Source organism: Cupressus sempervirens, chromosome 6 (assembly GCF_028749045.1).
Source record: "Cupressus sempervirens isolate cs-2001-9-10 chromosome 6, ASM2874904v1, whole genome shotgun sequence".
NCBI classification, from domain to species: domain Eukaryota; kingdom Viridiplantae; phylum Streptophyta; class Pinopsida; order Cupressales; family Cupressaceae; genus Cupressus; species Cupressus sempervirens.
In genome coordinates, this window is record NC_143123.1 from 13618478 (window position 1) to 13762656 (window position 144179).

At 34.3% G+C, this 144179-nt stretch overlaps 1 protein-coding gene across 2 annotated transcripts; it reads left to right on the forward strand.

The window, feature by feature from the left end:
- Window positions 1–11389: 11389 nt before the first annotated feature.
- ELP2 (elongator protein 2) lies at window positions 11390–78021 on the forward strand. 2 transcript variants are annotated; one of them, XM_089786364.1, is made up of 11 exons: window positions 11390–11523; window positions 11920–12126; window positions 12440–12530; window positions 21201–21289; window positions 44152–44305; window positions 54085–54245; window positions 54352–55035; window positions 64809–65130; window positions 70798–71018; window positions 77034–77211; window positions 77333–78021. In XM_089786364.1, the coding sequence occupies exons 2-11, from the start codon at window positions 11929–11931 to the stop codon at window positions 77872–77874; spliced, it is 2640 nt and encodes an 879-aa protein (XP_089642490.1). In that variant the 5' UTR covers window positions 11390–11523; window positions 11920–11928; the 3' UTR covers window positions 77875–78021. The 2 variants fall into 2 exon arrangements, with proteins under 2 accessions (XP_089642490.1, XP_089642491.1); XM_089786365.1 differs by having other exon boundaries at window positions 11392–11523; window positions 11917–12126.
- The last annotated feature ends 66158 nt before the right edge of the window (window positions 78022–144179 follow it).

Consider the following 144179-nt stretch of genomic DNA (forward strand, 5'->3'; position numbering starts at 1 on the left):
GTTCCTCCATAGGAGATCTTCCATGCATTAGACCAACAACACATTTTGCCAAGCACTAGTACTACTAACACCAATCCACAATGAGTTTTTCCAATTCATACTTCATATACTTACAACAAAACTTATTAATATAAACACTAATCATAATATCTCAAAAAACTATTCATATCTACATTAGGTCCTCTAGACACAACTTTGTCAGTAACAAACCTTGTAGGAAAATCAAATCCCTCACTATGTACCCATTTACTAAGGGTTTTAGGCTAGTTTTGACAAAAACTTGCACAATTTTTTTATTCATCATTGAAATTGACTCAAACAAAAACAAGAAGAAATTTGATTCACTATTCTATCCATCCATTGTACTAGTAGACTATTTCTAGTCCATATAAGTTTGTACAAGGCCTGGAAACAAGAGAAAAGCAGTTAAAGCCAATCAGAATAACAAGTTTTTGATGCATAAGTCTATCAAATTGATCTCTCTCCTCTTTTCCATTGCTTGGATTGACCATTCAAATACATTTCACAAAAAATTTGGTAGTTTCCAACTATTAGAACTAACCAACTGATCCTTAGACATCTTTTTGGTGCAAATGTTGCAATTTTGCAACATTGCACTTTTGTATCTTTATAGCAATATTTTTTACTTGGAAAAATTGAACTTCAAGTTTATGAGAACCTTACAAACATGTCATAGTGGAATTTTTATGACTTTTAAAAATATTATTACCCCTTCATGCATCATTTTGCAACATTTGACCTCATAGACCAACTTTAAGGATCTTAAGAGAACTTTTACAACTTTTTACAAAAAGGCTGATAGCCTTTACTTTTTGACTCAGTGCACTCAAATACACCATTAATGAACCAAATACATCACATAATGTCTCTTGGCCTCTTGGTATACTTGTACCTTAGGTACCCCTACACATACTCCCCACCTTCAAAAGCTTCTAGGTCCCTTAGAAACATGGAACCAAGAACTTGCATGTAAAAAATTAAACCCAAAATATTTATCCTTACCTTCTTTATCTTTGACTCTTAATGCCTCCATCACCATAATCAAGTCTTCCTCTAAGGACATAGAAGTGCCTTTATGTTCATCCTCTTAGTTACTGCTATCAGTGGACCATTAAAATGGTTATAACTCCATGGTGCTTAATCAGTTAGAGATCTACCATTACATTTTGCTACTTCAACTCACCCAAACAACATATTCACATGCCTCACTTGAGAGTTCTTCCTTTCCTCTTACCTTGGTCTTTTAGAACCCATTGGACCATTTTTTATTTGTGGACCATCCATCTCATGCAATAATAGGTCCTAGAAGATGCTTCCTCTTCTCATCTTGCATCTTCTACCCAACTTAATATCCATTGGAGAATGGCCATGACAGATCTTCTCTTGTCTGCCTACAAACACAAATTAACATATCAATCTTTGTAGTTGGTGGATATGCACCTACATCCAAAACCATCAGTAAGATAACCAAATACCAATCACCTTTCTCAATCCATATCTTTTACTAAGCTTTGATACCAATTTTACAATAACCATCATATAACTGGGATCTTATTGATCCAAACATCCTTTCATCATACAACCAACCAATTAAAGGCATTTCAATTAGTTTCTTCATCTATTCAATCAATAACAAATGGAGCCATGGTAGGTTCCTCAATCCTCTCAAAGAAAACACACAACTTCAAACAATACCATAACGATGACCTTCATGATTCATTTACCTTCAAGGTCTAATCAATCATCACATTTCTTGATCTCAAAACATTAATCTCACAACCATACTAGGTTCCATTTACTAAATCCAAGAATCATTTGCAAACATTCAACATAATCAAGTACTATTCATACTCACACCAACCCATAATGATTTTTTTCCAATTTGTTCTTCATATACCTACAACAAAAATTATTAATCCAAACAATGATAATAATCTCTCAAAAACCTACTCGTATTTCCATTAGGTCCAATAGACACCATTTTTTCAGTAACAAACCTTGTTCTTTTATTCCCTGTCCACTTAACAAATATCCTTATCACATATGCATTCTAATCCTTTGATAAACTTCAATTGTACATTTCAAGTTTAAGGTTTTTGCCAATTTGAAAGAATGCATTTAGTTACCTTGCAAAATAGAAAAACCATGTTTTACTGCTTGTTCCAAGGTCCAATACACACACACCATGTTCTATCTGTTTAATGTACAGATTAGACAACAATTGTTTTCCCCAAAACTGCCATCACAACCATAAATACGTGCAATCAACATTTTGAAATTGTGCAAATTCATCACTTTTTGTGTGTTATGGGGTTCATTCATGTGATTTGATCATTTAATGACAATAGAACCTTTTACAAATCATTAGATCCATGGAATAATGTGTAAAAATCTGCAAAACATGCATTTTCCTTGAGTTCTTCTTGTTAGGACATCAATTTTGTTCCATATACATAACCAATAAAAACAAGACTATACTCAAATGGAATCCCTTTGAATCCAGTCTTATAATATATGATTTATTTATTTCTCCATCAGTGATTTAAAAAATAAAATCAAAGCCTTTACTATGTATCTAGTTGCTAAGGGTTTTAGGACATAATTGACAAAAAGTTGTTCAACTTCTTTATTTATCGTTGAAATGGACTCAAACAAAAACAAGAATAAAGGTGATTCATTTTTCTATCTATCCATTATACTATACACTATTACTAGGCCATACAAGTTCATACAAGGCCTATAAACAATAGAAAACCAATCAAAATAACAAGTTTTTGATGTGTAATTGTACCAAATTGATCTCTCTCCTCTTGTTTGATGCTTGGATCGACCATTAAAATGCATTTTATAGAAACTTTGATAGTTTCCAAATATTAGAACCAACCAATGATCCTTAGACATCTTTTTGGCACAAATGTTGCAACATTGTACTTTTTGTAACTATAGAGCATCTTTTTATATCTTGGACAAATTGAACTTCAAATTTATGCCAAGCTTCCAAACATGTCATAATGGAATTTTTATGACTTCTAGGAACCTTCTTACCCTTTCATGGGCCATTTTGCAACATTTGACATCACATAACAACTTTTAGGAACTTATGACAACTTTCTACAAAAAGGGCTCATAGCCTTTACATTTTTACTCAATAGACTCAAATACATCATTAATGGCCCAAATACATCACATCATGTCTCTTAACCTCTTGGTATGATTTTACCTTAGGTTCCCCTACATCATACTCCCTGCCTTCAAAAACTTCCAAGTCCCTTAAAAATATGGAACCAAGAACTTGATTGTAAAAAATTAGACCAAAAATATTTATTTTTATCACCTTCTTTATCTTTGAATCTTAATGCCTCCATCACCATCATCAATTCCTCTAGGGAAATAGGAGTGTCCTTATATTCACCCTCTTAGTTACTCCTATTAGTGGAAGATTCAAATGGTTGCAACTCTGTAGTGCTTTATCAGTTAGAGATCTACTATTACATTTTACCACTACAACTCACCCAACAACACATTCACATGCCTCACCTAGGACTTCTCTCCTCTCCTCTTACCCTAGTTTCATGGTACCCATTGGACCACTCCTTGGCCTTGGACCATCCATCTCACCTAATAATAGATCTTGGAAGATTCTTCCTCTTCTCATCTTGCACCTTCTACCCAACTTAATATCCATTGGAGAATGGTTATGATAGACCTTCTCTTGTTTGCCCACAAACACAAATTAACATCTTCATATTTGCAATTGGAAGATATGCACCTACAACCAAAATAATTAGTAAGATAACTAAATACCAATCACCTTGCTCAATCCATATCTTTTGTTGAGCTGTGGTACCAATATGATATATAACATCTTAAATAACCATTGTATAACTAGGATCATATTGATCCATATCTTGTTTCATCATACTACCAATCAATTAAGGCATATCAATTTGTCTCTTAATCTATTCAATCAATAGCCAATGGAACCATGATAGGTTCCTCAATCCTCTTAAAGAAAACACACAACTTCAAACAGTACCATAACCATGACCTTCATGATTCATTTACTTTCAATGTCTAATCAATCAACACATTGCTTGATCTTAAAACAATCATTTCACCACGATACTAGGTTCCATTCACTTACTCCAAGAATCATCCTTAAACACTCAACATAATCAAACACTATTCATACTCACACTGTCCACAACGAGTCTTTTCCAATATGTTCTCCATGTACCTACAACAATACTTATTAATCCAAACAATGATCATATTCTCTCAAAAGGCTATTCATATCTCCATTAGGTCCAATAGATACATTTTTGTCAATAATAAACCTTGTTCTTTTATTCAATGACCACTTAACAAATATCCTCATCACATATGCATTTCAATCTTTTAATAAACTTCAACTATAGATTGCAAGTTTAAGGTTGTCACCATTTCACAAGAGTGCATTTAGTTACCTTGCAAAATTAGCAAAACCAAGTTTCACTGCATGTTCCAAGGTCCAATACTCACACCATGCTTCATGTGTTTAATGTACAGATTAGACAATAATAATTTTTCCTAAAACTACCAACATAGTCATAAATCTATGTAATCAACATTTTGAAATTGTGTAAATTTGTCAATTTTTGTTTGTTACGGGGTATACATGTTTTCATTCATGTGATCTCATCATTTCATGACACTAGAGCCTTTTCTAAATCATTAAATCCATCAAATAATGTGTAAAAAATTGTCAAACATGCATTTCCACCTAGTTCAGCCCGCTAGGGCATCAATTTTCCTCCACTCTACATTACCAATCAAAACAAAACCATACTCAAGTAGAAGCCCTTTGAATCTAGTCTTAGCATATATAATTTATTTATTTTTTATATTAGTGATTTCAAAAGGAAAATCAAAGCCCTCACTATGTACCCATTTATCAAGGGTTTTAGGAAAGATTTGACAAAAATTGGCACAACTTCTATATTCCTTGTTGAAATTGACTCAAAAAAAAATAAGAAGAAAGATGATTCATTATTCTATCTATCCATTAGACCATGTAGTGCCTGCCCCTAGATCGCATTTTTGTTATCATTGTCAAATTCTTTTAGGTTGATTTTATGCATTGATTAGTTTTAGAGATATTGGATTTACAATATTATGATATTATTTCATGTCTTGAATTACAAATGTATCGGTTATTATTGCTTAGTTGATTTCATTAATGTGTTGTTAATGGTATTTTGATGATTCCTAGTTAGTAAATGTGGTTTCTTTCATAAAAATGTTAACATGATGTCTTTAATGATGATTATGTTGTATTGATAGAGATGCATTATTATATGTACGCATTTGATGTTAGACTTGTGATTTTTACAATACTTACCCCATACTTGCATGTGTATGGTGCGCGTGTTTATTTTATCTTTCTGTCTGACATGTTTGATGTGGCAAAGGGAGGGAGTCGTAGTCACCTGCTAGTCGGGATCTACATGATGAACCACTCCCCGCCATTGTCTATTTAGTTTAGATATATTATATACATGTACATGCTCGTCTTTTATGCAGGATGCAGGTACCGGGCATCGACTTCCTTGAATTGCCAGGATGAGCGTGCCCTATTACAAATACTCAAATGGTGAGAATGAGAAGATAATGATCAGGTCCAATCCTAGCCATAAGCCTATAATACTTGTCCTGCAAGGAGGACTCGTAACAGATTGTCTACCCTTTTTAAACCCGTGAGTATTTTGTGCATATGTTGTTTTGTGAGTGTTTGATGTATTTTCTATCAAATTGAGCCTAATTAAAAGATTAAATTAATAACTTAATTTAATGGAAAATAATTATGATATTTTGAATATTTAATTATATTTAATTAATTGAGAAATTAATTAAATATAAAATATTGAATTGAAGATAAAAGTTTTAGGATTAAATTTAGAACGTGATAATATTTATTAATTTAATAATAATATATTTAGAGTTCATTTTTAAATAAATGCTAAATATTATTGTTATTTAAGTTAATAAATATTTATCAAATTAAAACGTTCAAAAATAAATTAAGAAGTTAAAAGATATTTAATTATCATAAAGATTATAGTTCGCATGAATTATGCATGAGTTGAAAATAAAATTAATTAAAAGATAAAAATGTGAACTTGAATAAAGATATTTTAATAATGTGCACATGAGATTTAAAAAGTTATAAATTTATTGAAGTAAAGTGGAAAGTTAACTAAAGTAATTTAACATTCACTTAATGTGCATGAAAGGAATAATAAAATAATAATTTTAATTAAAAGGGAAATTAATTGTGCATGAATGAATTAATTAAATAAAATTATTCTATTTTAGAGTTGTGGAGACAGAAACCCTAAAGGGTAATTAGATTCTTTATTAGAGGGTTTTCGGGTCATTATTGGGGGGAAGTTTTTTCACACACAAGTTTCAAGGGCACACACAGGTTTGGAGAGCAATTCAAAGGGTTTGGAAAAGAAGGAATTTTTCGTAGCTTGAAGGATGTTGCTTGCAGTAGAAATTTTCATCCAGCTGTTAGAGTTTTAGCATCAGTACGAGGTAGGGTTTTGAAATCTCGTGAATGCAATTTTAATTGGAAATATCTGTTTGCTTCGTGATTGTTGGGTGATTGAAGTTATGTTTATCATCTCGATGGTTTCAAGATCTGATTGGTTAAAATTAGTTTCTCATTGTTTATACAGAAGAATCATAGAGGAAATTAATTAAATCACGTAGGGTTTGAAGGAAAAGAAAGATTTTGAATTAGAAATTCGAATAATTAAACTTAGTTTTCCTATTAGATTATAATGTGATTTATATATATAAAATTGTGGAGTTTGTTTTAAAATGAGTATCATATATTTTAATAAAATAAAAATTGTAATTTATAAATTTATAAAACTCCTCTTAAACCTCATATATAATAATTTTATAAAAAAAAAAAAAATATATATATATATAGCAATTGTATTAAAATTTAAATGAAATTAAATTAAGAAAAAGAAAAAAAAATTATATAATAATATTAATTTGAGGTGGGTACCCCACCGTACCCCACCCATTTCCTTGGATCGGCGGCCTTAAGCACGCCGTACTGTGCTGCGATATGCAGCAGCGGCAGTTTGTGCAGGCCGCACGGTTTTTAAACTGGCGGCTTAAATGATGCCGCTACAGTATGCTATGGGGGTGCGTGCTTAATCAGGCGCATGACCCTTGAGAAAAAAAAATGCAAAGGCAGCGATTAAATCGCTTTGGAATTTTAAATTTGTTTTATATTGCCAAAGTTTTTTTGTTAATAATAAGTTTTTAATATATATATATTATTTAATAAATATTTTATATTATTTGATATGTATTAAATATTCAGTTATAATCTATAAAATATTAATGAGTTATTAATAATAGTAATTAAAATTATGCTTTAATAAATTGTTTATTATTAACTAATTGATTTAAATTATGATAATGTTTAATTTAAATCTTAATTAAATTATTATCAAAGTGATTTATAATCATGAGATTAAAATTTGATATGAATATTTTATATATTAATTAACTTAATTAAATATAATTTAATTAGAATTAGTTAATAATGAAAGTTGTTTAACTAAGTTTATAAGTTTTACTTAATTATTGTAATATTAATTTTTTAATAAGATTGTAGTATTATTAGCAATTTAATTATTACCCTTGGGTTGTTTTGGGGACTTAACTTGAAATCAATTACGGGTAATTGTGTGTTTCATTTGGATATAGGAACAAGATATTTTTGTAAGGGTAAACTATGTGATTTATCTGATTAAAACATACGTTCAACCAGAAATGGAAACCTCAGATTAACTCAAAAGCATATTATCAATCAATTGAACTATGAGACTAGTTACGTAAACACAAACATTGAAAAACTAAAACTTTACTTGTAACCCGATTATGTATTTTTAAATCAAACCCAAACTATGAAACTGTGATGTTGCTTGTACTTCCCATGCTTTGATGTTGCTTGTACTTCCCATGCTTTGAGATGTTGGTGTTGATTAGTTGTCGACCAGTCTAGGGAGTACACCAGGGGTTGTGAGATTTATGTTATACCATTTATGTGACTGGATGTCATGATATATCTTGTGATTTAAATTGAAATTATGTTTATGAGATTTGCTTGGTGGTACAATTATGTCTACTTGGGTGGGAGAACCATCTTGTTATCAGGTTGCCTGTTAAGGAACCGAGTTTGATCTTTATGGGTGTTGTGGTATGGGACACAACTGTGGATTTATGTGCTTAGGAGAGGTTGTCTAGGTATGTGACTTGGGAGTGGCTTGCATAGGGGTCCGGGACCCAAAGTGGTTAGTACCAGGGTAACCTAATGCAAGTTATGTAATAAGTGATAATCTAGTAATTAAAACTTTTGGGGGGGAAACACACTAAATAGATAAGTTAGAGATTTTTGATCTACCCATGCCTTTAGTGCTTGTATAGACTAAGGATGGGAATGAGATGAGTGCCTCATCTTCTTGAGAGGGCTTTCTAGTTTCCATATGTGTGATGTTGAGGGTCCGGGGTTCAGAGTAACCAGTCCAGGGTAACTCAACGCTTGAGGGTCCGGGGTCTATTAAGAGATCAGTCCAGGGTAACTCAAGCAGCCATGTGATGACACTCCCTAGTGTGTAGCCTGAGTCTCCTCTGTAGATCTTTGTGGACTTTGTGTATCTCTGGTGGTGTACTTATTGTTGGTGGTGTATCTATTGTCGGATGTGTTTATTGTGGTTATTACTTTCATTGAGGATGATTGATGATTCATGGATGATGTACTTTTGACATGTGGCTTTTGACTTGAGGTGATTGTCTTTTGTTGACTTTATCTTGTGATTTTGGTATTTGGTTTATACTTGGTTTATGTATGATGTTTGATTATGTGGTGTCGGTATTGGAGTGAGTGTTCTTACTTTTGGATTATTTTATCTTCTTGAGTAGCATGTGTTACCTTTGAGGTAGTTTTGGCTATTAGGGGTACCTTGCCTAGGAATGTTTTATGTTTGATTAGCCGTATGTGGATCGTTCATTATCTTCCCTGCACGGTGGGAGTGGAAGCCTGACTAGGTAACCACACGGTCGGGAGGTAGTGCCTTCTTACCATTTGGGTCCCCCTTCACATTGCTAGCTATTGGATGTTCGTTGCAGAAGATGTACCTTTATCATTCTTATTTCTTATCTCAGAGACTTCTTTTCAGATGATGTATATATGTTATCATGTATTCTAATGTATTGTATCTATTTTCACATACCCTGCAACATGTGCAGTGGATGTTATTTAGTGGACGTACATTCATTGTATTAGTATACTTATGTATTTGCTTATGCGATTATGTATTTTTTATTTCTTTATGTTCATGAGACATTGTACTTGGAACTTAAACTAATTAATTTAAAATTATTAAATGTGACTCAACGTAAAGGAACTCTTGAGGAATTGAAACTGTACCTATATTTGCATATGTGTATTTGATGTGTACGTTCATATTGCTTCCGCATTAATGTTATCTTGATGTTGTTTAAACTTCAAAAAAAAAAAAGAGTTCAGTAAACATTGTAACATGTTAGGTTTAATTCTCTTGGGTTCTCGAGCGGGGTGTTACAGACCATTACAATTTTTCCAAGCCATACAAGGCCTGCAAACAATAAAAAACTAGTTAAAGCAAATTAGAATAACAAGTTTTTTATGAACAAGTATACCAAATTGATCTCTTTCCTCTTGTTCATTGCTTGGATCGAGCATTCAAATATATTCTATTGACTCTTTGATAGTTTACAACTATTAGAACTGGCCAACTAATCCTTTGACATCTTTTTGGCACAAATTTTACAAAATTTCAATTTCATAACATTACACTTTTTGCAACTTTAGAGTAACTTTTTATATGTTGGGCAAATTGAACTCCAACTTTCCAAACATACCATAATAATATTTTATGACTTTAAACAACCTTCTTACCCTTTCACAAGTTATTTTGCAACATTTGACCTCATAGACCAACTTTCAAAACCTTATGACAACTTTTGTAACTTTTTATAAAAATGGCTCATAACCTTTACATTCTGACTCTATGGACTCAAATGCATTACACCATGTCTCTTGACCTTCTAGTATGCATGTGCCTTAGGTGCCCCTACACTGCTCTCACCCTCCTTGTATGCTTGCATCTTAGGTGCTCTTGCACTAAAATCCTTTGACAACGTACCAATCTTGTTAAGGCTCCTAAATCTCCCTTTACAATATTGGATCAAATCCTACTTTGGCACTATAGGTAGCTTACTAGGTCACTTTCTAAGTGTGGGTGAGAGCTCTTTGGATTTTCTTCACACTACTTATGCTTGTTTTTGCGTGGAAATGGATGTTACTAAAACTTTCATAGAAGAGGCTTTGCTTAAAACTAGTAAGGGGCTATGGACACAACCTCTGGATTATGAGGGCATTCCATTTAGATGTTGAAGGTGCTACGAAATTGGTCATATTGCAACACATTGTGCCAAGCACAAATCTATCAACATGGCTACATGGTGAAAGTATACCTCTCTTATTACTATATGGTGGAAAATAATGAATGCACCCTAGAAGCATGAGTTAAGGAGGAAGACAAAGATGATGCAACTCAACAAACCTTAGAGTAAGAAAGCTGGCATGGGTACAACTGCATGTTGCATTAATTCAATGAAAAATGATAGGTCAGATACCTTCATTTGTTTGGAGGCAATAAACAATCTTTTTGTGTAGGATTGCCCAGTGGAATCCTAAATGGCTAACAAAGGCTCAATAGATCTCCAAAGGCCGATTCATTGGAAGATGGATGGTAGGTGGTCACAAGGAAGAAAGACAAGAGGAAAACAAACGATGAGTCCTTCACTAAATGCAACTTCGCTCTCAGTCCAAAGGCAATGCCAAAGTGCATCATTGTTTAAATTTTGTTTGCCCTCTTATGCAAGAGTTTTCTATTTTGGAGATTTGGATAACTTGTTAGGGGTAGGTGAATTGCTATCTGGAACAATTATATGAACACTAAGGCGGTCCCACGCGAGAATGTAATTTATTTATAATAACCCCCTTTTTGAATATAGTTTTGGTAGTGCTTGCTTTAGGGATGACATCTCGCTTTGTGACCTCACTTGATATGAGTTGAGACAAATTTCTGTATATCATTAATTCGTGAGAGCTTCTCAATATGAACTTTTAGTCTATAAAAAATAGAGAGAATAAGGTCTCACATTCACAAGTCAAATAAAAAAGTCCACTTTTAAAAAATCAAAATATTATATAAATATAAAATATAATAATTTTTAGGTTAATATTTTGATTTGTAAGAATATTAAGACTCGATAGCACTTTTTCAAACACTCTTTGATGCCAGACCTCCTGCTGTGAATGAATGAACAAGATAGTGTAAATATTACGCAGGTGTGCGCGACCCGAGATTGAAGGCTCTGCTGTTGAAGGTGAATATTGTAATTCTTTTCAGTTGCTGTCTTCTCCGTTTTCGTTTTCTCTGTTTTTCGTGTAAATCGTAACGAGCATTCGGAACTTGCAAACATTTATAACAATACAATTTGTAGAGCGGAACTGCTATTTGAAATAGCGAGTTGTTATTTTGCTTGGGTCCTGATTTTAAATTTTAATTCCACTTTTTTTCCAAAATTATTTTCTTGCATCTGGTTTCGTCATGGGTACACCCAGGACAAGACGCTGAGCTGTGCATTTGGCACGAGTATGCTTGATTCAAGTACAGGGTTCTGCACACTTTTTTTAACATAGCTAAATGTGAAAAAGTATCAATGCTTTAACTTGTTCAAATGATAACTAACAGTAGTGTCTGTTGATTTCCGTGACAGCAGAAAGGGGTCATGGACGAGCAACAGAAAGAAAACATGGATGAGCAACAGAAAGAAAACATGGATGAAGAGAGATCTTTTGATAACATTGATGTGTACGGGATATTTATTGGAGCTGGATGCAACAGAGTTGTTAATACGGTTGGCTGGGGTCCGTCCGGCTTGGTTGCTTTTGGTGCTCACAATGCAGTAGCGATATTTCAGCCGCAGGTGCTTTGAATCTCCACTTGCTTGACCCTTCTAAATAGAGTTATTTTGGAAATTGTAAGTAATAGGGAAAAGGAGAACACAAGAGTTTCAACAAATCGAAATTTCTTTCTTTGCAATTATATAGAATCTCGAGAACGTGAATTATAAGTAGAAACTTCCAGTTGGTTCATGTGTTATCAATTTAAGACACTTTGAGATTGCTTTTACCATATATTCCCCGTAAATCTTGATTATCAAATTTCTGTAATTGGCATGTTTTTGTGTAGTATTTACTCAGGGTCTGCTAATAGAGATCGGATGTCGTATATTGTAGGCAGCCAGAATATTGACTACACTTCCGGGTCATAAAGATATTGTTAACTGTGTGGAATGGCTTCCGCGGAATAAGGATATTTACAAATGTGGTAATTATTTCAACCATGGAATTTCTAAGATTACAAATGCGGTGTATGTAAGTTGGTAGGGTTTTAAATCTCAAGTAGATTTCTGAACTTTACGGATTAGTTACAGAGTGCTTAATACAAGTTTGATGATAGTGTGAAGCTGATTATGTTAGGGTTGATTATGCATACTAGTATTATTTCTTATTTATGTTCCATTTGAAATTTAGAAGCATAGCCATTGGAAGGCGGTACACGCCTATTTCAGTATTCATCATTCTATTTCAATGTTTGTGCTCTTATTCCCAGTGCATGCTTTGCTTAGAGAGGGTATATCCATCCATGCATGAGGTGATGAGACACCGGTGTTGGAACTTACAATGGAATGTCCGGAAATGGAGGTGTAGAATATTAAGGTAGGAAAGAGAAAGTCACCCCATAGGTTTATAGAGGACATTCTAGTGGAACATTAAGTGAGGGCATGTGGGATATCCAGTTAAAACATTGATACATTTGGGAGGATATTTACTTGGGATGTCCATATGTGTTGGTGGAGAACATCTTAACAGGTAGAATAAGGGCATCATGAATTATTTCAGTATTATATATTTGCACGGAAAATATGTTACTAGAGATGAAATCATGAATGTAACACTATCAATACTTGTTTTCTCTGAGATAGTTGAGAAAAAGTTCACTAGAAGCAGGCATGACAAAACAGTTCTGCAGAAAATTGTTCAAAAGTTAGAACTAGAGTCGAGTGTTCATAAAAGGTAGATGTTCGCTGGATTTTATGATAAAGTCTCAACTGTTATCCTATGTACATGCAAATAAAGAAACATCACACGTGATTGAATGATGTTGAATCTTGATTTAATGTGCATGGTAATTACAAATAACCAGGGATGCCTTGGTCTTGATTAGTGTGATGTTGATCGTAGAAAAGTCAAGTCTTTGAGGAATTTTCTATCCAAATTTGAAGTCATGATTACACCACAGTTCATCATAGTGACCTCAGTCTATATCATTTTTGGGACTACTCTATGGGACAACTCTATGCTCTATTTATCCCCTCACTTAGATTAAGTATTATTACAATGATGCAATTCTTTGTTTGTGGTCATTTCAAATACTTTTTTCTGTCTGTAATGTCCCACTAACCTTGGCTTTGGGTAATTATACAATGTAGATTTGTCAATGCACAAGGTCACAATTGAGTTATTAGCTGACATCATATCTTCAACATCTGTCCAACACGACATGCATGTTCTCTTGGTTCAATCAAACATACTTAATCTGTTCCCTTATCATCATAATAACTGGAGGAAAATTGTTTACATTACGGCTATACAAATTTTACATACTTCAACATGCACCTGCTCTGACATGGAAGATGGTTCCTCCTACTGCATGTTTTCTCCCAATATAATGGAAACCTTGCATGGTATTGACTGAGAATAAAACAAATTATAAAGTGTGATTATTTTACTATTCAAAAATTGTTTGTTTGTACATCTTTATATTGCTGTATCTCATGTACAAAGTATTGGTACTTTATAATAAAGCTAGATGATGAAACAAGGATTAATATTTTTCTGATACCTCTCTTAATCTGAACGTGTTACATGAATAATTAAATTTAAAAATGATATCAAATTTGACACATCAATTTAGAAACTTTAATCATCGGCATGTGATTCAGAGATTGCCTTGATCGTGAAATTTGGAAACAACACTATGGTCAATAGTGGAGAGTCTGGAGACTGCCTTAACATGAGAATATTGTTGAAACTTCTTCTAGTGGTAGTAGATATGTAAATTACCACATTCTCAATTTGTAATCTATTGGCGTATCTTCAAAGTTCAAATGCACCCTTTTGGTGTCTATATATCTGTTAGTATATTACGTTGTGAACATAATGTGTAGTTTTACAGTCTGCATATTTACCGATATAAACATATTTTGGAGGTTAATGTGAACATAATACTTACCAATACAAACACTTGCAAGTTGAAGTTTGAGGTGAGCAACAAAGTAGCTCAATATTTCATATCTCTTTCATTAAAAAATATGAGAAAGTGATGTGTCTTCTCTGAGAATTTCCTTTGAATGCATAGTCCTTAATAATCTTGAAGGAGGTAGTGAGTACTCTTATTTTTTATGTGGAATTCTGTGAGAACATTTGCTATTAAATGGACGAGTGATGAGATGAATGAGGTAGATTTGGAATTTTTCCTCAACAGTCTCCATCCCTCTACCTTCCCCTCCAGTTTTATTTAGTTTATTGAAGAAGTTTGTTCCTGAAGAGTAGGACTGTTGTGGTTGGAGATATGCACAAAAATCTAGGCAATGGTTCCTGTTCAACAAAAAAATTCACTGATGTGGATAACTTTAACATCTATCCGGGGTTGCAATTTGGGAAGGCTGCACAGGAGTAATGTTGTGGGGTTTTCACACCATCGCCCCATTGCAAATGGGGGCCCCCCTTTTGTCTCTTGGTCTTGTCCTTTTGGCTTTAGTTCTTGGTAGTATTGGGCTCGATCTTCTAAAGTCCCCTCTTTCAAATGAGAATTGGTAAAATCGGCCAAATTTGGAAAGTGTTGTGCATGTGGCTCTAAGAATGGAAATTGTTTGCTTGTTTGAGAATTGATTGTCTTGACTTACTATTTTTAGAAAGTCTATTTTTAGTAAGTCTATTTTTAGTAAATTTCACTACTTCTCAGATTGACCTTATTTTGCCTTTGGGACAACTTGCTATTTTTAGAATGTCTATTTTTAGTAAGTCTATTTTTAGTAAATTTCACTACCTCTCAAATTGACCTTATTTTGACTTTGGGATAACTTACTATTTTTAGAATGTCTATTTTTGGCAGGTCTATTTTGGCAACAAGTGAGCTATGGTTGATAAAGAGGCAAAAGGGTACATGTTTCTATATCCAAAAGAATGAGCAAGCACGACAATCAATAAAAAAAAATAAAAATGGTTAAGTCTAGAATCACCCATGAAATATCCAAAAGTAGAAAGGCATGAAAATAACAGGAAAAATGGTTGTTGCGGAATTCTTCCATCATGGACAAAATCCACGATCACTTAAAAAATCCAGCCTTGGAGAAAAATGGTTGTTGCGGAATTCTTCCATCATGGACAAAATCCATGATCACTCAAAAAATCCAGCCTTGGAAAAAAATGGTTGTTGCGGAATTCTTCCATCATGGACAAAATCCATGATCACTCAAAAAATCCAGCCTTGGAGAAAAATGGTTGTTGCGGAATTCTTCCATCATGGACAAAATCCATGATCACTCAAAAAATCCAGCCTTGGAGAAAAATGGTTCTTGCGGAATTCTTCCATCATGAACAAAATCCACGATCACTCAAAAAATCCAGCCTCGGAGAAAAATGGTTCTTGCGGAATTCTTCCATCATGGACAAAATCCGCGATCACTCAAAAAATCCAACCTTGGAGAAAAATGGTTGTTGCAGAATTCTTCCATCATGGACAAAATCCACGATCACTCAAAAAATCCAGCTTTGGAGAAAAATGGTTCTTGCGGAATCCTTCTATCATGGACAAAATTCACGATCACTCAAAAAATCCAGCCTTGGAGAAAAATGGTTCTTGTGGAATTCTTCCATCATGGACAAAATCCACGATCACTCAAAAAACCCAGCCTTGGAAAAAAATGGTTGTTGCAGAATTCTTCCATCATGGACAAAATCCACGATCACTCAAAAAATCTAGCCTTGGAGAGAAATGGTTGTTGCAGAATTCTTCCATCATGGACAAAATCCATGATCTCTCAAAAAATCCCACCTTGGAGAAAAATGGTTGCGGAATTCTTCCATCATGGACAAAATCCATAGTCACTCAAAAAATCCAGCCTTGGAGAGAAATGGTTGTTGCGGAATTCCTCCATCATGGACAAAATCCACGATCTCTGAAAAAAATCCCACCTTGGAGAAAAATAGTTGTTGCGGAATTCTTCCATCATGGACAAAATCCACGATCACTCAAAAAATCCAGCCTTGGAGAAAAATAGTTGTTGCGGAATTCTTCCGTCATGGGCAAAATCCATGATCGCTTAAAAAATCCCGCCTTAGAGAAAAATGGTTGTTGCAGAATTCTTCCATCATGGACAAAATCCATGACCACTCAAAATTTCCACGAGCAAGAGAATTAGAAATCATGGAAGCAAAAATGGCTAAGTGTTGGAAATTTCTCCTTCATGAAGCAAAAATGGCTAAGTGTTGGAGATTTGTCCTTCATAGAAGCAAAAAATGGCGAAGTGTTAGAAATTCCTCCTTCATGGAAGAACAAATGCTAGTGCTGGAAGTTTCTCCTTCATGGAAGAAAAACTGGCTAAGTGTTGGCAATTTCTCCTTCATGGAAGAATAAATGGCTGTGTGTTGAAAAATTTCTCTTTCATCGAAAAATGAAAAAGGATTAAGTGCTGGAAATTTCTCCTCCAGATCTTGAATTTCACCCTCTTCAAGTGTGTACCCAAGATTGGAAAAATGATTGATGATGATTAAAAAAGGGGGAATTCTTCAAAATGTAAGAAAAGGCATAATAGTGAATTGAAAGCATTTGGAGAAAAAGGAGGAGAAAGCTCTAGTTTTAGAAATTCAAGAAAGACGCTCAAATCCAAAATTCTAGTACCAAGATCAAAGTACTAAGTGATCTGGTCCCAGACATTCAAGGTTCAAAGATCGAAGTTCAAATCCAAAAATCCAAGAACATGGCGAAGGAAGTTCAATATAAAGAAATTCTAGAGTAACATAATCATCAGCAAGGGATTCCAATCCATTTTAGGGAGATAAATTTCCAAGCAAGTACATAGAAGACGAGAATGTTCGAAGAGAGATTTTCAGAAAAAGTCAGTCAAAGCTGGATCTTAGTTAAAATGACACAGTTGGAAAAGACTCGAGCTTACATGGCCTCCATCATCATTTCATGGCATTCAATTATCTTTGATGAAGAACTGAGGTCTCCAAGTCAAACTTCTATGCATTCAGAGAATGGAATCAAGAATAATTTATTCAAGGAAGACTGAGCATTTATCGAGTAATGGACATGCATGGTGGATATTTATTACACCCCACTCCTTCCTAAACAAGCATGCATAGTGGGCATTTATTACCCACTACAGTAGTGGATTCCTTGTTGCATTAATGTAGATTCCTTTTCTTTGCCCTAACCCTAATTAGGGCTGATGTGGCACGATCTTGGCCATCAATTATTGTGATCATCCGGGCCACCTGTTGTAATTGAGGACCTATATAAAGGCCTCATTTCTCATTTGTAAAGGGAGATTTTTGTGAGATTGTTGCTATGAGCTGCTGAGATAATAAAGTTTTCATTAGAGTTTGGTGAATACTTGACGTGTCTTAGGGCTTGCTTGTTCTCCTAAATTTCTTCAATTAGATTAAGTTTAGAATAGTCAATGTGTGGTGATTACAATGAAGAATATGATGGTGTATTGATGAATTCCTTTGGTTCATACTTTTGACGTTTTAGTGATTCTAATTCATTGTGTAAAGTTAGCCTGAACTCCTTTCATGCATATGCTCAACTTCTATCATTCGTATACATTGTTCTTTATAATGGTGTATGCAATGATATGAAAATCTTTGGCATAACCCTTGAAGATTGCATCGATTCACGCGTAGTTGTAGTATAACTTGGCGAAGCGGAATTTCATAAATCGAGGAATTTGTCCACTATAGTACTATTTATTGTTATCACTACCCTTAGGATTAGAATAGAATTCCTGAACCCTATCTTATTGAATTTTTGCATATTTTGTGAAAACTCCAAAAAAAAAAAGCACTTCATTGCAAAACCTTAGGATAGCTCCCACATCCAGTATGGCTTGAAATGAATCTAAATAAACACGTAAGGCCCTTTGTGATCATCAACAAATCACATCAACCACCGATCTTATCCACAGTCAAGACCTGGCATTAAAAGAACCTTGAAGTCATTGTATGATCTTCTAGCAATCTTAGCATACAGAAGACTTTATTCAAGAGAGGATAAGATATTTTGGTATTTTGTTCTACTGTTTGGTGAGTCATAAAACACACATCAACAAGTAACTCCTAGTGGCAGCCCCATAGGTTATACTCTTGCGTGACCTATTTTTAGTGAAGACTAGGGGATTCTCTTTGCAAGATTCGAAAGTAACATAATATTTAGAAAACCATGGGTATGTGAGGGTTTCTTTGGTGAAAGGTGGCCATTGTGGATGATTTCTCATCTCTTAAAACACAAGGCAAGCAACTCTGGATTCTGCTTTACAAGATTGAAGGGAGTTGTTTGCCCTTTCATCCTTAAGGATGATGCTTCATTGGGAGTATCATTGCTAGTGGGTTCATGAGCTATTTACGATAAACCACAATACATCCCATCTCAGGTGGGTACAACTTATTTTGAAGGAAGATTATTTATATTGGATGACTCCTATTCAAAAGAGGTAGGTGCACTTAAAGTTATATTAATAATCAAGTGTAAATATATTAAGGGAGGAAAAGCTAGATTGAAGTTAGATGCTCTTGTTTAGGTGACTGGCCATTTGGTTCTATAAGGTCCTTAGTTAAAAATTTTCTTTGCCCTAGCCTATGCCAAGTGCTACATCTTCATTATGGTAACTTCATCTATATTTGGCTTAAGACAGTTTGTGTTCATCTTCATTGGGATAGTTCTTCTTAAAGAACACCTGCAAATCATGATGATAGACCAAAGCTGAGGAGATCTGTCCTTGTGGTGTTAGGTAGAGTGGTTGTGATTTCAACATTACTACTTGCCTTAGGAAACAACCCTCGTTAAAAGCTCCTTGTGGCTTGTATGGCATATGATAAACTCTCTGTCTAAACTATTGGTTTACCTATTCTTGCCCAGATCTATAAATTTGATTTTGTATCCAATCATATCCTCACATAAACTTTGAGCATTTTGAAAGCATCTAAAGCCTTCATACTTGCCTTTTGTACATTCTTTTGTGGACAAATTCATCCTATTGATGAAAGTGACAAATTCATCCTATTGATGAAAGTAGATCAAAATGATACTATTTTTGTTCCTACCCAAGTTGGTTGTTTATTCGAGGAATGGGAAAGAGAGTTAATGATCCATAACTTAGGATTGGATGGGCACGGGCATGGTTTCTATCTCTTTATGTTAGTGTACATTGAAAAATAAAAGCTGCTGATGTCATGCCCGTGAATGTATGCAGTGTTGAAGAAACTACAAGGACTCTCAAGAGCAACAATTTCTTTTGCAACATCAAATAATCTTCCATGCACAAGAGAGCAGTAGAGAATATGATATATTGCCAAATAATAATACACGCGTACAAGAGGTTCCAAGATCCCAGATGTGTATTGTACAAATGAACCCTTTCTTATCAAGCCAAGGTGAGATATACACAAACAAAGTGAAAGGATTATTACAAGTGTCATAACCACATGATATGAAACACAAAAAGTGAACTATCCTAAGTAATGTGTCCTAAGTAAACTCAACAACCTAGGTGTGAATAGGTTTTAGAAGTGGGATTCTGATTTCTAATCTCATTAAAAGACCATTGTTATGCTGACTTACATCATCATGGGGCTGTCATGGTTATAGCCATACTGAGTATTTTATTTGTGTTTTTCCTTGTATATTTGTTAGTCTCTATATACTTGTATTCCTGCATCAATTTCTTGAGTAATTTAAAAACACTGACCAGAAGAACTTCATCATAGGGAAAATAACCTTAAACCTTATCAAGTTCTCTTTCTAATTTGGAATGTGTTCTTTAGCTTTTCTTTCTTTCCTTTTTCTAATATCAGCAAAGAATGTTTCCTTTTCTATTTAGAGGGAGACAAAAGCCATGGATATTCATTTCATTTACAATCTTTTTCCCTTCTCTTGCTGGCTTAATTCTTTTATCCATAGTAATGAGAATTGCCGCAATTTGAGCAATTTTGGCGATTTAATGATGTGAGGAAGCCTAGGCAATTTTTGATGACTCGTTAGACTGGATCGCCAATTTTTGAGGCAAAAATTGCTTGAATCGCCTAACTTGGCATCAGAAAAATCAGCCCCAAAAATCGCCAAGTTGGTTAAAAATCACCAGTTTTTTTTAACATATGTTATGGATTTATTGTTTACATTCCTTGTTTATGTATGTTAGGCTTTAGCTTCTATTTGATGATGTTATAGTGTGTTTAAGTTATATTCAATAAAGGGTGCATCAATATTTTAAATCATCAAAATCTTTAAATTTCAAGGGTTTTTTCACTTTGCCGATTTGTAGCCGATTCATAGGTGATTCATGACTCGAGTAGGCCTTGCCGATTCCAATCTGAATACGAGTTTTGGTTCTTTGCTTTTATCCCACAAGCTGGGTGTGATGGGAAACTGTGGGGTTTCAGCTGGGAATCCCACCATTATTTGGTCAGCGTGTTACTGACGCAGCATAAGTCTGAACCATGTTTTATATAGCATTTTATTACATCAAAAAATTCATTTCAATACCTTTAGCGTTTAATTTAATAGAAAAAGTTCATTCATATGATCTTTAGTGAATACTTGTCTTCTTAAGCATGTATTAGATCATTTCAGTTTTTTATTATTCATTTATTCAATTAGCAGTTTGTCCATTTCATAAAACATCAGGGTTTACCATATTGCATTAAATCACAGACTATGGTCCACTGGAAGAACAGTTCCTGCTCTCTGGAAGTGCTGATGGAGTCATCATGATTTGGGCTTATCTTCCTTCACATAATAAGGTACTGTAACCCTACACTCTCGTAGTTTCTCATTCCATTACATTTCTATAACAGTCTAGGTTTATATTTAGTTTAATTTTTATCTAGAACTGTATAAAATATGGAAAAGTATTAAAGAATTATCTGGGTTTGATGATTCTGTAACAGTGTGTATTTTTTGGTATTATTAGAACAATCTGATAAAAATTTATGGGCTTTTCTAGCCCATATTTCTTCAAAACAAGATGCCTTTCAGATTGCACTAATGGACATGATCTATTATTAAGAAATCATGAGATTGAATTGGAACTTTGAATTCCGTGTCTGGATAGCTTGTTTAGCACACAAAGTTGGGAGAACCTTAACACTAAACATAACAATTAATTTAAGCTAGCTCATCATTTTTAAGCTAATCTCTTACAATCTTCTAAGTTCATGAATTATTGTTTGCCAAGAGAGGCTCCAGTCTAAATTTAAAGCATCACCTTCATTCATATTGTCAGGATGCTTCATAATTTACCGACCTATCCATGTCCCTTTTAGCATGAAAGGATCATCTTTGGTTCTGACTTTGTGTTTTTAATGCAAATGTGATCAGTGGTTGAGTTTCAATGTTCGCTAGAGGGTGAAGCCATTTTTCATACTTGATAATGATGGAGGTCTGTACATGTCTTATTTTTTCTGAATGGTTCTTCCCCTTTCCTCTATATTAGGACAACAATCTTAGCCTAGAATTTGGTTATACCTCGTAGTATTTCTGGGTCCAACATGATCCTTTGTGGGAATTAGTGTTTATCGTATCTCAGCATGGCACCTGGAAACTGTCTCACATTCCTGAAAGCCTTAGTTATCTGCTTTCTTTAATAGCCATTTGTCCTGAACGCTTTATTCATTCCCTCTAAACACTTCAGAAGGTTTTGATTATTGTGTTCAATATGCTTTTGATTGTGTTTCTAAGGGCCCTGCCAGTAAGAGTTCTAATATCACCATTGTATTGTGTGTGGTGGTAATGGAAATGGTCTGCAGATGTACATACATGTATATAACTTATCCATTTTGTTTCAGGAGCACATCTAGAATGTTGTTAGCCCCAATTGATAATGTTCTTAATGAATGTGAAAGAGTCATATCAGTTGTCATGTTGTCATTGATGTCAAGCCTTAATTGGTTAAACATTATGCTAATTCAATAGATTGTCATATCATTTGATTGATGAAGAGGATTTGAAGAAAGTATAATGATGATGTAAGTGTTGATAAGTGATGGTATTCAATGGGCACTTGAATGAGTTAGACTTTGACAGTATAATGTTGGTTTGATTGTTTTACATCATTTGATTAAGTGTTGAGATCATGTATAAGCAAGACAGTTTGGTTGGTGAATGAAGAATCACAGTATTAACCCAACTACTATAGTTGTCACTGAGCACTTGAAGAAGAAGTGAAGAATGTGTAGCTTTATCCGAGTCTAGTATTGACTGAGCAAGATGTAATGTAAACCGAGCATGAACAAGAAGAACAAGTTTAGAAAAGATTTAATCAAAGGCCGACATTTGATGAAAATAAAAATTGTTTGAGAATTTTCAAAGATAAGGATGAAGTTATGAGATCAACGGTTGGAGAAATTCAAAGAAGATTGATAAAGGAGATTTAACAATTTGAATTGGAACACAAAGTTCAAGGTGGAAGTATATTTTCCAAGCACTTAGAATCAATGAATTTAAAGATTTGGCGATTGTGATTAAGTGACAAAACCTAGAAGATTCTAGAGGAGTGGCAAATGTTTTTTATTTAAGGGATAAACACTATGTTCATTGTTGCCGATCAAGTTGAAGAAGAAAGTGATAGCCAGAATGAGAACCAAGTAGAACAACATTGTGAAGATCAAGCAAGGGAAGTGCTAAGTTGATGTGTGAAGTGTGTGAATCAACCAGATAGGCATTAGAGGATTGAAAGAGGAAAGTGATCGAGTGACATAGAGACCTGAACAAGCAAGGTAGTGCTAAAACTGAATAGACTATTTCATTGTTACTTTCTAATCATTGTAGGAGAAAATCTCTTAAGCGAGTGGACCTAACAGTCTTATTAAAATCCTATATTTTGAATGTTTTGTAAGTTCTTTAGAGCAAGCCACTCTTTAGAAAGTTTTAAGGAGTGATAAGGTCTAGATGATCTTTGGTGAAAATTCTCTTTTACAAGGTCACATTAACAATGTGTATATAACTTTTAACAAGGTGGTTCCTAGCAGAGCTCACTTTAGAAGAGTGAAATCTTTGGGTTGCTGGTTCCCAGGTGGTTTTCCCCTTAACATGGTTTCCATGTTAAATACTTGTGTCAAAATTGTGTGGATGCTTATTGTGTTGCATGTTTATTTCATGTTTACTGCTAATTGCTGGAATTTGGTATAAGTTGGAAGTTTGCTCTGATACTCGGTATATTAAGTTGACAATTTGATGCAAAGTTTATATCAATTTATATTATGATGTTAGTTTTGGTTACCAAGTTAATGATCAGAAAAATTTAAGTGTTTGAGTTGGTGAAAGTGTTTTTTAAGGCCTGTAGGATAACTGGTTATAACTGATTTATCCCCCCCTCAGTTATCTAATAAGAGTATCAAGAGCGAGATAGCCATTAATGCCCAATTTGGTTAAGAATTTTATCCTATTGCTGATGCCTATAAGTGCATGTGTGAAAATCCTAATTTTTTTGGTTACCTTGCTGCCAATTGAAATTTGTACCATAACATACTTATTCCACCATTCAGTTTTCCAAGGTAAGGAGTTACGTGTCTTGTTCCCGTAACATGTGTGCAGATTCTAAAATTCCTTGTACTTAAGTTTTTTCTTTTTTAAGGGTTACTCATTAGTGTTTTCATAACATTTGCCTGACATGAAGCGAAAGTGAATTTGGCATTCTCCTTGAAACTTTTGCCTCATATAGTTTAATGTATGAACATGTTCTAACGAGAGCATTGCAATGAAATTAATTTTGTTTTGGCATACATGGATGCCATTTCCACATTTTCCTCACCTCAATTATAGATGAGAAATCTATGTTAATGTCCAATACTCTGATTATTTCTACCTTCTAATTGCATCAAGCTAGTCCTTTTATGTAAAAGAAAAAAGAATGGCAATTACTAAAAACCGGTTTAGATGTTTGGTGAAAAATGTTTTATTATAGTTATCGATGCATTGCTGCTCATATTTGTCGCACAGGTTTAATGTCATGTCCCCTCCCCCACACTAGTTCTATGGCGCTGAGTTAATCTATCTCCACATCCGGATAGATTAACAACATCACCAGTTAGGATGCCTGCCAGTCACAAGGGAGATTTATCTTAAGTTGTCACTTAATGTATTGAAAATGCTTTAATAAAGTTACTTTATGTTTTAAAAGTCATTTACTTTAGAAGGTGACTTAAGTGACTATAGGATAGAATTGGAGTTTAATCCCACATCTCTTATCCCAACACTTTTCCCTCACTTCAAGGTTATAAATAAGAGACTCTGTCTTGGGATTGGAACGCACAAGATTTTATGAACTCAAATACCCAGAAAACTTTGGTTGCTTGAATGTGACTGAGCAATCTTAGGGACGAAAACCCTTGAGAAATCTGAAGCTGGATGTAGCCCTAGTCTTCTTGTGATATTTACTATCGGTTGGAACTCGAGTAGGTGTTGGAGATTAAGTAAGTTGGCATTTCGACTAATGGTGGAGAGGAAACTGGTCAGTATCTGGTGCTAACACTTTTAGAACACCATGTAATAGCGAGGCAACAGTCTAGGAAATAACTCCTCAAGACGAATATAGGTGGAATTCTATGTAAGTTAATCTTTACTTTCTAGACTTTGGCGTTTGGCAACTAGTGGTCTTTCTAAACAGTAGAGACACATTATAAGTGATAGGTGCAAGTGGGCATGAGAACCTTCCCATACGGGTAGACTCCATATGAATATTACCGCTTCAGGTCGGGTTGAGGTGTGTAACTCTAAGAACAACAACAACATTGGGTAACCACAGAATAGTTCACAGGTTCACAGTCGACAATCGGATATGATACAACACTTCAATAGATGGTGATTTTAGAAGATAAACAGGTACTCACGGCATCTGTATTGGGTCACCACATTGATAGAATCCTTCCTCCAATACGGGTCAATGTCCTCAAGCAGTATGAAAGAGTAGAGCAAATTGTAGTGGCAGTCAGCCGATTGGTTAAGACGCCTAGGAATGGTGAAAAAATTAATTCTCCTGCATATGCAACTTCTTAATGGCGCTCACTAGTGTTACGGGTTTGTTCATATTTACTCGCTTACCCTGTGTTGTTGTAAATACATATTTACTATTTACACTTTACTTAAGTTTACTTAGGTTAATACATTATTTTATTATTTTGCATTATTTTATTATTTATTTTGTGAGACACTTAGGAGTTTGTATACTTTTATGAGTTGTCATGTTGACAATACAGATGTACGCAACTCTAATTCAGCACATGGTGTCTACAACACTGGAGTTTGCATCATTCACTGAGTTGTCATGTAGACAACACAGTTATTCGCACTCTTTTTTTAGCACATGTTGTCTACAACATAAATTTGCGTGTTACACTCTTGTAGGCTTATCCTCTCATCATCGCACTTACTTCTGTGCTTAATGGAGGATAACCCATATCTGGTGGACATGTGCCTGGTTGCATGACTTATCATGTAGCTGATTCTTAGGCATTCTAGATGCATCTCAGAGGCTTTTATATACAGGCACTCCTAGTATACTTTCATGCATATTGAATCGAATACATATCGATATTTTGATCATACTCTTTCTGGTCTACAGTTGTGCTTGTGTTTGAGTTCTTAGTTCTTGGTTGAATTTTGCGCTAAGGCAAATTCTTACATTGCATCAGAGCTTGGAGAATCTTTTTTCACATAGCTGTTCGAGACCATTGTTGCTTTAGCACCTCGACCCAGATCTGGCGTACCGTAGAAATTGGGAACGTCTAGAGCCAGAACCAACCTCGCCATTGCGTTTGGAAGGTCGATTCGGTGCAAATCGGCTATAAATTCGGCTAACCTAGGCCAAAGTCACTCGTGAGGCAATTTGTTTTTGCAAATTGGCATCCGGAGGCCCCAATTTGCAACTCGGGTATGGTCATTTTACAGATCTAATTAATTGTTTTTTTGGATCTATAATTTTATTTCTCTGGATTTTTTGGATAACTTTTTTCAAAAAAAAATTTGGCCAAGCGGCCCAACATAATTTTTTTTGGTACAGGTATTGGGCAGTTAGATCCTAACCTTGCACCCTGCGCAGAGAATTGGTGGATCTTTTGCAAATTCCATACTGTGCAGCATATTCTATTTTATTGACGGACTTGATTAAATTTCCGGTGGGCACACAAATTTTCGGCCAAGTTAACATTTTCAGCAACAGGCCTCTACACAACCTTGGCCACCGCATTTGATATTGGCATTGCGTAGGATTTGTTTTAAACTTCCGCAGATTACATCTTCCCACGCATGTGGGACTAACCATGGCACCCCCGCTCGTCATGTTTTTTACCGGCCCTGTGAACGCAACCCTGGCGTGAATTTCCGTCCTCGCGAAGTCATGTTACCGGCATTGGCAAGCTTCGGCCACCCGCTTGTTTTTTGACTAGTCTGGCAACGATGTGGAATTTCGGCGGCCCTGTAATTCTGAACCCCAGTACCGCATAAATTTATCGGCACCCACAGATTTATACCCTTGACGTCCTTTTGCATTCTGCTACACAGGACATGTGGCCTATCCTCCTGCACAACGCTGCGGTCCACGTCAACAAATTCTTGCCAACACGTGGGCTTTGCCATGTCCACCTCCTGACGTCACCGGCCAACAAGGACAGTCCACTCAACATCCACATGGACCCACGTCAGCTATACTTGCCACGTGTACCTTCTTAACACGTGTCAAAATTCTGTATCGTCTGTACACCTAGTCATTTGCCACGTCACCCGATAGCTGTTTTTTGCTGACGTCAACCGGACACGAGGTTAAAATTGATGGCCGTTTGATCGTCATTTGCCGAGATTTTATAACTACAGCAATGACTGTTTGACTGTCAAATTTAGGCACGCAATTTTTCTTATAGACCCATCTTCAGAGGCATTTTTGATTTGGCAGCTTGACTTTGAGAGGCCATAACTCGATCATCCGGACTCCAAATCAGGTGCAATTTTTTTTGAAATTGGGTAGAATTTCTTGAACTTTTCAGTGGTGCAAGGTTTTTTTCAAAAATTGCTTTTTTTGGCGACTATACCTATTCAATCTTGCATTTTGCAACTTCAAACGCTCCATATGGGCTCATCTGGACACGAAAACAAGTTCCCTTTTTTTTGAAAGTGCATTATTTTTCGTCTACTTTCCAGATCTGCAGTTAGGTTATAGGGTTGTGTGGACAAAAATCTCACTTTCAGAATTAGGACTTTTTCTACATTGTAATGCTTTGATTACTTTTCATAATTGTTGTACATTTGAGCTACAGTGCTTAGTGACAGATTTGGGCCTCAAACGATAGTTGTAAAAAGAAAAATCAGAAGTCCACTTTGTACTTTTTGACAAGTGGCCTAATGTACATGCACTACATATAAAGTGCCAAAAGCATCTTTTTTTGGGGGGGGGGGGGTCTTTTGATTGAGTGAAAATAGGGGGTGTGTACTGTGTTTTGTGTCTGTCTTTTATACTCTTTTCATTTTCTACATCATGGGTTCACCTAAATGTCCAGTTCTAACTTCAGGCAATTATTCTACATGAAAAGATATTGTATGGAGTAGATTAATGGCAAAAGGTCTAAACCTTTATGTTGATAGTGCAATACATGGTACAATACCCAAACCCACTGATGCTAAGGAACTCATTGATTGGAAAATTATAAACAATTAGGAATTATCAGGAGTTGTGTACGTAGAGATCTCTTCTTCCACATTCCTAGTTTCACGGAATCCAAACCTGCATGGGACAAACTTGAATCATTGTATGGTATGGTGGATGAGGAAAAGGGATTTTAGATTGAGGATGATCTACTTCTCTTGGATCCAAAGAACTTTGACACAATTCAGGATTATATCGACAAAGCCAATGAGTATAGGGCACTACTTAAAGATTGTGGAAATCCCATGAAGGATGACAAGTTGATTCATCACATCCTGAAGAGGCTACTTTTAGAGTATGCTTCCTTTGTTTCGAGTTATAATACTCACAGGTTGACCATGGGAAGTGCTTACCAGAAGCCTACATTTGATGCATTTGCAGAGATGTTGATTGTTGAACAATCTCACTTGATAGGTTTGGGACTTCTCACATCATCAAAGACCAAAGCATTGGTGGCTAGTGGTGAGCACCAATCAAGTCAAGGAGGGAAAGGTTTTAACAACAACAAGAAGAAGCAGTGGAAGCATAAATCACAATCTGAGACACAAGAATCCTCCTCACAGCAAGGCAATTCTTCTTCCAACAAGAAGGGAAGTAATGAAAAGAAGGATAAAGTTTTTTGTGCATATTACAAAAAGCCAAATCATGATGAGCATCATTGCAAGGTTAAAAGAATCAATGAGTTGGAAAATCAACTCAAGAAGAACAAAATTCAAGTGCCAGGTACTTCCAAGGATTCAACTCCAACCTCTTCAAAGGGAAAAGGGCAAGCACTTATGGCAAACACAAGTTCTTCAACAGAATGGATTCTTGACCCAAGTGCCTTCTATCATATGAGTTCTTCAAAGGGAGACTTTTCTTCATTGAAGTAGTTATAGGTACCGCACATCTTTGTGGGAGATGATACTAAAATGGAAGTTGAAGGGAAAGGACATGTAGAAATGGAAAATGGGGAATTCAAATATGTTCTCTACGTTCCAAACCTTAGCTCCAATCTCCTCTCAATTTACCAAATCACTCACCTTGGAGATCGCAACAAAGTTGAGTTCCTTCCAGATTTAATGATGGTGCGAAGTCTAAAAGATGATTCATTGGTTGCAGTGGGGAAAGTCAATCATGACAAGAGGCGTTATTCCTTCTCCCACTTTGTGCCTAAGTTTCCTTCTCAAGCCTTGTTGACTCACTCACATTCACAAATCAAATTATGTCATGAGCAGTTTGGTCATCTTGACTTCCGTTACCTTCAGCAACTTTGCTTCAAACACATGGTCAAAGGTCTACCTAACATCAACTTTTCTAAGGGTGAGTGTTTATCATGTTTAGTGGATATGCATCTCGAAGAGAAGTATGATAAAGGGAAGTCTTCGAGAGCTCCAGTTGTTCTTCAGTTGGTTCACGTGGTTTTAGCAGGTCCTTTTGCAGTGACTTCAGTCAGCCAAGGCCGCTACATCCTTACTTTTGTTGATGACTTTTCACGATTCACCTGGGTCTACTTCCTTCATTATAAGAATGAAGTGATTGATAAGCTTCAAGCCTTCAAGAGTCATGTTGAATAGAAATCAAGGAAAGCCATCAAGGTTCTACAGATGGACAATGAAAGCAGATATGTGGATAGAAGACTTAAAGACTTTTGCAAACTTGAGGGAATTGATCTTCAGAATCCACCAGCATTCAGTCTGCACAAGATAGATGTTGTAGCATTGAGGATTAGAACTCTTAAGACCATGGCAAGTTGCATGATAAAAGCCAAGTCTCTTGATCCAACACTTGAAGTCGAAGCCATTAGCAGTGCTACTCACATACTTAACATGTCTTCTCATAATGCCTTAGATGGTAAGACTCCTTTTGAGGCATCGTGTGGTAGAAAACCAGCTGTGAGTCACTTTAGCGTCTTCGGTTGTCCAACATAGGCAAACCTATCTTCTAGGGGATGCAATGCATTAGCACCCAAGCCTTGTACTTTCATAGGATATGAAGACGATATTAAGGTTTACAAGTTTATGGATCCAGAGACTCATGAGATTTTTGTGGAGAAGGATGTTCACTTTGAGGAAAGTTCACCTAGCTTATTTTCTTATCCTCTTTGCACATCATACCCTATGGAAACTGATAGTGACACCAACGATAGTGCTTCAATAGATTCAGATATGTGGGTTTCTATCGACAGTTGCAACAAGAGGTCACGACATTAGTCTAGTCCACATTCATACATTGCCACAGTGATAGGTCCAACACAACAGGGTACACATTGTCTTCTAGCTTCAGCGACAAAAGATGACTACATGGCAGACATTGCTGGTTTGTTCGTGGAGTCACAGACCGCAGATTTGGGAGATAGTCTTGATGATTTACATCTTCTCTTTGATGAAGATGATCCTTCTATAGTTGTTGCGAGGGCTCACTCTGACCCTCATGTCCATTCTCTACGTGATCAATCTTTATAGGTTGGCGTGATTGTGGATCCTTATGAACAACAATTGTCGGAGGTCTCTTTATCAGTTGAGGAGACAGATGGCTCATTGGGATAGGTTCAACAAACATCCTTGCCAGATTTGCATCCGTTTTTTTCAACACAGTTGGAAGGGGCGACTATCAACATCAACACAGGGACACTTGAGCCGGTTTCAGGGCCACCATATATCTTCAGGATTGTACCTTTGCCATTGTTTCTTCCAAAGGGGAGGAACATCATTCAACACTCATGGACCAGCTTCTTCCTAGGAGCAACAATCACTAGTTGGCATTCTTCATTAAAGGGGGGGGGGAGGGACTACCTTGTTTCTCTTCCTCTTCTTTCTTATGGGGGGGACATTTTTCTCTTGTGAGTTCTTGTTCTTCTCATTCTTCACTATTGTATATACTGGATGTATGTTGTAATGGGGGGGGAGGTCTTGATTACTCCATCCATCCATGCATCCCTATTCATCTCTCTTTTTGGGGGAGGGTTTTTCCCATGAGGTTTTCCCTCTTTCTCTGCTCTATGAGAGATTGCATTTCATTATGTACATGGGTACTTAACATGGCCTAGTAGCCGGGACCCATCATGCATTTCATTCTAGTTTTCGTAAGCTTAAAGGCATTCCCTTAAGTTGCACTTAAGGGGGTGTTAGTGTAAATACATAGTTACTATTTACACTTTACCTATGTTCCCCCAAGTTTTCGGTACGGGGACGATGGGGGACGGCGTGATGGGTTTCCGGGACGGCAAATTTTTTTGGCGATTTTGGGGACAGGGGGGGATGGGGACGGCTATATATATAGGAAAATTTTAAAATATAGTATATACATTGAAATTTGTAAATATACATGTCATTCATATGAAACTAAGCACAAAGCATGTCATTTAAACATTATAGAACCATAACATACAACATTGGAATGCCATCTATGAAATAATATCCGATTTTAGTATTTTAGTATCCAATTCTCAAAATGCATATCAATACAATATCAGAGAACACTGAACAATGAACATTAAGTTATTAACCATTGTCAATATCATAAGACTCATAATGATAAGCATGATAAATCATAAATTTGAAAATCAAAATCAAAATATGCCCAAAGCTATAGGCTGCCATAAAGTAATAAGTATCATATAATCAATGTATCATAATCATGTTCATGTTCAACATAAAAAGCAAAACATAGAAAATGAAGCAGACTGCTGCTCCTATTCTGCCTCTACTAATCCATGGCATCAAAATCAGAATCCTCCTCACTTTCATCTTCCACAGGAAGCGTAGTCTCATCTAATGGAACCCCAACCAGTCTTGGTGCTATGTCATCCTCATCTATCTGGGCCACATCCTCAGGCTCAACATCCCATCGCAAAGTTGGTGTCTGCCTATACTCTGGAGTCTGGCAATCGGCAAGTCGAAGAGCATGATGCACTGTCACTAGCTTCTCCGCTCTTTTAGAGGTAAGTCTATTCCTCTTGATAGAGTGGATATATGAATATGTGGACCAGTTCCTCTCTGCAGTTGAAGAACTAGCAACCTGTGAAAGGAGGCGACCGGCAAGTATCTTTAACTCAAGTGTATCTCTCCCATGCCAAGTCCACCATCCAATAGGATCCCTCTGTGCCAAAACAACTCTATCCAACCTTGCTTGTGGCTTACCCAAGTTTGGGCCACGAAGGTTGGTGAAGTCAAGGAACTGTGCACGAAGAGTAGAGGCATCTTGAGCTGAATACATCTTATCAATTGCTTTTGTGAAGCCATCCGAAACCTCAGGATCATCACATGGGAGGCCCCTTCCACCCAACTGTGCATACCATTTGGGATTTAGAGCAAATGCTGCCATATGAAGCGAGGTATTCATTATGTTCCACCTCCGTGTCACAATGGCCTAATATGCTCCTCATAAAAGCCCAATGTAGGATCCTTTGCCGCAACAATTCTCTTCATCTTACCCAACATGCTGTCAATAGTCTCATAGATCTCTCCTAAACTAGGAGCATCAGTATCAGCATATCTAATGACATCAACAATGGGTGCTATGACAGAGCAAATGTATCTGCAAGATCAAAATGCCAAAAAAAAAAAAATCAGAATTAGAATTTTAAGAACTTTAAGATTATTAGTAGGAAAATCAGCAAGCAAAAGACTAATAGTAAATTTAAAAACCAACAACTTACTTCATTGTGGACCACCAACTCTCATCAAGGATCCTTTGCCTCACCGCTTTTCCTTCAGTGGACTTAGAATGAGGCCATCGTCCCCACTCTGGATTCACCACCATCAATTGAAGGGCCTCATACCCCTCAATCATCCTCTCCATCAAGATGAAATATGTGCAATACCTATAGCAACAATTAAAAATTAAAAATTTAAACTTAAACATTAATGATTAAAATTTAAAACAAAAAACATCACATGTAAGTAAACTTATAAATAATTTTTTAAAATAACTTAAAGTTAAAACAAACTAAAAGTAAACTATAATTATAATTGACATACCTTGTCTCGGCTGGTTTGAGGAACTCCTTCTTAGAGAAGGACCTGAATAGAGCAAGTGAAGTGTGGTGGTTGCAAATAAATATTTGCACTTCTCTAGCTTCTAGCACTGCTTGCTTCACCCATTCAATCTTCCCTATGTCCTTCAATGCATTGTTCAAAGAATGAACACAACAAGGGGTCCAAAATATGTGCCTATAAGCACCCTCTATCATCAAACCTGCTGATTTGCACACAGGTGCAGAATTTGTGATAACCTATACAACATTAGAGGGCCCAATCTCCTCTATGGCATCTCGCAAAATGGTGAACTGAAAATTTGCATCCTTCTTCTTTCCTGAGCAATCTATGGCTCTCAAAAAATAAGAGCCAGCAGGGGATGTGACAATGATATTGATGAGTGGCCGATGTCTAACATCGGTCCACCCATCCATCACAATAGAGCAGCCTGTCCTAACCCAAGTGCGTCTCATATCCTCAAATAATAAAGCAACTTTTGAGTACTCTTCATCTAGGATAGTGGTTCGTAGCTTATGCTCACCGGGGGGCACAAATGAGGAATTCATGCTCATAATATCTTTCACCATTTGTTTATAATAAGTGGAACGGGCTGCATTATATGGGATACCATTAGCAACAAAGAATCTACCAATAGATGTCTCACACTTCTCCTTTGCCTGTGCATTAAACATACTTTCCACCGAGCCCTTCTCACTACTACTTATCTTTCTCTTCCCTCTAGACCCACTAGGGCTGCCACTAGTACCAATGGTGGATGAAATATGCCTAGATGATTGTGAGGGAATGGATGGTGATGTCACTGTCAAATTTTGCCCCTCCATTTCAGCCTCTAAGTGCAATCTTTGACATTCTAATTTTTGTTCATCAGTTAGGTTAGGACAAGCTTTGACTCCTTGGCATGTAACACCTAAAAAATGTGACTTCACTCTTGTATAGCTGCCTCTAAAATCATCAAGACAAACATGACAATCCCACACCCTGGTCCCTCCCGAATTCTTTTTATCTTTTGGCCTAGGTGTGACATATTGGAGAAGAGGTTTTTTCCTATTGAAAGGACCCTTTGCAAAATTCTTCATAATGTCGGAAGGGCATTTAAACAAATCAGCTTTAGGATTGGGTTTTTGCCTAGTGTCACTACTAACAACATCAACCTCTACATTTCTTCTTCAGTACTACTACTTGTACTCCCACTGCTGCTCATTGTGTTTAAATATGCAATTGAATAGATATATGAGTTGAAACAATGAAAAAATAAAAAAAATCAGACTTTGCAAGCTACAAATTTATTAAAAAAATGAGAGATGAAAGCACAAAGAGTTTTATACTTACTTGGTGGACAAAGTAGAAGATCAAACCCTTGGTCAACCTCTTGGAAGCAAAACTATTACCTCCTCTACTTGCAAAATGAAAACTTCAGCCGGCTGCAACATAAAATGAAAACCAAAGAATGGTTAAAACAATTTAAATTTGTTGAGTTATATACATTTTAGGGTTTTTGGAGGAGTGGGGCCCACTAGCCGACCAAAAAAGACACAATAAATATTTTTTTTATGTTTTTTTTTTAATGTTTTGAGCTTGCAAAAAAGGGGGACGGCCGGCCGTACTCGGTACGGTCGGGGGATGGCTAGATGTCCCCTTTCCGTACCGGGGACAGCTGGCTGTCCCCCTTTTGTCCCCCCCATGTCCCCAAGTTTCGGGGACGTCCCCTGCAAAAAAAGGGAATTTGGGGACGGCTGGGGGACGTCCCATACCCGTCCCCTCGTCCCCGGGACGTCCCCGTCCCCGAAACGTGGGGTTTTAGGCCGGGTATGCGTCCCCGGGGAACATAGCACTTTACTTAAGTTTACGTAGGTTAATGCATTATTTTATTATTTATTTTGTGAGACATTAGGAGTTTGTGTACCTTTATGAGTTGTCATGTTGACAACACAGAAGTATGCAACTCTAATTTAGCACATGGTGTCTACAACACTAGAGTTTGCATCATTCACTGAGTTGTCATGTAGACAACACAGTTATTCACACTCCTTTTTTAACACATGTTGTCTACAACATAAATTTGCGTGTTACATCCTTGTAGGCTTATCCTCTCATCATTGCACTTCCGTGCTTAATGGAGGATTACCCATATCTGGTAGACATATGTCTAGTTGTATGACTTATCATGTAGCTGATTCTTAGGCATTCTAGATGCATATCAGAGGCCTTTATATACAAGCACTCCTAGTGTACTTTCATGCATATTGAATCGAATACATATCGATATTTTGATCATACTCTTTGTGGTCTACAGTTGTGCTTGTGTTTGAGTTCTTAGTTCTTGGGTGAATTTGCCCTAAGGAAAAATTCTTACACCTTGCTTATTATGCATATGGCATGTTATTGTTAAAATTGTACTGCATTGTCAGAACTATAGTTAAAAGGTTATTGATTTATTGTCTCGGGCGTAAGCCATTAGTATTAAGTTCTGAGTCAACCTCTAACTCAGAGTTGTCTGTAATATTGATGTCATTGATTGACGTAACCATTTCATAGTGTTCGCCTATGAAACAGGAAAAATCTTGATACTGTAATATGTTTGCTCAAAGAAATATTGGTTTCTTTACAATTGTTTGACGAAATTTCCGTCAGTCCTAGTGTTCTATTATTGCTTCATTCCAACAGTGAACATTACATTTTATAAATTGTTGGTTGTCTATATAACCAATTTAAATACTAGGATAAGTTAATTGTGTTTTTGATTAATTGCTGGGCAAACCTTTAAGCCACCATTATGGTCAAGACAATGGGCCATTTGACTGATGAAATTATTTTCTATTATTCTAAATATAAAAAACAAAACGGGTGTTGGTAAGATTAGGACCAACACTTGTGACCTCTATAGTCAAAGTGGTTGTTGAACTTGTTGGAAGTATGAATCTGCATAGAGTTCTTGAAAATGGTATATCGATAGATTGGAAAGAAGCTACATAATGCAACATGGTAGAATTGTGTGAGTTTTACATGTTGCAACTCATGATGGAGGTCTATCTAGATGTAGTGATAGCAACCACAAGTCATTAAGAGAATTCACAGTCCCATAATTGTCTTAATTGTAGAAGCAAACATCTTTAAGATATTTAGTATCTTTTCTTGGCAAGGTTGTTGACATTGTCATGAAATGTCATAGGTTTTTCAAAATATCTTATCAATAGTATCACAACTTGTTGGTTCTCAAAATTGTTGGTTGAATTCCTATGAGCCTTGCTTGCTTGATGCTGGGCATCTCAACACAATCTTGGCCAACTTCGGAGACTAAAACTTAATGATTCTATCTCCACACTTTAGGCTTTGCGGACCTAGGCGGTTGTACCTTTATCTCAACCCTTGAAATGGATTGAGGCTTTCTTTTGTAGACTTCACAGTTGATACTCTTGAGTTGGCAAGTTTGTTCTCAAGGAAAAATTGAAAATGTGAGTGGTTTGACTATGTATGAGGGTTATCAAGTAATGGAGTGTAATAAAGTATTTGTATAATGTATGCAGATGGATAAGATGAAGAATATCACCTTCCACAAAACTGTACTTATCTTCAAAATAAACAAAAGACCAGTCCTTTTCCGTTGGGAGAATAGAGTCAATTTCAATATTAACTGCAAATATCAAACAACATGGAGACGGACGCGCTACCATCAATTGTTGGACGAAGAACTTGAAGTCATAAAACCCTAGTTAATTGTATTTAACTTCAAAAGATGAAGACCAATTACACAAAGCACACACAAGCAAATGAGTTTTGCTTATTCATTGGTTTTCCCCAATTCGAATTTATCAACAACAATATAAATCCAAGAGGTGTCGTTCATAGATAACAATACTGATGATCAATTCTTGGACTTTGGAATAGAAACAAAGTATTTTTATTGAACCTGAAAAGAAAACTAGAATTGGGTTTGTGATTGGTTGCAATGTCTATCCTATACTGCATATATATATATATATATTTTCTTTTTTTATATCTTGTTGTTTTTCACTATATGTATACAAAGGTCTTGGAACCCTTTCTTATAGAAAATGAAAGGGTGCAAAAAGCTTCAGACCTTTACAAAAAACTTTTGTGATTGGTTGCAATGTCTATCCTATACTATATATATATATATATATATATTTTTTTTTTTTCTTTTTTTTATATCTTGTTGTTTTTCACTATATGTATACAAAGGTCTTGGAACCCTTTCTTATAGAAAATGAAAGGGTGCAAAAAGCTTCAGACCTTTACAAAAAACTAACTAATAAGTAATTGCAATCATTCACCAAAATTTACAATAACAAAACTTAAAAGTTCAAGAAAATTATAATTCTCGTATCATGTCAAGAATCTCATCAAAGTGTCAGTTCTCTTGAAGATCTTGGAACTCTGCAAGAATGGCACGAACCTCGGCCATATCCTCCTCAAGCTCCAACTCATGGTTGTCATTGGCAAAGCTTCCATAACTGGTTCACAATTCCCAAGCAGCAACGTACATAATGTTGAGAACATCCAACTGTTCTTCCTAGGCCGAATTCAAATTTGGTTGCATAACAAGCCTTGGGTCATCCTTTGTGTTGTAAGCTTCAATTGGTAATCCCATGGCTGAGTGTCTTTGAAACCTTCAAACAAAAACACAAATAGTGTACTGCAAGAATGTTGTTGTTGAGTGACCTCATGGTGTCCTTTTAACAATGGTTAGAAATGCATTAACTATGACCATCCTTCTACATGCGCTAACATAAAGTTATTGTCACATCTAATTCAGTGCGAATTTAAGACCACAAATATACTTAGCTATTTTTGCACGCTTTTCATGTCATGAGGTTGAAGAAACAATATGTGTATTTGCCTTTATCATTGATTTTCGCAATTATGACCTTGAAGAAATCTCCATCTTGTGAAATCGCTAAATCAAGACAACACCACATATAACTCAAGGAATCTTGAAATTGGGCTGTAAGGAAAACATAAGTTGCGAAATTGGATAAGTAAGATTGTGCCTTGTGCAAAATTGCGATATTGAACAAAGAAGGTTCTGTTAATTCCGAAATCACGAAATCAGATACCACTTTATTATTACGAACAAATTAGAAAATATTTGCTTGATATTAACAGAGACTGAGAGGTCAATTTATACAAGAGGTTGAATGATGTTTCCTTAGGAAACAATTGTAAATAATAGAAACATTCTATTCTAGAAATAGAAAACTAAATATTAGAAACATTTTAATATTTATAGAAGATTGCAATAGATAACCATTAGAACTAAACAGAGATAATAGAAACTGTCTATTATTGTAATACCCTCCCTTAATGGTTAATCTATCTAGAGTACGAAGCTGTCAAAAAGTGTAAAAGACATATTCTGTATGCTCAAGGTGCTCCACACTGTTTGCTATGGGCTACGAACCAGATTGCTTAGATAGGGTAGCTAAGCGCTTCCGACATTCAACCTTCATGTGCCCAAACTTGTGGCAATAGTTGCATTGAATGTTTCTCGGAGCCTTCTGAAGCTAGAGTAGAGGACCTCTGTTGAGAAGATTGTTGTGAACCAGAACCACCTTATTGCTGTCGTGATATTCAAAGATGGTTAGCATCCGTTGTTTCCACATGCCATAATTGCAACCATTGAACTCATGATTTTCCTCGAGCAAAATATTAGTTAAAGATGCCATAGCATGTTTTCCAATGGAAAAGCATGAGTATCTATGAAGGCATGTTCTTCGAGGCAAAAAAAAAGATGACCTAGAAAATTTGAAAGATGACCCCGAAGATAGCTCAAAAAACCTAGAAAAAATATGTTGTTAGTTTTTGGATTGGTTGGCTCGAATACCGAGGCACAAAAATCAAGGCACCTAGAAAAAATAGACAACAACCTAGTTGAGATCTCAAAATCCACCAAGAATCTGTATTTTTTGATCTGTTACAAAAAATTAGGGTTTTGAACAAAAACAGCCCTGCTGCAAAAAAACCACAAAAATGGTAGAAATGTGCAGAAAAAATAGACGGATCTGGATAGAAATGGGTTACAGAACCGAACCAGAAGTTGGAGAATTCAGATCTATTAGAATGAAAACCCTAGTCGGATAGAGGGTTGGAAGCAAATATGCATGTAAATAATTTGGAAAATAAAAGGCAGATAATTTCAACCAAGAAATTATAATTATTTTTGAAAAAACTTAGAATATTGGCTTTGATACCATAGTACAAAGTAATTGGAAAATATTTGCTTGATATTAATAGAGACCGAGAGGTCAATTTATACAAGAGGCTGAACAATGTTTCCTTAGGAAACAATTGTAAAGAATAGAAACATTCTATTCTAAAAACATAAAACTAAACATTAGAAACATTCTAATATTTACAGAAGATTACAATAGATAACCATTAGAAACTAAATAGAGATAATGGAAACTATCTATTATCCTAATATTTATATCACTTGACCAACATTCTAAATTTTAGATTTCTGATGCCTTGCAAATGTTGTACTTTTGAAATAGCGAAAAATCGTTATTTCGCAACCCTAGTCAATCCAAGACTTCAAAAATGAGGAATGGCTCATCTTGAAGTTTTTTTTTTTTTTTTTGTACTGGGGTACAATCACAACAAATTAGATTTTTTCCTTTATAAGCATCAAACCTACAATTTTTTGATCAATCTTTTGCAAAATTCTATGAATGTGTTATAGATCAGTGTTTCAAGGTTTGGGAGCTTAAACTCATCAAGTTGATTTTTACTTGAACTTGGACTTGATGCGCAGACTCAGCCAAATCTCAACAAATTAAAAAACCAATGAAATATAGATACAAGGATTTTCAAACTTTATCACACACCTTTTAAATAAACAAACTTTAAAGACATGATAAATTGACTAAATAGAAGTTACCTTGATCACACGCACAATTATATATTGAGCGCATGAGTATAAAAGTGCATTTTAATCAAAGGAAACAACATTTTTTAATATATTGTCAAAAATGTTTTGGGACACAAGCCTTACATTGCATAAAAAGCAAACATCAGAATACAAAATTGTGAACTATAGTAGAAAGAAGCTTGTATCCCTCAACTCGACATTGCTAGCTCAATGTGGAGTCACATGTTTGTATCTCTGACAAGTTTACAAATGTTTCTATAGCCCTAGAAGCAATAAATAAGATATGATTTGATATGGCAAGCTAGAAGTCAAAATGTAATTTATTTACTAGGAATTTAAGTCAGAGAAGTAAAAATATGTTGTTGTTCCATCTAACATGGCCCAAAATGGTTTCATATTTGTCTTTTAAAACTAGAGCAGCACTTTGGGGGTAGTGTTGACAGTAGGGTCAAGAGGCAACACCCTTTATCGAGCTCTAGGGACAATGCTCGAAATGGGTTCGAGGTGTAGAGCTCCTTAATGGGCCTGGGGGCAGCACCAAACTCAAATTAATGCCTTTGAGGCCTCAACAACCTTATGGTGCACATTATTTTCATAAATTTATTGCTTTTAAGTTTTAACAATCCTCCAAAACTCCTCCAAATCCTTAAAAATGCTGGAAATTCATGCTTGTACATTAAGCATTTTCAATTTTTCATTCTTTTCTTAATTTTCATAGACCTGGCTTTATCTACCTATCAGGACTCAGGGCACTTTGGTCACGAGTCCTTAGATCTTAGTTTGGTTAATCCGCATTGGGTCTTGTTGAGTTTGGGCAAGTATTGTAATTATTAGACTCCTCGAATGGTGTAATTGTAAGTATTTTTAGCCATAGATGAAAAATTGCCGAATAATGACCGATTGTTAAAAACTCGTTGAGTTTTTTTGCTCGACGAGTTTGCAAAAATAGGCAGTCAAGGTTTTAGAAAGACTCACTAAAAATTCGACAAGTTTTTATTGTGAGTTTTAACTAGAAACTTGCAGGTTTTTGAATAAAACTCTCGCAAGCATTTCTATCAGCGTCTAAAAGCATAAAAAAGGGTCATTTTGAAGCTCATTTTTTATTTGCAAGAGGATTTAGTCATTTTTTCAGCTCAGGGTTAGAAGTATTTATACAAATATTTATATAAATATTGTCAGGATGTTTGAGATAGGTTGCTTCATAGGAGGATTTTGGGGGTTTTCAAAAAATTACAGGCTTAGCCAAATTTTAAGATTCAACATTCCTTAAGAGTGTTATCTCTAACAACTTGTCCTGGTTATTTGAGGTCAACTTGAAGCTGGAACAAGGATTTTCTAATGATTCTAACTCATTTTCGCATAAATCACTTGGTTTCAATTCTATAGTCATGAGTCCCGAGAGACTTAGCTCAATCACTTGCTCACATCCAAGACAAACATTACTTTCCAGCAAGCCAATATTGCTCAAACTCATTCTCGGACTATTTTGCTATGATGTATTTACTTCTAGTTTTGTAGAAACTGTTTACTATGATGTTATTTCTAGTTCAATAGAAACTAATTGCAATGATGTATTTACTTCTAGTTTTATAGAATTTATTTACTATTGTGCTTCCCGCCACAAACATTTTGCATGAGAATGCGATTTTATAGCTACTTTTCATTTATATAAATTTAAACTTTGCTTGTTTCTTTTGTGTTCTCATTAATTAACTCATTGGATACATCTTCTCATTGGATTTTGCAAAATAAATGTATTTTAATGAAATTTAAGCTATTTGTAAATTCTCAGGTTTTTTAAAAAACTGGCTGAATTTTTCCCGAGTTTTTTCAAGCTTGGCGAGTTTTTGCCGAGCGAGAGTTTTCCATCTATTTTTTTAGCTGCCATTATTGAATAGTAGTTAGATTTGTTGCCAAGAGACAATTGTAATGGCTGCTGTTATTATTTAAAAAAAATAGATGTAGTTATCAATAGTTGTTAAAATACTCAGTATAAATGGGTTTGAAAACCTTGTGAATAGGGAACATCACTGTTGTTATTATTATTAGTGATTCTCACCATTGTTTTGATAACGACAAATACTGCTGTCATTATTTATGATTCATGAGTGTAGTCATTACTAGATGAATTTGTCAAGTAATTATTGTAGCTTAGATCACATGAATGGGGAAGATAAAATTCCAAATATTTACAGGCGATTGGCGAGCACGCTCAAATGAGCTACTCGATAAGAATCCTATATAAATTTGTTTCAAATGCTTATGATCAATATATGACCCAAGGATGGGTTGAGCTAAGAATTTCAGCATGAAAGGTGGAGTTCCATGGAAATGTTTAGTGGAGAGACCGGACTCAGGGTCTAAGCCACAATCAGAATATGATGGATAGAACATACAAGCATCAGGGTCACATCCCCATCTCAGGAATTGTGTGTGGGCATGCAGTCCAAGTGCTAGGAGATTGGGATACAGATAGTAAACATAACCTCTATGATCTTGATTGGATGTATGATGATCTTTCATAGTATATCATGTTTTTACCCTTTGTCACATTGTTATACGTGTATAATACACATGTGATATTGATTTTATATAATGAAATATCAAGACATACTGAACTGTTGTATATTGTTTTAGAGATGAAGTATATTTCTATCATGAAATGATTATTCTAATGAAATGTTATTGTGATAAGATGGGCGTGAAGGCTGGGAATACATAAATGGAAAACATGGATCCACTAACCTTTTTTAGGTGATCTGTGAGCTTCCAAGGATGAACTACTCATTAAGTGAGTACCATATGCCAAATGGTACTCAAGATTCAGGGTGATGGCGATTCAAGATTCGTACCTATTTGCCCAGTGGTGGTGGTGCCCCTGTGCCCAATCGTCCTTGACGAATTTTGAAATTTTAACAAACACTATAAAGGAGCATTTAAAATTGGGATGTAACAGAGGCGTGTTGTAAAGTATTTACACTATTGTGCAAATGTATGCTAGGGCAAAACTCTTTCGAGGAATATGTGAAGCTCTTGAACAAGCTGTGAATTATTAGATAGAGATGCATTTTTGGGATAGAAGGGGATTTGAGGGTTTGAGCTCTACAAGATAGGGCCAAGCACCTTAAACTCGTGAAATTAAAGGTTTACTTTTTCATTAAGCTTTTATCCAGATTTGACTGTGTTGTAGGAATAGGGCACTGGTTCGATGATAGAAAACTGACCAACTTCAGTAATTCTTTCTGTTAGTTTTGAACGTATTATAGTAATAATAGTGATTGATCAATGTTTGGGAAGTGATTAATGACAGTTACAGGTGTAGATCTTCTGTAAGAATCAATATTTCACTTGTAGTGGGATACAAACCGAGTGTTTGCAGAACGATAACAGCCATAGAATTTCATTGCAGCAGTAGCAGGATTTGGGAGTTAAGTAGAACTACATTGTACTGTTGTGAGGTACAATTATAGGAGTAGTGACATTTTTATGAGCTTTCAGTTTTCCATAGTAAACTAAGGACAATTACAAAGTAATATTGGATATTTGATTGAAGATGATTTAAAAAGTAGTGGAAAAAGAGTAATACACAATATTGAACTATTATTAGTTGTATTGAAATTGTGTTAGTTTATATTCTGTTTGATGTAGCTAGGGACAGTACGTAGGATATATTCAAGCTAGTTCTGAAAGCTACAATTAAAAAGAAAGTCAGTCTGGAGGCTATGAGATAGACATTGACAAAGAATATTTTGTATCACACTATTGTATATTAGAAGAGATTGCTCTTGCAATAAGATTTCCTTATGACAGCTAATTCTGGAGGTTATGAGATACACTTTGACAAAGAAAAAAATGTATCACACTTAGTATATTAGAAGAGATTGATTTTGCAGTAGGACTTCATTATGAGTATGGTAGCTATTTTGCCTTCTTAAAGGTGCAATTTGATTTGAATTGCTTTTGGTGAATCTATTAACATTGTCCTTGCTAGCTCAGTTAGATACGAAGATGGGCATGTGAATTTATGTGTCATGGCATGTGCTTTTATTTGGATGGCTTATTTTTGAATTACTAATCATATGTGACCTGTTCAAAATACTGCAGTGGAGATGGGTATTGCAGGTGCCAAAATCTCATGAAAAAGGTGTCACCTGCATTGCGGGTGCTATGCTTAATAATCTTGATGGACTCTTTGTATCGTCTTCCTCAGACGGCACTGTTTATGTATGGGAAGTTGGGTTTCCAAGCCAGTCTGGAGGTAAACCTCATGTTTTCTAATGCACATTTAACTAACATCTTTTTTTGTCTGTTCTTGAAAGATAATTGAAGCCACTTATCGTGAACTCAAATTAAGATGTAGTTGACTATTATTAAATATATACACAATTCACATGCATCTTTTATTTTTGGACACTCATGCCTACTTAGAGGGAAACCCCAAGTGTATTTAATCTTAGGGAAAAAAGAAGCAAGCAGTGTTACTTCCGATGAGTAATTGAGAATATCAACGGGACTACAAAGTAAATAATGTGCATAGTTTCTTGCCATATCTATGTGTTAATTATAGAACTACAAGGTCCATCAAAAATTAAAATTATATTAGCAGCTGATAATAGTCATTAGTTTTCTTCTTTTCACATCCGAGAAAAATCAGAACTATTTGCTCCATTCTTTTTGAATCTGTTGATGTAAAGTAAAGTCATATCTGGAGTTATTTTAGAAAAAATATTTATCTTTATAAGTAATTAATGTTTTCCATGAATCTGATCAAAAAAGAATTTGCTGCATTCTTTTTGTTCTTCTCATTTTCAAAGCACCTTTAGGAGAGAGGGAGGGAGTGACATCTTTGTATGACTTGACAAGTTAAAGATACAAAAATACTTAGTTGCAAAGAAATTATCTTAATGATTTTTTTGTGCTTTATTTCTGAATTTCTGTCGAAGGAACAAAGAGATTTTGTTGGTTTTCCCTGTAGTAACAAACTTTTTCACGTATTATTTGACTGATGAAGGTAGAGATTGGTACTAAAACCTGCCCGATGCAAGTATTAATTGTTTGGATGAATTTCTAAGTTTTTCTGAGAATAGCATGGAGACAAAATGGATCCCAAGTTTGTTATAAATGAATATACTAGCATAAGCAAGGGGGTATAATGAATTTGTAGCAGCTTTTTAGTGCTAGGTCTAGTTGGGTCATAAGTAAGATTCCCCATAAATGAGACCTATTGAATCATTGTTTTCGGCTCAATATTGCAAATATGATGCTCAGATAGGATATGAATTGAGTGATAAAAATCCACAATCTTCGAGAGATGCATTCAAAATTGCAACACATATTGGAAGTAACAGAAAAGCATCTGGCAAATTGAATTAGAGGGAGATTATGTTAAAATACTCTGGAATCCTCACCCTAAAGGACATCAAAATAAGGCACCTTCACCAGAAGGCAAGCTGGATAAAGTGATGAATGCGTTGAAGGATTTGAGCTACAAAGTTGCAAGAAATGAGAAGGGTCTACTTCTTGACAGGCCAAACCTTTCTAAGCACGAAAGGATGCCTAAGCTGGCAGATCAGCCTCAGAACACAACTTGACATAATGGGAAAGCAATGCATACTAATCAGAAGGGTTCATCTAGTAAGGAAACTCCTGACCTCCTCAAAAAAGTCAATGCTATTATGATTGATGAGAATCCATGGTGTGTAGTTTGTCAGCTACCTTGTTTACCAGCAGAATGTATGTTTGCCATGTCATTTGAAGATTTTACCAATCCCTGTGATTAATGCAATAGTCCCATTTTACTAAGAATGATGACGTGAATATGTTGTCTACAAATCTGAGTCATACAAATGATGACTATTCTTCGTCAGAAGAGGATGGCAGTGATATGGATGTAAAAGACAGAAGACAGCAGAGTGAAGGTTACTATCAACACATTTTGTCATTTTGATAATGAAGAATAAGGTTATTCAGTTGTGCATAACTTTGAATTTTATAATTCTGATATAAGATTAAGAATATCAGATGAAGAAATCAGAGCATTAACAACAACTGCTATTTCACAGGCTAAGAGCAATTATAACCTGAGAAGTAAGATGTAGAATGATGGTCAGGGAAGACCAGATAGCACATACTTAAAGCAGACTCAGAATTCCTCCAATAATCCATTTGTTACTAAAGGTGCAAAAGGAAAGAAAGACGTCAAAAACCAAAAGTGGAGAATATCAAGCAGAAAGCAAAAGCTTCTTCAGCCATTACAGATATTTGTGCAAGTACATCTAATGCCAAAATGACTACTACATAAGAAAAGAATAAGAATGTTTTTTCGAGGTACAATTTTTGCCTTATATTTCTATTATTCAAAATTATGTCCCATTTGTTAAGGCACAAGTATTATCTCATATAAAAGATTCATTGCCACTGTTAGAAATGATGAGGATTGAAGAGCACAAAGATAAGGAATTACCCTTGATGAACAATACTGCAAAGTTGTCTGCTGAAGGAAAGAAGATTAGCAATCAAATTGAGAAAGAAAATAAACAAGTGAATGAAGATGAAGAGGAGTTAAGCATTGAAATCCCAGAGGTTTATCTAGGTACAACTTTGACAAAATATCCTTCTCAGGTTGATCTCTTCTATACCAGCTTACTTTTAAATGACAAGTTGATTAAAAATTGTACGATGACAGTTTCCATTTCGGGGATTGTATTTGTAGAAAGGTCTATTTTTGAGTCAGAAGATAATTTTGTCTGTAAGTGAAAATCTCTATATAATATGTCCACAATTCAGACCATTTTATATGAGTAGCATGAGTTTTTCATAATTGTCTCCAAATATATTCTCCTTTTAATAGATAAAAAGATTGAGGGTCTTTGAGTTTATCTGTACAAATATTGCATATTCTGTTTATCGTTTCTATTCAAGTAGTAGGTTAAATGCTCTAAGTGGAATATGGGGATTTGTAAGAAGAATCGTGAAGGATTCATTTTGTTGGACGTATTAGTGTAAGGCACTGGTACCACTTATTGACTGAATTTGAGTCCTGATGTCAGAAAGAGGTATTGTATATGACTTCATACCCTAGATAGGTACCAATCTGAAATCTACTTTTGTCCAATATCTAGAACCAAGAATCAGAAAGATAAATCATTTGAATGTTATAAATTATAATTTAAAATATGTTATTTTAAATTTATATATATTCTCAAAGCTATTTTTACTATTTCTCCAAAACTTAGATAGTTCTGAGTAAATCTTGTATCTCTTGGCAAAAATTTGTTAGAAATTTCTGCTATAGCACTATCCTGATACATTGGTAAAATTCCTTCATATAGAATCAAAAGACACCGCGATTGCTCTTGCAGGACTTCAAGTGCAGAGGAGAACAATTTTATTGTCTCCTGTTCATTGGCCACTGATCTAAGAGTCTTGAGCATTAGAAATGGCTATTCTGTAGAGATAATCAGGCAATCAGTTGGACACAACACCATGCCCTAAAAACAGTTTTACTTTGTTCTTTTATTGGGTGCAATATTTCAAACCCCTTATGCTGGAACACAGGTTATAAGAAAACAGATGTATAAACTGAGGCGTTATCACCATATAAGCAGTGACAAACCTTGTTGCTGTGTTAAAATGCTTCTTAATTATACCAATCAGGATGAGATATAACTATCTCTTCTTTATATAATTTGAATGGTATGTTGGGTTTACCATTAGATTACTATGTGATATGAAAAAGTTTAGACATCATCAGAATTATGACAGATGTCAGTTCATGACAAGATGTCTTAAATTTACATGTTGATTGTGGGTATCATATTCTATGTTTGGCTTAAATACAATTCTCTTATATTTGAGGTGATTACTTTCTTGTTCTGAAGGAAAATAGTGTTGGTTGTAGATCTTTTCTAGGGAATAAATCTGAATACCTGAAGAGCAGTTAGTAATGTCTTATTTTATGATTGCTCTTGATACCTTTTTCTTTGCTGCTAGACGTTGTCTGATCTGTTTGCTATTATCAAAGACTGATGTAGGACAGGCTGAATGTCTTTGTGGAATTGATGACTGTTGGAAGAGATACAATGCCTATGTGATTGATTGTGTTCTCCCACAGCCATTGGAGAGTATTAGTATTACTGCGGGGGGTCACAATCATGAATAGTCGTGACTCCCCTGTGGCACTGGCCATAGGGAGTCACACCCATTCATGATCGTGACTCCTCTCAAACACAAACAATATGAATGCCGATTCATATTATGCATTAATTTAGCTGATTCAGATTAGTTAAGAACATTTGTAATATATAATGTGATATATATATATATATATATATATATTCTTTAGGAGACACATAACAACAGGTCAAACTATTGTTAAGATCGTCACCTTACAATAGTGACCTCAACCACATGAAAGATCGTCACCTTTCTTGCCACAACGTATCTACAATATTGCAATATTGATTTTATTAAATATTCAATAATAACTTTACAAAATATTGAATTACATTTTGATCATACCAAGTTTGTCCCTGAAGTAATCAAATTTCAACCTAGCAAGAGGTTTAGTGAAGATGTCAGCCTTTTGTCCTTCAGTGCTGATGTATATCAGCTTAATAACATCTCTGTCCACCATATTTCTTAGATAATGATAAGGAATCTCTATGTGCTTGGACCTGTTATGAAAAACTGGGTTAACTGATAGTTAATGCAACTTTGATGGTCACAATGAATTATAGTGGAGTCTAGTGGTTTCCAAATAGTCCATATAAGAGTTTCCTTGCCATATTACTTCACGTGCTCCTGTGGAGGCTGCGATATACTCTACTTTCGTAGAGTTCTAAGCAACTGCTGACTGTTTTCTGCTGAACCAAGATATCATAGCCGAACCAAGACTAAAACAACATCCAGTTGTACTCTTGTGATCAGTAGAATCACTTGCATAGTCTGAATCAGTATACCCTTGAAGTTGTAGCTCAATATTCTCATACTTTAGGCCTAGTCCAATTGTTCCTCGAAGATACCTTAGAATATGCTTGTCTGCCATTAGATGAATCTTCTTGGGTTCGCACATGAAGTGACTTAACACATTTGTAGCATAGCAGATATCTGATCGAGTGTTTACTAAGTACATAAGAGAGCCAACAATTTGTTGATAGTGAGTAGGATCTATTGATTTTGAGTCTGCTGCACCACTCTTAAGTTTATGAAGATTAGTTTACATTGGAGTAAATAGTGGCTTACAATTCATCATCCCAAATCTGGTCAATATATTTGTAGCGTAGTTTTCTTGATTTAGGAAGATGTGATTTCCTTTTTGTTGTACTTTTAGACCCAAAAAGTAATGTAGAAGACCTAGATCCTTCATGTCAAATTCAGCTATGAGATCTTGTTTACATTTGGCTATAAGATGATCTGCACCTATTATCAATAAGTCATCAACATAACGAATGAGTATCAACATATCATTATTAGATATTTTGACCTATATATTCGGATTAGCTTCATTCTTGGAGTACCCTAATTTGAGAAGATAGTTGTCTATTCTCCCATACCAAGCCCTGGGAGCTTGCTGCAAAGAGGGCTTTCTTTAGTTTACGTTCATATAGCTTCTGATCATGTGCAATGAATCCTTCTAGTTGTTCTATATATACTTCCTCTTCAATGACGTTGTTCAAGAAGGTTGTCTTTACATCCATTGATGTATTTTCCATCCTTTGGATGCAGCAATGGCTATTATCGTTCTTACTAAAGTATAACATGCAACTGGGGCGAAAGTTTCTTCATAATCAATTCCAGCCTTTTGAGAAAAAACCCCTTGCAACAAATCTTGCTTTGTGTTTTTCAATGCTTCCGTCAGGTACATACTTGATTTTAAACAACCATTTTGATGATACAACTGATTTGTGTTTAGGTCATGGAACAATATCCCAAACATCATTTTTTAGAACAGATTGATATTCCTCTACCATTGCATCTTTCCATGCTTGACATTTTTAAGGCCTTCTCTACATTTGTTGGTTCTATTTTTGTGAGTTCTGTCAATAAAGCAACATAGCATTTTTGCTTTCTTGTTTTCTTATTTTCTCTAGAGACCTCATCTGGGTCCACATTATTCTCTTCAATCATTTTCCTTGCCCATTGTGGCCTTTTGTCGTGTCTTAAAACTTCACCATTCTCAGCATTAGATGCAGGCATGTCTCTGTCTTCAGAGAGACTCTCCCTCATAATTTCAGTTGAATTATCTTCTATGGTGTTCTCCCTCTGATTATAATTTTCTTCTGTGATATACTCCTGATTTTTAATTTCCTCATTTTCTTTGTTTAAAGATGTTTTGAAGGCGATATCTTCGTCAAACTTCACATCCCTACTTATTTCAACAGATATGTCCTAGAATATATACTTTGTATCCCTTAGTTGTTTCACTGTAGCCAATGAATATGCCTTTCTTTCCAGGTTGTTCTAATTTAGACCTTTTCTCTTTGGGAATGTGAATGTAGATTGAATAACCGAAAATTCTTATATGTCCTAGATCTGGTTTGATCCCTGTAAATGCTTCTTCAGGAGTTATATTTTCTAATGTTATATGAGGGCTTCTGTTTTGAATGTAAATTGTTGTACTTGCTTCTTCGGCCCAAATTGATATAGGGGGATTTTGATCATGAATCATTGCTTTTGTTGCTTCTATAATAGTTCTATCTTTTCTTTCTGCAACCCCATTTTGTTGTGGATTATAAGGCACTGTAGTCTCCCTCTTAATCCTAACAGAAATACATAATTCTTTGAAGATGTCAGATGTGTATTCACCTTTGTTATCTGATCTTAATGTTTTTATTTTCTTTCCAGTGTGGTTTTCCACTAGGGGCTTTAAATTCTTTGAATTTTGTTACAACTTCATTAGATTCTTTAAATTTTAGAAGATATATCCAAGTGTTCTTGGAGTAATCATCAATGAAGGTTACATAATACAATAATCCCCTAAGTGAAGGTGTTGACATGGGTCCACACAAATTAGTGTGGACAAGTTCTAGTACAATTTTTGACTTGTGTTTACTTAAAGGAAAGTATCCTTTCTTATTTTCTTCCCTGGGCACACCCTTTACAAATGCTAATGTGTTCAAATTTGAGATTAGGTATGCCAGTGGTGATTTTCCCTATGGTCGGAAGAGCACTAAAGCCAAGCTGTCCTAATCTTCTATGCCAAAGTTCATTTGAATTATGGACTTCATGATTTAGAGTTTGTGGTTTTGCTTTAATATTTAATTTGTACAAGCTTCCATCTCTTGATCCTATATTAATGGTGCTCTTAATGTTGGAGTTTTTAGTCCAGAGTAACACTTTATCCTCATTTAAGGTGATGCGGTATCCTTGAATGGCTAGGCTAGAAATGGAAATTAGGTTTCTTTTTATCCCTAGTACAAATAACACATCTTTTAGTAGAAGGGTCTCTCCAGTTTTTATTTGTAAAGAGCAGGTCCTAATTTCTATTACTGGATGAGTAGAATTATCTCCAATTGTGACTTCTTCTATGTAATACTCTTTAAATGTTTCAAACTGATTTTTGAATCCAGTTATATGTCTTGAAGCTCCACTATCTATTATCCAAATATCATTACTTGTATTTAATTCACTTGACAAGGCTACATAGAATAGAATATTTTCTACTTCATGAGATTCCGATATGGTACCTTGAATTTTATTTCTTTCGGGACAATACTTTTGGATATGACCAAATTTATCACATTGGTAGCATTGAACTTTGGATAGATCCTTTTCTTTGTGGTATTGAGAATTATTTCCTCTCTTTGATTTGAACTTCCTCTTCTTCCCTTTGTTGTTGATGTGCAAAGCTTGAATCTCCCCTTCTTGATTTGTGCAAATTCCTTTGGAAATTAATTGGGATTCCTCTTGAATACAACCATTCTTGAGTTGATCAAAATTTGGAAGTGAGGGACGACTTACACACTGAATGAAAGGTTCCCATAATATAGGTAGGCCTCTTAGAGCAATTAGTGCAAGTTCTTTGTCATCTACATTGTTTCCAATAGTGGCATGTTGATCTCTTATCTCAGAGATTCTTAAGAAGTAATTTGACATTGACTCTCCTTTGTTTATTTTTATATTCAGGAGTTGATGTTTTAATGTCAGTATTCTGCTTGCATTGTTTATCTCAAATGTATCTTTTATAGTTTTAAACACTTAATTTGCTGTTTTCAATCTTGCTATGGAAGGAAGTATGTGATCCCATAAAGCATCAATTATAATCTTTTTAGCTTTATTGTTACGTTTTTTCCAAGTTATTTTTTCGGATTCTTCTACAGGCATTTTAATGTCTTTTTCTATAAAAGACTCTAATTTGAGTTCTTCAAGTGAGGCTATAATTTGAATTTTCCATGAAGAGAAGTTTGCAGCCCCTTCAATTTGTCTTCTACTCTGATTCTGTTCACCATTTTGATTTAGATAGAGTTTGATTTCTATGAGGCAAAGAACAATCCTGAATACTGATTTTTTTTCTCTAGTTAAGCTCTGATATCATGTTAGTTTTAGATCTTTTCTAGAGAATAAATCTGAACACCTGAAGAGCAGTTAGTAATGTCTTATTTTATGATTGCTCTTGATACCCTTTTCCTTTGCTGATAATGTAGATCAGATGTTGTCTGACCTCTTTGCTATTATCGGAGACTGATGTAGGACTGACTGAATGTCTTTGTGGAATCAATGACTGCTGGAAGAGATACAGTGCCTATATGATTGATTTTGTTCTCCCACAGCCATCGGAGAGTATTAGTATTACTGCTGAGGGTCACGATCATGAATGGTTGTGACTCCCCCGTGGCACTTGCCACGGGGAGTTGCCACGGGGGAGTCTCAACCATTCATGATCGTGACCCCTCTCAAACACAAACAATAAGAATGCCGATTTATATTATGCATTAATTCAGCCGATTCAGATTAGTTAAGAATATTTGTCATATGTGTGTGTGTGTGTGTGACAAAATCATATTTATATATGGGTTCATCCATCATTATTAATTTCAAGTCCATGATACGAATGCTTCAATCCGATGAAGCTATATTCTTAACAAAGAGCACTTTTTTCTTGCACTGGAAAAAAGGTGCTAGCCCATGCTACTACATGCTAACATATTTGAAACATGGGAAAGATGGACAAGGATGCATAATAATGGGGCTTACTACACTCGAAACAATGATGTCTTAAGGCTGTTGAAATTCTTTAGTTTGTTCAGCACTGCAGAGTTGAAATGTGCTTTTCCTACACAATTCTGAACAAAATATCCTTGTCACTTGGTTACGATTGTATTTTGTAATTGTCCACTTAGTTGTGAAAAATTATGAAGAGGACACATTACAAGTATACAGATCATCTTGTGAAATGTAGTTACTGAATGCTTCACAAATTTCAATTCAATTGATATATACAATTCTCATTGTAGCAGAGTGAGGTTGTTAGAGAAGGTTTAAATTCGTAGTTTTGGAGTGTCTCACATAAAAGTAAGAGGGAAATATGGTAAGGAATTTCTCAGAATATTTTTGATGTTTACCATAAGCTATGGTTGGTTACAAAAGCTCTAGTGGATAAGAGAAACATCCTTTTGTCAGCAGCGTAGTCCCAAAGATGAGGCAGTAGGTCCCAAAAGAGTGAATGAGAGAAATCCTTGTCATGAGAGTAACCGTACTTGTTTATAATATAAAGTTTATTAAGAAAACTGCATTTATACGATGCCCAGTTATTGGGCTTGCCTTGGGAGTAAAAGTCATTGAAATCTGGAAAAAATCAAACCAAATCCTGATTCAATTTGTTGTCTGCATTGATATTTTTGTGTGTAGATAACATTTCAGAGGTGTATGTTAATTTATTAGAAATATGCACCAATTCACACCTGGACAATGTAGATAGCATTCAAGTAGCAGACTACCAGAGAATCTTTGTTTTGACATAATTCTTTTGCTTGGATCATTTGATGGTTCAGGTTGTCAATGCTAATTAAAGATGTTCTTTATATTTGTTTCTTTCAGGTGACTGTAATTTGTCCATGCTGCAAACTATACATGTGGGTACAAGAACAATGGTTTCTCTTGCCCTTGCTGAATTACCAGGAAATGCTGCAGATTGGATTTTAGCTATGGGAGGACTTGACAATAAAGTTCATCTATATGTTAGTGAAAGGAAGGGGAAGGTCAGGCTACAATTTTAGATTTGATTCAGGTGCTTTGAAATTCACAGTTGTGTCTTTGTAACTTATTTTGCTGGTTTCTAGAATTAACTTTATTTGTTCAATCCAGTTTGTACCTGCGTGTGAACTGAAAGGTCATCAAGATTGGATACGCAGTTTGGATTTTTCAATTCCTGCAATAGCTGAGGGGAGGATGGAGATTTTTGTTACAAGTTCATCCCAAGATAAAACTATTAGGATATGGAAAATATCCTTCCATAGTTCTTTGAGTGATTTTACAGAGGAGGCACAAAGCGTCCATAACATTAGTTTGAAAACATATATTGAAGGACCCATATTTAAATTGGGCACATCTGTATGGCAAGTTTCTTTAGAATCTCTTCTTGTTGGACATGAAGATTGGGTATATTCTGTAAGTTGGCAACCTCCTTTGAAGAGTTGTATTGATAACAATAATGCTTGCTGGATACAACCTCAGAGTATTTTATCAGCATCAATGGACAGGACAATGATGATATGGCGACCTGAGAGGAAGACAGGAATCTGGATCAATGATGTTACAGTTGGAGAATTAAGTCACTCTGCTTTAGGGTTTTATGGGGGTCTATGGAGTCCAAAAGGAGATGCCATTTTGGCTCATGGATATGGTGGATCTTTTCATCTTTGGAAAAATGTTGGTCTTTCAGTTGAAGATTGGCAGCCTCAGCTAGTTCCATCAGGGCATTCTGCAGCAGTATTAGATCTAGGATGGGCTAAATCTAGGCAATTTATATTGTCAGCCAGTCATGATCAGGTACACTTCAATTCCTATTCTTTTACTTAGTTTGGATGGCGATTTCATGTTTTAATGCTTAAATTCTGCTATTTTTTTGGGAGCTCACTTATTTTACATATTATAATCCTCAAATCTTGTTGGTAAATTCAGTTTCAGTTCAAGTGTGAAGTAAACTGGTGTGCAATTATAATACTTACTATTTGCAAATATATATGTAAATATGTATTTTTGAATTAATTAAGCTATTTTTAAATTCAGTATCAGTTCAGGTTTTGAGTATAGTGGTGTGGTAAATATAATAATTTGCAAATATATATCTAAAACTGTATTTTTAAATAAATAAGTAATTTATACTATATATCAATACATAATAATTTAATAAACTAATTAATAATATTTATTAAAATATATTTTAATTTATTAAATTATATAGCATGAAATATAAAATTGATCAAAAACATTGATTGACATAGCAAATGTTATACGCATAGTTAATGTTTTGTTTAATATTTTATAATTTTTATGTATTTCTGTTCAGATTCCTAGTGTAAAAATGTCGATTAGATAATTAGCTAGACTAAACCGAACTGGAAATAACCCAAAAAGAAAAGGCAAACAAAGTGCTTGAAGGCACAAATATATTTCATTTACCTCAATAATGAGTGTGGTGCATTGGGGGCCATACATTTAAATGGTAAGGTAAATGTGAAATCTGGGGTATCAGTGCAGGAATTTTGATGGATTGTGAAATACAAATCTGCATGGATATTCACTGTTTTAGAGTTTTTCTATGGCTGTCAATTCCTAGTGCAAATAATGAAATAGGATATATATGATAGCTACTCAAATATGCAAAACTAACCTTTATTTCTCTTTAAGTAAAAATTCCAAAATAGATAACATGGATTTAGTGCTGATTGTGTAGCTTCCAAGCATATTGACTGAATGTGTGATAAATTCAGGGAAAAAAAACCAGAATATTATTGTTGAATTCAACTTATTTTATTCTCCAAAGTGTTAATATTTGCCCTAGTTATCAAATGTTTTGGACATTTTATGTTGTGAACCAGACCCTGCTCCCAAACTTGGCAACACCCCAAACTTGGTAACATAGTTTTTAAAGAATGATTTTTTTCGTATGGTTAATTGTATCTGTATGTCTGGTGACATTAATGACTGCAAGATTGTGTCCTAAATTTTGTTGGTTTTAGATAGAGCATAACATGCTCGAACATGGGAGTGTTGGCTTGTGTGGTTTGATGGGGCTGCTGCCAAATTCAAGTTTATTCAGTTGGATTTAGCTTGAAGGCGCACATTTAGTTCCTATAAAATAATTATAAAGTGATATGGTAAAAAGATACCTTTGGAGTTGAAAAATGTAGCCCAACATTAAAATCATATAAATTAAAAGCTGGGTGAATCCTTACTTCTATACATATGAACCAATTAGGAATACAAATAATTATGCAAGAGAAGGATCTCTCAAGAAACAAAGAGCCGATGAAGACCAAAACTAGATTCCAAATCCGGAGATCAATACCATCGTGTTTACATTAGAGTAGAGATTGAAATTCAAAGTTAAAATGATAATGTAATACAGTATAAAAGATCTCTAAAGTTAAAAATGATAACCTAACGTTAAATTAATATAAACAAAAAGTAGGATTAAATCCCTAGACATATGAACCAACTATAAATTCAAGTATAAGGAATGATCTCTCTAGGAAACAAAGAGCTCGTAGTGACAATAACCAGATTCTAAACTCGGAGTTCATGCCTGCATCAAAGTTTGCTATAGAAGAACTAATATGGTCATCGTCGTTCATCACCCCGCCAGCATTAATGGCTTTGTTTATTAGGTTGGAGAATATAGGGATGGGGCAATGGATCTCTCTAGCACCTCTTTTAACATAAACAATTCCTGGTCATAACACGCACGGGGATTTGTCTAAAGAGAGTAACCTCCAAAATATATGGGGAGTTTACTCTTTAATACACCTTCTCTTTATATGTTTGCTACTTCAAAGTTTCTTCATTGTATCAAACAAGATTGCACCATAGCCCTAGGGCATTCCATGCCACCAAAATGTATTATTGCCAAAGATGAGTGGACTACTTTGAATAGGTTAAATTAAAGCAAAGAGATTGTCATCATAAAGGTAGAAAAAGTGAATGACGTTGTATTTATGAAGACAATTTTTTATGAGATGAAGATGATTGATCATCTTACTAAAAATGGAAGTGATTGGGTTCTTGATTCCAATCCTATTTTCAATCATGCAATCACCCTTTTCTTCGATAATATTACTAAAAAACATCTCATCCCTAACATAATTAATAAATAAGGTATCACTCCAAGGACTTTTGGAGTTCTGATAATTAATAAATGAGGTATTCTTTAGGATTAATTGTTGACACCACCAACACTCCCACATAAAAATTGGCTTCTTTGTTGACTAGGAAAATTAAATCTCTCATGGCAGAAGCTAATTCCATTATCAAATATTTGACCTGTTCTCTAGACTTTATCAGGGATAAGAAAGTTTTTGAGGATGAAATCCTTGTCAAAATTCAGTGTAGTAACTATATATGATTATTATGGTTTCAAACCATGGTGTGATTCAGATCATTAATAATCTGGTAGACAATGAGATTGCCTCTCTATTTGAGCTTTGTCTTTAATTAACCTTCTTCATTTTCAGGTTTGTTGCTACGAGAAGTCAAATGGAATGCTGATGGTTTTTCCCTATTATCTCCAATAATTGTTAATATCTTCATGAAGCACTTTGAAGCAAAAGTGCTCAACTCCTTCCCTATAAAATCAAGATGGTGGAAACAATGCATAGAATGGAAACATCAATTGGCAGCATTGTCTTGAAAAGCTCAAGGAGTTTTACACATTTAAACAAGGTTATGGATATTATTAAGTTCAACAAGGAGCTAGGGCATGAAAATCAATTCACTTCACATTCTTCTTGTTAGGGAACTTGATGGATCTAGTGCACAAAAAGTGTATAGAAAAACCATTCACACAAATCTCTTCTTTCATGCATGGTCTTAGCACTATCCTTCCCAACAAGCATGTATCATAAAAACACTTGCCACAAGAGCCTTCTCGGTGTGTGATCATCATATTGGCTAAGAAATCTCCCATTAAAAGGTCCAAATTAAATTGTTTAGAAACAAACATTTGTCTTAGAGCATCAGCCAAGCTAAGAATCGTTGTGAAATGCATGCTAAGAGCAACGACTCTATTGATATGCTTATGGGTTTCTTCCTTATGTGGAATGTATTTCCAATGAGATGTCAAATTCTTTAAAGAAGGCTTTAGGACTTCCTTTAGACCTCAGAAGAAAGCAAAGAACGCATGAAATATCATAGAAAAACACTCTTAGGTTCTAAAGTCAATAAATTGATTACTTGTGTAGCACTTCTTGCTTTGGTTAAACCAAAGTAACGAGAATTGGAATCGGATCGGAAAATTGAATTGTGAATCGGGCATGAATTGGAATCAAATCAGCAAATTGAAAAAACCCTTGAAATTTAGTGAGTTATTTCATAAACCCTTTATCGCTGATTCGATTCACCGATTCACAAAAAATCGTTTGGCTTGAATCGAATTGCGTGAATCGTTGCGATTCTCATTACTATGGGTTAAACTGATCGATCCATTTATACTGGGATCAAAGAACACATTGCTAACATTAGACATAAGTGAGCCAACAAATTTGCCTTTGTATTCTTGTAAGGCTAGATGCTATATTTGTTTAGATTTGGTCATTGTGAAAGCTAGAAGGATAATTATTGGAAGAGAAAGTTAAGTGATTGAAATCAAAAAACTCTCTCAACCTAGATAGAGATGAATGCTAGGGGTGAGCAACTCATGGCAACCTATCATAAATGCCCTTGAACATTAATTACTCCTTTCCTTTCATTAACTACTCTCTTCTCCTCGTCAGTTTAATACTTTATATTTCTTTACACTTCCTCTATTATTGCCAAATCAGTACTAAAACTTGATTTTCTTATTATTCTTGGAATATCAAATTTTGTTGCAAGTAATTGATTTTGAAATATAAGTATTTCCTTTAATATATTATCATGAGTTATATTCACACTTATAATTCTTATACGTTTTTATTATTATTATTTTTATTTATAGTAAGCAGCGTCTAATGTTTGACAATCAATTTTTTCACAAATTGTCTACTCCCCTCTTTGGTATTTGTTCCTCTGCATATCTCTTATGCACCTTATAGTGAGCAATTTCTACAATCCTTATATCATTTTTCTCATCTTAATGATGAATCATAGTATATGATCCTGCCCATAAATTGACACTAGAAGCTCTACATTTCAAACTACTTGTCCCCAACTTTAGTGGAAGATAACGACACAATGTGATGAAGCTTACTTAAGCATGTAACAATTTTTCACTGATGGAGGAAACATGGCTAGTAGTTGATCTCGGAGTATCAATTGAACCAGTCCAATTAAAGTCATGTCAAAGAGAAATCTTATTACTATGATAGGGAATTCCACAAGTTTACCTTCAACCTACAAATGAACGAGTTTCAATAGTGCCAACATTGAGAGAGATAATTAACAATAAACCAAAGCTTAGGTCTCATAGATGTAAAATATAGAAAATGGTTCACCAAGTGTCTATAGAGACTGATTTGCTAGAGATGAATCATCATTGGTTGACAACTTTAGCTCAACCATCATACTGGAATTGTGTTATGGCAATGAGATAAAAAATGTCGCTAGAACTCCACACCTAAGAAAAATGTTGTAGTAGGCTTATAGTAGTCATTTCAAAAGTGAATTATAAACTAGATTTTGGTTGTTATATGGTGGCCTATATACTTGTGATGGGAGATCATCAACATTGCCACCATTGTGTTTGACACAAAGATTAGGATTAGGATGGGTTAATCAAAGAGCGGACCTAAAGAAGCAATTTCAAAAGGCTTAATGTTCTCTCACCCTTTTAGGGGGGTGTACTTTTCTAGGTGGTCCCATAGGCTGCTTTGGCCTCATGGACATTATTAAAATCTTTCATTCATTCATTTAATCCAAAATCTGAAAGATAAGCAATCAATCTTAATGCAGCAAGCTTGTAATTGTTAATTTAATGGCAACTTCTTGTATTAACAGTGAAAGAGTATGTACAATTTATAGCAATTACAATGTCAACATTTCCTTAAGAAACAATTGATAATTGAAGATTAAATTAGAAAGAATCTAATATAACTAAAAATACACTATTGACCATTAATGAAAAAGATATAAATAATATTCTATTACCATCCCTTAATGGTCAATCTATCAACTACACCAAGTTGCCCCCAAAATTTTACAAACTCATCCTAGCTTAGAGACTAGGTGGAAAATAATAAGGTATGGGATCTTGGCATTGAGTTGGAATCTTATTTTCAGCTTGGTATAAATCTTAGACCACATTATGGAGCAGTTGGATACCGTCCTTGGAGACCACCAGATAAGAGAATTCCAAATGAATGATAAGTGGAGTCTGTGATTGGAGTGAAATGACATTAGGAGACATCATCATATGGTTTGGAAAGTTTGGTCTTAAGTTTTTGAGTTGGCTAATAGATGAAGCACTGAATACATTATCCAAGTTGGTGAAAAATAGAGAAAGGGAGATTGTGGATCCTTTCCCTTGTTTGTTGAGTATGCCTCATAATTAATTATACAAATTGGGAAGTCAATCCACTATAGAAGCCACCTCAATGGTGCAGAATGACAATGCAAGAGGAATTGGAATTGAACAATTGATAGAAGGATTCAAAAGCTTTACAAGAGAACACCTCATGTTACATCCCAATTTTTTACCGAACTTGAAATATAGCCGTTGAGGTTCGCATGAAATCAATTGGCAGTTTAATTTGTTATAATCTGATGAAATGGTAAGATGGTTAGTTGTTATGATTTCAAGTGAAGATGACATGTTAGTTGATCATTAATGACGAAGGTTAACTGTTATGATTATTAAATTTAATAACGGAAAATTCCTCGCATGAAGCATGTTGAAGGGGTGGAAGCATTGTTAGAAAAAAATTAGGCAAGGCATAACTATCATTGGGCAGATGGGTAGAGGATTTAGCGATTTGAAACATGATACATCTGCGGGACTCGCATGAGTTATTTAAATAAATAATTTAATTAAAATAATTGGGTTAAAATATAAATGTATATCAAAAGGTTTTAATTTATCTTTCATATTTAAATATGTGCATATAATATAAAAATGATTTGGCATCATTATAATTTAATAATTTAATAAAATGATGTTTATATGTACCTGTAAGATTATAATAATGTTCATAATTTAATAACGTTTGAATTATAATTATAACTCTATTCTTTCCATTTTATTATTCCTCGTTTTTAGCCAATTAGCACTTGGTTTGGAATCAATTTAATATTTGGCATTTGGAACTGTTTTATAATCTTTCCCCACTTTTAATCGTTTCCTCTCCTCTTTTCTTTGTTTTTTTTAATCAATTTATTTCTTGGGGATTTAAATTGATTCCAGTCTTCTTGTAACTGTAGGGAGCTGTATAGCCAAGCCGGCCATTAATTAAGAGTGTTGATGCATCATTTGGAGTTCGCTTTTCCCTGTCAAGTCCTCCTCTCTGCTGCTGTTTGTTTTTCATGTTCAGCTGCATCTGTGTGCTCTATTCTATCCTTCTCTTCTGCTAAGGGTTTCTCTGTCTCATATTCTCTTTCTTCCTGTTTAAGTTTATCACTTATGACTTTGTGTGTTGTCGCTTTGTGACTCCTCTATCATTTTATGATGTCCGTGTATGGAGCTGAGTGCTTGTTTGTTTTACCTACAGCCATGTGGGTGCTGACATGGTGTTGGATGGCATTATTTTATTGCTGGCAGTGAACACATCATCCTGGGTGCTGTGTGCTTCCCTTATGGTATCTGTTCATCTCTATGTGTTGTTAAGTAATGTTTTATTGAAGTCGGCAGTTACTAAGTTAGTGACAATCCTCTTAATGAAGATGCTGTTTTATGTTATGCTTAGTAGTCATTGTGTAACGCTTGTTGGATGGCATTCCATGGTCTTTATTCATGCGACTGGAGAGTAGTATCTTTTGGACAAGAAGCACCTTGGTTTTTTCTGTGCACTAACAAAAAGGTACCAATGATACGTGTAACAAAGCGTTGTGATAATGCTCTATGTAAATTATTAGATTTTTGTTTCTATTCTGTGCATTATCTTTATCGAACAAGAGACTATATCCTCTAGCCGCGGGAGCAAGGAGATGAGTTAGATAAAATCACGTAAGGCTTTCTGTGTTTTGAATCCGATTATTTTCCTAACACTTTACCAGAGGGCGTCCTGCCTTATTCATTATGTTTTTGAAAGAATAAATAACTATAAGATTGTCTCAGTAATGGATATGTAAGATGGAAATAAAATGAAATCCATGGATCAACAATCATGCCAGTGTTATTACCATTAAATACAGTACTTGTTTCGCTTCATGCATTCTGTAGAAGTTTCTTTGTTTCTCTTGATGGCTGTACAAAAGCTTAAGTATTGAATAGCAAGTTATAAAACAAAATCTAGATTCTGTATTAGAATATAGAATTTGTATCAAAACTTAGTTTAATAAGGAAATCATATCAATACAAGCTTATACAAAAGTATTTCCCATCTACCTCTGAGATAATGGATAGTACTCTCAAGAAAACACTAGTAAATAGGTTACAAAGCATTTTTAAAAAATCTTTGCTAAGCCATAGACCCAGGTCAGATACACTACAATGGCTGTGAATATATATATATATATATATATATATATCTTTCTGTACTCTTATGAAAGACAAGTATTATGAATCTTTTGTTGAAACCAAGGAAAATTTAATATAGATCCATAATGATTATGCCAAAGGATATTAGAATAAAACATTCAAAATTCTAGAATCTCTAAAGAACATAATCATGTAATCATAGAATGTGAAATGATGGATGTAAGTAATCAACTTGAATAATTGACAGAGTCGTCTGCTTTGAGAATTCTGATTGCTTGGAACTCACCCGACTGTGTGGCCAAGAAGATGGGTGATGAGGTGAGAGAAAGGAATCATCAATAATATGAATCAGTATCAAATGTGATAGAACAACGTTTATCATTTTTAATGTGAATTAATTAATAGCTCATGCATATTCCTATTATTGTGATTCTCCTGCTGCCAAGTCGTATGGTGAGTTAATTACCAGGAAGCCTAGTGAATGGCAAGATGACCCTTGCCTATTCCGGGTAGGGAGGGTCTTTCTCGTTAGAGATCATGTGGGGATAAGTTGTGGTCCGAGGTTGGGTGGTTAAGCCCTTGACAATGTTTCACCTCTCCTTATGTGCCTGATGTGCATCAGACAAAGATGAGTCATACATTCATTTGTTTATCGGAAAACAGGTATTATCACTCTTATATAGAAGGGGGTAAGATTAAATTGAGTTATTTCATTGTTACCATCATTTTACTTTCATTTATATGAATAACGAATACAAGTATATTTTCTAATCTTGAGTACTATTATAGTTATGTAATCAGAAGGGAAAGGAATCTGAAGCCCTAATTGATTAAGTGACAGCTGGAACCCTACATGATACAGTGATATCAAAAGCTCTAATTGAATCCGTGGTATTGGAAGCCCTATTTGAATCAGTGGTATCGGAAGCCCTAATTGAATTTGTGGTATTGGAAGCCCTAATTGAATCCGTGGTATTGAAAGCCCTAATTGAATCAGTGGTAAATGATGCCCTAATTGATACAGTGGTATGTGATGCCCTAATTTAAAATATAGTGGTATTTAATTGTAATTATCATTTGATTTTAAGATAGCGGTTTTTAGATGATAATCGTCATGTGAAATTGTTATAGTGTATTTGTGGACTAACCCGGGTGGTTGTAGAGGCAACCCTAGCCTGATCTCGATCTCAATTTTCTGAGGTTTGTAGTTTCAATTTTTGCAATAATTTCATTTGATGGTACTTCAAGTTTTTAAGTTAAGAAATTTTGTTTAACTGATTTTAATGGTAAATCTTATTCACATGAATATGAAATGATATAACTGTCTTTCTATGAAATGAAGTAATATCTGTATTCTTTGAGTATGGTATTTGTTAATTTAGACCCAGGAAAATGAGATGTTACACCTCAAAGCCTTGTGAGATCATTTGAGGGAAGTTTATTAGAGACACTACTACCTTTAATCAGTTGGGGAGGGCATGTGAGAAGTCAACTTTTGGTGATGTTTGATGAGCCCCAAGGAAGCATGAAGTTGGCCAGAACTCTGACTCAAGACAGCAATGTTTACTTTCCCATTCTCATGAGTCTGCAATCTTTACACATGGAATAACTAGTGAAGATGAATCTACAAGTGCTGGTACTCCAATTACAGGTGTTCATCATAAAGCTTTTAGGGAAGAGGTGCTTGTAAAGTCTGCAAGCATACATTCCTTGTATTTGAAAGCAAGTTTATATCCATTTGCAATGAATAAATATTAATCAAATTTTTTTATGCAAATCAGTAACTCTGCTCTTTAAGTAAACTGTTTGACAAAATGCTCACATACTGTACCGGTGGAAGTAGTGCAAAAAATTTGGTATAACGAGGGGTGGCTTCTTACAGTGAACCCATGGTCATTTGTAGAAGGAAATTCTCCTTGTTTTGTTTTTGAAATTTTGCACAATCTTTCTTAAACAACTACAATTAATTTAAACATCTTTTTTGAATTTGTTGCAGACAACTCGAATTTTTGCTCCTTGGGAAAGGCATAAGGATGACAAACTAGAAATATCATGGCATGAAATTGCCCGTCCACAAGTCCATGGTCATGATATAAACTGTATGGCTATTATAAAAGGAGAAGGAAACCATCGTTATGTTAGTGGAGCAGATGAAAAAGTTGGAAGGGTCTTTGAGGCTTCACTGTCATTTCTACGGACCTTGCAGCACACCGCCTGGGGACATTTGGGAAAGCAAGATGTCAACAATGAAGACATCCAAATTTTGGGTGCAAATATGTCTGCACTTGGGTTATCTCAAAAGCCTATCTATGTTCAAGGTGAATTTGCTGATCTTGTCTCTTTCATTTAATCAATTTCGAATAATCGTGTTACACTGGCCAATTTTGCATTGCTATCTGTGTGATCTGTTGATATTTATTTGTTGTATATGATAGTGTGGTTAATTTCTTGTATATTTCTTTGTTGAATGTATTTCATTGCCTTCTTTCATATTCTTATTGTTGAGTGTGGAGTTGAGCTTTTCTTGAATTGCAGAGAATTGAGCAATCTAAACCTGGACTTATATTGAAGTTAATTCTAGCTGTTCAATTAGAAGGAAAAAATAAGATGAAACTTTGTTGGAACTAATTAATGAGGGAATGTCTTTGATATCCATGGATTTAGATGGCCAGACATTATAATACTTATACTTCTTGGTGTTAAGCCCATGCTTTACGAACAGTGTTTTATTGACATAGGACCTTCAACAAATCTAGGCTTGACTTCTATATATAGATATCATATTATGGTGTTCTTTCATACCTGTTCTTGTGCATTCTAAATGGCACATGATGCATATGGACTTGATTAGACCTTGGCAGTTGGCAGGGTACATTTCACAAATAAGAACTATAAAACCCAATTTGTAATTTTTTTGTAGTTGAAGTTTCATAATAATCAGTCATTACAAAAAAGAAATAGACTTTTTTGGAATTGTTTGAACACCATACTCTATTGGATCATTAAATAGCTAAAGAGGATACATGTTTAGATTGAACTTCAGCAAACTAGCACTGTCAGTTCTATAGAGTTTATCTAATGAAGGTCCATGACTGGGAAGATGAGCACTGGATTTTGGAGAGTCTTTCTAGGTGGACCTGATAAAACTACAGGTGTGAAGTTTTGAATTTTAGGGTCTGTTTTTGGCTGAAACACTAAAAATAGAAACTGAAGCGTTTAATTTTTTATGAACTTAAGTTCTGAATGCTATATTCCTATGCTAAATCTGTGAGGTGAGATTAATAAATTCAATTTAAAAGTGTTTGGAATTTCAATTTTTATGCGTTGACACCCAGTTCTCTAAATATGTACAAGTGGGATATCCTAAGCCACTATCTGAGATATTTAACTGGCTGGCCAGCTTGCTCAATGCAATTTTTTTCTTGAATCCCATCCTTTCTTTGTCTCTTAATCCTTTTGGATCTATTTTATAACAATTCAAGATAATCTAAGTTGGTTTTCCATGAATCATAACGCCTAAGTGTTACCCTATGCCATCTCCCATGTGCTAATGTTGTGATTAGCAAATGTCTTGAGCCTCATTTTGAATATCATTTCCACACGTCCTTTTGGTATCTTATTTGTAGTGGGTTGTTCTTCAAGAGTGAAAAAAGGGGGCGGCTGTCTACCTCAACATTAGGATTCAGTGGGGGGCATAGAATATGCCATTGCTTTTGATATTCTCTTTTCTAAATGATGATTTTCTCAATGGCTTGCTATTTCATCTGCTCGCTCTTGCTCATCAATATATGCTATCGCTTTCTCCCATGGCATAGGTACACTATTCTCCTCTAGTAAAGCTTTGATGCCTAGACTAGAAATTTGACAAAAATAGGTTTTCACTTGACTTTAAGAACTTGAATAGTGACGACACCCTTGGAAAATCTAAATATAATTCCCAACTCCTAGAGCCAATTGTATCATATTGACATCCAAAATAAAGAACATGGATCTGTTGTGCATTTAGGTTGGCTTGTGGAACTTGAATTAGCTCCATTGTAATTCCTATTGTAACAAATTTTATAAACAACCCATTCAAAACAAATGAAAACAAAAAAATTGACATATAAAACCTAGCTCTTTAATCTTTGAGGCATAGTGATACATTCTTAGAAAAATGAAAGAGAAGTAAATTGAAACAGTTTGTTTAATGTAGGAGAGATTTAAAAAAAAAACTTTTAAAAACTTAATTAAAAAAAATCTTCTGTAGTCTTTTTTGGCAGTTTTTTGTCGAATAGTGCCGGCCACAAAGCAAAATTCAGCAACTTAGAAAGAAAGCTATGACTTAATGCTCTAGAGTTGGCCAAACCTGATTCACAAAGTATTTTGTTCTTGAATGTAATGCTTTTGTTTAGGGCCTTGGATCTGTTCAATTGCAAGATGACCATGTTAGAGTGGGGTTGCCATTGCACCAAAAGACCGATTTGTCAATGCCCAATACAACCACTCAACTTATAGTACACAGGAGGCGGTTAAGCCCTTGCCATGAATCTCGAGGGGAGCGATAAACAAATTTCCAACAATCTCCCCCTCAGCATTACTCGAGGGTTTGAGGATTTGAACTTGTGACCAAGCTCGGATACCACTTGTTAGTTGCCATTGCAACAAAAGACTGATCTGTCAATGCCTGATACAACCACTCAACTTATAGTACACAAGAGGTGGTTAAGTCCTTGTCACGAATCCTGAGGGGAGCGCTGAACAAATTTCCAACGAACCACCCTTTTGGTTTTGCAAGGAAGATGTTTTCTAGTCAAGATTTAGCCAAATCAGCTTATGAAAAAGAAATGTGGGACATCCTTCATGCAACTAAGAAGTGGAGGTAGAACTTGGTTAGACATCATTTAAAGGTCAAAGTAGACCATACCATTTTAAATCATTTCTTGAAGTAGCATGTTTCTTTTAAAGAACGAGAAAATGGACTGAAAAAACGCAAGGTATGATTTCAAATAGTACACAAGAGAGGCAAGGAAAAGATTGTTGTAGTTGCACTTTCATGCATAGTAACGAGAATCATGACAATTCACACGATTTGGCGATTCGATTCAAGCCAAACGATTTTTTGTGAATTGGTGAATTGAATCAGCGATAAAGGGTTTATGAAATAAGTTACTCACTAAATTTCAAGGGTTTTTTAAATTTGAGGATTCGTGGCCGATGTGATTCTGATTCATGGCCGATTCGCGATTCAATTTGGCTTTGCATTCCAATCCGATTCTAATTCTCGTTACTTTGCTTTCATGATAACATGAGCAAGTGTTCGATCTCGATTTAGCTACATCCTTTTAGTCCATCTTGATTGACTACTAGCTTCTTCTGTAAGAATACCACTCTCCTTTTCTCCATTAGCTTGTCCGGTAAGACTACTACTCTCCAACTCTTCCATCAGTAACTACTTCTCTCCTGCTTTACTCCACTAGCTCCTTGTGGGGGACTGCAGCTCAGCTCCACTACTCATCTAATTCATCCATAGTTGCCGAAAACTCCTCTGTTCCTCCTTGGGTGTGCGTATCCTTGAGTCCAATTTGGAAATGTATCCAATACTGCCTGGATACACGTTGAATATGGTACTCATGTTTGCCTAATAAACTTGATTTTTGAACTGTACCAAATACTATGGGATTTGTTTTTTTTAAAGATTTGACGTAGATCTTCCCTTTAATGTAAAAAAAACTATATTAAAGCAATTAAAAAAAAAAGTTTAAACAAAACCTCCACCGAACGAGAAAGACAAATAAAATGTTTTTCTATTTCAGCAACCCGTTTTTGGGTTATCTTCTAATGCAACTCTACTATGTTTACATGTTGTAAAGCATTAAATTAACTTATAAATATTTCTGTAGCATTTATGTAGTGTAACAAGGGGACGCGTCCCCCCCCCAAAAAAAAACTAGGTCATCTTGGAGATAGGGATGTCCTTGGGATGGGGGGATGACGTCTTGGCGTTTCGGACTATGCCACTTTGAGCGCCAACTTTGCCGGAGACGGCGAGATGTCTCTGAGATGGCGAGACGTCTCCTGTGTGTGGGTGCGGGGGGCGGGGGGGCGGGGGGGTGTGATGAAGTCTCCTTTATTGCAGGGGGACGCGATGAAGTCTCCTTTATTGCGGGGGGATGCGACAGAGTCTCCTTTATTGTGGGTGCAAGGAGACTTGTAGTTTTTGTTTGCATTATAATATTATATACTTATTTTGATATCATGATTCATGGCACATGCTACTTATTGTAATCATCTTTATGTCATGACTCATATGATCATTGATTACTTTTAGATAATAGAATCTAGATACTCATACTATTGATCTAAAGACTAATATATAGACTAATATTTGCTGATATTCAATGTTAGTGTTCATTGTTTGTTTGTCATTTGATCATGAATCATGATGTTCTAGTTCAAAACTTCAATACAATGTTCAATGTTCAATTTTTTATTGTTTAAGTTTACTGTTTTTTACATCTTTATATGATTATATCAAGTTATATTGTATAATTGTATTACATATTTTCATAACTAGCATTTTAAGTACCATATGTATAGTATATAAACCCTTGCTCCCCCCGCCACCCCCCCGTCCCCCTTGCCGCTCCCTTGCCGTCCCCAAATCAAGGCCCTTTGTCCCCCCGTCTCCCAGGGCGGTGTAACTATGCATTTGTGTCAATATTACTTTTGAAGTAATGAAAATCTCCTACAATAACTTAGAAAACTAGTTAAATATATGTATGTGTTATTTATTAATGTTGTGTCCAGCCGTATCTCTACCCAATACCGTATCTGTATTTGTATCCGGATCTGTATCCATGCAACTTTGAATTCATCCGCCACGTATGTTCCTCGTATATTCTAAGGTTTCTGCTTCCCTCCACCATCTCCCTTCTATGTTCCTCCAACTCTAGCATGCTCCACCAGTCACATGTGGGACTACTACTCTACCTTCCAACTAAAGTGGGAGTAATGCTTCAGCATGCCTTCTGGTAAGATATTACTTGGGAAGATCTGAACATTCATCTTTTAGCACAAGAATAATTTGACCGTACCACTCAACCTCGACCTCAAAAAACTGTTATCCTGCATATATTAATTAGCATATGAATTTTTCATATTTCTTTTAGATAAGAGTTGTGCCTACAAGGAAGGTTGCCACACATTTGAGTATTATATACTATTATTGTAGTAGGAGTTTGCCCCATCAAATTGTTAAATATTGATCAAAGCTTTTTTTCTGGTTTGTACTTTGCACTGGTCAAGAAAGTATCTTACACTCGACTTAGAAACCCAAACTATGTATCCTATGGGCCGAATTCAGAGATGGAATGAATTGCATTGAGAATGTGTTACAGAACAATGAGTATGCACCATTTCCTCCCATCCTGGTTGAAATCAAGGGAACACTAGGCATAGAGTCTTCAACCAGTCAAAAGCCGAAATGGTTATAAGTTCCATTTGTATCCCAATCAGTTAAAAAATTTCAAACAGTTCCTTGGCTTTAAAGATAATGTGGCATTCAGTTAATTATGAAAAGTGCTTTATTGGCACCCTAGCCTTGTCTTTTTACAGACGTCTGATAAAATGACATGCATTTCACAGTATTCCTCATAAACACGAGCTGCAAAGTATTAAGAGAACCTATTGAAAATTTTGCAAGAAGTGCAATGCGAGCTGCATGTCTTGCGAATCCAACCCAGGTGTGATCAGATATGTTTTTCTTTGTTCTTGGCATTAGTTTTCAATTAACACTTTCCTATGTTTTTGAATAATGGGTTCTCTTGTATGGTTTTTGTTAATTTTTGATAGAAGATGCTTTCTTTGATCAATATTAATCTTTACACTGAATTTGATTTCAGCAGTTCTGTAGGGATCAACATAAGAGTTCCATGCAAAATGATTCCATTGCTTAGAAAATCTTAGTGAATAAATTAAAGTTGACACTTTGGTTTTTCATACAGGAAGTACCACAAGGGCTTCAGTTGCATCTTCTCAGGATTTTTCAGATGGAATGGAAACTATTCCAGAAGCTGTTCCTGTGGTGCTAACAGAGCCTCCCCTTGAAGAGAATTTGTCCTGGAATACTTTATGGCCTGAATCTCACAAGCTCTATGGTCATGGTAATGAACTGTTTGCCATGTGCTGCAATCATGAAGGGAAGATTGTTGCAACAGCTTGCAAGGTGAATATAGCTTATTATAATTCCTTTAAAGTACTTTGTATCTTTTTTTCGTGCATTGGAATCTATCATAAATTGTAATAATCAAAGTAAAGAGTCAAATGGAATTCTTTTTTGTACATTCATTTCTCCCATTAGATCTTATATGCTATCTTCCTGAGTAGTTATCTAAAGTTGTGTGAGAATTTAAGCTGGGACCCAGTAGCTGCCAGAACAACGGACCAGTGACTGTCTCTGTGAATCAATTGTTTTTTTCTGTTGTGAATATAATTTGTGTATCCATATATGGAAGTTTACATTGTATTTTTTAAGAGGAAAAAACATCCTTTTAACTGAAAAGAAGTAAAAAATAAGCCTGTTCATTGATTCTCAGGGCCGAAACCTCACATTATATGCATACCATTTTTTATTTTATTTAACTAGCTAGAATCTGTGTATTCTAATAAACAAAAAATATAAAATAAATGACCGCTATATCTCTTTGCTGAGTCAATACAAAAGTTTGAAAGATGAATATCAAGGGTCATGGTATAGAACAAGATGGATGAGAAAATTTACCTTAGTTATCGGATTTGTGCTACACAGGCCAGATCCGGATCCAGATTCGTGCTTGGATCCTTGATTCTGTCTGTGGATCCGTGGCCCATGGATCCACAGGCAGAATCAAGGATCCTGCCCAGATCCTCAAGGATCATAATTTCATTTTTTAATTCAGTAAACCAATGTGAATGTGTTGATTTTTTTTATAATCGTGAAAATAAATCAAATATCAAGTATACTAGATTTGTAGATCCATACTAGAATCATGGATTCATACTATGAAATGATTTAGTTTTAGAATTATTGTATATTTCTCTCATTTTTTAGTATATATATATATATATATATCTATATATATATATATATATATATATTTTGTACATATATTTATATTTATATTTATATATATACAGATGAATCCTCCATGAATCATAATTGGGAAAAAAAAATCCCGAATCCATGGATCCGATTCATGTGCCCAAATCGGATTCGTTTCACAAATCGGCAACTTTAGTTATTGAGGTAAACTTGTAATTGGAAGGGGGGCCCTAAAATTTTATAGAACCCCACATTATATAGGGGAATCTGGCTAGAATCGCCTACAACAAAAGCGCCCCACCACCACCCTCAACAGACGAAGTTATCTAGTTGTCTGTTTACACACACTTCATTTACAGCCAGTCGTTTCAAGCAACAATTAAAGTGGCAAAAAGTCTAACACTAGGTGGTATATATATGCAGTAATAAGCACTGCTCAATTAGATTTTGAAAATCCCGAATCCATGGGTCCGATTCATGTGCCCAAATCGGATTCGTTTCACAAATCGGCAACTTTAGTTATTGAGGTAAACTTGTAATTGGAAGGGGGGCCCTAAAATTTTATAGAACCCCACATTATATAGGGGAATCTGGCTAGAATCGCCTACAACAAAAGCGCCCCACCACCACCCTCAACAGACGAAGTTATCTAGTTGTCTGTTTACACACACTTCATTTACAGCCAGTCGTTTCAAGCAACAATTAAAGTGGCAAAAAGTCTAACACTAGGTGGTATATATATGCAGTAATAAGCACTGCTCAATTAGATTTTGAATTGCCATTTGGCCAATTTTTCATCATACTATTTTCCTTTTTATCACTCCAAGAATTGAAATTTTTTCTTCTGTTTGACATTTTATTCCACCTGCTGGTCAAAGTTCTCATTGGAATTTTTCCCATCTTGAGTTGGACGCCATTCTTGGATTAACTTTCACCATGGAGGCCTTGAAGTTATCATTTTCTATCTGATCCGTATCTTTTAAGTTAATTGGCAATTGCCCTATATCAATTATTAAGCTGACTTTGTAGATTCCTATTCATATCATCTTTAGTTTTCCTTTTTCTTGTTCACTTCCCAGGGCACTTCAGCTCATTTCAATACCAACATCCCTGGTTTTTGACATGCACGAAGTCTTGATTCTTATGTTATAGTTGTTTTCTTTCTTCATTAAAGGATTAAGGTTTTAGGCTCCCTCTTGAACTTTTAAAACATGTTTTAAAATGAGATATGAATATTAGGCTCTTTTCATAAGTAAAAACTCATATAATACTGAGGCAGCATTGAAAAGATGTAGGTAGTTCTGCAGTGACATTTATATTGGTCTCTGAATTCATACTCATCATCTGACCATATGGGTGATTAAATCAACTGTATGGTTCTATGCAAAGATTGCATGGCTGGTATGCTAGCCATAAGTCCCAGAATTTAATTGGACCAACATATAAGCACATAAGTTACATATACTATTTCTGGGATGGTATGGTGTGATGGTTAAGTTGTGGTGTTGTTGTTCTTGCCATCAAAGTTCAAACTTGAAACCCCACTGGGTAGGCATTAATGAATGTTCAAATGGGGATGAGATCCTCCATTTGTGACCTCACTGGTTCACAGCTCCAGGTTAAAAGTGTTTAGCCCTTCTTTAGAAAAAATATATGTACTATAAATTAGTCTATTCAACAAAACTCAATGCAGAAAACATCAATCTCTTTCTCTGTGAATGAAACTTTTGAACGATAGTTCAATAAATTGAATTAACAGGGAAAAGGTTTGTGAAAGGTACAATGGTTGGGTCTTTTTACAGGCTGAAGTACTGGCATGATGATTGGACACAATATCTATTGTGAAGGTTAGAGCAAGCATCCAATGGATGCTTTGCAATTTTCATACTAGCTATGTTACTGGTCTGTACCTGTAACCATGCCATTTGGGTACAATATATTTAGGGTTTGGATATTGGCTCAGTGTGGCTACCAGTACCTGTAACCATGCCATTTGGGTACAATATATTTAGGGTTTGGATATTGGCTCAGTGTGGCTAAGGACATGGCTAGGGTTCAGGATTTTGCTTGTGGATTTGTCCCTAACAACCTTGGGAAAACCTGTGGCAAAATTTTGATGTTTTTTTCTCAACATCATGTCACAGGGTTTGCCAATATAATGAAATTCAGCAGCCTGTAGCAAAATCCTAATTGCACAAAACATTTAATTTGATGATTTTCTCGACAGTATGTACTATCCACCAGTCTGTAGAAAAAACCTAATTGCACGCAAACATTTAAATGGGATTTGAATTGATTTTTAGCACAAAACTGAGAGTTAGCTATTGGGAAGTTATTCGCCATCAAAGATTCACTAGATTTCATTAGGTTGTTGAGGCAAATTGCAAGTAGGGGACTTTGAATGGACATATATTTCTAAGAGATGTTAAGGACATAAAATTAGAAACACTTTCTGTGGTCAGTGGGATTTAGTTGGGATTCAGTGATATTACCATAAATGCTAAGTAAGGTTATATCTGTTTTTTCAAATATTTGTGAACCTTATAAGAGTAATTGCCAAAAGAAAGTATAGAAACCTAGACTAAACTGAAATGAAACTCTATTGGCTTGATATCAACATAAAGGGGTTTGTTTACTTGGAATTCTTGGGATCCCAACTATTCAAAAGAATTTCACATTTCAATTGTCAACAAAAATACAAAGCTGGTTGTCTAGATTATCAAGGTTAGATTGGGACAAATTTCCTCTTCGGGTGCTAACTTAAGTGTGATAATTTGGAGCATTAATTTTATTATTTATTGGTCATCAACTTTTAATGGCATTTTAATCAAGTGGGCTGCGCAAGTATATACATGGCATTTTATAGACATTGTGAAAGCGGAAGCAAAATATTTCCTATCAAGAAGATTAAAATCAGCTTATAGTGCTGAAAAAAATGAATCATGTAATATTTTATATCAGAATGAAGAATTGTTTTGAATAATTTAGGAGAGGCTCTAAACCAAAAGCTTCATCATTAGGACTTGCAGCCCTCTAGCATAGCTCTATTTGTAGTAGTGTCATTGGTTGCATTGGAGTTTTGGACTTAGTTACTGGATTCGTGCACTAGAGGCCGGATCCGGATTCGTGCAGATCCGTGCAGGATCCTTGTTTTACACAATGGATTCGCCCAGATTCTTGGCCCATGAATCCAGACGAATCCACTGTGTAAAACAAGGATCCTTCCCGGATCTGCACAAATCCTCAAGGATCCAGCGCAAATCCTCAATGATCGACGGGTTTAAGTGGGTCAAAGTTATTTAATGACTTAAAATTTTTTTTTTTTTTTTCTTTCTGGTCCTAAAATGACCCCTTTATGCATTATATATACTAAAAAATGAGAGAAATATACATTATATAGATAGATAGATAGCTAGGCAGACAAATAGAGAGATAGATAGATAGACTGACAAATAGAGAGACAGATAGAGAGACAAACAGACAGACAGATAGACAGAGAGATAGAGAGATAGATAGATAGACAAACAGACAAACAGACAGACAGACAAATAGATAGATAGAGAGATAGACAGATAGACAGACAGACAGACTCCAAGAATCCAGACGAATTCACTGTCTAAAACAAGGATCCTGCCCAGATCCTCAAGGATCCAGCTCAAATCCTCAAGGATCGATGGGTTTAAGTGGGTCTAAGTTATTTAATATGACTTTAAAATTTAATTTTTTTTGCCTTCTAATCCTAAAATGACCCTTTTATGCATTATATATACTAAAAACTGAGAGAAATATACATTATATATATAGATAGATAGATAGACAGACAGACAGACAACAAGAATCTGGACGAATCCACTGTGTAAAACAAGGATCTTGCCCGGATCTGCACAAATCCTCAAGGATCCAGTGCGAATCCTCAAGGATCGACGGGTTTAAGTGGGTCTAAGTTATTTAATGACTTTAAATTTTTTTTTTTTTTGCTTTCTAGTCCTAAAATGACCCTTTTATGCATAACGTATACTGAAAACTGAGAGAAATATACATTAGACAGACTGACTGATAGACTAGACAGACAGATAGACAGATAGATAGACAGACAAACAGACAGACTGACAGTCTGATAGTTAGACAGACAGATAGATAGATAGATAGACAGATAGATTCACAAATCCTAATTGGGAAAAAAAGAATAGTGAATCCACGGATCTGATTCATGTGCCTGAATCGGATTTGTATCCCAAATCGGTAACTAAGGTTTTGGAACTTCACTAAGTTTATAGTATGACTGCAAATTATATTGTAATTCCAATTTTTTCCATTCTAACCATCTAGTTATTATGTAGGCACTATGAAGTATGCTTTGTGTAACCAACAATATGAATATAAACAATCTAATCAACAATATGAATATAAACAACAAAATCTACTTTTTTTGACAATTCATGGGTTAAACTCTCTAGTTTTGCTCTATATATCTCCGTGCTATAAAAATGCCCTTGAATTTCAAAAAATGTAGGCTTCCGTTTTTTTTCCCTACAATTTTTGAATTTTAAAATCTGATTTTTCCTCAAACAATTTTTGTTGCTATTAAATTTAATATAAGTTATTATTATATGAATTTATATCACATTAATATTTATATATTACATTATATAATTTAGATTCAATGTATCTACTATTTCCTTCTACAACTTTCTCATCCTGAGGATGGATCATGGGGTGTGATGCAAAACATTGATGCAAAAAATTTCAGAGTGTAATCCAGAAATTATGTACACATCAACTATCTTTATATTTCCTATAACTGTATTTTATATTTTGTGTTTATATTAATAAATAAGAGTGTCATTTTTACCTTAAATATATAGATGAACCCAAAGCAATCCAACCTCAATATTTTTTTGCTAAACCCGTGTTCAAATTTGAAGCCGAACTAATAGCAGGACTCGTAACTTAGCTTTGATTTTGACAAAGATAGAATTCTGCATTCATATTTTATTATTTTGCAATGAATTTTTCTAAAGATAACTAATGTATGTCTGCCATCATGGAACATTTGTTCTTTCCATTTTCTTGTGTGCTTATCTTTATTCATGAACTTGTGACTAGTTCCTGGAACAAGGTTTTCAAGCTGTAAGAGTTCCTTATTTTTACAAACTGCAGGCACAATCATCAAATGTAGCAGAGATATGGCTATGGCAAGTAGGCTCATGGAAGGCCATTGGTCGACTTCATTCTCATGCGCTGACTGTGACACAAATGGAATTCTCTCATGACGATCATTTCTTGTTGTCAGTATCGAGGGATCGACATTTTTCTGTATTTCGGCTAGAGAAAAATGGTATGCCTCCACCCTATATTTAGCGTTTTGTTTTTCAAACTAAAGTTTCTTCTGTCAATGCGAAACTCTTTTGAGATTTTGACATCGTGCACTACACGAACTGATACACTTATATTTGCAGGAATAGATGAGGTTAAACATGAACTTGTTGCAAGACATGATGCACACAAAAGAATAATCTGGTCATGTTCGTGGAACGCACGCCATCATGTATTTGTGACAGGATCAAGAGATGGGATGGTGAAGATATGGAAAATAAAGGAAACTAAGAGTGAAAGTAGTGTCACAGAGCTACTGATTCTTCCTCAATTCAGTAGCAGTGTTACTGCTGTATCATGGTCTCCACGTAGCAATTTCAAAGATGATCTAGTTGCTGTTGGCATGGAAAGTGGACTTATTGACATTTGGAGGGTTAGCTTGCAAGTCATGACCCCTGGCGGAGAACATTTTCAGCCATGTCAAAGATTTGACACTGTAACAGCATCTAGAATAATAGGACTAGACATTTACCTATGTCATGTGGCTACTGTTCACCGTTTGGTTTGGAGAGAAACCTCTGAAAGTGAAAGTAGTATGCTAGATAACTCTTCACCCACAGTTATGCATCTAGCTTCTTGTGGGTCTGATCATACTGTGAGGATATTCAATGTAGTAATAGCGTGAGATCTCGAGTCATTCCTACTTTGTAAACATAAACCTGAATCAGATAAACTGTCAAACCTTTTTTCTGTAGACCTACTAGAAGAATTATGTATTCATGGAAGGTGTTTTTGACATTTGTTGATTATAGAAAAAAAAAAATCATGTTTACCGGGAGGAGTAACTACACAAGATGACATCAATCCTCAACAATGCCGTGAAGCTACCCACCAGCCATTTGGCCAAAAGTAAAGGTAGTATTTTTTTTATCATTAAAACCTTTTCTGAAGATGCCACACAGCAAATTTCTTTTTTGATGTTTTGAATTTTTAACTCTCTCGGAGAGCAAATGTTTCTGGCGATATGAATCAGATATCTCTAAAAGCCAAGGGCAACAAGTTTTGGTAATGTACTACTATAAACTATCCTTATCCTTACTTGTAATTGTTTATTTTAATGATAAAAAACATTGAGCAATTTCAAACAACTTAGCCAGCTGTGAAAAGATGGAAATCAAATTGGCATATCAAATTATATATAATTTGCCACATAGCTTAATTGGAGAAAATAGCAAGCTTTACATGTTATATATATTATGCTTATTTGAGAGCTGTGGATTTCCAAGATAAATTGAACGCCAAAATATCATTATTCTCGTGTTTCAGATAATGCGTATAATTTAACCACTTCCCACCATCCTTCGCGTTTTGGTGATACAAATCTGTATCTGAAAAATTATAGCTGCCCAAATAATTTCTTAAGCTAATATCCTCAGTAACTTAAAACCACTATAATCGTGCACCCTGTGTACATAAATATACAATTTGTTGGGAAACTATGGGGCCAAACTTTTAATAGTTCAAAGCCATTAAATAGTTCAGAATCATTGAAGTATGTTATGTGTAACGGTGAAAATTGTATTGTGATGTTTTTAGTGTCTTGTGTAAAAATAAATATATAAATGATAAATTTGACTTATGACATTATTAAACCTCAAACCATATAAAAATAAACATTCTCCACCATAAGATTCAAGGTTTGTATCAAATCTGGAGAATATTTCAAGCACAGGAAAAGCGTTTAGTTACTAGAATTCCCACAGGAATGGCAGGAGCTCTGGTTTCAGTTACACTGCCTAGTGAAGAAGGTTTCCGTTATTCTCAAATTCGTACCAGTTTCTCATCATGTAGATGCTTTTTCAAGCCAATGAATTTAAGGTCCGCCAATAAAGAAAGTGCAATGCGGTGTCAGTTGGAAGGTTGTAGATGAGGCATCTTATTTCTCTACAAGATTTCATTTATTATTCAAATTTACATTTAAAGTTTAGTAAAAATACATCATCATTTTATTTATTTTTATTCTTTAAAAATATCAAAATATAATATTGGTATAAATATTTTCGAGTTTCTTTTAAATTTATATAAAGTATTTTATTATTCTTTAAAATTATTTTATATTATAAAATCTATTTTATTGTTATTTGAAAAGTTCTTATATTATTTTAGTTGTACAATCATTATTAAATATAATAAATCATTGATATTTATTTCGTTTTTATAAATATTTGAAGGAAATTTAAGGTCATAATTTTATTACTAAGTATAAACATAATATCCATCTAAATTACATTTTACAATTTTTTTTAAGGTTATAATGGAGGGTTATTTTTGTAAGGGTTATTTTGGTAAAGAGAAAATTTGGTTATAAATATTTTCTAGTTAAATTTCTAAACTCCTTGTTGAAACATTTTTTTCCAATTTGAACAAAATATATATTCAAAAAATTATAATTTATGAACTTCTTTTTATTAAGATTGAAATAGATTTATAATTTCTTTCAAAAAAAAGTTAGAAATTATATTTTTAATTTCAATATTAAAAAGATAATGACTAAGAATATCCTAAACATAAAAAATACAAAGAAAATAGAAACTTTAAAAAGATCAAAATTATATATTTTTTGCCTTATATATTTTACATCTAAGAAAGTAATATGAATTTAATTTAGATAGGAGTTCAAATAACTAAATCATAACATAATGGATGAATATTAGTTTACTTTTTGACATTATTTATTGGTTGAGAGAAAAATATATTGTAGGCAATGATTTTCTTAAGCCAATTTTAGAAAGATTCAAATAAATATAACTGGTTGTTGTAAAATCATATCCATCAAAGCATAGAGAAGAGAGTTTTTCCAAAGTTATAGTTGTAAATGTTTTGTTAGATATGTTTGAAAAACATGGCTAACATAGGAAGGTTGTTAGCTATTTGAGAGAGAGTATGTATATACTAGTGAGAGATATGAAAGTAGAGACAAATGGGAAGTGGGAAGGATAGAAATATGAAGAAGGGATAGGTGATGCATATAAAAAGAGGGAAGAGGATATAGATACATAGGATAAAGAAATAAAGGTCAAGATAAACTAGAGACAGAGAAGGAAAAAGGGGTGTCTATGTTTGTGAATTACAGAGATATAACTCAGATGGGGGTATGGAAGTAGACAAATAGAGTTTACGAATAATTATTCTAAAACATCATCAAAAGTATACAAGATTATCGACTTGACCCTTGCACCCTTAGGTAAGTTAAAGAAAAATGAAAATTTGTAAAATCAATCAAGTGAATATAATAATGTAATACCCTTTTTATTTTATGTATAATTTAAATGAATATAGTGGTATTCCATTTTAGTGTTTGTGGATTTGATCAGAATTGGTTATACCAAGAAATTATGCAAAATGTAAATTAGTAACAAAGAGGTACAAAGATAAATAAAGAGAGGTGGAGGAGTAGGTCAAACTAGAAGGTACACGGTGGAGGTAAAGAGATAAAATGATAAAGATTTATAGGGTGACATATGGATAGTAGATAAATGGGTAGATAGATAGATGGATAGATAGAGCAGATCAAAGAGAAATAATATGGATAAAGAGAGGTGAAAGGTAAAGTGGGGGATAAGATATAGGAATAGAGAAATGAGTGCCTATGTGTGTGAGTGAAAAGGATTTGACGTTGACATAAATGTGACATAATTTATGATTGAGTGTTATCTACCATAAATGGCACCAAAAATCATTCATTCAAAGTTTATCTCCATGGAAGAAATGGTTTCCTCCATCACTATCAAGTGTTTAGTGTCAAAATTTGACCAATCCTTTTACATCAACAACATAACAAAATCATTAATATATATAAAACTATCGACTTAACCCTTACACCCTTCAAAGGTGCAAGTGCTAGGTTTAGTGTAATGCTCACCCATAGTTTGCTTTTCTGTTATATTTACCAAACTCATTTATGCCTATTTAATGCATGTTTCAAGCAGATTGGATTTATAATTATGACGTTATTTCATGACTTGGATTACATATATAGAAACAAAGAATTACTTAGTTTTATTATATTTCACATGTTGATTGTTGATTATGATTACTAGTGCATTAATAATGCTTTAATGGTTCTTAGTTAATAAATATGGTTTCTTTTAGGATGATGTCAAATGATGAGTTTTCATGTTTGAATATGTGATGATTTATACCCAAGATTTATTATAGTACTTACCCTATACTTGCATGTGTATGGTGTGCGTGTTTGTTTTACTTTTCTGTTTGTCATGTTTGATGTGGTTAAGGGAGGCAGTCGTAGTCACCTGCTAGTCGGGATTGACATGATAGACCACTCCCTACCATTGCTTGTTTAGTTTAGATATATTTATATACATTTACATGCTCGTCTTTTATGCAGAATGTAAGTATTGGGTATCGACTTCCTTGAAGCCAAGATGAGCGTGCCCTATCACAATAACTCAATGGTAAGAATGAGGAGATGATGTTCAAGTCCAATCCCAACCATAGCCTAAATATTTGTCTTGCAAGGACTCGTAATTGACTTTCCACCTTTTAAAAAACATGCGAGTTTATCTTTGTTTGTGTTGTTTGATTTTGAGTTTCAATATGTTTTGATAATGTTGCTTTTATGTGGATTTCGCTATGTGATTTATTTGATAAATGATTTAATTATAATATTTGGGTTAATCATATAATTAAATATTATTTGATTAAAAAGAAAATATTAAAGCATGAGAATATTTAAATAATTAAAAATTAATTAAATATGTGCTTTAATTTAAAAGTCTTAATTTATAAATCTAAATTTAGAAAATTGGTTAAAAAGAAATTATAATATGATGATATTTAATTAATTATTAATTAATTAAATATGTACTTCAGTTTAAAATATTTAATTTAAAAGTCTAATTTAAGAAGTTGGAGAAAAAGAGAATTAAAATATTAAAGATTTAATATTGCTTTATTATAATTATTTATTTAATAATAACTAAATTAGAGTTGCATTTAAATAATGAGCTTTGATTATTATTATTAATTTAAATAATAAACTATGCTTTAATTAGTGCTTGCACTAATTAATAAACTGGAAGAAAATAAAATAAAATAAAATAAAATTTAAAGATAAAGTTATAGTTCTAATTGTGATGTAGTTATATTTATTTAATTTAATGATAATTATTTAGGAATTTTATTTTAATAATAAACTCTAAATAATTTTATTAATTAAATTAATAAATATATTATTGAAAACACTTTAAAAATTAATTAAAGAGAGAAAGCCAATTATTTAAATTAAGATATTTTGTAATTAAATATATAAAATAATTGTGCATGAAAAGGTAAAAGGTAATAAAGTAATAAACAATAATTGATCAGCAAGTTCCCTCTCGTGATTGCATAATTAGAGCCCCAATTTAGGGGAGAACTCTTTATTAGAGATCTAGATGTCATTTTGCAATTATATAGGTTTTGGGGAGCAAAATTCAGAATTGGATCAAAAGAATTATTGAGAGTTTCGGAGGGTTTGGATTTGCATGCATTCATAGATTGTCTTAAATTTCAACTGTGGTTTTGAGGTTTTCGGAGTGAAAATTTAGAATTAGATCAAAAGAATTGTGAAAGTTTCAGAGGGTTCAAATTTGCATGCATTCACAGATTGTCTTAGATTTTAGCTGTGGTTTTGAGGTAGGGTTTGAAAACCTACTATAGAATTTTATTAAAGATCTGTCTAATTCGTGTCTTCCTGGATGTTTGCATATTGCTTATTAATTTACTATATTAAAAGTTCAATAAAGAATTATGTTGTAGATTTTGAAAAATGAAAACTTATTAATCAAGAAGACTTGATTGAGGAAAATTATAGGAAAACTGTAGAAAATTATTGTGACTGTATTCTTATAAACCCCTTTCTAATAAAATGAAAATTGGAAGAAAATAATAAATTGATCACTTAGGGTTTCAACTTTAAATTTGTCATTAGAACCATGAGATTATCATGAGTTTTTTAAATATAGATAAATATTATTCTTATATCTAAAATAATTTAATTGTAAATGAAAAAAGGAAAAATATTAATGGAGAGGAAAACATGTTGTAACTAAACTTATGCATGCATGTGAAAACAAATATGTTAAAAATAGATAGCTAAATATAGTGTGGTTACATGCATGTGAAAATAAATAAGCTAAAAATAGAAAACTATATATAGTATGGTTACAGGCATGTGAAAACAAATATGTTAAAAATAAAAAGCTAAGTATAGTAAGGTTACATGCATGTGAAATAAAAATGCTAAAAATAGAAAACTAAGTATAGTATGCTTGCATGATTTGAGAGATCAAAGACATGCTTGCCAAACAAGAAAGCATTTTGGCTAAGGAAGAAATTTTTTGGAGACAAAAATTCAGAGAAAAATGCTTAGATGATGGAGATCGGAACACTAAGTTCTTCCATCAATCTACCCTTCATAATAGAGCAAAAAGCAAAATAGTCAAAATAAAGGATGCATCAAACAATATCACCGAAGATTCGGTAAATTTTTTGAAAAATTCTAGTTAATTACTTCCAAGATATCTTAAATAATTATGACATTCTAATAGAACAACCCAAACAAGTTTTTTGAAAGTCATCCCTAGAATAGTCACTGAGGATGACAATAGACAATTAAATAAACCAATCTCGTTAGAAGAAGTCGGAATGGTAGTCTTCGATTCGTATCTTGACAAGTCCCTAAGCCCAGATGGCTTCTAAACTTTTTTTTAATAAAAAATGTTGGGATATCTTCGGTGAAGACCTTTGGAAGGCCATCAAAGCTTCTAGAAATGGTGGTTCGATTTTGTCAGAAATCAATCACACTTTTCTTACTCTGATCCCTAAAAAAGAGGATCCGGATAACCTTAGGGATTTTAGGCCAATTGCCTTATGTAACACCATTTATAATTTTTTTGCCAAAATCTTAGCAAATAGACTCAAACATCTTCTGCCTAAAATCATTTCTGAAGAACAAATTGGTTTTGTTCCAAGAAGATCCATATTAGATGGAATACTAATAATCTAAGAGGCAATTCATTCGACGCTCAAAAACAAAAGGGCTAGCATGTTTATGAAATTAGATATTTAAAAAGCATACGATATGGTGGATTGGATATTTCTTTGCAAAACCCTCGAAGCGTTCAGATTCTCCTGCCAATGGATTAACCTCATCTTTTAATGTATCTCAACCACAAAGATCTCAGTTCTAGTCAATGGTACACCAGAAGGTTTCTTCAATACTTTGAGAGGAATTAGATAGGGAGACCCCCTTTCTCCATTTTTATTTATCATCATGGCAGAAGCCTTTGGTAGAGCTTTCATCAAAGCTCATAAAAGTGGGAATATCTCAAGTATAAAAGTCAAGAAGAAAACTCCCAACGTCACCCATCAACAATTTGCATATGTGATCTGAATGGACGGATCTAGACTAATTGCAGTAGTGAATGCTTAAATAAAATCAAATTAGTGGAAGTCTTAATATATTTATACATAAATGAAATTATGCATCAAAACTTAAGGTGAGAAACATAATTGAGAGAGAGAAGAAGATAAGAAGGTGCAAATAGAGTTTGATTATGGAGTTCGCCACAAATGTGACTACATCTCCGAGTCGGCTCCAATAGACTACGATCGATCGGATTAATCTCTAGAAATCAATTACAAAGCACCAAGACCATTCCTTCGAGCACTTCGGCAGCAATAAAACTTCGAGATACAAGAATGGTACAAAAATATCCTTACAAGACCTCTCTGTCACAATGCCTGTTTCAATAAATCATCACTTGAAGAGAATAAAATCTGCCTCCAAGAATACTTGGCCAAAATTCTCCTCCAAAAAGAGTCTTGAAAATTATGAGTGAAAAATACTCACTCTCTCCCCCTTTTTATACAACAAATTCACTTAAATTAGGCCAAAACAAAAATATTTTAATAATAGGCCTATTAACAATACATGCTTCGTCATTAACCTCTTTGTCATTTAATAATTTTGGCATTACATGAATTTGAGGTTAAAGACAATTAACAAAATAAACATATATCCCTATTTTAAGGGTGGCTCAGTTGGTAGTCATAGGATAAATACGCTTTAACCCATATAAATTTCAAAACATGTGCTTGGCACAGTGGTAATTAACCATTTTAGGACCCAGTCAGTTCAGGGTTCAACTCCCACCGATGCACGTTTTCAAATGGCTTTGGCGGCATGCATAATTTAAAAAGAAAATTTGACATTACTATGTTGATTCCTTTGCGTGGCCCAATGGCCAAGTCTTATTTTGGTAAAGAGGTGGTTAGGGGTTCGAATCTCACCACTATCTTATTTTTTTATTTTTTTATTTTGGTTTAAAATTGCCACCATGACATCATGATGATGTCATCAACTTTCAAATGACATTTTTACCTCCAAAATTCAAATTGCTATGACTTTTACATATGAAGTCCATTTTTGACGAAACGAACGCCGTTGAAAAGCTTGTGACGAGATCTTTAATTTGAAACCCATTTTTGACCACTTTTGAGATGGTTTGATTTCGCCCTTTATCTAGCCCTCTGGTCTACCCATTGACCAAAACGTTGACCAAGCATAACTTGCACGAACAAACTCTTTTTTGCTCCGTTCAAGTTGCGTTGGAATTAGGACGCTGAGATCTTTTTGATGGTGCAAAAATTTGGAGATTTGAAGACACTTCAATTTTCACTAAAAATATCCACCGGATCAGGCCTCCCCATTGAAGACCTTTTGGACCTCCAAAAGTGACATTTACTCTGACATAAAGTGAGGACTTGGCCTCCCCACTTGTCCTATATCATTTGTACATCTGAATACCTGGCTCGCAAGCACAATAAAGACTGCAACAACATTATTGATCATAAACATTATTCTATCACTTCCATAAGCATCTACATCAATTGTCATAGCCACTAACCAACAAACATTGACTAGCATCAAGCTGAACAATAATGCAGAAATGAAAGAGAATAAATCAACAACATATCGATCCTTCACAATAGGAACATTTTTACCCAAGGAACCATCAATGCTTTTAATCATCATTCCCTCATGCTGTACTGTGGGTGCATCCTGCAACATCTAACCCTGGTTAGCTACTCCAAGTTCAAGTGTTGAACCACTTGTACTGACAAACATAAGAGTTAACTCTTTACTTGCATTAATTACCCTCTTTAACTGCCCTGTGTTTGCAAAAGAACGATCAGTCTTAATCCCATAAGAATGTACAACATACTGAATGCCATCTTTAAATAAGTGATAATGATTCTTCTCTCTATAGAAAATTGCTTTTCTATCATAAAGATAAGGGCTACCAAGCACTATGCCATAGATATCTAGTGGAACCACATCAAATGTACTTTATCCACAAACTTACTAGTGATTGCAAATCTTAAAGTGCACTGTCTTGTTACTTGCAACTTATCATTTTCACAAATCCAGCCTAGTGGATAAGGTTTCTTATGTAATGTAGTTTTCAATCCCAAGTTTCTTACAATATTTTTAGAAGTCAAGTTCACTTGAGAACCACTATCTATGAGTGCATCAATTTTAGTGTTCTTAACAACAACCCTTAAATGAAACAACTCATTCCTTTTCTTATCTTCAGACAAATCATTTACTGTAGAAGCACAACTAGCAAGAAAAACAGTAGAAATATGAGCTTTACCTTTCAAACCCATAGCTATTATCTTAGTCTCATTATCTGAATCTGAACCAAGATCCAAAACAACATTTGCTGCTTTTTCCTTACCTTTCTGTTTTTGATCAAATTTTTGAGCCCACTTAGGCTTCAATTCGGGATGCAACTTCCAACAATGTTCTTCATCATGACCCTTCCTGTCACAATGAGTGCAAGAAAGTTTCTCATCCTTCTTAACTATAGCTACCTTCTTTCCTTTCTCTGTCTCTGCATTCTTAGAAGATTTCTTTGCATCATTATCAAACTTATCAACAAAAGATCCTTTACCCCTTGACTCTAAGTGTGTAGCTTGAACAGACACTTCATCCAAATTACAAGGGTTCAATACCAAAATAGAATGTCTAAGGTAGGAATGAAGATCTCCTATGTACTTCAGCAAAGTATCCTGGGTGTACAAAGGAACATTCAAAGCAATAGCCCTTTTCCTAAATTCATGGGTGTAATCTTGGATAGTTTGATCTTTCCCTTGCCTAAACATTTGCCAGTCCATTATTAACTGTTGCATATGTCCTAAGGGATAAAACTGCTTCTTAAGAGCATTAACAAACTCTGCCCAAGTTAAACTGACTCTACCATGTTGTGAAACTTCTACTTTAGTCTCACTCTCCCACTAGGTTAAAGCTATACCTCCTAACCAAAGAGTAGCTAATTGAATCCTATCAACATCATCTAATAGGTTCTGAACTCTACAATAGACTTCTACTTGCTGAATCCAATCATCCAATTTTTCAGCATTAAGTTCACCACAATACTTAGGCAAGTCAAATTTTACATCCAGTTTGATCTTAGGTTTATTAACTTGCTCAGATTTCTTGGAAGTATAAGTAAAAAAAGAAGATGAAGAAGATGAAGAAGATGATGAAGATGGAGATAGAGGTTCAGGAGGGTCACTACCACCTCCTACTCCTTTGGCTTTGTCATCTTTTAATGAGGATTTTGCTTCCTCCTTCTTCTTAGCCTTATTTGCCTTTCTCAATTTTCATTCGTGTCTCTCTTGGAGAAGAATGTCCACCTTAGCCTTCATCTCCAGGAACACTCTTCGAAATTCCTGCTCACTGATCTCATTAGGAACCTCCATTCCAGAAATAGACATCTTTGGAAATGTTCTACGCTTCCCGATCTCAGGATTAAATTCTTCAAGCTTGCCTTCGCCCTTCTGAATCCTAGATCTTGTTAGCATTCAAGAAAACAACTGCAATAATAGTCAACTGAGCTCTGATGCCACTTGATCTAATTGGACGGATCTAGACTAATTGCAGTATTGAATGCTTAAATAAAATCAAATTAGCGAAAGTCTTAATACATTTATACATAAATGAAATTATGCATCAAAACTTAAGGTGAGAAACAAAATTGAGAGAGAGAAGAAGATAAGAAGGTGCAAACAGAGTTTGATTACGGAGTTCGCCACAAACGTGACTACGTCTCTGGGTCGGCTCCAATAGAGTAAGACCAATCTGATTAATCTCTAGAAATCAATTACAAAGCACTAAGACCATTCCTTCGAGCACTTCAGCATCAATAAAACTCCAAGATACAATAATGGTACAAAAATCTCCTTACAAGACCTCTCTGTCACAATGCCTATTTCAATAAATCATCACTTGAAGAGAATAAAATATGCCTCCAAGGATACTTGGCCAAAATTCTCCTCCAAAAAGAGTCTTAAAAATTATGAGTGAAAAACACTCACTCTCTCCCGCTTTTTATACAATAAATTTACTTAAATTAGGCCAAAACAAAATTATTTTAATAATAGGCCTATTAACAATACATGCTTCATCATTAACCTCTTTGTCATTTAATAATTTTGGCATTACATGAATTAGAGGTTATAGACAATTAACAAAATAACCATATATCCCTGTTTTAAGGGTGGCTCGGTCGGTAGGCATAGGATAAATACGCTTTAACCCATATAAATTTCAAAATGCATGCTTGGCACAGTGGCAATTAACTATTTTAGGACCCAGTCGGTTCGGGGTTCAACTCCCACCGATGCACGTTTTCAAATGGCTTTGGCAGCATGCATAATTTAAAAAGCAAATTTGAAATTACTATGTTGATTCCTTCGTGTGGCCCAATGGCCAAGTCTTATTTTGGTAAAGAGGTGGTTAGGGGTTTGAATCTCACCACTATCTTATTTTTTAAATTTTTTAATTATGGTTTAAAATTGCCACCATGACATCATGATGACATCATCAACTTTCAAATGACATTTTTACCTCCAAAATTCAAATTGCCATAACTTTTACATATGAAGTCCGTTTTTGACGAAACGAACGTCGTCGAAAAGCTTGTGACAAGATCTTTAATTTGAAACCCATTGTTGACCACTTTTGAGATGGTTTGATTTTGCCCTTTATCTAGCCCTCTGGTCTACCCATTGACCAAAACTTTGACCAAGCGTAACTTGCATGAACAGACTCCTTTTTGTTCTGTTCAAGTTGCATTGGAATTAGGATGCTGAGATCTTTTTGATGGTGCAAAAATCTGGATATTTGAAGACACTTCAATTTTCACTAAAAATATCCACCGGATCAAGATGATACCATCCTGCCTTGTGAAAGTTCTATCAAAGACACTTGTAATATTAAGTCTATCATTCAATTACATTTGGTAGCCTCAGGCCAAAAAGTTAATGCAGCAAAATCATAAATCTTCTTCATCAACACCAATCTGGAGGTAGAAAAGAAGATTTTCCATATTATGGGTTATAAGAAGGGTGTTTTTCCTTGCAAGTACCTAGGTATAGACCTTGAAAAAGCAAGCAATTCTTGTAAGGTCTGGCAAAATGTCTTGGAAAAAGTGGATTCTAGAATAGGTAGTTGGAAGGATAAATGGCTCTCAAAAGTAGGTAAAGTAGTCAAGATCAAATCCATCTTGTCAGCCATTCCTTCCTACCCCCTATCTTGTCTCCCTCTCCTAAGTGCATTAATAAGAAGTTTGAGTTAAAATTTAGAAACTTCTTATGGGAAAACAGGGAGGAATCTAAAAGTCTCCCTCTTACAAGATGGGAAAACATATGTAAACCCAATATTTTGGGTGGATTAGGAGTTAAGAATCTAAGCTGGCAAAATGAAGCATTTGGAGCCAAAATAATTTGGCATCTCTTTGAAAATAGTAACAACAAATGGGCTAAAATATTATACAGTAAGTATCTTGATCCGAAGGACCTCTATTCTATTTTTAGGTGAGGAATTTTCCTAAAGGATTAGAAAGCTAGAATTTCATGGTTAGATGTAGAACTCTCATCAGTAATTTCCTCACCTGGGACACCGACAAAGGAGATATAGCATTATTCCAGGATGACTCATGGGATAGTCTCCCTCCCATCTAGAGTTCTCAAAGAGACATTAATCTCTTAGTGTGGTAGTAAGGTCAGTGACTATAAGACCAAGGACCCTACTAACAGTACCTCTAATTGGGTATGGAAAAATGTGGACGATTTAGATTTGGAACCCTCCTTAAAAGAGCTATATCTAAAAATCATGAAAACAAGAAAGATTAAGCAAACATAGCAAGAAGATAGACTGGTGTGGGCTGCATCTAAAGATGGGAGGTATAATGTCAAAAGTGGTTATATAGCACTCACAAACGCTCAAAATAAAAGGGATGAGACCCTACCATCCTCTTTGTTCTGGGATCCCTCATGTCTATCTAAGACATGATTCTTCCTATGGTTGGCATACCATAATAAGATCCTCACAACAGATAGATTTTGTAAACTGGGCTTTGAAGGACCACCTAGATGTGTCCTATGTAAGCATAGTAGTGAAGATATTAATCATATCCTTTTTATTTATCCTTTTACCCTTCAATTTTGGGAATGGCTCAAAAATATGTTGGGATTGCACGTCCCCTTTCCTTCTTCTTTTGTAGACCTCATCAGAAGCTGGCCATCCAACGCCTACAAAGGCATTTATAGCAATATATGGGATATCAACCCCTCCATCCTTACATGGGAAGTATGGAAAGAAAGGAATAGAAGATTGTTCAGGGAGTAGGAAATGCAACCGGAGGAGATCATCAAGAAGATTGAAGCAAGCATTGTCGAAACAATGAACTCACATCTTATTTCTCTAGATGGGATGGTTTCATCAAGAATAAGTGGTATAATCTTATCAATCCTTTGCTTATCTACAAAAAGAAAAATCAAGAAGCAAGGGAATCTTGTAGATGACAACGTCCCCCTTGTGGTTGGTCGAAATTAAATTTTGATGGGGCCTCCCGTGGAAAACTAGGTAAGGTAGGCATTGGATGCATCATTAACAACACATTAGGCTTTTGGATAGCCAAAAAAGAAAAATCTATCGAGCCAACCACTAACTTAGCAGAGCTTGAAGCCCTGCAAGAGGAGTTGTTGTTATGTCTCAAACTAGGTCTCTAAAATTATCATTGAAGGAGATTCCCAGATCATATTAAATGCTATAAGGAAAAGAGCCATGCCAAATTGGACCATGAATTTGAAATTGTTAGAGGTCCTCACCATTCTAGATAGGTTTAAAGAAAATCATATTTTTCACATCTATCGGGAAGGAAATAAGAAGGCAGACTTATTGGCAAATGAAGGGGCTAATGGTAAGTTTTTTCTTATAATTAGAGATAGCTAGTTTTTTACCACTCTTTTTAGTGCTTAGCAGAGTTGATCATTCTACTCTCTTCTTATCTTTAGGTTTGTATCGAACGCAACCTTGTCAATCTTGATAATTAATTCTTATATATTTTTTTCTTTTTCTATGTCTAGTTTTCTTTTTTATACCGACAACCCTCTAACTTTAGTTTGTGTCTATTGCAATTATGTTTTTGTATGCTTATCACTCCAATTCTAGTCATCATTCCACCTTCAAGTTTCCTTCGTGCCTTTGCTTAGGATGGTGTCATCATCAAATGACATCACAATAGGAAGGGCTTCTAGGACCTTCTTCCTACTCCCACCTTTTAACCCCTGGTTGTCATTTTCTTTCACTATCTTAGGTTCTATCACTCGATGGTGATGGATTCCAACATTAGTTTGTTTCAAACCTCAAAAATTTGAACCATGGCATCTTGGGGTAATGTAAAACTAGAGAGATGGAGCAAAATCCTCAAGCTGGTTGATGATATGATGAGGATAGCTGTCAGCAGAGCCATTGGTGAGGGAGTTTTCGATTATGAGTATACTTGGAGGAGAAATAATGACATTATAGGCACTTTCATAGGTTGTATGGTTAGAGCTAGGGTGGAGCGTTGAACCATTATCAGACTCTTTTGTAACATTTTTGATCCAATCTGGAGGAAGGGTCTTGAGCAAGCCATCTAAAGCATCGATGATAAGCTTTGAATTCCACTCCCAGAGAAGGATATGGAACTCCCTTCGGGTTCCCTAGACTTGGAGGTAGCTTTTCACTATCTCTCTCTAGTAATCCACAAAAATTTGGCCTTTTATCGAGAGTGGCCCAAGATGGAGACCAACATACAATTTCTGCTTTGTTTATATGTAAATTCTCCTTTTCAATAGTTAATGGCAAATATAACTGTTATTATACATTATTCTCGGTATCTACTGTTTCTTGGAGTTTTTGGGGTCTATTGCCCCCAAATGTGTTGGAAGTAGCTTTTCATACATCTAAATGGATACTTACTTTTTAGGAAGATGTATTTACAATTGGTAGATCTAGCAGCAATTTCCTGAATCCTGGATGGGTTGGAAATATGTATTCATATGTTTTTCAAGAATCAACATTTTAAAATCAATTCTTTGCAGAATATCTCTTCAATTCTAGTTTCTATCTCGTTCTTCTTAACATCATGTAATTCTTAATAGTGAGTTTTTGCATTTTTAATTCATGGTAATTGTCAAAGAGATATAAATCAGCCCTTATTATGCTAAGCTCTAGCTTAGGATCTTTGGTATTGCTTTGGGTTTGTTTTCATATAGCATCATTCTTGTCATAGGGGACAAAATTGGTCTAATTTGCTATAGCACTAAATAAAGATAGTCAACTTGGTATTTCTTCATCCGTTGAAATAGTTTGGATCCAATATTTTTGTATTTATAATTTAATTAAAAAATTTGTTGATAATTATTAAATGTATTGGAACTCACATAGTATGAAAGTGGCCGGTGTGGAGTCTTTGATTTCGGAGTACATCTATCCTTTTAAATTAAATAGAATTAAAATTATCTAATAAGGTTTCTCCAAAGTTTAATCCTATCATTAGTTAAGTAGTTCAGCTAAATAATTAGTCAATATTTAATGGTGACCAGGTTAGACTGTAGCCCTCGTACTAAGATTTAATCCTTTATTAGTAAGCAAATTGAGCAAGATTGGAAATGATGAAAAAGGGCAACCTTCACTCAAATTTTTCTAAGGAAGTAGTTGAAATAGATTTTTGATTTTTGGTGAAGATGTTGAATCCATTTGTGGCCATGATTGGGCATGATGTTCTTGAGGAGAATTTTACACCACAAGAAATTTTCAATCATTAGATTAGTAATAAAAATGCATGCACTACCAGTCAAGAGTTATCAGCAAAATCTATAGAAAGATTAGGGTTTTGGCTAGTGGGAAAATTCAATAAGAACAATAGAGAGAGACCCAAATTGGAAATGAACCAGACCAATACACTCCAACTCTCATTGGATCATAAGAAGGCAAGCTTTTTCCCTAATATCATTTGCTCCACTGCAAGCTTAGACAAACAAAATTTCTTCTTTAATCATACTAAATATGTAGCTCAAAATAGATTATCCTTGTATTCCCAACAGATAGGATTTCTATCTGAACCTGTTGCAAGGGCAATCAATATTCATGAAGCCAATCTCTAAAAGATAGAAAATTCAAAGCCCAAATCACTTCTTAACCCTGTATATATCCCCTCACATCAGAGGAATGGTTCTCTCAAGTCTCCTTTTTATTCCTCCAATCAAACCCTCATAGCTTTGCGAACGTTTAATGATAAAATTGAAGAATAGATCCTAATTATTAGCAATTAGGTCAGTGAAGATTGCTAGTAGGAATGTCAGAATGTTGGTGTATTTACATTTTGGAATGGTCCAAGATAAGAAATGACCAATCTCATTAGCTAGTTAAAAGAATTTTTAAAAAATCAAGTAAGTATATCTCACCATTCTGACACACACACACACACACACACACACACACTGCAATAATGAAAATGTGAAAAAATATTTCCTCTTTGTCTTTAATTTTTATTATAAAGGTTATGCTATTAAATTCTTTGAATGGATTCCAAATTGTAAGGAAGAACAATTAAACTTCCCTATGCCAACATGGATTTCCATTCAATACCTCCCTCCTAAACTCATGCATTTAGAGATTCTTAGGAAAATTGGATTGTCAATTGATAATTTGATAGGAATAGATGCTTCTTATAAATATTGCAATAATGTTAAATTTTCAATTAACGATAAGAATAAAAATCTGGAACTCAATACTATTAAGTTAATTTCAAACAACTCTATATATAAATTGAAATATTATAGATTTGAAGGCAAAATCTAAAAAATAATCAGATTAGATAATGAGAGAACTTGATCTCATTTAAAATTGTTCAACTTACATTGAATCTTAAAGATACCTTGCCTATGATGAACATTAGAAATAAAAAAGAAAACCAGGGGAAGATCATAAATGGGATAGCTCTTATGGAACCTAGTAAGGTTATAGCAAGAAAAGTAGCTACAGAATTGGAGGATGGTGAAATCAAATCAGAAAAAACATCTACAACTGCAAATACAAGGATGGGAAATAGTTTCATTCCTAATGCCAAGGAAAAGGTTTTAACTCAAAAAAACAGTAAAGAAATTATTCCATTTTTAGATTTGAAAGACTATAAAGATAGTACTCTACAAATGACTTTAAATCTTAGGTGTGAAGATCAAAACTATAAAGAAATCAACATGGGAAAAGAAGGAATAACAAAATATAATATTTCTAATATAAAGAAGATAAGGACAATCAACAGTAACAAAAGACTAAACAAAAAATAGAAGAAAATACAAAAAACTAAGAATATAAGAGCAATGAGTGGAAAAAAAAATTGTTAGAAAAGGAATTCAGATTGCAGGATAAAAGGATCTTGGTGAATAACAATAAGACTCTTGAAGAAACAAAAAATAAACATCTTTTCTCTGATGCTTCTCTAGAGTGAAGAAATTCTAATTGCATAAAAGAAATAATGGAAACTCCACTGCAAAAGATGGAAGACTCAGTGAAAAAGAACATAGACACCAAAATAGAGGCAATAAATCAATGCTCCAAATTTTGGCAAACACCAACCACAATATAAGAATCACCTACTTATAAGATAAGTGAGCACAATACAAGGGAGAAGGATCAGAGTAAGATGAAATGAATTATAATACAAGATTTTCATGACTTCCTGAATAATGGTTCATCAAAGAATGAAGATATGGAAATGATAATCTCATATGAGACAGAGAAAGACAATTTGGAACTATTAATTGTGAATTGATCCAAGTTTTTAACTTCGAAAATATTGATAAAAAGTAGTGACTTATAGAAAGAGGATTTAATACAAGTACTAAAAATAAGTGGAGATAATTACACCTTTGAATATTTGAGAAGAGATATGTTACTCATTGAGGATGAAAATAAGAGAAATAAAGATTTACAAACAAATGAATCTAGAACAATAATAGGTCAAGGAGATGGTAATGATTAGGTAGAACATGGAGTAGACTAGCAGATGATATACATACAGACAATTAGATAAGACTTGCAGAATAGATACTGAAAGAATTAGAAAATGAAGAAAAATGTGAGAAAGAATGAAAACAATATGAGAGTGCTTTAAATGCACATGAGAACATAGAGAAATTGGGTATTTTGATGAATCAAGAAGGAATAAATACTCCTAAATATGGTAGATTGAAAGCTAAGAGAGGAAGGAAGTCACTTAAAGAACTCAAAGAAGCAGATGGGCAGGCAAAAGAACAACAAAAGATTAGTTTGATACTTAACACAGGGAAGGGGAAGAACCTTCCCAAGGCAACATGAAGATCATTACCTGGAATGCTAGGGGCTTAAATGTACCTAGCATGAAATAATTACTAAAAAATAATTTAAAACAATTTGATTATGAAATTATAATGTTACAGGAAACAAAATTGAATAAGGAAGAAGGAATTAAGCTAGAAAAGATACTAGGTAGTTGGAACATTAACTTACATGAATTGAGAGGAGCCTCAAGGGGATTAGGAATGATTTGGAATCCTAGGAAAATAATTTTAAATGGACTAAATTCAAATAATTCATGGATGACTAGCACCCTATCAAAGGTTACAACACACACTATTAAATGTGACCCAGTTAAAAGATTTCAATCACCCTATTAAAAGTGAGCCTTGTTAGAGGACTTTAGGCCATTCACTTGGAATGCCACCCTATTAAAAGATTTTCCAATGATTGTTAAGTCAACCTTTCTCCAAAGGATTTACCCTAATCTGATACAATTGTTAGAAAGTAATAGTAGAGCTTTGATCTAATACAACTTAGAACCTTACTTGCAGATTACAGATCACTATTCAATCCTCAAGTTTGCTTGGCTTCCAATCTTTGCAGCTTTGACAACTTGTTCACCCTTCAAGCATTCATCCTCTTTAAGCCTTCTTGCTTAGTTTTCTATTGTAGACTTCTTCTCTTAGGTCACTTGATGAAGCAAACCCTCTTCCTTCTCCTTGTTAGATTTTTGCATCCAAAACACTCTAACTCTTTTGCTTCATGACTAGATATCCCTACATATAGGAAATTAGAACTCTTTTTCCTACTCATTATCCATCACAAAAAATAGGGTTTTCGATGGATTAGGTAGGATATAATGTATCTATGCCATATCTTGTCTTCTCTAGAAACTTCTCCTAGAATCCATTTGAATTCGCCTCTAAAATGGTTTACATAAGATTCTATGCCTCCAGCTCATCAATCTTATCTTCCTCCTGATTCAAAAGTTCCAAAAAAATAAACTTGTCAACTTTTAATTGACGAATCTTTGATCTTTTTCATAATGTAGCAGCTTGGCATTATCAATTTACTGATTCGAGACATACTGTGTCACTCGACATCAACTAGATTTTATTGGTGCTTGGAATCAACTGAAAATCACTCGACATCTACTATCTTGCTTGGTACCTACTAACTTGCTTGGCATCCACTAGAATTTACTTTGACTTGGCTCCAACTGACTTTTTGCTTGGCTTGCACTAACTTTGCTTGGCAACTTCTATCAACTTGGTCAAGCTTAGCAAATGAATTTTGTTCAACCTTATTCTTTTGAACTTTCTAAGTGTAGCCAATCATTTTGTAACCTCAAGTAGATCATCAATACATTATGTTATCACTATCTTAACTGATTCTTACACTTCAATACATAATCATAACTCAACCTTTCCTCTAGGTACTTTTGTTACATCTTGTTGATCAAATCCTCCTCATCAATCAACTAAGTGATAGTGCTTGAAACATATAAGCAATTCTCTTACCAACATATGATAGGTTTGACATCAGTGACAAAACAATGATTGAAAATATAGTCTTCTTTCAGCAATCTTTCTACTCAAATGATCTTTTCAATCATATATCAACAATCTCCCTCTTTGGCATTGATGGCAAATAAAACTGATCAAACTAGTCAAAATGATGAGCATCTTGTTCCATCAAACTAACTAGGTTAAAATAGTAAGGCAATACCAAAAAGAAAGCTTGTGATTAAAACTTCTCCCTCTATCAGCAACTCCCTCTTAGGTTACAAAATATAACTTCAAAACTTCTCCCTCTAAGTTCCTTCTTTTCTATTTTTTTTCTTTCATGGATATGGATCAACATAATATTAGGATATCTCCCTCTTTTTGTTCTGATCCTTCTTTTGATTGCTTTCTACTTTCCCTTTCTTTCTTTCTTACCAAACTGAGCTTCTGATGTACTTTCTCCCTTGTTCATCTCTCCCTTGATCAGTATGCACTTGATCAATTTACTATACTTTCTCCCTCTTTGAAAACAATGCCAAAGACACATACTCAACACTTGGCATCTTTGGTATATGCAAACATAGGCTTTTACAGGCTCTTCAATTCTCTCCCTTTGTCACCTTGCTTGTGACTAATTTGTAATTCCATCTCTGTAGTTACTTTAGGAAATTCCTAAAGTAAGATCCACTCCATCAATTTGTATGAAATGAATGTTAGCTTGTTTGATGCAAGGTACACCCTCTATCTTTTACATAGCCTTTGATAGGGGTATCACCCCTAATTTACCTCTCAGATACTCATAAGCATCCTTAGGTAATGCTTTGGTGAAGATATCAGCAATTTGCTCCTTTGTGTTGATATATTCCATCATCACCTCTTTTCTTGAACCAACTCCCTTACATAATGATACTTTATTGCAATGTGCTTTGTCTCTATATGCATTATAGGATTCTTTGATATATTTATAGCACTTGTATTATCACAATAAAGTGTCACCGATTCAGTGATCTCTTCCTTCATTCCCTTTAGTATTTTTTTGATCCATACAATGTTTGTGCAATTAATAGTAGCAGCAACATACCCTGCTTTAGTAGTAGATTGGGAAGTACAACTCTCTTTCTTGCTTGTCCATGTAACAAGTATTTTACCTAAGAAGAATGCTCCTCCACTGGTGCTTTTTCTATCATCAATATTTCCAGCCCAATCAACATCAATGTAGACTTTTAGTTCAAACTTTTCATTCTTCTTATAGTATAAACCATACTCGTCTATTCCTTTCAGGTATCTCATTATTCTTTCACGGTCATCAAGTGATTCTCTCTAGGGTTAGTAGAGAATCTAGCAAATATCCCCATAGCTAATGCAATATCAAGTTTGCTTTGTACTACATACTACAATTTGCCAATCATGGATTTGTATAATGTTTGATTGACCTAAGCTGAATCATCATTTTTTGATAGCTTGAGTATTGTTGCCATAGGCATGCTTATTGATTTTGAATCCTCAAGTCCAAATGTCTTTAATATCTCCTTGAAATATTTTGAGTGAGTGATATATACACCAGACTTCATTTGATAGATTTGTAATCCTACAAAGAATTTGATCTCACCAAACATTGACATTTCAAACTCTTGCTTCATCTGATTTGCAAAATCTTTACACAAAGCATCTTGTCCTCCAAATATGATGTCATCAAAAAATATTTTTGATAATAGTATACATTTTTCTTTATCTTTCTTCATGTAAAAATTGTTGTTATCATCCGTCCTTTCAAATCCAATCTTAACACTTGATAAGTATGAAGTCTCTCGTACCATGCTCTTGGTGCTTGTTTCAATCCATACAAGGCTTTGTGCAGTCTGCATACCATGTTCTTATTGTTTTTATCCATAAATACTTGTGGCTATTCTATGTATACCTCTTCTTATAATATGCCATTTAGAAATGCAGACTGAACATCCATCTGATAAACTTTGAAACTTTTATATGCAGCATAAGCAAGCAGAATTCTTACTCCTTCCATTCTTGCAATAGGGGAAAATGTTTCACCATAGTTAATTCCTTCTTATGCATATCCTTTGCAAACTAGTCTTGCTTTGTTTCTTGTCACTTCATCATTCTCATCTAGCTTGTTTCTAAATACCCATTTTGTGCCAATCACATTCTTGTCTTCTAGTCTAGGAACTAGACTCCAAGTCTTGTTCTTTTCTATCTGCTGAATTTCTTCCTCCATAGACTTGTACCAATCATCATCTTCCAATGCATCTTTCACTATCTTAGGTTCCTTCATGCTTAACAAACATGATTCACTTCTCAATCTATTTCTTGTCATTGGCCTTGCATCTTTGTCTCCAATAATTTGATCTGCACGATGGTGTCTTTTGACATATTTGGACAGTCTAGGCTTAGTTTGTGTGGTTGCATTGTATCTCTTAGCTTCAGTATCACTATGTGCATCTCTGTCAGGTGTTTCAGCATCTCTTTCATGTTTTCCAATCTCAGAGTCAGATTGTGCATTTTCCTCATTCTACAACTTGGCATCTGAATGCAATGCAACATTCATAGGATGTGACTTGATAGTTTTTGAGACTTGTAGTTGGCTTGCTACACAATTTGTATCATCTTCTTGAGTAGGCATTCCTTCATAATAATATACAAATGTCTTGTAATCTTCTGGTTCTTTTGTAGTTTCAACCTCATGTGTTTCTGTAAACTCATCAAAATTCACATTTGCACTTTCCACAATTTTCCTAGTGTTAGTAATTAAACACTTGTAAGCTTTACTTCTTATGGAGTAACAAAAAAATATACCTTCTTCACTCTTTGCATCAAACTTTCCACTCCTAACATCTTTAAGAATATAGCATTTTCTTCCAAATACCTTAAAATATTTCACATTAGGTGGATGACCATACCATAGTTCAAAAGGTGTTGAGTGAATACCTTTCTTTACTTGCACATGGTTCAAGGTGTATACAACAATACTTGTAGCTTCTCTCCAGTATTTTAGAGTAACATTTTTCTCCATCATGAGTGTTCTGGCACAGTCCATTATAGACCTATTTCTTCTTTCAACAATTCCATTTTGTGGATGGGTCCTAGGTGCTGATGTCTATCTCTTGATTCCTCTATCATTGCAGAACATCTCAAACTCGTGTGAAGTGAATTCACCTCCTCTATCTGATCTCAAGATTTTAGATTCTTACTTGTTTCTTTCTCAACTCTTGCCAAGTGCCATTTAAACATTTGAAAAGCATCTGATTTTTGTTTTAGAAACATGACTGTCATCATTCTAGAGTAAATAGAAGAACAAACCAGTTTTGTACTAGGAAGATCAATTCCAGATGGGATACTCATTATACAAGAAATATTACACATAGCCAATAAGAATAAAATGGCAAGCATGTTCATGAAACTGGATATTTAGAAAGCATATGACATGGTTGATTGGATGTTTCTATGCAAAATATTAGAAGCCTTCAGATTCTCGCACCACTGGATTAACCTTATATACCAATGCATCTCAACAAATAACATTTTAGTTCTTATTAATGGAACTCTCGAAGGCTTCTTTGACACATCAAGAGGTATAAGACAAGGAGATCCCCTATCTCTATTCCTATACATTATCATGGCAAAAATCTTCGGTAGAGAAATTTCCAAAACCCACTTTGACAGTAAAATTAGTGGAATTATAGTAACTGAGAATGTTCCTAATATAACACATCAACAATATGTAGATGATGCCATTTTTCCAGGAGAAAGTTCAATAAAGGAGGCCCTAAACTTCAAGTCAATCATTCAACAGTATATGGAAGCTTCAGGGCAGAGAGTGAATCCTGAAAAATCAGAATTTTTTTTCATTAACACTAAAATTGAAAGAGAAAAATAGATTTGAAATATTTTGAGATATAAAAGAGGAACATTCCCATGTAAATAATTGAGAATAGAGTTAGAAAAAGGTAGTAAAACTAATAAGGGATGACATAATATACTTGATAGAATGGATAAGAAGATAGCAGATTGGAAAGATAAATGGCTAACCAAATCTAGTAAAGTGATAAAATTAAAGCAGTCTTATCAACCCTGCCAACCTACCATATTTCTTGTTTACCTCTATCTAAAAGTCTTAATAAGAAGATTGAGGCAAAACAAAGAAGCTTCTTTTGGAATGACATTGAAGATAAAAAAAAATTGGCTCTTATAAAATGGGAGTAAATATGCAAACCAAAGCAATTAGGAGGTCTTGGTATCAAAAATTTAAGTTGGAAAAATGAAGCATCAGGGGCCAAATTGATGTGGAGACTATTCATAGAAAGAAATAAAAAATGGGAAAAAAATATTTATAACAAATACCTAAATGCAGCCGATCCTTACTCCTTGTTTAGAATGAGGATCCTTCCTAAAGGATCTGAGAGTTGGAATTTTATAGTTCAAAGCAGAGCCCTGATTAGTAAATATCTCACACAGGATGTTGGTAATGGTGACGAAGCTCTATTCTAGGAGGACTAATGGGATGGTCTCCCCCCATTGGATAAAATGGGTATCCCAGCTAGTCTTAAAGACAAATTAGTCAAACTCTGGGAGTATAAGGTCAATAGTTATAAAATCAAAAAGATATTAACAACAGTATAAGTTGGGAATGGAAAACCTTGGATAATATTGACATGGACCTAGTAGTAAAAAAAGGTGTATGAAAACATCATTCATAAGAGGAAAATAAAGAAATTAGTGAGAAATGACAAACTCATATCGACAACATCAAAATATGGTAGGTATAACGTAAAAAATTGATATAGAGTAATTACTCATTCCCAAATATGGAAAGAAGTTAATACTCCTCTAAAACTTTGTTGGGAATTCTCTTGCCTACCAAAGGCGAGCTTCTTTCTGTGGACTTCCTCTCAAAATAGGATTCTAACTACTAATAGAGGAACCTTCAAGCTGTGTGTTATGTAAGAATGACAATGAAGATACTGATCATCTATCATATAAGTGTTCATATACACAATATTATTGGAAATGGCTCCAACATATTCTGGATTAGACCGTACCCTTACCAGAATCTCTAGACGATCTACTTAGGTGTTGGCCAACTAATAATAGTAGATGTATCTATGGTAAACTTCGAAATATTTGTATCTATCCTTATTTGGGAAGTATGGAAAGAAAGGAATAAAATAATATTTCATGATCAAGATATGATGGTATGTGAGATTACTAATAAAATCGAGGCATGTATTGTCGAAACCTTAAACGCTTACCTTAGGAAAATACCAAAAGAAGAAGGATCATTTTTAGAATAGGATGGTCTAATGAATTTTTTTTGGAAAAACCTAATTAACCCCCTGGTTATGTATAAAAAAAAAGACTAAAGAGGCAAGGAAAAAATGTAGTTGGATTCCACTCCCTAGTGGATGGACCAAATTAAATTTTGATGGAGCCTCGAGAGGAAATCTTGGTATATTAGAATAGGATGCATTAGTAACAACGATTCTGGCAATTGGATCACTAAAAGGGTTAAATCTATAGGGTCAACCACTAACAACCTTGTTAAATTAGAAGCCCTTCAAGAAGGTATCCAAATTTGTCAGGATCTAAGTATATCTAAACTTATTATTGAAGGAGATTCGCAAATTATCCTAAATGCCATTAGGAAAAGGGAGGCACCAAATTGGGTTTTAAATTCTAAATTGCAAGAAGTTCTAAATCTCCTGGACCTCTTCAAAGATGTTCAAATTTTGCATTTTTTTGGGAAGGTAATAAAGAGATAGATCAATTAGCAAATAAGCGTGCTGATGGTGAAAAAATATTAATCTATAATTATAAGTAAATTAATCAAAAGTTGAATAATTGTCTTAATCAAAACTGGATAATGTAAATTGTAATCTTATTAGCTAAATTAGCCCTGATGGATAATTTAGATAATAAGGATACAAACAAATATAATATCTTCATAATTTTAAATATATATGCATACATTCCTATATATGTATATAAATACATAAAAAGCTATATATATATAGGTATATCGACATGTATAAACTTGAAAGCATTGGCTTCTTGTAGAATACAAAGGGGGTAGATGGAGGAAATTTTTAGTGATGAATCAAGACTTTGACATATTTAAAAATAATAATAATAATAAAGGTTTTTCAATTTAAAATTAAAAGAGTTAAGACAATAGTATTGTCAAATATGAAAGGAATTTAGTAAGGCTATAAGGGAACATATTTTTGAATCCTATAAGTTTCCTTATTCCTAGATCTAGTCCTTGAAAATCTATTCTTTTAGTTTTTGCAATATTTGTATGATCATTTTAGGCTCTGCAACTCGGTCTTATTATAAATATATGAATAATGTCAGAATCTTGGTAGTAACTTTAGAAATTGGTAATATCAATCTGCAAGCTTACATTCGACACAGTGCAATTCATGTAGGAACACTCAGATTTAAATTAAGTTCAAAATGTGATAGAAACATATAAAGCAATAAATCAACCGTCTATAGTAAGCAATAGAAAAAAGGCAATAAAATAATTTAATGGAAAATTTCTATCACTCCTAATCTTTCCCAATATAGTACATTATAACATGCATGGATTATTCACTAATATAAACACTTAACATTAAAATGAAATGAACATTAAAAATTTGATAAATTAGATGGTAGTCTACTAACTCATAATAAACTACATACAACTAAGAAGAAAAGTGTTAAATTTGTTATAGCAAAGGTTCTAGCCAATCTTGTTGAATCTCTTCATTTATTCTTGTTGGTCTAATACTACTAATACTTGTGGGAAGAAAGGCGTCTTTGATATGTAGGTTAGTATAAAGATTATCTCAGGAGGTATAAGTAGTTGTGAATAGCATCATAAATCTGAATTTGGAAGACAAGTTGAATAATGCAGAGGAAATTATCACCATCAATATTAGATCTAATAATTGGACACTATAAGATCTCATTAATTAGGAATATACTGGGGAATGCCCCTTTTAAACTATGTATAATTTAGGAGCTCGGTCCTAGGAAACACTGGAGGTTTTCTTACTTTGTTCTTTCCTATTAGTGCTCGTTTGAATGGATAGCATCGTAACTATCTTTTTAACATCTAAATTTAATATGAAGGCTTTGGTCATTTACTGATAAAAATAAATGTTCATTTATATATGAAAACACACAAAATTAGTCTCCATGATAATACTTGAAAAAATTATGCACACACAATCACAACAGATTTGAAAAAATTATGTAATTTGAAAAAATCAGATTGGCAATAGGAATGGCCTATTCCAATAAAATATATTTTTTGGCACAGACATATGCTCATTTTAGGGGTAAAATTTGAATATGTCTTCCTATTCCCAATTCTAATTGAGCGTACCAAATAGTGAATATAAAACATATTCTATTTTTCTCTTCCTATTCCAGCAACTGAATGGGCCCTAAGGGTTTGAAGTTTCATGAAGCGAGCAATCGTCCAACAATGGGATTTTCAAGGCATGGTCATCATGAGATAATCTTGCATTTAATAAGGAAATCATAGAATAATCTTACAATGAGATGCACATGTATCTTATCATTAGGTTGTGACGTACATATTTTTAAATTTCTCATGTGTCACCAAAAGTAATGGTTGAATGAAGCGGTTATAAATAGAATACATATGCATCTATTTGATGACCTTATTTTCTGACAATTGTCTTACAAGTTACGTCAATTGTAATTTTCCCTTGTTGATATGGGGGTTATCATTGTAGAGGGATACACCAATGAAGAACATGAATCTATGTTCTAGCCTAGTCTCACTGAAGTAAATATAGAATAGTTTGAAATTATATCCATTATATTCACTGCCACCTAGGAGTTAAGGACTAGTCACGATTGTTATGAGAGTAATATTTTTGACTAGAAGGGGAGAGAGACCATGATAAATTTGGTTTTATACTAGGTGAAGTGGAAGAAGAAGGGGCTTTGGACTTTATGGTAGACCTCATCAAGTTTCTGCAAGGAAATGTATAGGAAAAGGAAAATGTGGAAGTGGACCCAGATGGAAGATGAAGAGTCACCTTCTTGATAACCAAAATAGAATAGATGATGTTCTTTTTGTAATTGTTGTTGTAATGAGTAGTCATGGGTGCTATAAAAGCAAATATTTTTAAAAGAAAAGTGGGCAAAGAAACATGAAATAAATACTTTATTTTGGCTTTTATTTTTTGTTAGGAAGTTTTTGATCTTTGGGCTTTCATATGAATATAAACTATCAAAATTTTGTGTTGCCATTTTTTGGGCCTATATTTTGTTGTGTTGTACGAATTGATTCCTTTTTCAAATAATTAGAAAAAGTTGTGTATTAGATTATCTTTGAGTAATAATGTGTGTTGCACACATTGCATAATATTGTTTATATTTTATTATGTAATGTTGCACCTAGATGGACATGCAACATGTAAAGATTCGCATAGGATATGCTTGATGAGTTGTACTATTACATTGTAATAATAGTTGATATAATTATTTAATATTAGGGAAAGAATTAAATTTCCAATATTAAATGTGGGGTCAATGGGTTAGGTAGCACATGGTCTTTGCACATAGTTAATGTAATACCACTTGGTGGTTTTGTAAGAGTTGCTACTATATAAGCAACCACAAGGCTAGTTGTAGAGACAATAGACGAAAAAGGTAAAAGGAAAAAGGAAAAAGGGTAAGTCAAGCAAGACAAAACTTGATAGGTTAGCCAAGTGAGCATTTGTGAAGGTTGGAAGCATGGGATGGGATGTGTGGACTCATGCTTATTCACATGGATTGCTTGGTTGTAGCTATGGCTTTGAAGGCTTCTATGGTTGTATTGCAATGGTATTTTTGCTAAATAATATATGGTGATGGATGCTTTTAGAGGTTGGGTTTTTCCTTCACTGAGGGTTTCCCAGGGTATATCTTGTGTCACATATGTGGGTATGTTGTATATTCTTTTGCATGTGGGTTATAATTGTATATTTATTTCAGGTCTATTATGGGTTATGTGGAAATAGTAATATTTTTGGTTGCAAGTTTCCTTACAAGTGATATCAGAGCTATGGTTTTCTTGTTGTAACCTTAGGTTGAATCCATGGGAATGCATGAAAGAATAGAATAAAAGGACAAGATTTATGAGTTTTGTATGTTGTTTATTACAGATATGAGGGTTTTGGTTTTGTTATTATGATGGAATGTTGGCAGATTTTTGGGCATGTGAAATTGTTGGTCAGAAGGGTTTTTGGGATATTTCATTTAAATAAGGGTTTTTAGGGGGAAGCTTGCAAAACTGACCTCCTGAGCAAAAAAAAACCTCACCATTGGATCCAGTTTGGCCTTTCCATAAATTTTGATATATGATATTTCCTAGTTTGATCATGTTGAAAGAAAATGAAAGAGTTCTTTAGTTTCAACCTATGACAACCATCAAATTTAATCCTATTGAAATTTCATCACCAAAATAAAAATTGCAATAAAAATGGTAAAAATTATATCTTGGTAAAACAACCATAACTTTTACTCAAGATATCAGATTTTAGATTTCTTACAGTCGTTTGGAAAAATAAATCAAAGCACTACAACTTGGTGCAGGTTTGATTCTGTAATTTTGACATTTTTTAAGGTTTTAAGAGCCATAAAGTTAGATGTTATTTATTTTGAGCATAGATTTGGGCATAAATTAGGCAACCAAAGCCAAATTTTAGACTTTGAATACTCAATAGAAAGCTCTTGGAGAGATCTACATATTAGTTTAGATTTTGTACAAGTTTGACATGATTTATTTGGTGACATATTAATTTGAATAGCTTGTACCATATATTGACTGTGGTAACATTGTGAGTTTATGACATTGTATATTTTGGAGATTTGATGTCATTGTATACTTTGATTATATTTTAGATTGGTCTTCTGATGATATGGTTATCAGTGTTTGACTTGGATATGTATGATGACTTGTTGGGTCTAGAAGTTGTGCAGTGTTGTAAGTGGTCTATACTTATAGGTTGCATTTATGGCTTGGATATGGGTTGTCTTTGCCCATTGATATTTCATTATTAATGCATATTCATATTTTTGGCTTGGATTTGAATTGTCTATGCCCTTAATCACATGATTTTTTAATTGGTCTTTATGAAGAAGGGATGAGATATTGTTACTAGGTACAATCATGGTAGAGGATTGTGGTTGACTATTTTATACTAATAGGTTGGACACTTTGAGAGTTAGATGCTTGGTCCATGGATGTGATCATGGTGTCATAGATTTTCGCATGCCATGATTGGATATACAGGTACATTCTTAATGTTCATTAGTTTGAATTCTTGATTCTTTTATGGTGGTATATCTTCTTGGTTGAGGATTATGGTATTTTATTTCTTTTGAGTAGTCCATGATGTGCAATTTGAGTTCTTTGAACGTTTGACGTCTTGGTTGATTCTCATGATTATAGGATGGGTTTTTAATCATGATGTCATGGGTAGTTTGGATATATAGTTTAGTGGGAGCTTGTGACAATGATGAGGTGGTAGTGTGATATTAGTTCTTGGTTTCACTTGGTATTGACACTTTGGTTGTATGTGTGTAGACTGAGAGGATCTTCATTTTGGAGATAGATTTTATGATGACATGAGTGATTCAATACCATGGTTTAGTGGTCATTATTGACATATATATATATATATATATATATATATATATATATATATATATATATATATATATATATATATATATATATATATATACAGAGAGAGAGAGAGAGAGAGAGAGAGAGAGAGAGAGAGAGAGAGTGTGTGTGTGTTTGCAGATGTTGGAGGATGTCTTAGATCTTGTTGCTTCAAAAGTGTCTTTGATATTTGCATGGTGCACTTTTTATCATCATGGTGTTTAGAGATGGTTCTTCATGATGTGTGGAGATGGTTGCATCTTGAGGACTCATGAGGTTCTTGATAGATGTTTGTTTACACTTTTATTTGACATCTTATTCTTGGTGTTAGGATGGTTTCATTATTATGTCATGGTATGCACTTGATACACATTTAGAGTTTTGATATGTTATGGAATGTTCATATGGAGCATGTTTTCTCTTTTGTTGAGATGGTTTAGATCATGTTGTCATGTTTATGTTCCTAAGGCCATGGTTGGACATTTGATATTGATCTTTGTTTAGTTTCTTGGTATTGAGTACATTGATCATTTGTTGGATAATTCATGATATTGTTATGTTTCATTTATAGTTGGGATAGATTGATTGTTTATAGGTTCTTGTGGGTACTTAGAGATGGTGGTGATGTTGATTTCTCTTGGATTAGAGAAGTATTTGTTGGGATAGTTGATGGTTTCAATAGGAAGTCTTAGGGGCATTCAATCATCATTTGGTTGTGCTCCTTTGAAATGTCCCTTTTTTGATTTTACATGATATTTCAAGCCTCAAATCAAATCTTTAAAATAAAACAACCAATATTACAAAGATCCACCAATTTCTCAATAAAACCCAAATCGGGTATGACCGAAATAGTGCCAAAAGCTTCACAACTTCACATATTATTAATAAATATGAAAATGGACATTTTTACAGAAATTTCAGCAGCATAACAGCCTTAAAAATGAAATTTCTAGATTTGTATAGCCTTTACACAACAGTTCACAAATGTAGGACAAAAACTATGCTCATCGGGCTCCCGAAATTAACACAAAAATGCTCGAAAACACCACAAAACACTAATAATCTATCTCAAAATTTTAATCAAATCCCAATACATATATTCAGATATATTTTAACACCTTAAAGTATGAAATAAAGTAGCAACCGAAACTGATATGAAATACTCAACTGAAAACACCAAACTCATACAAAAAACACACCCGAAAACCCACAAATCTGCACTGTTCAGCACAAAGGAAAACTCTATATGAGCATGCACATGGAATGGCTTCAAAATCCCATCCTTAGCCTTCCTAGAAAACTGCAAACTCCCATTCTTGGGTCTCCCTGGAAACTTGCAAACTCCCATTCTTGGGTCTCCTTCTCCACAGGTTTGGCAGCCTCTGAAGAATAAAAAAGAATGAGCAAAAATCAAGTTCTCAAATCAGCCCAAAATGCCTCCAAACCCCTTAAAAGAGGGCATAACCCTAAATCACATCCAAGAGGGGCTAATAAAATATATTTTAATAATAATTTTTCATTTATTAGTCCAACGGTTTCCAAAGATTAACCCCCCCTTTTTCTGAAACCTCACCTTCTTGGGCCTGCCTGCCTTGGCAAAAATTATTATTTTTAATTATTTGAAAAGGGACATGACATCCTTCTTCTCTTTCATTTTTTCAATTGTCATGGGTCTAGGCACCTCAATGTATTTATTGTCCAGGTAATATGATGTAGAGTCTCCAATACTAGATAAGTGCAATCTCATTAGTCATTTTTGTGCTAGGAATTTCTCCTTGTTCAACTCAGGTATCTATCTCTTGTACATCTTGATCTTTTAACTTGAGTCCCTTAAGAATTTCCTTACAAGCACTAAATCTCTAATCCCAATTGTTATAATGATTTAGAATAATTGAGAGGAGGGGTGAATCTATTATCCTCAAGTCCAGATGTACCAATTTACTATTACTAACTTTGAACAGATTAATCAATCTTAGGAACCACTTGGTCTATATAGCATATCATCACCAATTTAACTTTTTATGTAATTACTTAACTCTATGTTCCTTATATGTGTTGATTGCTAGTAAATAAACTACTGCAAAAATATAGCATGCATAACAATAACATTCATACATGAAAATAACACTTTGACACCATGATTTAATGTGGAAACCCAATTTGGGAAAAATCACCAAGTAACATGCTACCAAATTTTTACTCTTCTAAAGTGAGCTCGGTTAAGAGCAAACCCTTTTAAAGGTTATACAACACACCATTAAATGTGACCTTGTTAAAGGATTTAATCACTGTATTAGGACTGCCCTTGTTAGAGAACTTTGGATCATTCCAATAGAACATGTCACCTTGATTATAAAATATGATGATTAGGTCAACCTTTATTTAAGGATTTTGAATAATAAAGTCGTTAGAATGTAAGAGTACATTTGATCTATAAAGTGCAACTCACTTTGCAAATTCAAATCTCCATTTGCTCATCTGTTGGTTCATTGACTGGCCTCTATTGTCATCTCTACCATTGATATGCTTGGAATCTCCTCAAGCAATTACTCTTCATACTTCACCTCTATTGTATTGTTCTTCATAGATTCTTTTTAATAATGCCAATAAAAAACAAACCAACCTTATAAAATATCTCTTATGCCTCCTTAATTAGCTAATTTTGATCTTTTTATGCTTAAACATTACTAGTGATCTTAGGATTTGGTCAAATTCATCGAATCCTTCCATTTTTTTCTCCTTCTTCTAGAAACTTGTGATCAAATAATTTCCTTTGATCACTTAAAAAACCTCCTCACACATTAAATACACTAGCTTATCAATCCTTATCTTCCACACATTTTGACTAATTCAAAATTCCAACTCTATTGCTCTCAAATTAAAATCTTTCTCAAACTATAACTTTTTTTTTTGTCACTTGAGAATCATTGTGGTCTTCTGCTTGGTTATGACTGTATAGCTCAACATACACTATACCATCTCACTTGGTATCAATAGGCTCACTCAACCATTACTATGCTTGGTCACTACTAACACTTTTTCATACATTTGTTCAACAATGAGTAACACTTGACTTGAACCCTTTTTTTTTTGCTTCTAATTAAGTTCCTTAATCTTTAGCTTCAACTCCTTCATTGAGCGATCAACACTGATACTTGTTCAAGCTTGTCCTTTTGACTTGTTTCAACTCTGAGGTTTATCCAACTATCTTCTCCACTATATGTATTGATTGAACAACACATAATCTTGTCAAAGACTAACTTATGAAGTTCCCATTGCATTTCCATGATACTTAACTTCTCATTACTAACTAACTCACCTTTTTATCTCTTCTTTTCAAATCCTCTTCATCAATCAAATAATATGGCACTCTACACTATTGGTAAATTCTCTCCATTAGATTCGACATTCTATATTACCAATAGGTTGATCCAATTGTAGTTTCCAACAATCTCTCTCTTTGGCATTCATAGAAATACCTCACACATTTTACTATTTACCAAGCAATCCAAAATCTTCAATAGTTGTATTGTAAGCTCCTTTGTGTTCGTATTCTCTCTTTCTTAATTTCATTTTGATTCTCATCCAATGAAATGTCATGATACTCCCTCTATCAATTAAGTACAACACCTCACAAGTTCAATAACATATGTCTATGCATAACTTATCTCCTATAATATGTGAATGGTATCTACCATACATCTCCCTTTTGTATCTATCCTTGTATCATAATCTAATCTTACTCTCCCTATTTAATTGATCAATGTTTTATGGTAACTTAATCATACTAATCTCTCCCTCTTTGAAAAAAATGCCAAAGACATCAGCCATTTACACACATCATCATGTCACTACTTTGACTGACATAGAAATATCATCTCAACATTAACTTTTTGTAGCTTCATCTGCTCATAGTTCAGTGCCTTACTTTTTGCACCTTTAGGTAGCTCCTAAAGTGTGACCTCTTGCATCAATGTATATGATATTCTGATTTAAATATTTGATGCAATGTAACATCTCTTCTTAGTTTTCTTCAAGTGGCGGAATGACCCCTAACTCACCTCTTATATTTTCAAAAGCATCCTTAGGTAGTGCTTTTGTGAATATCTCAACTAAGTGTTCTTTGTGTTCACCTATTCCAATATCACTTCTTTGTCTTGTATGAACTCTCTCAAGTAATGATACTTAATATCAATATGCTTAATTTTTATATGTATTATAGGGTTCTTTGGTATATTTATGGCACTTGTTCTATCATGATATATCGCAATAGGTTTAGTGATCTCTTCCTTTATACCTTTCAACAATTGTTTGATCCATACAATATTTGAATGATTCACTATTGCAACAACATATTCAGCCTATGTTGTAGATTGTGAAATACAGTTCTTCTTTTTGCTTGTCTAAGAAATCAAAATCCTTCCCAAGAAGAAAGATCCTCCACTTGTGTTGAAAATGAGAATGAAGTAACTGAGAGGGGGAGGGGGTGAATCAGTTACTACAAAAACATTTCACAGTCCCTTAGATGTCTAAAAGTTTGATCTATTTTACAGATTACTGAAACTTGATATTGCAGCAAATAATAACAATCATTAAGAACTGATATTAAAACAATTCAGCAAACTCCAACACTAGAGACACCAGATTTAACGTGGAAACCCAATATGGGAAAAACCACCAATGTAACTAGTTACTGTTTTTCACTCTTTTGAAGTGAGCCCTATTAGGAGCCAACCCTGTTAAAGGTTACAAAACACACTGTTAGGTGTGACCCTATTAGAGGATTTAATCACCCTGTTAGGAGTGGCCTTGCTAGAGGTCTTTAGAACAATTCAACTGAACTGTTACCTTGTTAGAGGATTTACAATAAGGCTGTTAAACCCACTCTGTTAAGAGATTTTGAGTTCACTGTTACAATGGTTAGAAAGCAACAATGAAGTGACCTGATATAATGTGCAACTTTTCTTTGCTGATTGCAGATCTTTGTTATGCTTGACTGGATCCTTACTGATCACATATAACCTTGCAGCTCCTTCAACACGTTTGATCCTTCATCACACTTCTTCAATATTTTCTTATTCCATATCCATACATTCACACTCTTATGCATCCAAATTCTCTCTTCATATGAATTCACAACTTGATCTTTCATATATACCTTACAGATTATCTTAGTCGGCTCTAATCACTGATCAATAATCAAACAAATACAATAGTCGGCTAAAAATTACAAACCAAAAAATCCCTTTACTGGCCGAAACTGCTTGGTTAATACTGTTCAAAAAATAATTCCTGTGTTAACCGACTGAGCTCGGTTAATACAGCAAACTCTGTGACATCCCTTCAATCGCCGGGAGAACTCGGTAAGTATAGATGACCGAGTGAGCTCGGTAGAAACTGTTTTTGCCAAATTCCCTTTGGACACCGAGTGAACTCGATAAGCACTGACTTTCCTTTGCTTACCTTCCTATCTCGGTAAACACTAACTTTTCTTTGGTTACCTTCCTAGCTCGGTAAACACTAACTTTTCTTTGCTTATTTTCCTAGCTCGGTAAACACTTTGTCACAGTTTCTTTCAATCACCGAGTGGGCTCGGTAAGTACTGAACTTCCTTTGTTAACAAGTTAGCTCGGTAGAAGCTATCTTTACAATGTAATATACAGTAATGCTTGGTAGACTCTGTAAACGACTATGCTTACCTTCTGAGCTCGGTAGACTCTGTTTGATGACTGATATGATATTTGTGTAACATCAAAGACAACACTCAATTAACCAATTGTATCCAACAACTTGTACTCTTTCTGTCATCAATATTTCCTGCCCAATCAACATCTTTGTAAACCTTCAACTCAAATTTGTCACTTTTTTTGTACCATAAACCATAGTCTTATGTTCCTTTTCTAGTATCTCAGTATCCTCTTTACTATCATCATAGAATTTACTCCTCAATTAGTAGATAATATAGAAATAATTTCAATAGCTAATGCAATGTCAGGTCTGCTATGTACAACATATTGTGATTTTCTAATCATTGACATGTATAATGTTTGATTCACCACACTAGAACCATCATTCTTTGACAATTTATGTCCAATCACCATAGGTGTTGCAACTAGTCTTGAGTCTTCCATTCCAAAAGTCTTCAAATATTTCTTTGATATACTTTGATTGAGTAATGGAAATACCCTTATTCATCTGATACACTTGCAATCCAACAAAGAATTTAATCGCTCCAAACATTGACATCTCAAACTCTTTTTTCATTTAATCAACAAATGACTTGCTCAATGAATCTTTACCTCCAAATATGATATCATCAACAAAAATTTTAGCTAGAAATATCTTTTTTTTTAGATTCACTTTTCATATACAAATTGCTATTTTCATTATTTCTTACAAAATAATTTGTCATGAAATAATTGTGTAACCTTTCATACTATGCTTTAGGGGATTGTTTTAAATCATACAATATTTTTTGTAACTTACATACCATATTCCTTTTTTTGGAACAAAAAATCCTTTAGGTTGTTTAATTTAGACTTCTTCCTCCAAAATTCCATTCAAAAATACAAATTTTACATCCATTTGGTACACTTTGAATCCTTTGGAAGAAGCATATACAAGCAAAGTTCTCACTCCTTCTAACCTTGCAACTGGTCAACTCCTTCCTCTTGTGCACATCCCTTACAAACTATTCTTTTCTTATTTCTTGTAACTTCACATCAACTTATTTTTGAAAACCTACTTAGTTCTAATCACATTCTTGTCCTTTGGTCTAGGTACCAGTGTCCAATTCTTATTTTTTCTTAGTTTTCTCAATTTCTTCATTCATTTCTTTGACCCAATCTTCATTCTTCAATACTTCTTTGATGGATCTATGCTCAAACTCACATAATAAATATATATCATTCTTCAATCTTCTTCTTGTCATGACTTCGATATCTTTTTCCCCAATAATTTGATCTACTGCATGATGTCTTTGTTAGAGTAAAGTGTTAATTTCATTTCATCTCTTAAATTACCTTTACTCCCTTTTAAAGATTTTATTTTATGCACTTTGCATTTCCATTTAATATTAATAAGTAATTATTAAATGTCATTTACATCTTAGGGTTTCCCTTTTAGGTTTTCGATCTCCTTCTATAAGGATTGATCTTTTGTAATTATCTCTTACTTTTCTTTTTAGTCTGATAATACAATCTGCATATTTTCAAAGCAAAACCCTTGCATCTTCTTTTCTTTTTCTTCTTTGTGATAGGTTCTTGCATGCAGGTATTCTTTGGGATTTGTGGATTTTTATTGCTCAAATTCGTGAGTCTTCTCGCATACTTTGCCAATATAGGTTTGGGTCTTCTTTCTTCTTTCTGTTGTTCACTTGATTCTGTTAGAAAGTAAAGTCCACCAATATATTTTAGAGTGGGGGATGAATAAGTTATCCAATTAATAAAACACTTATCAACCTTATTAACCTTCAAGAATGTGAAAAATTTAATCAAAAACCATAACAAGATACTCATACACAATGACACTAGATATGTTATTTAGGGAAACCCTTGATCAAAAGGAAAACCTTGGTGGGGATGGTACCCACAAAATGATGTACTAATGTAAATGTTCCTTGTTAGAGGATGGACCCTACTAGGAATCAATAAATACATTAAGTACATATCAGTCCATGTTGGGAGAATTTGAATCCCTGTTAGGAGATTCCAACCTTGTTAGGAGTTGTAGAAGGTAAATGGACCCACTGTCCAAACATCTTCCGGGGTAATATTTGTGAACTCACTATCCAACTGATCTCTGTGTTATTCCTTGTTGAATAATAGAAATGAATTGTACTTGTACTTTATCATGTCAACCAGACTTCCTCTTTTGATCTTGATACCAAATCACCAACTTCGAATCCAACAATCCCTTGGATTGCTTACTCATATTTGCCAAATGCTCTACTCTTATTTATATAATTGCACTTTGCACATTTATTAAACAAGTAAAATATCCTTCGTTTATACCATGTACTCAAAAAATTTCTTGAGTAGGCCTTGAGGCTTTCCCAATTAATTATATTAGGACCTCTTTAAGATAATTAATTATTTTACAACTATACAAGATTATCGACTTATAGTCTTTACAACTTCTCACACGTGCAACCTCAGACCTTGTGCACTCACTAATGTCATCATCAAGTTGTCTTATATCACTGTCTAACCTCACATATCACAATTCTATCTCTATTAGGAGATACAATCCAAACATCAAGAACTACTTCTTAGAAACTTTGTCTCTATAATGCTCTCTATAAATCAAGCAATATCTCCTACATATCTTTGCCTTTCTAGATGTGCACTTAACCGCTTCACCAAGACATAGTGTGTAACCATTCTTGACCTAATCATTAATTCTCTTTCTGTACAACCTCATTTTCTATCTGCTACTCTGTTAGGCTCCACATAAATACTACTATGTTGACATTAATGACAAATATAGTCATAAATGCAACATGCCAATCATGCTAACAATCTCCCACGAGATCTAGAATGCTTATTGATACTCCCCAAAAGGAATACCATCAATATTCATGCTAACAAATTCAACATGTTCAACTTCTTCAATTATCTCTAGCTGCAACTAAACTTCCACTATCTTTTGATATGTAGTCTTTGTCTGTTACTCAACTCTTGTAACCTAATGATTGGCAATCTGTTAATGCTCGACAAAAATCTTCTACAAAATATCGACGGTGCCTAGTTGTTGATTCTCAATAGCCACCTTTTTTAGTTCAATTAAAGTGTTAGGTTCACCTTCATAGATGTAGACAAACTTCTTATAGTCTTCAGGTTCTTTCTTGCACTCTTCATTCTGCTTTGCAAATTTATCAACTCTAAAACTTACACTTTCCATAGTCTTGTTAGTGTTAGAATTCAAACACTTGTAAGCTTTTCTCTTAGTGGAATAACCTAGAAATATGTTTTCATCATTTTTTTGCATCGAGTTTAAATTTTATTACATCTTTCGATGTGTAACACTTGCTTCCAAAAACTTTAAAATAATTCACATTTGGTGCATATCCATACCAAAGTTCAAAAGATGTTTTGTTTGTTCATTTCTTCACTTATCCTTAGTTCAGAGCATTGATTGCAGTACTTGTAGCCTCTCTCTAGTACTTTTGTGAAACGTCCTTCTCTATCATTAATGTTCTTACACAATCCATAATTGACCTATTCCTTCTCTCAGGTATACCATTCTATGGTGATTCCTTGGTGCACTCATTTGCCTCTTGATTCTTTTTTCATTATAAAATATTTTGATCTCATCTTAAATAAATTCACCAACTCTATTTGATCTCAAAGACTTCAGATTCTTTCCCATTTCTTTTTCAACTCTAGTTAGATACCACTTAAACATTTGAAATGCATCATATTTTTCCTTAATAAATATCACAATCATCATTCTAGAAAAGTCATCAAGAAACATAATGAAATATTTATCATGATAATAGCTTTGCACTCCAATAGAAACACGTAAGTCAGTATGAACCAACTCCAAAATATCATCAGAAGAATAGGTATTTCTCTTGAAACTAGACTTTGTCATTTCACCCATTTGACATTGTTTGCACATCACTTTATTGGGTTTTCTTAGTCTTGCTAATCCTCTAAATCTTTTCATCTTACTAATGCTTACCAAATTATCAAAGTTTACATGACAAATCCTCTTATGCCATAACCAAACATCTTTACATTGTGCAAATAGACAAGTATCTTTAGATAGGTCTAGATAGAACAAGATATCTCTTGTTTGTTCTCCACCTCCAATTAGTTCACCAGTAGCATCATAGATCTTTGCCTTCTTGTTCTGGAAATCAACTTTGTAGCTTGAACTTATAAATTGTGTCACACTCAACAAGTTATATTTCAAACCATCAACCCAATATACATTGTCACATTTGATCTTATCATTCAATTTAATTGATCCTTTACCTTTCTTATAGCATGGTGCATTATTACCAATCTTGACACTACTTTCATTAGAATAATCTATCTTCTCAAACTTACTTTTAGCACCCACCATATGATGTGAGCAACTACTATCAATTATCCATCTATAATTCTTACTCACATGTGAAATAAATGCACTTTTCGCATCTTCATCATAATCATCTTTCATTGCAACATAAACAACTTCTTCATCACGATCATCAGAATTACTGTCAAAACCATCTTCTTCAATAATATAGAAAGATTTCTTACCTTTGTCCTTGTAATCTTTGTTACCTCTATTTCCTATGTTGTCTCTATCATCGCTCCTTCCTTTGTACTTGAAGTTTTTCATTTCCTCTTTCTCATCTATATCAGGACATCTAGCAGCAATATGACCAAATTTGTTACATGTAACATAGATAATAAGAAGTTTACCTTTGTATTTGGATTTTCATCTAGGTAATCTTCTGGCCAAAAATGCTTCAAGCTCATCAAGGTCATCATTAGATTTACTGTCTTTCCACATACTTTCTCTTTTCCTTTTTTTAGATACAGAGTTAGTTGTGCTCTAAATGCATATTCAATACTAGCAAGGGAATAATTATCAAAATGTGATATTTCAAATGCAATAAGTCTAACAATTAAACTATCCAAGGTTAGATCATTACTAGATGTACATGAAATGTCCCTTTTCTGATTTTGTATGATATTTCCAACCTTTAATTAGATCTTTAAGATCAAACAACTAATATCACAAAGATCCTCCAAATTTCTCAAGAAACCCCAAATCGGGTATGCCAGAAATGGTGCCAAAAGCTTCACAGCTTCACCTATTATTAATAAATCTGAAAGTAGACATTTTTACAAAAATTTGAGCAGCATAATAGCCTAAAAAATGACATTTCCAGATCTATATAGCCTTTACACAACAGCTCGCAAATGTAGGACAAAAACTATGCTCATCGGGCTTCCGAAATTAACACAAAAATGCCTGGAAACACCACAAAAACACTAATAAACTATCTCAAAAGTTTAATCACATCCCAATACATATATTCAGCTCTATTTTAACATCTTAAAGTCTGAAATACAGCAGCAACCAAAACTGATATGAAATGCTCAACTGAAAACACCAAACTCCTGCAAAAAACACACCCAAAAACCCACAAATCTACACTGTTCAACACAAAGGCAAACTCTGTATGAGAATGCACATGGAATGGATTCAAACTCCCGTCCTTAGCCTTCCTGAAAACCTGCAAACTCCTGTTCTTGGGTCTCCTTGGAAACCTGCAAACTCCCGTTCTTGGGTCTCTTCTCCACAGGTTTGGCAGCCTCTGAAGAATAACAAAGAATGAGCGAAAATCAAGTCTGGAATCTGCCCAAAATGCCTCCAAACCCCCTTAAAAGAGGGCATAAATGTAACTCATGTCCAAGAGAGGTTAATGAAACATATTTTAATAATAATTTTCATTTATTAGTCCAACGGTTTCCAAAGATTAACTCCCTTTTTCCGAAACTTCACTTTCTTGGGCCTAGCCTGCCTTAGCAAAGATTATTATTTTTTAATTATTTGAAAAGGGGACATGAAAAATTCTCCCCTCCTAAACATTTCTTGTCCTCAAGAAATGGCTGAATAATAAACCAATCAATCCACCTGGATCCCAAATGTAGTCATGAACTATACTACTACCAATAAACACAGGCTCCTGCAATATCCTCTGCAACATGACCAAAAGGAATCCATAATCAAACTGACAATTATAGCTCAACCAAACTCCAAAATCACAACTTCCATAGTTAGAAACCCATGAGACACAAACTCTTAGAACATCAAAACCCAAGTAAAGTGGACTACCAACACAGTAAATACCATCAATGCATTCCACTGGCCTATACGGAATGTACAATCCAACTCTGCAACAATGGTGAATGCTCTCAAATGAAACTATACCAAGTATGGAGAATCCACACATTGTACAACTCCTGCAGTCAACACAACTCTGTAGATCATCAGCCACTGTCTCATAACCATAACTCCCATGCACCCCTGATGGTGAAAAGCCATCACAAGATAAACAACAAGAAATGGAACCCAAACCAAATTTTCCCACCATCAATTCCTCAACACAAGGATCCATTGCTAACTGATGTACATACCCTGCAATATAATGTTGATTAAAAAAACCAACCTCATTCAACAACTCACCATGAACAAGTGATATAACCCACTGTGACTGATCACTAGCTAAGTCAGGAGATGTCATAGCCAAAGGAGTATAATCAATAACAACACCTGCTGAAGCATCACTCCAAAACTCCTGCTCTAAGTCATGTATTATCAAGCTATCAACTGCAGGACCTATCGCCATGTCATGACAATCACAACTCTCATCCCGAGGCATCAAACTATTCCATGACTGATGATAAGCACTAGGAACCAAAGTACATCTCTGTATCATAATCTCATCAACATGGTCATCAAAGGTAAATTGATGAGCGTACCTCATAGTGTAATGCCGATAGAATGCGCCAATCTCAGTCAGTGGTTCAGACTGTAATCCAGATGAAACTAACTGCAATTGATCATTAACCATGTTGGAACTGACTACTACCTCCAAAGATATCACCAAGGGAGTAGTATTACTAGCAGGAACCATGCCAACTGTCGACTCACCAACATCACACACGATCTTTGATACATCTCTAGTCTCTGTGCCATCAGTACTAGAGGCCACCACCATGTCAGGCATACAACAATCTGCTACAACACCCAACTCAACTGAACCTAACTCTAGTGGGAATTAACCTGATATGCCAATGTTAGTATCAAGGATGGATGCATCCCCATCTCCACTATCTCTGGCAATCTCGGCCATGGACATCCTCGGATCACCAAACACCATAGCTTGTGACTGTATAGAATTAGGTAAAGACTGTAGCCACTCTAACTCCATGGTCACCTTAGCTAAATGAAATTGTGACTCCTTGAAAGCCAACTGTGTACTCTCAAGAATCTCAGAAGTCACCTCAAGCTGCTCAGTAAGCTCACTCACCTCATCTTCCTTGGCCAACAATGCATCATATGCTATACTGCTCCACTCCATAAGATAATCTCTGTCAGCTACCAACTGCATATAATTCTGTCTCAAAATCCGAATAGCCTCCCATAAAGAGTGGATCTCTGTCAAGGAAAGATAACTACCTTCCTGCTCATCACTAGTAGGAGAACCCCATCCATAAACTGCTAACAACTGATGAGACACATCAAAATGATGGCAAGTGATAGCAATGTCTTGGTCACTGACTCTTAACTGATTAGACACATGATGGCACTGGCTTGACTGTCTCCTACAAACCTCCTCTGATGCACTGTCTAAAGGAGTATCCTCAAAGTCACTAGTCTCTAGAGTATTACCATCCATATCCTGTGAATCAAATCTAAAACTCATATCAACATACAGAGTATCAAAAACATTAGCATTGCTGTCCAACTCCTCTATACCCAAGGAAACTAAGTCTTCAAAACTGCCCACTGCATCCTCCTGGATGTCATCAATGCCAATATGATCCTGGGACTCATCTATACACACTGCCAAATATGAAATATCATCAACACATTTCAACAAGTATGGTCGACTGGATATATGAACAAAGCCCAACATTGGTGTATAAAAACTAATACCAACATCAGACAACATACTAGCACAAGAAAAGACAACACCGTGTAATCTGCTAATCAAATCCATGATAGCACCCAAACAAACACTGCTACCAAAAAGTGTTAAAGATCTCCAGTCAACTGAATCCCAAATTCCAATATAACAATCTCGAGTCCATATTCGTAAACTAGAATCAACTGGTAACTCAAGAAAACTCCTCACCTGAGTAATATGACCAATACCAACTAACTCCACATACCTGTCATGATGAGATAATGAAGTCACAATACTATCTTTGTTCACCTTCAGCTGGCTGGACAAATCATGTGAAGTACTACCAGCCTCAACCTAATGTGATGAAGCATCTAACTGTGCCTGGTACTCTTTCTTAGCAAAGTCATGAATGCTCAATGTCTGCTCATCTCTACCAGATGTCTCACCATCCTGCACAACAACATCCTCATAATCCTCATCTGAACCCACTACACTGTAGTCACTGCCTGTTGTAACTATACCATCCTGAATACCTGTAGCATCACCCTTTGATGACCTGTAAACAATTGTCTCAATTTGAGTATCAAGTTGACCATTACTATCAATTTGTGTAATATCCTTTCCCACCACCTCCTATGGCAGAGTAGAATCTGAGACCTCTACCTGGCTATCAGCTAGTTTCTCAAACTCCTCATGCAAGTTCTTAGGAATTGTGTCATTTGTCCTGTGAGAAAATTTGCGAAATAGAAATCTAGTCAACTTATCCACCTTAGCTGGGTCAGATAACATGTCATTCATTATACGATGGTGCTCAACCAACTGTTTAGACATGTCATGACTTATTTTCATAAGTTTATCTTGAATGTCTAAATAACCATCCTTTCTACTATTTTGACTCTGGCTATCAATTGTCCAAGATCATTTCCTCTGAGACTCTGTACTATACCTGTCCATTCTGGATAAAGTAGAGTGTAACCCCAATAGGATATAACTTCTTCAAACACCAAGAACTAACATGCAAATGATTAGAAGTAGCATGCAACCATAGATTTGGACATGCAACTGATTAGAAGCAACATGCAACCACCAAATTATGACATGCAAGATCTGGGTAGTTGTCAAAACTGACATGCAAGATCTGTGTAGTTGTCAAAACTGACATGCAAACTTCTACAACCACCAAATTCACCAAGAACTAACATGAAAATGATTAGAAGTAGCATGAAACCATAGATTTTGAAATGAAACTAATTAGAAGCAACATGCAACCACCAAATTATGACATGCAAGATCTGGGTAGTTGTCAAAACTGACATGCAAGATCTGGGTACTTGTCAAAACTGAAATGCAAACTTTTACAACCACCAAATTCACCAAGACCTAACATGAAAATGATTAGAAGTAGAATGCAACCATAAATTTTTACATGCAGCTGATTAGAAGCAACATGCAATCATAAATTATGACATGCAAGATTTGGGTAGTTCTCAAAACTGAAATGCAAGATCTGGGTAGTTGTCAAAACTGACTTGCAAACTTCTACAAACCCTCAGGCTGGCAAGATCATGGCTCTGATACCACTGGAATGTCCCTTTTCTGATTTTGTATGATATTTCCAACCTTTAATTAGATCTTTAAGATCAAACAACTAATATCACAAAGATCCTCCAAATTTCTCAAGAAACCCCAAATCGGGTATGCCAGAAATGGTGCCAAAAGCTTCACAGCTTCACCTATTATTAATAAATCTGAAAGTAAAATTTCTTACAGAAATTTTAGCAGCATAATAGCCTACAAAATGAAATTTCCAGATCTATATAGCCTTTACACAACAGCTCGCAAATGTAGGACAAAAACTATGCTCATCGGGCTCCCGAAATTAACACAAAAATGCCCGGAAACACCACAAAAACACTAATAAACTATCTCAAAAGTTTAATCATGTCCCAATAAATATATTAAGCTCTATTTTAACAGCTTAAATTCTGAAATACAGCAGCAACCAAAACTGATATGAAATGCTCAACTGAAAACACCAAACTCCTGCAAAAAACACACCCAAAAACTCACAAATCTACACTGTTCAGCACAAAGGCAAACTCTGTATGAGCATGCACATGGAATGGCTTCAAACTCCCATCCTTAGCCTTCCTGAAAACCTGCAAACTCCCATTCTTGGGTCTCCCTGGAAACCTGCAAACTCCCGTTCTTGGGTCTCCTTCTCCACAGGTTTGGCAGCCTCTGAAGAATAACAAAAAATGAGCGAAAATCAAGTCTGGAATCTGCCCAAAATGCCTCCAAACCCCCTTAAAAGATGGCATAAATGTAACTCACATCCAAGAGAGGTTAATGAAACATATTTTAATAATAATTTTCATTTATTAGTCCAACGGTTTCCAAAGATTAACTCCCTTTTTCTGAAACTTCACTTTCTTGGGCCTAGCCTGCCTTAGCAAAGATTATTATTTTTTAATTATTTGAAAAGGGGACATGACAGTACACCTCAATTCTTGAATTACAGATACTATAATTGCACAGATATGAAGTAAAGTCCTCAATACCTCACATATCACAATCTCATCATATATGTCTTCTTTAACTCCTCTAATAGCACTCACCACTTCTTTGATTTGACCATAATAATGTGCAATAGTTTCACCTTCTTTCAATCTCATGTCATTAAATTTTCCTCTCAAGATTTTTGTCTTAGCTCTTAACACATTTTTGTCTCCTCCATGGATTTTTCCAACTTGTCCCAAATTTCCTTAGCAGTAGTGCATTCATTCACATCATCAAATTCTGCATAACTTAGGGCTATTGCAAGTTTAGTCATCATTTGGTTGTGCTCCTTCTTCTCTTTCATTTGTTCAAATGCCATAGATCTAGGCACCTCAATGTATTCATTGTCCAGGTAATATGATGTAGAGTCTCCAATACCAAATTAGTGTAGTTTCATCAATATTTCTTATGCTAGGAAGCTCTCCTTGTTCAACTTAGGTATCTCTCTCTTGTACATCTTGATCTTTTAACTTGAGTGGACATTAAAACTTTCCTTACAAGTACCAAAGCTCTGATCCCAATTATTATAATGATTTAGAATAACTGAGAGGAGGAGTGAATAAGTTACCCTTAGGTCTAGATGTACCAATTCAAATTTTACTAACTTCAAACATATTAATCAATCTTAGAAACCACTTGGTCTATATAGAATATCATCACCAATTTAACTTTCATGTAATTACTTAACTTTATGTTCCTTATATGTCTCAACTGCCAGTAAATAAACTACTGTAAAAATATAGCATGCATAACAATAACATCCACACATGAAAATAACACTTTGACATTGTGATTTAATGTGGGAACCCAATTTGGAAAAAACCACTAAGTAACATGCTACCAATTTTTCACTCTTCTGAAGTGAGCTTGGTTAAGAATCAACCCTATTCAAGGTTATACAAAATACTAGTAAATGTTACCATATTAAAGGATTTAATCACCCTATTAGGAGTGGCATTGTTATAGGACTTTGGATCATTTCATTAGAATGCCACCTTGATTAAAGGATTTACAAAATGATTGTTAGGTCAACCTTGATTAAAGTATTTTGACTCATACAATGGTTAGAATGTAACAGTATGTTTGATCTATAAAGTACAACTCACTTTGAAAATGTAGATCTTCATTCGCTCATCTGATAATTCATTGGCTAGCCTCCATTGTCATGTCCATCATTTATCTACTTGGAAACTCCTCAAGCACTTACTCTTCACACTTCACCTATGTGGTGTTGTTCTTTAAAGCTTCTCCTTAAGATTGTCAATCAACAATGAACCAACCTTAGAAAACATCTTTTATGCCTCCTTAAATAGGTGATTTTGATCTTTTGCCACATAAACATCATTTTTGATCTTAGGGTTAGGTCAAATTCATCAAATCCTTCCATATTTTTATTCTCCTTCTTCTTCTAGAAAATTTTGATCAAATCCTTTCCTTTAATCGCTTAACAAACCCTCCTTGTGTATTAAATACATCAGTTCATCAATCTTTATCTTCCATGCACTTTGACTAATTCAAATTTGTAATTGTGTTGGCCTCAAAATAAAATCTTTCTCAAACTATAACTTGTATTCTTACTCAACAGTCACAGTGTTCATTTGCTTGGTTGTGACTGTGTAGCTCGGTATATACTATACCATCTCACTTGGCATCAACAAGCTCACTCAACTATTACTATGCTTGGTTGCTACTAACACTTCTTCATACATTTGTTTGATAATAACTAACACTCAACTTGAACTATTTTGTTCGATTTTTTCTTAAGTTCCTTAATCTTTTGCTTTAGCTCCTTCATTGATCAATTAATACTAATACTCGGTCAAGCTTATCCTTTTGACTTGTTTCAACTCTAAGTTCCATCCAACTATTTTATTCACTTTACATATTAATTGAACAATTCATTATCTTGTCAAGGACTAACTTATCAAGTCCCCACTGTATTTCCATGATACTTAACTTCTCATCACTTACTAGCTCACCTTTCTATCTCTTCTTTCAAATCCTCTTCATCAATCAAATGATATGGCAGTCTACATTGTAAGTAAATGTTTCTCTAGTAAATTTGTCATTCTATCTTACCAATAGGTTATATGGTATGGTTTGGGTGTTGTTGTGGCTTCTTGGTTGGGGTTTTATGGAGGAGATCTTACTTGGAATAGTTTATATCTAGAGGTGTGTGTAGAAGGACATGATATAGATTATGATTTGCGTGACTTCTTTTTGGTCTTGGTTATCTTCCTAGATGTTTGATTTCACTTACATTAGATTTGAGATTAGTTGGAGATTGTGATCATTGGTTTGTGTTCAGGTATGTCACGTGAGAGATGACATGGTTATCCCTTTATCTCTTTCTTTTTTTGGTTGTGGAGAGCTTGGGAGAGTTTTGGAGACTTGTTATGACCATTTTTTTCTTGTAGGTTTTTGGTTTATGTGTTGTGAATTTCCTTGATACTACATGGATTCACTTTTATGAGATGTTGGGAGTGGATTGGTTATAGATTTGACATGATCTTTTGCAGTGGGAGATTCTTGGTATACATGTGGCAAGTATTGCTCTTAATACTTGTGATTATAGGTTAAATACAGGGATTACTTTAGCAGTGAATCTTCACCTTTTGGCGATCCTGTCTGACGGGTCAATTGCCATTTGGCAAATATTTATCATATTTGGGTCCAACCGCATTGTGGATATTTATCATATATGGGTCCAATGCCCAAGGTGGTCGCCCATTAGTTATCACATGATTGGTCAAAAATATCGGTGCAATCACCAATGCGATATATAGTTTGGATACATTTATTTTAAACATATCGCCAGCATTTATATGTTGTTTCTTATTGGCTGACATTATTTTGCCATTACTACAACCATATACATTTTCCCTTGGGTTGGGTGTCGCCAACCATTTTACCGACATGTGTCGATCACCCGCCCCATTTAGCCAACTGTTTCCTACTATAGACTTGCATCGAAAGGTGCATTTTGCCTACATTTGACATTCCCACTTTTTAATCTCGCCTAATTCGCCAACCTAGATTGGACTATAAGAAATTACTATTCTATACAATTCACTATTTTTTGGTTTGGAGACTGGCATTTCTTATTGCTGCCAAACTTTCAGAGTGTTGAGTGCATTGGCCATTGACTCGTAGACCCTGGTTTTTGTGAAAGGCAAGTGATTTTTAAATTATTTTGTAAGTGGTACTGGTTATTTTTTTAGTTTCACAGTCCAGTGTCTGCTAGTGACTAGACATCTCACATGCTAAGATAGCCTATAGGTATTAGGTTTGCGAATTATATTGGGTAGTACCATAGAATATAGTACTATAGTAGTAGTACCCTTTTTTTGAGAATGAATCATATTATTGTTATTATATGTAGTCTAAGTAGTTAAGTCTTTTGTTCAACAACTAAGTTGATATTTTTTTGCAGCCTTTATCGGTTTGCCATGTCAAACAAGAGGGGTCTAATCCCTAAAATCCAAGAGAGGCCACCATTACCAAAACACAAAACCATAGCAGCATATTTTGGTGGTGGAAATGTTGGCAACCTATAAGATTCACAAGTTAGATCTCTAGTGGTTACTGAAAAAGGAGATTCATCATAAGTTGGACCCTCATACAATATTGAAGTTCAAGTTGGTGAACCTAATATCTCAGTCGAGGACAAACTTGAACAAGATCTGGAGGAACTTCCCCCAAGTAGGGAGTCACAAATTGAGATTATAGAGTTGGAGTCAGTCCCAGACCAGTCGGTTGAGAAAACCAAAATTGATTCCATAAATCAGGTTCATGCACGAAAGGGGAAAAAAAACTGGAATCGAAGAAAGATCAATCTCGCTGGGATCTGTCCAAAAGGAGTTTTCAATTAGAATCGGTGGAAAAGTACTGGTTCATTGAACCAGTTTCCAATTCAAATGATGGTGAGCCTCCTGCAGAATGCAGATGTAAGATTTGCATAGAGATAACAAAGAAGGAGAAGAGGCTGCAACTTAAAATTGATACCATAGAAAAGCATGTCGGTAAAGTTTACACGAAGGAAATTATAGATGGAGTCAAAAAATTTGTGCTAACTTGGAAAACAAAGGAGAACTATCTGCATATCAGGAATGTTGAAATATACGAGTTACACCAGCAAATACGAGAGAAGTGTTCTGCAATAAAAAGTTCCATTGAAGATTTCATTGGGAAAGCAATAGAAGTGCAAAATATGGGAAAAGTAGTTCAATTAGGTGTGGTCTTTTGTATATTGAGTAGATGATTCCCTATGACGGACTACCCTACAATGATTGCATTATTGCATTTTTTGAAAACTCAAAACTATCCTAACAATCACTGGTCAGTAAATAGCGGGTGGGAATGGGCTAAATGTCTTGCACATGTTGAAATAGAAGATATGAAGGAATCTATAAAAAACTCAAATTTCATTGCATTGTCTCTAGATGAAGTTATAGCAATTGATAATACTTCCTGGTGTGCATAATGTTTATACTATAAACAATCTTTGTCGTCAACCATTTCTACTATCTGTTGCTAAATTGAAATTTAGTGCGACAACTGAAAACTTATATGAATTATTAAAGACTACTTTAATTGAATTTGGAGGTTTGGATAGCATGGATATTGCCCAAAATTTGGTGTTTGTTGGAGCAGATGGTGCTTCGGTTATGCAAGGTCATAAAGGCGATCTTTGCAAAGAGATCAAGAATGATTTGGCACCCTATGCTATTCCCATTCATTGCATGGCCCATCGAATGAATCTAGCTTTTGGAATTGTTTGCAATTTTGGTTGTGTAAGTAAAGTGGAATCTCTTATCAAAGAGATTTACCAATACTTCTGTCGAAGTCCGAAACAAGTTTGGGAATTTCAACACTTTGCTGTAGGACTTACTGATGGGAAAAAGATTCTTAAAGACTGATACCAGATGGATCTCTTTGGATGGACCAGTACATCAAGTAATGTTTGAATACCTGTCACTGCTTGGACTAATCCACTCTATGCGAGACAAATTCCCTCAGCTATATTCAAGCCTAACTAATGTTAAGGTACTCTTAACTTTAGCAGCTATTCTCCCCATGCTACAAGACATGAAAAATATTATAAAAAAAGTTCAACAAAGAGCTATGTACTTTGCAGAATATAATAAGTTGCGTAAAATGACATGTAGTAGCTTGGATACTCTATAACGATTATTACCATTAGATGAAAAAAAGTTTGCAAAGTGGTTAGAAATTTCAGATTTGAACAATCCTGGAAACTTTTTACATATTGGTGCAAATGATGAGGTATATGCCAGGGTACATGGAGTTGACATACCAATGTAGTACTATGCCCGCGTCAACCCCAACTCCAACCCCAGTGAAGTAGGAAGCGAAGTTGAATCAGAACCAGAGAAGGTACTTTCATGTGTTACAAGTGAAGCCTTCAAGAAGATCAAAGACTTTGTGCTTGAATATGTCAAGCGAGTTTGCTACAATTTGTCATCATAAATCAGATTCAGATTCCCTCCAGAGGAACTACTGGAAGCAATGTCAATTGTTTTTCCACAATATTGGTCTCTAAATAGTCCAACTGATTTTTGAAGAATGATGATGACTCTAATTCAACATTTTTGCACACCTAAAGTAATCAATGGAGTCACCATAAATGAAATTTTAGATGAAACTCAACTGAGATCTATCAATCATACTCTTTTACAAACATAATGAGGGAACAATATGCTGTTATGGAGAATCCAAATGAAGAGGGAGCAGTAACAAAGCTTTGGAAAAACTTTGGTGAGAGCAATCAGTTGAGAGAAGCAATACTAGAATATTTCAAGCTTACCAATTTATGTTTGACAATGATATTGGGTTCAATAGAGGATGAGACAGTTTTCAATACTTTGGGCTTCCTTAAGTCAAAGGTTAGAAAAAAATTAGGCAAAATTTTGGATAATTGTCCGAGACTCTATAATTCTAGGTATGAGGTAGAAAGTTTCCCTTATGAAAGGGCTATCAACATTTGGAGAAAGTGATGTCAAAGAAGAGGGATTGCCAACATTTCAAACACAAGTGGCGGTGGTAGTGGTTCATATCGTGATATTAAAAGTCAAAGCAATGAAGAAGATGTTGAATTTGGCATACATAGTGAGTCTGACGCTGACAGTGAATTTGAAGAAAACACAAAAAACAATGAAATGTTATATGCAATAAATGAGGAGGATTCTAATGATAGTGATGCTGAGCCGATTCAGGCAGAATGACAACTATAGCAGCTTCTCAACCTTCTACGTGAGTCAAGTAGTAGGCTAGTAGCTCTAATCTAAGACTCTACCTACTAATTAATTATGTAACATGTTTATAGAAGTTAATTTATAGCCTTCATTCACTGTCCCTTTATAGATGCTTAATTTTATTTATTTATTTATAAACATGTTGATGTTACAAACTTAGTACTTACATGTGGAGATTTTCATTGATTGTATTTTTTTAACATGTTGAGATTTTCATTTATTCTAGTTTCTTTAAGAAACTGTAACATAATGCATTTAACAGAATAAGCTCTATTTAAAACAAATTGTATTATAATTTATAATTACAAATCAGCCTGTAACATAATACATTTAATGATTGTCAATTACAAACAATTACAACCCTTTGCAAATGACTCAATGTCAAATTGCAATGACCATGAATTCCCTTTTGCAGATACAAGAGAGCAACAATAGTTGTAGGTTAGTTTGTAATTGTATATGTGATCAAATATGTTGGCTCTTGAGTCTTGATTCCTGATATGCCATAGTATGCTAGTGCCTGGCTACCAAACTATCCTGATATGCTGGCTCTTGATTCCTGTAACAATTAATGTTAAAAAATGTTGAAATTAAATCCAAAATTTGAAATTAAAGAGCAACAAGTAACAAAATGATTGTACTTCTATCACTTACTAAGTTGTTACAGTGTTACTACTTAGTGCTATTAGCTATGACTGCCACTAATAGCAATAGTAACAGTTTGAGAAGATGACCCAGCTTCACTGAATTTCTTTAGGGCACTCCATTTTGCATCATTTGGAAGCCCCTTTTTTTGAGGTTGTAGCTAATTAGTTGTAGTCTCGTCAACAAAAAATACTTCTGAGAGATAGAATCATATGATAGGAGGAATCTATCTATAGCATCACTCATTATTGACAGTGGTTTGATGTAACTTGTAATTCCCTCCAGAGTAAATTCCTCAAGCAATTCCCCTAAATCAGAATTCATCTTGCCTTGCAACATTTTCATGTAATTTTTGTTTTCAACGAATTTTTTTTCCGAGTTAGTTGGATTTGGTAATCCAACATTCAGCAAGTTCACTATAGTGTTATTCATCTTCATCAACTCTTTGGAAGCAAAATTGAGCGATTCACCAATTCGTGTTACTTCTTCACAATGTTGAGAGACATTAATGGCCATTACATAGGAATCCAAGTGGTTGTTTATTTCATGGTTTGCCAAATCCCTGTCACTAGATCTCTTTAGTTTATTGAGAACTTGGTCAGAAAGATCTTTTAAGGAACTGGTGAAGATTTGTCTTTTAGCCTGAAAATCAATTTTTACATTTTCAAAGACAACTCTGAGATTGCTATTTAAATCAAGCCATTCAACCAAACCATCACTGATCATCATTATTTTGTCCCAAATTTCTTGTTTGATAAGCTTAACTATGTTTATTATAGTATCCTTCACATGATGGTCTTCGGAAGAGGTCGTTCTATTTTTTGCCATTACATTCTCCACCTTTTTCTTCATTTCAGACATCTCTTTTTCACTCTTTTTCTGCATTTCCTCTAGTTGCCTTTGCCAATCATTTGCTCTCTTCCTCTCATCCTCCAATTTCTTCTTCAAATCATGGATTTTATTTGCAGTAATCACCTCTTTTTTCTTGTTTTCCTCGAGTTCCCTTTTCAAATCATGGATTGTCTTTGAAGTGGACTCCTCCTTATTCTTCGCACTATCCAATTCCTTCTTCAAATCATGGAGACTTTGAGTAGACTCCTCTTTCTTCATGTTCTCCAATTCCTTTCTCAAATCGAGGTTTTGCTTTACAGCTAACTCCTCTTTTTTCTTTGCATTCTCCAATTCCCTCCTCAATTTTTGGATTGTGTTAGTGCTTGCAGTAACACTAGACTCTGTTTTCTTTGCATTCTCTAATTCCTCCTTCAAATCACTGATAGTTTTTGCAGTTGACAACTCTTTTTGTTTCATATTCTCCAATTGGTTATTCAAATTGTGGATTGTGTCTGTAGTAGACTCCTCTTTTTTCTTCTCATTCCCCAATTCCTTTTGCAAATGAAAAATCATACTTGCCCTAGACTCCACTTTTTTCTTTTCATTCTCCCATTCATCCTTCAAAATTTTATTTTCCTTGACAGTAGATTCTAGCTCAATTTTCAATTGATTCATGACTTGTGCACTACTCTCTACAGACTTGAACAACTGTGCAGTAGATGCGTGTTCATTCTTAAGTCTTTTTTGGCACTCATCCAATTCTATAGTCAAATGTTGCGCTTGTTCATTCATCTTTTCTTTCTGGACAATTGCCTCTGTAGGAGAAGATTTCTTTATCCTATTTTGCAATTCTTTGAACCTATTGTCTGCTACTTTCTCCTTCACTTTCACATTATCAAGGTCTACTGTAACTTTTCTATTTGCTTTGTAAGCCTTGTGTTTTCCCTCTTTGCTCTCAGAAGTGTAGAGTAGACCATTTTGTTGCTCTCTTTTGATATATTGATTTTGTTAATATTTTTCACTTTTGAAAAATCCATTTGAAGACTGGTAACTTGTATATCGTTACGATTTATTACATTTTGTGGTGGATTATTATCTCTACCCATGGGCATAACAACCATGTTCATCATTTCATTGTTTGGATCATATGTTGGAAATATTCTGTTAGTAGATCCCTAACATTCGGCAACTACCTCACTTTTCAAAGTCTTCATAATTTGCCTATTTCTTTCGCTTGTCTGTTCAAACTTTGATGCAAACTCGTTCAAACTAAAATTTGAGTTTTCTGACACAATTGAGTGTTTGAAAGGTGAATTATCAACTATATCATTGAATGTTGATTCTCCTCTATCTCCAGCTAAACTTACTCCACCTACAACTATATTTTGAGGATTGCCAACATACTGAAGATGGCCCATTCCAAATCTTGGCATTTTAGGACTATTTTCAGGGTTTTGTACAGAGGCCACTGGTGCATACATTGCTGAAGTAACTGCTGACATTTTTTGCGGTGTAATTGTCATAAGTTTTTTTCTTTTTTACACAAGGTTCATCCATGCTAGTGCCAATGTCAGTGCCAGTGCCAGTGGGATCAACTACAACTGGATTTGAAGATTTAACAAATAATGTGTTGGGATGACCTTCAGAAGTAGAAGTATAATATTTTTTTCCCTTTTTAGATGAATCATCTTCAATCTCGAAGCTTCCAATGATTGGTTTACTTCCTCTTTTGGGTGGGTTTGGTATTGGAACTGGATTCCAAATCCCATAACCACTTGCACCAATGGGCCCTATACCTGCATAACCTATTTTGTGTATCATAGTTGCTCCTTTACCATACGTTTGTTTAGTAGAATCACTCATTTGAAGTTTAATAATATCTCTACCCCTGGTTGACCTGAAATCCTCAATACCTTGAATGTCAGCATTAGACTAGAGGTCCTCATGTCTTTGAATATCACTGTCACTGCAACTCTCAAGTTGATATAGTACAGTTGGATGCTCTTTATCTCAATAAGTGTTGAAAAGGTCATCCTCATCAATTTCCTCAAAATTTGTTGATGTCTTTGGTTCACCCAAATTTTACCTCATTTTCTAAAACTCAGTTATTTTGGTTTGACACCACATTTCAGATATGCATGCCTCTTTAATTGCTTTCGACATAGACTTCTTAGAAGGTTCAGATGCTTTCTCATAGAAATTTAAGTATGTCAAAGGCCCTAATTTGTGTGACTCTGATATGTGTAATGTTGTAATTTGGGATGATAGTTATTGCATTGAAATATTATTCTCTGCTACATGTTTCTCCATCTCTTTCTTAATCTCATCCCATGAATCCTTGTTTTTTAACTTTTCTATCAATGGCATCTCCTGGTGTTGATATTTGCTCGCAGAGTTCCCATTGGCAATAAGTCTTGTTTTTATTATGTTCAGTGGATCATAATTCTAGTGACTAACAAAATGAAAGCCAAAAAAAGTTACTAATTCATTTTCCACTTTGAAAGCCTTTCTCTCAAATGTGAGGCCTCCAATTGCGAAAGGCAAGGAAGGAAATATCATTTTCTTTTGTTGTCCACTGAAAAGTTCATCTGCGCTCTCCATTTGCCTTACATATTCCAATGCAAAAACCCTTTCCGTAACATGCATTGGAAGCTTGTAGGGTTCAACCACTGAACCGTAAAACCTTAAGATAGTGTACTCTTCCATGAAGAATCAATCAACCAATTGAATCTGACTTCCCAATTGAATGCAATCTTTACAAGACACAGGTAATTTAGGCATTGTAGTGCCTGTGATTTTTTGGTAAATAGGTGCCAAAAAGAAGTCTACAAAATGGTTGTATTTTTTATTGTTAGCAGTCATCCTCATCTTATGTGTCCACTCATATACTGGACTTGATGTCTCTGATTTCTTCTGGGTTTTCTCATCAAACTTATAGACATCAATATCAAGCTTTTTGTTCTCTGTCTCAAATATTGGGCAATGCTTTGATAAAAGAAGGTAGCACAAGTAACTTGTGAACCTAAATGTCTTCATCTTGCCTGTAGCTATACTTTGTTTAATCATTAGTAATTGTTGTTGCATAGATTCAACAATGTACCAAACAAATTCATATCTTACTGCTACATTGTCAACTAACTGACCTCGACAATGGATATTATAAATCATTTCAAGAACACTGGCCCCCACTTCCTTGTTATTGTCCAATCCCAGGCAAAATGATAACAAAGAAATAGTATTCTGAACCCATGGCACAAAAATATCATACTGATAAGGAGGCTTATGGTCTTTGTCCAGTGTAACAGTAACACTACTAGTGGACGCTAAGGGTATTAAACCCTTAATATATGAATCTTGAAAACTTCTTTCCAGCTTGTCATAAGCCTGAGTTAGTTTATCCAAGTCAATGCGCTCATTAGAACTTTCTGTTCTAAACCCTAACCCTAGGTCTAATAGAGTGAAAAATTCACTCTCAATTGTTGATAAAATTTCCTCTTGAGTGTTTTGGTTTACAACTGCCTTTCTATTTTCATCATAATTTTGAACGCATAGCATTACAATTTCAGGGAAAGGGAATACTTCGGGTATAGTGAAGTTTGCTAATCTAGTAACCAGAGCAGCTAGTTTATTTGTATATGCACCAATACTGCTGTTATATTTGTAATAAATTGTCCCCTTCTGGGGATCTTTCCACTTACTAAACAATGAATGTCTAATTGCCATGATTCCAAAATCTCCATGGATAACAAGATCAAAAATATCATGACATTCATTGGTGAAACCTGGAGTTTGTAGCACTTGTCTGAGTTGTATAATGATGTTCTTTTCTTTTATGGGTGCACTCATTTGGGAGGTTTTTGACTTTGTTTTGCCCATGCCTGGCTACTACTAGTTATTAGACTTCAGACCCTATTCAAAATAATTGTAAAGTGTAAACTTAAAACAATTAAAATCAAGATTTCTATTGCTACAAATTACAATGGAATTTTTTTGAAAAAAATTAAATACTTGGAATTGAGATTGGATAATTGGTGTTGTCGTCTGATATCCAAGTTTCACACTTTCAGTCTTCAAAAATTAGAACACAAAATGGAATTCTGCCAATCTTTGAAAATTAAAAATTAAAAATTCCTATGGCTATTCTATTGGACTCTCGTCTTTTAGTTCAAGAATTCTCAACTTCATACTCTAAAAAGGTAATACTTGAAGTTTAATAATTGAAAGTAATAAGAAATTAATGATTTTAACTTTTGTGTACAATGTACATCTAACCGTAATAAATTGTCAAGACTCAAAATCAATATTAAATAATGTAGTGATGTACATAAGTTACATGTGTCACAATTTTGGATGCATCTTGACAGATGGGAAAGCATTCCTCAAATCAGCCCGAAATTCATCTCGGGCCGTCGATCTATAGACTATCAAATGGTTATTAAATTTATTATTATTATTATATTATATTATTTAATATAATATAATATATAATATTATTTATATTATATTAAATAATATAATATAATGATAATAATAATGACCATCTCCATCTGATAGATCGAGATTCATCCCGAGCCGTCAATGACTCTGAAATTATTATTATTATTATTATATTATACCATATAATATTTATATAATATAATAATAATAATGACTCGAGTCATCAACAAAATTATTATTATTAATAATATTTATATAATAATTATTGACTCGAGTCATCGACGACTGGGACAAATTTCGGGCCAATTTGGTGAATCTTTTCCCATCTGCCCAAATTCATCTAGAATTGTGACCTATTATTATTATTATTTATATAATAATTATTGACTCGAGTCATCGACGGCTCGGGAGGAATTTCGGGCCAATTTGGGGAATCTTTTCCCATCTGTCTAGATTCATCCAATATCGTGACATGTGTCACAATTTTGGATGAATCTGGGCAGATGGGAAAAGATTCCCCAAATCGGCCCAAAATTCCTCCCGGACCGTCAATGACTTGATGGTTCTTATTATTATTATTATTAATATTTATAAAATAATAATAATATTATTATACCATATAATATTTATATAATGTAATAATAATAATAATGACTCGAGTCATCGACAGAATTATTATTATTAATATTTATATAATATTATGTCCACATAATATTATATAAATATTAATAATAAAATAATAATAATAATTTTGTCGATGACTCGAGTCATTATTATTATTGTTATTACATTATATAAATATTATATGGTATAATAATATTATTATTATAATAAATATTATTATTATATAAATATTATTATTATATTATATAAATATTATTAATAATAATAAGAACCGTCGAGTCATTGACGGCCTGGGAGGAATTTTGGGCCGATTTGGGAAATCTTTTCCCATCTGCCGAGATTCATCCGAAATCGTGACAAGTGTCACAATTTCGAATGAATTTGGGCAGATGGGAAAAGATTTCTCAAATCGGCCCAAAATTTCTCCCAAGCCGTCAATGACTCGAGTCATTATTATTATTATTATATTATATAAATATTATATGTTATAATTATTTATTATATAATAGAACATATACTATAATATAATATAATATAATTATAGCCATATGATATAATCTTAACCATATAATAAAATATAAATATAACCATGTAATATAATATAATAATATAATATAATATAATAATAATAAATTTAATAAAATATATAATGACTATCTCAAACAGCATACTCAATTTGATAGATCGACGGTCCGAGATGAATTTCGAGCCGATTTGGTGAATCTTTTCCCATCTACCCAAATTCATCCAAAATTGTGACACGTGTCACAAAATCCATGATTATCTGAGATGGTCATACTCATTGTTATTATTATTATATTATATTAATATTATATAATTATTAATTATAATTATATTATATTATATTATCGTATAGTATAATTAATTATATTATATGTATATGATATGGTTATAATTACAATTTAAAAATATAATTGCAAATGTTCTATTTTTATTCATATTTATTATTTAGTTTCAAAATTAAAATATAATATAGTTATAATATCTATAAATTATTAGAATTTAACATATATTGAAAATTTTGATAATTGTTTATAAACTATTCTTCATCATTTAAAAGATTTCATAATGAAAAAAAAGTTAGGAATAGGTGACAAGATAGGTATGAAATAAAAATTTGGCACATAAATTTGAAACAAGCTTACAAAGTGGTAGACTAAGAAGAACAACGATTTGAGAAGCCAAAAACTATTATTTTCACTGATAATATTTTAGACTATACAATGTACATAATACTAATTCATAGCTTACATATTTAAAATAGCTGATTAAATCACTAATCAGCTTGGTTTTACTATTTCGTAATTTACAAAAAAGGGCAGGGCCCAATCCAAAAAAAAACACAGATATCTTGAAAATATTTTTTTGACAAACTTTTTCCCTAATCAAAATTTTTTTTTTTCCCTAAAGGGCCAAGGGAACAGGGAACATTGAACAGGAAACTAGGGAACCAGGGAGGCTAGAAGCATGAGTGGGCTGAGGGGCCGAGGGATTGAAGTCTTTAATCAGAAAGGTTTTCAATTCTGTCCATGAGAAATCTATTGTAGAAGATGATGTCACTGAACTCGTCCAGCCATTTGAAGTTTGTCTCGTTGATGTCATCGTCCAACAACAACCATTTTCACAAAAAATCCCTTCCGAGCCGCACCCACTTTCGATGGCAAGTCAGTTGTCGTTCATTCATGCTAAGCAAGAAAGGATGCTTATGTATAATGCACCCTATGCCTTCCTCTCAGCACTTGTCTGCTACATTTGCAAAAGAGATACCAATACCTAGCCCCGGTACCTGCTCGGCCAATACAATAATTTTGACATCATCTTCTAAAAATGTTTCCTTAAAAACATTATGCATAAGCATCAACATGTCTATTTTCCTGCCTCTAAGGTCGAGAAGAGACGCGAGGAAGTGGGAGGTAATATCCGTGGACACACGGTACCTCTTATCATTTCTCAAGAATTCATGGCCGAGTACCATGCATATAACATGGCGGATAAACGGACTTCGACCATCTACCTTGCAAACCATGGCAAGGACATCATTAGGAATTTTTCCTAGAAAGGATGTTTGTAGAGCCATATTAGTGCATTTCAGGAAAATTGGTGTATCCATAACGACGATTCAAGAAATTGAAAACTTTGCAAAGTGCAACTACAAACCAAATTCATATTGAAAAAATTAGAATATGAGAAATGATATTGAAAGAAGAATTGAAGAGCCTATTTAATGGCAGACTGCAGTTGCATCTAATTCTTTGGCGTTCGCGATCTTCCATATCTTATCTTTTCATATTCCTATTAATTTTCAAGTGTGTGAAACACCGAAATGTGTTGACATTAATGTCAGATAGTCAATAGTGCCTAACATGATTAATGATTTTCATGTAAACTTTTCCATGTGTCTTCATTTCAAAAAATTACGTGCAACTCTAAGTCTTTTCAAGTGAGTGGCCCTGAGATGCATCTACTATCGTTGATCTCTAACCAATCAATGGTCAATAAAATAATTGTATTTACTATTAACGTAACAAAAGTGACGATAGTCAACTTGGTAATTGTGACACTGACATAACGATGTTATGACATTATTAATAACACACCTAACACAGTACATAAGTTGAAACTTGAAAGTGACTACTTAGCAGTCAGTACAGTCACTAACCAATACATGTACAAATTTCGCTTTCAAATTAAACAATTTTTCAGTTTACTACTAAAGATTAGCCAAGACCATTATTATTCATTTTTCTACAAAACAAGTAATTCGCCTTTGACATTATTAATTCATTTTTAGCAAGGTAAAAAATAGCCATCATTTACATATCCGTCAGTGAAAAAAAATTAATTCACCACATTTAAAATGATTTTTTCTAGAGCAAGAATCAAATCGCCAACATATAATATTTTATTTCCTTATATGGAACAAAAAAATTGCCCTTGATATTAAAATTTTCCTGCCCCCAAGATGTTGGATTCGCTAGCATTTTAGGCTTTTTTTCCGAGAGGGGTTTCTTAAAGTTATCCCTGGTTAAATATTGGAAATATTGATGATGTGAGATTCACTTGGTATACCTTTGGAGGTATGGATACTTGAATGGGTTGGCACTTGTTGTGGGTGTTATTTCAGCTACGGATTTTGACAACTACAAATACATGTGATTACCTTTCGATATGGTGTTTGTGCTTGACATTTTAGTCTGTAAAATTTTTTATGATTCTTATGTAATAGGTTGGGTGGTTTTCTATTTGGATGACTTCTATGTATGTTCAGTGACAGTGACATGATAGGAGGTGAAATCATTCATGTTCGAGATATTAGTTACTTTGATTTTGTTGCAGGTACTAGGATGGAGCACTAGGTTCACTTTGATCCATGATGGTGGATTGTGCTAAGAGGGATTGTTTCCTTATTCATTTATGTGGCTACGGATTGACCCTATGCAATGTATATAACAAGTGGGAGATTGTTGAGATTATGTGTGTTGCAAACATTGCATAATATTGTTTGTATTTTATTATTTTATTTTATTATGTAATGTTGTACCAAGATGGATGTGCAACATGTAAAGATTCCCATGAGATATACTTGATGAGTTGTATTGTAGGGTAAAAGCACAAAATTGTGTCACCCTTTGGGATATCCTAGAGGGTTATGGTCAAACGTGTTATGATCGAAAGGGTTTCGATCGTAACCCTATTGGTCATACATGTGTGGTACTTTTCCACACCTATGTGGTCGTTAGGGTTATGAGTAAAACCCTTTTGTTTGTAAGGGTTACAGTTGAAAGGGTACAAAACATTATAAATATGCCAAAAATCAATTTTGGAGGTCATGTGTACTATTGTGGATTTCGGATTCTAAGGAGCGGATTATGGTGTTTCAGCCATAAGTGATAGGTGTTTTTTTTTTGGTTTTGTCAAGTTGTTTTTAGTTATTACATGTTAGTATTAGTTAAATTAATTATATTTTAAGTGCTTTAGTTGTTAAATTAATTTTATTTTAAGTTTTTTAGTAGTTAAATTAATTGTATTTTAAGTGTTGTAGTAGTTAGTTAATTAGATTAGTTAATTTTTTTATATAGTTAAATCATATGTTATATAGAGAACTATATAGTATTTTTTAATTAAATAGCTACTTGATCATAAATGTAAATTTTACTTCAAACATAGAAAACTCAAATTGACACCTAGATAACTAAATTAATTACATTTTAGAAGACATTAACATAGTAAACTTATATAGATGTTGTAGGTCTCTTTTTTGTATTGCATTTCCATCTCATTCCTAGAATCCTTTGAGGATTGGCTCACTCATAGCCATTTCTTGAAGGTTTTCTCCACTCATTTAGTCTTAAAATCATATCATTTTGCATATCATTTTATCTTTCAAGGGATTCAATAGTTGTGTTTTGGGAGAGCACATCTACATCCCTCACACTTGAGAACACCAACAAGGCCTCTTATGGGTGCCCTTGTTAAGCTACGTTGAGGTTATGTGAGGACTTTATTTTTTGGTTGCATAGTTGTTTTAAAATTCAAGTAGACTTAGTGGTTTTATCAATCTTATTTGAATCTTGAATGCATATGCTACTAACGTTTGCTTGTTTATGTGTACTCCCAAAAGGTTAGGTTTTCCCATATACATTTTGGCACTCCTAGTGGGACCCATGTCCCTGTTTTCCCTTCAAAAAATCATCAAAAATCTGTAACCTATTGTCAAAATCTGCGCATTGTCATCTGCACTAAATGCAGTGTCATCTGTGACTCAATCGTCTCCACAGACTAGCATCTGTGCAAACCAACGTCTACATAAATTGGTGTCTCTGTTATTGCTAATTTAAATCCACCTGTTCTAGCATTACACCTAATTTTTAGCATCTTTGTCCTCTATTTTATCGTCTTCATGGTGGGTGGACATTAAACTTAATGAGAAACCCATATTGTCGTCTATGATTTTTTTATAGTGAACTATCATCTGTGTATCTATGTTGTTTGCCAACTACTTTATCATCTCTGAGTTTTAGCATCTACGAATTTGATCTGTCATCTAGGTCTGACAAGTAACTATTAAATTGCTAACTATACAGCCCTATTTTCTATCATCTACGAATTTTAGTGTCTATGCTTTCTATCGTCTACGTCTGGTGTCTGTCATCTCTACTTTTTGGCAGATTAAATGAAATTTTAAACACTTAATTTGCTGACTAATTTATTGGCAAGGATATTTAACAAGTGTGTATGGTAGGAACCAAACCTTGGAGGATTTAAAAACTTATAGTGATTTTAATCACTTGAAAAATTTATAGTGTTTTTTATCACTTATAGAATTAGATGATTAACAAACTTGCATAGAATAAACATTTGTCTTTGGAATGTATGTTGCAAAGTAATACCTAAACTCCAAACACACTCTTGAATGCTTTAAGGTGAAACATTACATCCACTCTTGAATGCCTTAATGGGAATTTACACACATTTCATTGGAATGCATGATGCTCAAAACACACTCTTGAATGCCATTAAGGAATGAATAAGTTTTTCATTGGAATGCATGTTTAGGATAGTCAAACACAATCTTGAATGTCTTAAGGAAATTGACATGCTTTCATTGGAATGAATGTTTAGATAGAAAACACACTCTTGAATGCCTAAGGTCTATGAAGCTTGCTATGAAATATTTGAATTTGGTGCTTAAAATGAACTCACTCAATCTTGAATGACTTAAGGGAATTGGTTTTATTTTTAGCAATTTTCTTATGTTTACGATTGATTTACTTTTGTTGACGAATCTTCACTTTATATTATGTTGATGACATTGTCAAGTTGGAAAAAACAATGCATGCTTAAACACGAGTGTGCTTAATAGTAGATTACAAAACTTAAAGCTTCACTAGGAAAGAACAAGTGTCTTTTAACCCCAAGGCCACTTACATATTCTTTCCTCTCACGCCTTCAGGTGATCTTTTTTATTTTTTTAGGAGGTCTACTTAGGAATTTCATCACCCCTTGGGACGACCTCAACTCCAAAGTTCTGGCAGAGTATAAGAATCAGGAGGTGAATCAAAAGACACCTCTCTTGGAAGTAAAATCTTGTCACTCTTGGCTAAGCCCCAAAGAACTTTATAACTTTGAGAAGTGAAGGTGGAGATTTGGGTTACCATCTCCCCCTGGCTGTGTGGCATTATTTTCTTTCATCTATAGATTTGGGCCTCATGTACCTTGTGTATATTGAGGATGCCCTTTAGATAATCCTTGTACATCCTAGCAGCAACCTTATTAGGATTGTTGATGTGTTCAGCGTGCTTGATTGTTTAAACATCCAAAACTAATACCAAACATCAAATAGGTTCAACAAACAAGTGAAATGGTGAGCTAAACTTTCAATGAGTGAAATTAGGGTAAGTGGGTCCTCTTGACACACAATTATTTTTAGGAGTTTCTATATTTGGTCTAGCATTTGAAATTGGTTGAGTCTAGTTGCAATTTGTTGCAAATTTTTTTGTTCTTGAAACTGAATTTTATTTTGTTCCTGCCATGATCAACAAAGTCAAACCTAATAAGGTGAAATTATCCAAACCATTTTCCTACAAGGAAAGGAAAGACCTAGCACATAGTGATAAATAATTCTAATACACTATCAAAGACATCCAAAAAGAAGAGGATAAACAAGATCGTTATGATAAAATTGAGTACAATGCTAAACTTTAAAATTGGTCTATCTTCCCTGGAGTGAACCCAAGATTTTTTTTCCCAGTGAGAGAGGATTGATTTAACTGTATAAGTGACCACCACGCCTTCATTTTCCACATCAACCTCATTTCCCAAATTTCTAGTCTTCCATTTGCAAAATTTCCTCTAGAGAGCTTGATCATTTGAACTTGAAAACTTTGGCATAAGAACACCTTCTAAGATCATAACACTAGACCTTTATCCATAAGCAAACATCTATCATAGTTACACTCACTCATTTTGGATCACAAGTCTATCTCCAAATAGTGGGTAATCAATTTGGTGTCCTATCTTGCCTAAAA

What these genes read in the sequence shown, in the direction of transcription:
- ELP2 (XM_089786364.1), top strand. Translation starts at nt 11,929, where the DNA reads ATGGACGAGCAACAGAAAGAAAACATGGATGAGCAACAGAAAGAAAAC. An exon ending in GTTTCCAAGCCAGTCTGGAG is followed by an intron (nt 44,306 to 54,084) that starts GTAAACCTCATG and finishes TGTTTCTTTCAG; the next exon opens with GTGACTGTAATTTGTCCATG. An exon ending in ATTTCGGCTAGAGAAAAATG is followed by an intron (nt 77,212 to 77,332) that starts GTATGCCTCCAC and finishes TTATATTTGCAG; the next exon opens with GAATAGATGAGGTTAAACAT.